The 119,890-nt window shown below is 35.2% G+C and overlaps 4 protein-coding genes and 1 pseudogene across 7 annotated transcripts; 3 read left to right on the top strand and 2 right to left on the bottom strand.

Annotated features, from left to right (window-relative positions):
• Window positions 1-4,811: 4,811 nt before the first annotated feature.
• Window positions 4,812-7,026, bottom strand: LOC120150388. The gene is made up of 2 exons (XM_039163070.1): window positions 6,828-7,026; window positions 4,812-6,337 (listed from the first exon to the last, which is right to left on the bottom strand). Exon 2 carries the CDS (start codon window positions 6,310-6,312, stop codon window positions 4,963-4,965), a length of 1,350 nt encoding a protein of 449 aa, XP_039019001.1. The 5' UTR covers window positions 6,313-6,337; window positions 6,828-7,026; the 3' UTR covers window positions 4,812-4,962.
• A 7,173-nt stretch (window positions 7,027-14,199) lies between these two features.
• On the top strand, window positions 14,200-19,445 carry LOC120150387 (annotated as a pseudogene).
• Window positions 19,446-20,984: 1,539 nt separating this feature from the next.
• Window positions 20,985-70,576, top strand: LOC120150385 (callose synthase 3-like). Of its 2 annotated transcripts, none has more exons than XM_039163068.1 (43): window positions 20,985-21,232; window positions 21,396-21,617; window positions 22,449-22,549; window positions 29,897-30,021; window positions 30,133-30,226; window positions 31,297-31,407; window positions 31,492-31,608; window positions 31,769-31,861; window positions 33,306-33,397; window positions 33,726-33,852; window positions 43,291-43,428; window positions 43,541-43,617; window positions 43,692-43,800; window positions 44,588-44,713; window positions 44,799-44,916; window positions 57,598-57,935; window positions 58,019-58,071; window positions 58,158-58,218; window positions 61,764-61,845; window positions 61,920-61,969; window positions 62,065-62,151; window positions 62,532-62,666; window positions 62,759-62,853; window positions 62,964-63,048; window positions 63,126-63,286; window positions 63,422-63,545; window positions 63,642-63,742; window positions 63,838-63,976; window positions 64,314-64,465; window positions 65,142-65,251; window positions 65,333-65,458; window positions 65,596-65,664; window positions 65,824-66,010; window positions 66,111-66,267; window positions 66,739-66,858; window positions 67,011-67,129; window positions 67,206-67,289; window positions 67,916-68,028; window positions 68,111-68,340; window positions 68,443-69,240; window positions 69,321-69,371; window positions 69,726-69,914; window positions 70,133-70,576. In XM_039163068.1, exons 2-43 carry the CDS (start codon window positions 21,431-21,433, stop codon window positions 70,379-70,381), a joined length of 5,880 nt encoding a protein of 1,959 aa, XP_039018999.1. In that variant the 5' UTR covers window positions 20,985-21,232; window positions 21,396-21,430; the 3' UTR covers window positions 70,382-70,576. The 2 variants fall into 2 exon arrangements, with proteins under 2 accessions (XP_039018999.1, XP_039018998.1); XM_039163067.1 differs by having other exon boundaries at window positions 31,754-31,861.
• A 1,340-nt stretch (window positions 70,577-71,916) lies between these two features.
• LOC120150440 (E3 ubiquitin-protein ligase BRE1-like 2) lies at window positions 71,917-81,235 on the top strand. Of its 2 annotated transcripts, none has more exons than XM_039163134.1 (19): window positions 71,917-72,188; window positions 73,492-73,653; window positions 73,730-73,817; window positions 73,942-74,172; window positions 74,301-74,468; window positions 74,720-74,913; window positions 74,999-75,082; window positions 75,194-75,313; window positions 75,393-75,579; window positions 75,674-75,834; window positions 76,340-76,411; window positions 76,624-76,700; window positions 77,509-77,703; window positions 79,130-79,202; window positions 79,380-79,466; window positions 79,596-79,733; window positions 79,813-80,015; window positions 80,594-80,753; window positions 80,868-81,235. In XM_039163134.1, the coding sequence occupies exons 1-19, from the start codon at window positions 72,087-72,089 to the stop codon at window positions 80,997-80,999; spliced, it is 2,634 nt and encodes an 877-aa protein (XP_039019065.1). In that variant the 5' UTR covers window positions 71,917-72,086; the 3' UTR covers window positions 81,000-81,235. The 2 variants fall into 2 exon arrangements, with proteins under 2 accessions (XP_039019065.1, XP_039019064.1); XM_039163133.1 differs by having other exon boundaries at window positions 71,918-72,188; window positions 80,591-80,753.
• A 36,178-nt stretch (window positions 81,236-117,413) lies between these two features.
• Window positions 117,414-119,334, bottom strand: LOC120150257 (zinc finger protein BALDIBIS-like). 2 transcript variants are annotated; one of them, XM_039162952.1, is made up of 5 exons: window positions 119,195-119,334; window positions 118,716-119,112; window positions 118,507-118,618; window positions 118,255-118,476; window positions 117,414-118,194 (listed from the first exon to the last, which is right to left on the bottom strand). In XM_039162952.1, exons 1-5 carry the CDS (start codon window positions 119,307-119,309, stop codon window positions 117,628-117,630), a joined length of 1,413 nt encoding a protein of 470 aa, XP_039018883.1. In that variant the 5' UTR covers window positions 119,310-119,334; the 3' UTR covers window positions 117,414-117,627. The 2 variants fall into 2 exon arrangements, with proteins under 2 accessions (XP_039018883.1, XP_039018882.1); XM_039162951.1 differs by having other exon boundaries at window positions 117,414-118,618.
• Window positions 119,335-119,890: the final 556 nt, after the last annotated feature.

Here is a 119,890-nt window from a genome sequence, read left to right as displayed (position 1 = left end):
CCGAAATTAATGAAGCATTTTAGACCGATTAACTTATGCTCGGTCATCTACAAAGTTATGTCGAAAGCTATAGTTAACCGTCTTAAACCGTTGATGCATGCCTGTGTCTCTGAGAATCAATGTGCTTTTGTCCCGGGTCGTTGTATCTCTGATAATTTTTTAGTGGCCCATGAAATTTTTCATTATCTTAAACGTTCTAAAAATGGTCCAAACAAGGGTGCTTCTATTAAGTTAGATATGGAAAAAGCGTATGATAGGGTGGAATGGGACTTTTTGTTGAATGTTATGACCCGGTTGGGTTTTTGTAATCCTTTTGTTAATCTTATTCGCAAATGTATTTCCACCGTTTCCTTCCAAGTTCGTATTAATGGTGTGTTATCTGATGCTTTTGTTCCCCAGAGGGGTCTCCGACAAGGAGATCCTTTATCTCCCTACCTGTTTCTGTTCTGTGCTCAGGGTCTATCAGCGTTGCTCCTCAAGGCTCAAAGGAGGAACGAGATCAAGGGCATTAGAGCCAGTTTGAGAGGACCAAGGGTTACTCACCTGTTTTATGCGGACGATAGTCTTTTGTTTGTGAAGAATTCAGTGGCGGAAGTGAGAAGAGTTAAGAGTATCCTTGCTCAATATGAGAAAGCGTCCGGACAGAAGGTGAATTATGAGAAATCTAGTATCTTTTTCAGTCCCAATACCCCGTCTGTAAATAGGGGGTCCTTCTTGAGCGAGTTAGGTGTCGTTGAGGCCCCGGAGCCAGGGAATTATCTTGGGCTTCCTCTAGTTGTGGGGAAAGGAAAAAGGGCGGCCTTTAACTTCATCAAAGATAGAACGGAAAGAAGGATTCAAGGGTGGACTAAAAGATTGCTGTCGTTTGGAGGCCGAGAGGTGTTCATCAAGTCGGTGGTTCAGGCACTTCCTGCTTGTGCTATGACTTGCTACCTGCTTCCGGAAGGGGTAATTGAAGACATTAAATCACAAGCTAGATCTTATTGGTGGTCCGGAAAACATAATTCTAGAGGTTGGGCTATGGTTGCATGGGATAAAATTTGTCAGCCCAAAAAATTTGGTGGGATGGGGTTTAGGGATCTTAGACTGTTTAATGTGGCGCTGCTTGGGAACCAGATTTGGAGATTTATTCAGGATGAGCAATCGTTGGCGTTCAAGGTCCTTAAAGCGAAATACTTCCCGAGCTCGTCGTTTTTTAAGGCTAAACTTGGGGCTAATTTTTCTTATGCTTGGGCAAGTCTTATGAAGGCAAAAGAAGAGCTCAAGGATGGATTTTTCTGGAGAGTGGGTATTAATAGTGAAGCTCATATGTTTGACGATAATTGGGGGGACGCTAGCCCTTTCAAATGGAGAGAGAGATACATGGATAATGCTGATCAACCGGTTCGGGTTGCGGATTTCATGATTCCCGGGTGTGCTAGGTTGGATGAGCCTAAGGTGCTCGGAGTGCTTCGGACGGAGGATGCTGCGCAAGTTCTCAAGACGTTGATTTCTCCGATTAGAGGGGATAGGATGTTATGGGGACATCATTGTTCGGGCTTCTATTCAGCTAAGTCTGGCTATAACTGGTTGAATCTTCGGAATAGCCCGACCTTGGTGGCGGTTGTAATTTGGAACGGAGTGGCTAGAGCACGGGTTCTTCCAAATATTAGAATTTTTGGATGGCGTATTTGTCATGAAGCTATCCCAGTGGGCGCTAAATTGTTACAAGCAAATCTTGGAAATGGTGTTTGTCCTCTGTGTAATCGGGAATTGGAATCGATTTTGCATGCTATTAAAGATTGCCCTAAAGTTAAGTCGGTTCTTGTGTTGTCAGGGCTTTCTCCTGTGATTGTTGATTGGAGTGGGAATTCTCCTTTATCTTGGTTGGCCTTTGCTCATTCCAAATTAATCAATGAAGGTTTCGATCTCTTCCTTGCGTTGCTTTGGAATCTTTGGAATCGGCGCAATAACTTGGTGCATAATGGGGAGTCGCAATCGGATAGGGACATATTATAGTTCCCGAGTTTGATGGGGAGTTCAATAGTGTGTCTAAGGCATGTGGGGCTTCAAGGGATGATGAAGTTATCCGCCGTCAACGGGTTTGGTTAAAGTCGGTTCAGGATAAAGTGAAGATTAATATGGATGGGGCTTTTTGCAAGGATTCTAGAGTTGCGGCCATTGGTGTTGTGGCTAGGGACTCGTATGGTATGGTGATTGGGGGTTTAGCTAAGAAGATTGAGCCTCCGTTTTCGGCCGAGTCATCAGAAGCTGCTGCGTTTACGAAAGGCATTCGGTTGGCTTCCGAGAATGGGTGGAATAAAGTTGTTATTGAAGGTGATGCCATATCCATTGTCCACAGGTTGGCTAATCAGGTGACGGGAAAGATTCAGGATTTCTCTACAATTGGATTGCTGCTCAATGAGGCTAGACAAATGTTAGTTAGATTTCCTACTATTAAAGTGCATTATGTATGTAGGGAAGCTAACCGTGTCGCCCATTCTCTTGCGCATTTGGCTTTATCGAACAACAATCCAGTTTGGTTTTACTTTGATAAACCTGATTGTATCAAACAAGTTGTTATTGATGATGCTATTGGAATATAAGATTTTACCACTTCAAAAAAAAAAAGAATTTTCCGAAATATCAAATTTGGATCAATTTAACTTTAATGTCACTATTAGTGTAGTGAATTGTGCGTTGAAATAGAGTTTTAAACAAAGATATTACACTTTTTACTGTAAATAATTATAACATATATCACTATGATAATTTTTATAGTCGTGTCAAATATATTTACGAACGTGTTAAACAAATTTATAATTATAATTAAATGATCTAAGAATTAAAAAAGAAAAATAACAATCACATATGAGAAATAACTATATAATTTGAAATCTAAAATAATTTATGATATCATTCTACTATTGGTGAAAGCAATCCCTCAAGTAAGTGTTCCAGTATTGGCAACAACTGTAAATCTCAATATAGCTACATCATATGTTATAAGAAAATATGGTAAACAAACACAATTGTAGAACTGTACAGTGAGTGAGATGAATTTTACAGATAACTACAAAGTTGATTTAAGATTATGCAAAAAAATATCCCTGAAGCCCTTGTCAAATTTGATATCGTCTCGGCGTACTACAATGATTCTGTTATGCTTGGTATGTGTCAATTTTGTAAGGCTTTTTGGATATTTTCTCAGTGCATTAATGTTTTTCAATACTGTAAGTCACTGATCTAAATTGATGGCACATAGATTTATAGAAAACACACCTAGACATTATTATTGACCGTTGTATATGACGAAAATTGAAAATCTTTCAATACTCTTTGCCAGTTGAGAATAAGGATGTCAACTCATGACAATTTTTTCTCAACAACTTACGCATATATGCTGTTAAAAAAAATGACATGCATATTTTTTTAATAGAAGAATTAAGATTAAAATAGCAAATGGTTGGTTAGGACGATCTTGGTAACTTCCACATATCTTTCATTACTATTGTACACGACATAGAGTAACTTATCATGGAAAGTATGAAAAGGATTATTAACGTCAATTTCTGATCTGGGAACTGCATGAGTGCATCTTTTATTATTTTCAATATAATTATCATTCTGTTTATTATTTCTCTATAACTAATTGCTCTTGAATTACTAGGGTCAAAAATTACTTCCAAAACAATTTGAGGATATGTTAAAAGAATTGAAATGAAAAAAATAAAGATGATTATGACTACATTACTCCCATCCCTAGAGATAAATGGAGTAAGGCATATGATGAGGATCATCGATATGATCATATGACTACTAACTTGGTCAAGACAATCAATTCATCTTTGAAGGAGACGCACCGTTTGCCTATAACTTATGTCATCAAAGCAACATATTCGAGACCCTCAGAGGAGAAGTAGTTTTTTGAATGGGTGACGAGTATGTTGTCAATCCAAATCTTAAAAGATTTCCTAGATGCATATGTAGTAAAATCGAACAAGATATTCATTCAATATTTTTCATGCACAAATTGTATATTTTGAGTTAATACGTCCTTTGGAAAGTATATCGTAAAACTCGCATCAACTTAATCTACTTAAACATTAGTATGATTGTGAAGTCATTTAAACACCCAAATATTCATACCTACACGTCATTGTTACATGTTTACCTGTCCACGTTGATTACATGACATACATTGATAACATATACATACTTGAGACCATATTCAAGGTATATAAATATGCTAATGAATGAGAATGGAATGAAATTGATAACGAGCCTACAATGCTATAAGGTCCTTCATTGTATCACAATCCGAAAGGTTATCCAACATCAATTAAAATTTGTTCTGATATGGATCAGAAAAAGATCAGACGACCAAAACGATGTCATCATTGTAAAAACCCAAAGCACAACAATAAGAAATGTCTTGTTCTACTAGCATCATCGTAATATTTATCTTTTATTCTTCATTTGTAATTTATCTTTTATTAACATAAACTTTTTATCAAAACAACTAGTACTTGTTATATCTTTATATACGAAAAACTCAAATATAAACTAATAGATTTAAACAAATAATAACTTCAATTATTATATGATATCTAATAAAAAAATACAAATTATTTGAATATAATATACAAAATCTATTAACTTTTAACCAAACATGAAAAATGATCCAAAAATCACATGACACATAAAATATAAACATAGCACAAAAGACTAATAAACCAAACTCTACATAGAAATATTTTTTAATTTATCAAAAATTATATAAATATATAGAACATGTTAAGTTTGTTGATATACATAAAAGGTGAGAAAAATACATTTATTTATCATTTCATCTCAGAGTGGATTACCTCACAAGAATAGCATGCTTCTTTATATTTACATGGCTAAAGAGGAAGTGGAAGTCTACCTTGTATGCCTTAGCCAAGTCTTACTGCCAAATGGATTTAAATGTGATAAGAGATACTAATGGTTGCACATATCAATCTGACCCTCGCCTTGCAGTCTATCAATGCCGTGTGAAGTGGGTTCTAAGGATGAATCAGACCTCCTATAACCTATTTCAAGTTCTTTTTGCCTAAGTTGCAATATACTCTGTTTATTCTCAAGTGCCGTCCTCTCGTTCTCCAGCCTTAACCTCTGTAGTTCTCGATCTTTCTTATCACAGTACCTCAGCCATTTAAGTCGTTGTTTTTCAAGCTCAACAGCTTCCGACTGTAACTTCACCCGTTCCTCGTGAAGTTGCAGCATCTGTCTCTTGATCCAATCCTTTCGCACAAATGATGACCTTGTAGAGTCTTGAAATACTCCTATCTCTAAATCAAAATTGTCATGGCCAGCACATTGCGGTTGGAAATGACCTTCCTCTGCACTTGCTTTCTTCCTCTCATTGAGCTCATGGATCCTTTCCCCACAAATAGCATTATTATCATCTTCATTGTCCATTTCATCATCATTATCCTCACTGTCATCTTCTTCCTCCTCAGACCTGTTATTGTCTTTCAAGCATCTCTTAGGAAGTATGCATCCCTGGAGATCAAGATCCTGGCAATTGGGTATACTCTGTCCATTATGGTAAGCACACATTTCTTGGTAAAATAAATGTTTCGAGCTCAAAATCTTCTTCACGTCTTCCTTGGCCTTACGCGAGAGGTGAGGCATCGAGTCCATTAGAGAAGGATTCTCAACCACTCTACAACTAGTTCCTCTCCCAAGAATATCATTCAATTTCTTATATCTCTTGTTCATGTCATTAAATTTATCCTCACATTGTTGAGGTGAAACATGAGAACCTTTACTGATCATTATTTTTGATACTGTTTTCCACTTACCCTTCTTTTGCAGAAACCCCGATTTTCGTTTAAGTCCTTCTGCACCCTCAATCATACCATCATCTCCCACACAAGAAACAACAGCAATTAGAAGCCTAACCACATTATCGGTCCATTTCATTCTCTTCCATGGCCATCCATCCTTGCATTTACCCCCATTGGAATTCTCACCATTTCCATCTTCATTGTAATTTGGCTCGTCTTCTTCACTCATGCTTCCATCCGTCATAGAAATAATGGGACCAACTCCCTTCACTTTAACGACATTCGTCGAAAAGCCTTTCCAGTTCAAGCCTTTTGCCTCCATTAATCCAATGGTATGGTTCGAGTTTTCAAGGTCAGTCATCATGAACATATGATTGTTTGGCACCATGGAAGGTTGACCCAACTGGGGTTGTTGATCTCTGTGAATGGATGACTCAATATCGAACAGCCCTTGTCTCGGACCTGATAAAAACCCGCCTCTCAGACCCGAATCATCCATCTAGTCCGAAATCCAACCCCCCAATCTGTTGTTTACTTGCACGAAAAACACAGAAAAACAAACTCAAATTTCCATTGTTTATCAGCTAGTTGAATATTCAATACAACAAAACCCAGCTTCACTGATCCAATTCAATTAGTCAAACCAAGTTTCTCTCTCAAACAGATCAATTAAACAAACCCTAAAAAGTTGTAAATTTTAACGGCTCCGTTCTTATTAGTTCAAGAAAAGAGTATTGAGAACCTGGGAAAACAACCGAATCGACCAAAAAATAATTTATGAGCAATTATCATATCAAAATCCAAAGAATCCTTCAAAGCTTTAGAATCCCAAACCTAATCAGAGCAAAGATTCAGAGAAGACCCGTAAAATCAGTAAAAAAAATACTCAACAGTATCCAAAAAGAGAAGCTTATAACTTCTCTCGTACTGTTAGACAATCAAAGGAAGAATAATGAGAAAGCTAAGAAATTGGAACAAAATGATTTTAGTAATTGGATTAAAGAAGTAGATTACCTGTAGTTAATTATCATCGCTGGAGAACTTCATAAGAAAATGTAAGAGTTACTTTTTCCAGCCTGAAACTGAAAGAGATAGAAAGCTAGAAGTTTGCAACTGAAGTCGGGCAATACCATAGAGCTTTGAAATATGCTTAATTTACGCAGAGTCGAGCTACTCGTCCGATTTGCTAGATGCGATCTCTCGAATTGGATTTTAGAGTTATTTTTCTTTATAATTTAGATCAATCAAGTTGATTTAAAGTAGGGTAAATTACATAAATATAAATAATTATTGATATTTAAATATTTATAATAAATTTATCACTTATCATTAACACTTATTATTGGAGATAATAGAATGATATCATTACATGTTAAATCGATTAAATTGACATTATTTGATCATGTAAGATAATTATGTTGATGGATATTTTATCATCTTTATTTATTTCATACTGCAATTCATCTATTTAAACGTCTAGAATTTTATGTAAGTAAACATTTAAACTATGATCTCGTAATGTTATATGTTAAAATTTGATTCATGGTTAAGTAAAAAATATATTTTCTTTATCAACTTGTAATATCTTATATTTTTTTAAATGATAGGGTAAAGAGTGTCATAATAAAAAAATTACAAAAAAGTTTACATTATAAGAAACATCAAATTTAATGTGTGACAAGTTTATCATCTTCCCTACCAAGTTACTTCATTATATTTATCAGAGGATTACTCTCTATAAGCTTTTATTTTTTATTTTGTTCAAGAGTTACTATAAGTTTGCACCAAGTTTCCTAGTTTTCTTTTAGAGATCAAAAACATACTTTCTTTGAAAAATGAAATTGATTTTTGTATTCTTAGTAATTTTCATTCCAATTATTAAAGTTTCTCGAGACCTTTAACTTGAAAGTTTAATTATATATATTGAAATTATCAATTTCTTGTGTATCATCTAATTTGACTGTCATTTCATCAACATACAAAAATAAAGTTGATTTTGTTACACCCTAAATTTCTAAGGTAAAATTAATTTAATTAAGGGATCATAATAGGCAATTTTGAAAGATTATGGTAAAGTTGATTTTGTTACACCCTAAATTTCTATGGTAAAATTTATTTAATTTAATTAAAGGATCATAATGGGTAGTTTTGAAAGATTTTGGGTCAATCTCGTAAGTTTGGGAAGTTTATGGACTAAACCATTGAATTTTTCCATTTTTTCTGGTTAGTGGAAAATAAAAAAAAATGAGAAGTTAGTGGCTAAGATGGTTTAAACTCGTGTTCTAAGGTATGGTCAACCATCCCTCTACCATCTACCGTAGGTCACTGTTTAAGTATAATTTAATAAATATATTATTTAATTGTTTTGTCTCGGGTTATATACCCAAAATCTCCAAAATCGAAACCCCCTAGTGTGACAAAATCCCCACATTTTTTACCCTAACCCCCAACGTCTATCTCCATTCGCCGATTCGTCTGCTCTGGCCGCCAATGTGGTGTTTTGACTCCACTAGACGAACTGGCATCCTCCAACGACCCATCCTCAATCATCAACGACCCCAATCATTCACCGATCGTCATAAATCGAAGGAGAGAACTCTTGCGTCGCCACCGTTTCCCCCAATTACCTCCGATCTAGTCGTCCTCTGACCTCATCACCTATATCGTTAGCTTCTCCACCATCGTCTACTCGAAACACGACCGGGTTCGTCGTCCGAAATCGTCCCATCGCCAATTTGGGTAAGGTTCGAATGATTTTTCGGGTTGGTTTAAATTGTTCTTGTTGAATATTGGGCTATTTGTGGATCAATTTTGGTGTTTGGCTGTTTTCGGAGTTCTCGGTCGCTGTCAACGACCCCATCACCGTTGCATGTGCGACCACGCGTCGTTGCGTGTGCGTGGGGCTCCTCCTCCAGCCATGGTTCTTCTAGAAACGGTCCAGGTGAACCAAACAGACCCAACCCGATATGAACCGATCTATTTGACCAAACCGAGTCAACTCAGACAGAACTGGCATGAGTCAACCAGAACAAGTCTAACTCATTCACCTTGACCTGAACCGTTAACTTTGACCTGCCCGTTGATCGTTGACTTTTACCAAAAAGTCAAATTTTCCAAAAAGTCATATTTTTATATTTTTCGATGTCCTAAGTCCAAATCAGAAGTCTGTTTTGCCAAATTCAAAATTGGTAAGCTATTTTTTGACATTTTATCTCTCAATTTAATACAAATTTTCATGTTTAAGTTATGTTTCTAATGGTTTGGCCATGTATCCGAGACATTATGGGACGTGGAATTAAAGTTTGAGGGCGATCAAATAGAGTTTATTGGTTAATCAATGTGGCTCAAAAATCAAGATAATATTTTATCTACTATATACATACTTTATGGTACATGTTGGTGTTTTGTTAATGCATGATTGGAGTTATTAGTCAATTAAATAGAGTTAATTATTGATGGACTCACATTGAATACAATATAAAGTTAGTAAACCCAATAAGACTCAATTGACTCGTGTAAGGAACTAGAATATCGTTAAGAGATAAATCTAAGTTCAGTGATTTAATCAGTAAATCAATTAATCTCAAGACTCGTAAATTATGATTAATCTCTTTAAAGATTAAATTTCAGAAATACTTGGAGAATAAACTATGAAAATACTCGTATGATGTAAAAGACAAGGATTGTCCCTGAAAGTGAAAATAACCATGTTAATCGATCATAACCTTTGAGATGGTAAAAGACTTAGAATTTTGATTCTTGAATAAAATCCTAAAGACTAAAACATTGAGAGTAATATTTAAGTTTGAATTGTTCAGAAAATTGAATTAAGTGGAAAATTTTGACTGAAAGAAATTACCAAAATACCCCTTAAGTGTAAAATGACCCAAAGTACCTCCAAGCCCTGGAATGACTAAATACCCTTAGGGGCTGTTTGGTTCGGGGAATGTGGGATTCCCATGGGAATCCACATTCCCCCGTTTGGTTGGTCGGAAATCTCATTCCTGGTAATGTTTTATTACCAATAGTGGATTTTTTGGGTATATTACATGGAATGTCATTACCCCTTCCCTTAGGTATTGTTGGATTACCGGCGTTTTGGACTAAAATGCCCTTAAAAATTTTCAAAAATATCATTCTTCTGTCATTGAATAATAAAAATTCTACGAATGTTAAATTATAAATTTATCCTTAAACTATTTTAGATTTACAAAAAAAAATCTATAATTAAAATTTTATATGAAGTTCACGGGTTAAAATTTTTTATATTTTAAATTTTGTAAAAGAAAGTATATAAATTTTATGAATTTAATTTTTTTAAAGAAAATATATAAATATTTTCCAACTTGTTAAAAAAATAAATATATAATAAGGACAATTTAGTCAAATATACATTCCAATAATCTTTTAGGGGGTGTTTGGTTCAGGTTATATCTTATTACCAGGGGAATGAAATATCATTCCCCCATTAGTTGGTCAACATTTTCAGCCCCCGGTAATCTTTTATTACCAACAGTGATATTTTGGGGGGTATATTACCGGGAATGTGATTACCTCCATTTCCTTAGGTATTGTTGGATTACATGCATTTTGGACTAAAATGCCCTTAATTTTTTTTCCCAAAAATATCATTCTTCTGTCGTTGAATAAAAAAAATCTACGAATGTTAAATTACAAATTTATCCTTAAATTATTTTAGATTTACAAAAAAAGTCAATAATTAGAATTTTATATTAAGTTCAAGGGTTAAAATAAAATTTTACTCTTTCATTAAACCTATTTATCTTGTCAATTTTGTAAAAAAATTATATAAATTTTATGAATTTAATTTTTTAAAGAAAATATATAAATTAATTATAGTAGAATTCAACTTGTTAAAAAATAAATATATAATAAGGACAATTTGATAAAATATATTCTAATTATATTTTATTCATTTAACAAAATACGATAATCTTACATTCTTGTTAAACGAACCAAACACAAAATACAACATTCTCAATAATCTTATTCCTGCCGATAATCTTATTCCCATTAGTAATCTTATATTCCGTGAACCAAACGCACTCTTATTCTTATAAACCAAACACGGTAATCTTATATTCCTGCCAAACCAACCAAATACAAAATACAACATTCTCAGTAATCCTATTCCCTGGTAATTTTTTATTCCCACTGGTAATCTTACATTCCGTGAACCAAACGCACCCTTAGATGGGGGAATGTGAGATTCTCATGGGAATAAAATCAATATTCCCCCGTTTGGTTAGCTGGGAATCTCATTCTCGGTAATGTAAGATTACCAATAGTGGATTATTTGGGGTATATTACCGGGGAATGCCATTACCTCCCTTTCCTCATGTTGGATTACCGGCGTTTTAGACTAAAATGCCCTTAATTTTTTTTCTTCAAAAATATCATTATTCTGTCATTGAATAATAAAATTTTTACGAATGTTAAATTACAAATTTATCCTTAAACTATTTTAGATTTACAAAAAATGTCTATAATTAAAATTTTATATGAAGTTCAGGGATTAAAATAAAATTTTACCCTTTCATTAAACCTTTTTATATTTTTAATTTTGTAAAAAAATTATATAAATTTTATGAATTTAAAATTTTTAAAGCAAATATATAAATATTTTCTAATTTATTAAAAAACAAATATATAATAAGGACAATTTGGTCAAATATACATTCCAATAATCTTTTATTCCTTTAACCAAACACGGTAATCTTACATTCTTGCTAAACCAACCGAACACAAAATACAACATTCCCAGTAATCTTATTCCCTGGTAATCTTACATTCCCACTGGTAATCTTACATTACGTGAACCAAACACATTAAGTTCCAAAATGAATAAATCAACCTCAAATACCAAATTGACATAAATACCCTCATGACTTGGATTAAGTGAATGCCTTGGATAACTTCTGAAGATACCGGTGAAGCTTTATATGCTATAACGCCATTGAGGTTTATAGAATATGACCTAAGTAGGTCGATCATCCCTAATATTATTAAAATACAAGAAGTATTTAAATAACGCTTAAATACTTGTTCGTATTCTCATGATCCATCCAAAGATGGTTCTGAAAATGATCAGTTTGATTTCTATAGAGCGATTGAAACTAGAAACCTATTAAGATGCTTGAATTCTGGAATTCTATAAAATAGTTGCATACCATTGTTAAATTAATTTATCAAATTTCTCAAGAATCAAATGACTAAAATGCCCTTATAAGCCTGATTTATGGAATCACTTTAGGAATGTTTGAATCCTAAATAAATTTTGATACAAAAATTCTTGAATACCTTGCTGACATATTTGAATGTTATATGATATTGATAAATAACTTTCTGAATGACTGATGAATCGTTACCTATCAAACCCTTTTTTATAGGGATCTCGTTTATAAAATTCAATCAGTTTGCAGAAGTTTCGGGTTTACCCCGCTTGATAAATACTAATCACCTCCAGAAAATAATTGGGTCCTCTAGTGTGTTCCTTATTCCATATAATTGATTTACATGTTTTAAAATGTGATTTTTGGAAATTACAAATTTTTTGATGTATTGATTTACTGTTTATGAACTATGACTACATGACATGTATTTTATGGTTATCTGTTTTCACTGAAAAATATAATCGTTCATGATTTATGGATCATGGAATCTACTGTTTACTGTATGAATCGATTATTAGGATATTGTCTAGGTAAGATTCTGGAGTAGGTAGGTTCAACTCCGATCAAGATGGTAATTCCTCATGCAAGTTCAGCACCGATTAAGCTGGTAATCCCTTATGGGCCTAAGACGACTGGCTCCTAGACCCAATGGGCATAGTGGTAAGAACTTATGGACCATAAAGTACTCCTTTTGGGTGGCTCATATGTTGTGTGCATTTGGGCAAGTCCTTATGGACCCGAGAGCACACCCATCAGATGGGCACCTACGCTTCGGCTAGGGTAAGACCTTATGAACCCAAAGTGCTCTATTAGGTTGGCACCTACGCCCAATGGGCCTAGGATAAGTCCTTATGGATGCAGTTATGAGTAATTGCATATCAGTGTTCGGTTGAAGGGTATTACTGTGGTTTTAAAATATGTTTTAAAATACTAATGTTTTTAAAGGATCTGTACACATTTCTCAGTTTTGTTATAACACACTAGACTCTTCAATTCAATCTTCTGAATTTGTCTCTCTGAATACTTCCTTTATACCGTAAATTCATATTTTGTAACTAAAGACTTAGCTAATTGAATCTGAATTCACCTCTAGAATCTAATGACGATTGTCTCGCTAAGGAATTTATGTTTTACCTTATACCTGATGTCCTATTGCATTCATCAGGTTAAAAGAATCGATCCAGTGCAACTATCAACTTCAGTTTGGAGTTCCTTTGGCTTTGCTTGCATAGTACGATACAATGTGTAATTAAGGGACATGTAGGTCACATTTTATTTTTTATATATACTGAGTCGGAAACTTGTATGATTTTAATTATGTTTGTAATAAATGAATAATTTTCTAAACTTTTATTTTATGATATTACAAGTTTTAACAAAAAAATTAATTTTTCTTAAATTTTTACTGTTGGTCGCTCCGGTGACCATAATGTAACATTTTTGATCGAATCAGGTCACCCGCATCAGTGTGAGGGTGTTACATATTTCCTCTCATCATTTGCTTGCTTCACAAATAGCACGACAGCACTAAATCGAGTGAACCAAACTTGAGAAGATTGCTTTATTTAGTTTGCAAATTATTTAGAACTCCTATATCATATTTTTCAACAATCTTCACTAATTTAAGGTTTAGGGATAAAAACCATTCGAAGCTTTAACTCTCTCTTTCAATTCAATTTAGTATTTTTCTTTCCATTTTCGGATTATTATTATTTTTTAAATAGACTATCATGCTATTTACCAAAAAAAAAGTCCAAACTTTTAAGCTAAGGCAGTTTGAAACTAATGGAAAACTTTCACTTAAGATCACAGATTCTTCGTACTTTGCTTTGTGATTCTCTTTCGCTGTAAACATAAGCACTGATTCTCTCTCTTTGTATGATTCGGTCGTCTGCATATCCAAATCAAACCAAACCCCTTAGAAAACGACTTTTTACCCGCGATTGTTCTCTGTACTCTTCCCCTAGTAAATGACAAATATCTTTGTTTTTTCAATTATTTTTATCCATTTTCAATGAAATAAGATAAATTTCTTACCTTTCACGAGATGTCTTCTTAACTTTGTTTTGCCTGGGGTTTTACTTTGTTTTTCGATCTGTGTATAAATAGAAGGGATGGGGAGTCACATGGTGCTCTATGCTTTAAACTATCAACTTAAAGTTTGGGTCTTTAGCTGCTTTCTTGGACTCCTGTTCTTCAACGAATTCTTGTTTCTCATGGGGTTTTAATGGTTTTTCCTTTGAGGTTGTCCTTTCTGGGTTTTGTATTTTGTTTTTGGTTTAATTTTACAAAGATATTTGGTGTTTTTCACTTCTGTTCTTTTCTGTACCTCTCCATCGAATTTGAAAAATGAAGTGTTTTGCTTTGTTTCAAGTGTTTGCTATTTTCTCACTATGTATGAGTGTTTTGAGCAAGGAGTGTACGAACTCTCCAACTCAGCTTTCATCGCATACTTTTCGTCACCAACTATTGAAATCAAGAAACGAGACATGGAAACAAGAGGTGTTTGATCATTACCACTTGATCCCAACGGATGACTCGGCTTGGTCCGATTTATTACCAAGGAAAATCTTGAGACAAGAAGATGAACTGAGTTGGTCGATGATGTATAAAAAGATGAAGAATTCTAGTGGTTCCAAGGTCGCTGGAGACTTTCTGAAGGAAGTTTCACTGCATGATGTTAGATTGGATTCAGATTCCATTCATTGGCAAGCACAAGAGACCAACTTGAAGTATTTGTTGATGCTTGGTGGTGGAGTTTAGGAAAACTGCAGATTTACCTACGCCTGGGAAGCCATATGGAGGGTGGGAAGGCCCAGATGTTGAGCTCCGCGGTCATTTTGTCGGTAAATCATTGCTTTAGTTCCATTTCCATCATGCCATGGTAAATTATTACTTAAATTATGTTACTTAACTACCTTTTGCTCATTTAGAAGGGGCTGCTTTATAGGCTTCAAAAAGTTAGAATGAAGGAATGGGAAATAGAACAGTGATCATGCCATTCTCTTTTATGTTCTTTAAGTCTACTCTTTTGCTGGTTTCCATGCAGTTAAGAGATGGGGGGTATGAATTTGAGACACCCTTTTTGGAGTTTGAGGTTTTGGCTTGTTAGATGTTTTCTCTCTTGTCTAAAGGGGTACCTCATTCTTGGCTGCAAAGAGTTCTCATCTCATCTCATCTCATCTCATCTCATCTAATCTATGTTACTCGAAATCGGTTGTGGGTGTAAGTGTCAGATACGAGTACGTAAAAACTTCATGTCGTTACCACTAAGTTGAGGACCTTCGATACTTATTCAGGTTCATTAACCATTTATAAGTCCTTTTTAGATTGAACATTTGACATAAAAATTATAGGTTTGGTCTGTGATGCTAACCATTGGTATATGAAGCATTGTTAGTCTTTGTAATACTTTAATTTCCAGTTCTGTCTAAAGTTAGATTCCTTCTATTTCATAGCTGTTGTGGTTAGATTCTATTGAAGTTCCTTTCCATGTTATTTGAAAGATGTTACCTTGCTTTTGTTTATTCTTAACTGTTGATGTAACTTTTGAATCTTGAAGGGCACTACTTAAGTGCAACAGCTCAGATGTGGGCTAGCACTCACAATGATACGCTCAAAGAGAAGATGACGGCCGTCGTGTCTGCCTTATCTGCCTGTCAAAATAAAATGGGCACAGGATATCTTTCTGCATTTCCATCAGAATTTTTCGATCGCTTTGAAGCAGTAAAACCTGTCTGGGCTCCATATTACACCATTCACAAGGTAGATTCAAGTTTGGCAATTTGTTGTTAAAGGAGATTTATAATAGCTTCTAACTTGTCAATGTTAGCAGATCTTGGCAGGCCTCTTAGATCAATATACATTTGCGAACGCTCTTTAGATGACAACATGGATATTTTTATAATCGCGTTCAGAATGTGATAAGAAAGCACACCGTGGAGAGACATTGGACGTCACTTAATGAAGAAACCGGTGGTATGAATGATGTCCTCTACAGGTTGTTTACCATCACGGTGGGTAAAAATTTTTTTGTATAATTTCTTTAGCTTCTATCCGAATTCTTTATTTCATCAACATGATTCAAATTGCCGGTCGGCTTGCTCGCTTTGAGCTTTTCGGCATATGCAAGATTTCCATTGAATGCATTATTTGGGACATATGAGTTTAGTTGTGCATATCATATCACACTTTGAATGTGCATAGCATGACATAACCAGCAAGCTTATTGGACTTGCACTGCTTGATTAGAAGAAAGCCTTTGAATGTGCATAGCATGACATAACCAGATTACTCTTAATCGTTGTTAAAGCTGCTATGGATTACTCTGAATCTGATCAGCTGTAAGTCTTATGAACTTGGTTCAAATGTATAAGTGTACTATCGTGATTTTTGTAAACTGTAATACTAACTGCCGCTAAATTCATTCATAAGGAGAAGAAAAGATTGAGATGTTGATTTTTCTAGGCTTTAGAATTTGTTATCTAGCATTTAGACTTGTAAAGCTGGCAAAACTCTCATCACTGTCTCTCTGAGTGTAGTTGCAGAGTTCGCAGATTAAGTTGTGAATTTTATTTGATCGAGTTTATGTTACATTATGCAGGGAGATCCAAAGCATTTGTTGTTGGCTCACCTTTTCGACAAACCCTGTTTTCTAGGCTTGCTTGCAGTTAAGGTAACTTTCCAGATTTCTTTTGCTTAAGAAATCTTGATTTATATATCAATACACTGCGTTTGTATCAAACCTACTGGCTAATAAAAGCTTCATTATATTGCTTGTAGGCTGATGATATATCGGGGTTCCATGCGAACACACACATTCCTATTGTTATTGGATCTCAAATGCGGTATGAAGTGACCGGTGATCCACTTTACAATGTAAATAGCTCGATATTCATTTTCCTTTTCCATGGTTTTGGTTCACAGTTAAATGGCCTCTTCCTTTAAATTGTACTGAAGAGTGGTTTTAAATACTTCTTTGAACATATATCTATTTACTTTGTGATGCCAGACAATATCAACATTCTTTATGGACATTGTTAATTCTTCTCATAGCTACGCAACAGGAGGGACATCAGTTGGCGAGTTCTGGTACTAACTTTGTCCTTCTACTTGGTGCCGATTTTCCCTCATGATTTTTGGTTTAGAACAATGGTTTGAAGCTTATCTACTTTCATTCTTTTTATTGCTGGTCTATTCTGTTGTCATTCTGCATTTCCCTATGAGTAGGTCAGATCCAAAACGATTGGCAAGCACGTTACAGACCGAGAATGAAGAATCGTGCACGACTTATAACATGCTGAAGGTATGTCAATTTCATTTTCAATCAATGAATCCCGTGCTGGATCTTAGTTTTAGTAGATTCCGAAAGTTTTATTTCAATCACTAGAGATGTGGGGATATCTGAAAATGAAAACATTTCCGTGGCGGTTTTAGGTTTCTCGTCACCTATTTCGATGGACCAAAGAAGTGGCATATGCAGATTACTATGAACGTGCCCTCACAAATGGGGTACTAGGCATCCAGAGGGGTACGCAGCCTGGAGTGATGATCTACATGCTACCACAAGGCCGTGGAGTCTCTAAGGCTGTAAGCTACCACAAGTGGGGAACACCATTTGATTCGTTTTGGTGCTGCTATGGTACAGGTCAGGGATCGTTGCCCGTATTTAACTATCCCTTTCATGATGAATGACCTGCGATGATCTTTTCTCTGACCATCATTGCCATAGATGCATACTCTGCAGTTCTTTCCATCATGTAATCGTTTTCCTTCTTGCCATATATGCAGGAATTGAATCGTTTTCCAAGTTAGGAGATTCTATATATTTCGAAGATGACGGGAGCATTCCTAGTCTTTACATCATTCAATACATATCTAGTACTGTTGATTGGAAATCCGGAAAAATTGTGATCAATCAGAAAGTTGGTCCTGTTGTTTCTTCAGATCCGTACCTTCGTGTGTCGTTGACTTCCTCGTCGAAAGAGGTACTCGAAACAACTCATTCATTTCACTTTACGAGCAGGTATTCGTACTTAACTATTTATGTTGAAGCGCAACATGGAAAATCATTCGGAGTCTGATTTGTGTAGGGACTGGGGCAATCATCTACCTTGAACTTGAGGATACCAATCTGGACCTTGTCAAAAGGTGCCAAGGCATCACTAAATGCTCAGAATCTCGACCTTCTGGTTCCTGGTGCGAAACACAATTATAATTTTCTGCTTCTTGTGTTATATAAATAATGGGGGTTTCTATTGTGATTGCATTCCCAATTCAGGTAGCTTCTTACAAGTGAAATGGAGCAGCGGGGATAAACTAACCCTTCAGTTTCCACTTAATCTAAGAACCGAACCGATTAAAGGTATCTGCGTTAGATGATGAATTCATAGCTCTCTGAATATGCAAAAAGATGTCTTTCTCTTATGTTTAATATGATATGAGAAAAAACGGTTGAACTTCTCTCTTTAAATAAAATTTCAGATGACCGACCCGAGTATGCATCCATTCGGGCGATACTTTATGGTCCATACGTGCTCAGCGGTTATAGCAGTGGTGACTGGGACATCAAGACCGGTTCAACAGGTTCAGTTGCAGACTGGATATCTCCTGTTTCTGCAGCTTACAACAATCACATTGTTTCTTTTTCCCAAGAGTCTGGTGAATCAACTTTTATCTTAACAAACTCGAATCGATCAATCCGAATGGAGACGTTCCCTGAAGTCGGTACTGATGCCGCTGTTCATGCCACACTGAGGCTCCTCTTCAATGACGCTTCAGAAGAAATTTCAACAATTGAAGAATCCATCGGTAAAACTGTGATGTTTGAGCCATTCAACTTTCCAGGAATGGTTGTAGTGCATCAAGGACCAAAAAATAACCTTGCAGTAACCGATCCTCCCGAGGACAACGCGACATCGAGTTTCCGTTTAGTTCCCGGATTGGATGGAAAGGATAATAGCGTGTCCTTGGAATCGATAAGCCAAAAGGGATGCTACGTATATAGTGGCGTAAACTATAGTTCTAGTGTTGGCGTGAAGCTCAGCTGCAATTCATCATCTGAGACAGGATTCAATCAGGCAGTCAGCTTTGCAATGAACAAGGGATTAATTGAATACCATCCGATCAGCTTCATTGCAAAAGGGGCGACGAGGAATTTCCTTATGGCACCATTGCAAAGCTTTAGAGATGAATCTTACACCGTTTATTTTAACATTCAACCGTAAAGTATTCGGGTTTGGCACAGATCGTCCTCAATCGTAATGTTTTCGGGTTCGGCACAGGAGGGGACGACCATACTACTACCATTAAGTTGTATTCATCTAATTTCTTGGTAGATACGTGGTGATTGTCTTACACATAAATTAGAACAGACAATGTTCCTTTGTTTGCATGGAATAAAATTATGATTTTCTTTTCCTTGAAAGAAAAATATTAACCAAACGAGTACTCAATTTGTCAATACAAAAACTCAATAAATAAATATATTCATTAAGAGAATAAATTGAACATTTTAATATTATTCAAACTAGATTCTTTAAACAATGTCAAGAGTTAAAATGCTGACGCTTGTGAATAGAGTAAATCAGATTGTGAGAGTTACACTCATAATAGGCCTTGTAAAACCTTATCTAAATTAATCAATCAATAAATCGAATACAAATAATCAATTAAAAAAAATCAAACTTTTCACTATTAAATATAAATGATATAAGTGGTCGACGCCAATGCCCACAAGTTCAAAAGGACATAGGATGAAATCCTATACTATTTTCCCGTACGGATCCAATCAAACTAATGCAAAACTACTAATACGATAATGTAATTGTTACTGATAACGTACTAACGTTTACTTCTGTTTTTATTTTGTCACTTAATTAAGGTATCATTGAACTAATATTTGAAAGCAACGACATTATTAATATAAATTATTAAAATATAATTTTATTATATTATAGTTAACATGTTAACGTTTAGTTCAGTTAGACGTTAATTTTTAAATTAAAAGATGACAAGTTTAAAACATATGAATAATTAAATAATTATTTTGTAATTTTTGATAGTTAAAGACTCAACAAAATATTATTTTATATTCAAAAAATTATTTTGTAACTTAATAGTCAAAATTCTTAAAATATCGAGACAATTTGTATATTTACTCATATAATAATTACAAAAATAAAACATACCACTCAATAATAATTCTCTTGCAATCCTTTAGGTACAAATAGCATTTCGCCATGTGGATTTCCTTTTCCCAAAAGAAATAAGAACCATTAAACACCGATTTATCATTCAAATTATTGGAGTTAAGCTGGATCTGGGCCCTCTGGGAATTTCGGAGTGCGGACAAAGCTAACCGATAATTATCTCCTATCGTTGGATTTGATTTTTTGAACCTACTTTTCCCTTTATTATAATCTTTGCCCCTTTCTTTCCATCTATTTTCCATTTTACCACTGCAGAGACGTCTGGTTCTGTTCCTTCTATTTTTTGAAAGCGGACTTCCGAAATTACTTTTCTATTTAAAGCCGAACCTCGTGTGAGGTAATCGTGAATAATTAATTTATTAAGGGTAGAATAGTCTCTTGATATACGCGAAACGACTACTTTTTCATTTTACTCTGTAACCTCGATTGGGATCATAAAGAATCTCACACTTTTTGAAATTTAAATTCACTTACCAATAATATCCTAGACGTTATTTGGATTTCATAAATGCTATATGGCTTTTATATACACTAATAATGCTCAGGAAAACCGATTTTTTGAATTTTAAAAATACAATACTGTTATTGAAGAGATTTTATGAACAGTACTGTAGCAAAAAGTAAAATGGTTTAAGGAAACGGTGGCAGCATCGTAATTTCAGTAATATTGAAACCTTATTCTCTGCCATAGCTGCGTGGGTTGTTCTGTAAACTTCGTGTGTGGATTATCTGCTTTTTCTTAGCTTCACTCTCCGTTATGCATCCTTCGATGCTAAGTAGCTTAAGTAGCCGCCCATCTGCTTCTCTCTCTCTCTCTCTCTCTCTCTTCCTTTTAGGGTTTTTCTTTTTCTCATTTTCTCTCTGTGAGTGCTCTGGTTTTCTCTTCACAGTACCTTTACTGTTTCCGGTGTTTAAGCTGTTTCTAGTTTCGCTGATGATTTAGTAGCTTAAAATCTTCTTTCTACTGGTGTGCACATTAGTTCTCTTCTCAGCTCTTCATTTTGCTCGATCTTCGGTTAGTGTTTAATTTTGCTCGAAACAGTTAAATTTCACTTGGTTTTACAGACTGTAGTGTGTTTGCTTACAAGAGTGTTTTTTCTTCTCTTTTGAATGCTTGGTTTACTTGCTTTTCTTTATTTTTGTTTTCTGAAAAGAAACTAACGTATTCTATTTTACAGGGAAGTGAGATTTTGGGTGGAAGACGAGGGCAAATATGTCCTCGAGCAGGGGGTCAGATCAATCGCAGTCGGTGAGGCGGATCACACGCACACAGACTGCTGGTAACCTAGGAGAGACTGCTTTTGACAGTGAGGTGGTGCCATCTTCTCTTAGCGAGATTGCACCCATTCTACGTGTTGCCAATGAGGTCGAATCAAGCAATCCCAGGGTGGCTTACCTCTGTAAGTATTTCCTTTAGTTCGCTTTCATACATGATTAATGTTTTTATGTGATTTTTAATTAGTTCTGTTATTTTTTAGTAATTTTAACGTCTGTTTCTTGCTGTTAGTATGATCTAGCCTTATTCTGGATAAACATTTTGTACGGCTGGATAAACATTTTATGTTATTGCACATGCCGGTGAAGATATGCATAGGGCTGTGTCTCTTTGACATGGTGGTGTACACTGCTTTCTACTTCACCGAGTTAATTATTTTGTGTTCTACTGCTTTTATTAGCATCTCTGGCAACAGTCATATGCGTGGATGGTTCTTGGTTATTTCCAATTATATATTGCTTAAAAAATGGATTTATGTGGTCCTTAATTTTGTGATAGTAAGAGATTATATCAGAAAGAAAGTTTTCTTCCCTGTGATCTCTTATAAAATAAATAGCATGAATTGGAACTCTGAACATATAACTCTTTGCTACTTTTGCTAGTGTTGGAGTTATTTCACTCAGATTGTCAAGAAATAATATTATTTTCTTGTCCACCATCCTGAAGATCTTAAAATCATGTTTTTCAGAGTGTCGTAATTTAGTGGATGTTTCCCAACCTCACATACTTGGTTTTCTTGGGAGTTTATATATGAAATTCCAAATTTCTTGGTTGTGACATATTTTCACTTTGATAATAAGCATATTTATATGTCTATTTTTTTTGTCTAGCATCTTGGTATCTCTTATTTCATGTCATTCTTGCCCAAGATGTGCTTCTTGCTTCATCGTTACTTGTTGTGTGATTATGTAATATTGTCTGCAGTCATAAGTAGAATTTATGGTCTTATTTGTAGGCCGATTCTATGCATTTGAGAAAGCTCACAGGTTGGATCCCACTTCTAGTGGACGTGGTGTTCGCCAATTTAAAACCGCACTCCTGCAACGTCTTGAAAGAGTGAGTAAACTTGTCTTAATTTAAAGATTTTGCTTAGCATATGCTTTAAAAGCCTTTGAAATGTAGAAATGATTTTGCAATTTGGGTACTGCAATGTGACAATAATGGCATGGTCCATTAGCATTGAGGTTTAATAATCTGTGCACAAATAATGGATCATCTATTTACTATATATTTTTATGACTAAAGAATTTGTATTTTGTTAAACCTGTTGTTCTTGGAGTTGCCATACTGAAATTAAGTTGCTTTATACCGGAGGAAAAGAAATGAAACAGAAGAAAACTGGGTCTGCACCCTTTTCTGACAATTTTTTCCTGCATGAGTTGTTTTTTTAGAACTTTAGGATTGGTTTAAAGCCAGTTCTAGGCTTTTGGCTTCTTTCTTGTGAATGTGATTTTCCATTCTTGCACCTCATTTTTTTTTTGGGAAATCTTGCATGCTAGATGGATTTTCACAAATTTGTCCAACTGAATATGAGCTTATTTGCTTGTTCAATTCCATTTGAATTAGAATTCCTCTTAGATTTATAAATTATTATCCCTTGATTTCTCATGCATGGGATGTGTATGTCATGTAAATTTGTTTGTCCTTTTGCTAATGAATTTTTATGCTTATTCATATTTTATTTTTTTTGATAGGAAAGGTAGGCCTCTTTAAAAACCCCCTTCATGATTAAAGGATCACACGGTGCTCCTTAATCAGCGGAAGGAGGAAAAGAGTGCCTCAATAATTCATTGATAACCACAAGTTACAAAGACTTAAAACAACCATACAATCTATCATACAGATAAGCAACCCAAAACCTAATAGAAACCCAACTAAACAAAACAGAGATCTATCCAATACCAGCCTTAGCTAAACTATCAGCCTCAACATTGGCTGACCTAGCAACCCATCTAATACTACTATTCAGTCCACTAACCTTGCCAACAATAGCTGTCACAATGTCTAAGTAAACATAGGGACAACGGTCGATGTTCTTGACCCAATCCACTGCTAATTTACTGTCTGATTCAACAATTAACCTTTCCTTAAACCGCTGCTGAAACGAGTCAAAGAAAGATAACCCTTTCATAATTGCCTTGAGTTCTAACAAAACAGGAGGACCTGGACCAGCAGCCTCTTGAAAAGAGCCCACCACAGAACCATCATGAACTCTAAGAATGCCCCCAACACCACTCTTCCTCCAATCTGCAGTCACAGCCGCATCCACATTCAACTTAATAAATCCTTCTGGAGGTTTAGACCAAGACACAGTTTTGATAATAGGAGAGCTTAATAAGGAGCAGCAATCCCCAAGTGAAGGGTCACAAATAAGAGAGTCCTTAGGGATAGATACAACCTTGTAGTAAGCTAAGAACCAAGCAGCCAGTCTACACCTTGCCAAAAAGAATAAATCAATCTGATCTACCTTCCCCCCCTCGAACACAATTGCATTCCTACCCTTCCACATTGTCCATAAAACCACCCCCGGAATGAAGGACCAAATTTTCGAATTAGGTACCAATTCATCCCAAGCGACCATAAAGCTGTGAGCATTGTCTTGAAAAACTGAAGAAACTCCCCAGAAAATCAAAAATTTATTCCATAAGGACCACACCACCGAGCAAGAAAAGAATAAATGTGCTGAGGTTTCATCCGCCTCTCCGCAAAAAGGGCAAGCAACATCCACAATAGTTGAAACTCCTTTCCTCTGTAGCTCAACTTTAACTGGCAGTCTTTGGTGCACGACCTGCCACAAGAAGACCTCCACTCTAGGAGGCACCAATCCCCTCCAAACATACTTCTTCCAAAAGGGATCTGTTATACCAACAGGCCTGCATGACTTAACACTCGAACTAACAGTATAGACACCTTCCCCATTGCCATACCAGACCAACCCATCCGATAACTCCTGAGAAAGAGGGATATTGTGGATTAGGGTCATTAAATCAGAGTACTGAACCAATTCCCATTCACTCAAATTCCTTCTCAAATTAACATGCCAAGACCAAACTGAAGATCGAAATTCCCCAAACTCATAAAGCTTCCCATACTTATTTATAGACAACACATACAACCTCGGAAAAATCACTTTAAGAGGGGAATCATGTGCCCAACTATCCAACCAAAATCTAATGCTCCCTCCATCACCCACTCTGACTTTAAAGTTGCTACGGAACTTTGCTCCAAACTGATCATTTTTGAAATGGTTGAGGACTACCGATTTCCAAATCCAAGAAGCATGTGTAGGAAGTTTCTCGTTAAACAGCAGTAAACTGGGATCCAAATTATATTTACAGCAAATAACCTTCTTCCACACGGAGTCTTTATCGTTAGCAAACCTCCAAGACCATCTCCCTAAGAGAGCTCTATTCATAAGACTTATATTCATAGCACCGAGACCTCCAACACTTTTATCGGAGCAAACTTTTGTCCAATTGACCCAATGGATTTTCCTAGCCTCCACTCCTCCTCCCCATAAGAATCTGGCCATGATGGAATTCAGCTTAACACTCACCGAAGAAGGCATCTTGAAAAGGGACATGAAATAGATAGGAAGGGAACCCAAAACTGCCTTCAGTAATACCAACCTCCCTGCCATTGATAGAGTCTTCGCCTTCCATCCGGCTAGCTTTGAATGAAACTTTTGAACTACCGGATCCCACAACATCATAGAGTTTCTCTTAGCACCAAGAGGCAGCCCCAAATATTCCGCAGGAAAATGTCCTACAGGACATCCAATAGCATTAGCCCACTGAAGAAGCTCTTCCTCATTAGTATTAATCCCAAATAATCTGCTCTTAGACAGATTCAGTTCCAGACCAGTCATAATTTCGAACACCCGAAGGATCCTCTTAACATTAACAATCTGAGTCTTCGAAGCACTACAGAAAATGATTAGGTCATCTGCAAATTGTAGATGAGATAAGTTGACTGAGGCCTCATCTTTACCAACCACCAGACCACTGAAAAGGCCCGAAGATACTGCTTTACGAAGCAGCAGGTTAAGCAGTTCTCCAACAAGGTTAAACAACAGAGGGGATAGGGAACAACCCTGCCGAAGGCCTCTAGCCATAGGAAATTCATTAGTAGGAACCCCGTTAACTAAAACTGACACCGAAGCAGTTGACACACACATCCGGATCCAACTACACCATTTAGAACCGAACCCCATCTTCGCCATAACTTTAAATAAAATGTCCCAATCTACCGAATCATAAGCCTTTTTAAAGTCTACCTTAAATACACAACCCTTCAAGCCTCTCTTCCTCCATAAATCAATTCCTTCATTAGCAATAAAAGAGCAATCCAAAATGTCTCCCAGGAATGAAAGCAAATTGAGACTCACTGATTATATCATTGATGCAACATCTCAGTCTTCTCGCGAGGCACTTAGATAGGATCTTATACATCCCACCTACAAGGGAAATAGGTCTGAAATCATCTAAACTCCCATTAGAACCTTTCGGGATGAGAGTTAAGAAGGAATGGTTAATACCATGCTCCCACTCCTTACCCAAATAGAAGTTGTGGAAGAATTTCAATATATCACCTTTCAAGCTAAGCCAGAAGTTCTTAAAAAAACCCATGTTCAACCCATCTGGCCCAGGGGCTTTATTACTATCGCAGGAATTAATGGTCCCCCAAATCTCATCTTCCGTAAACTCCTTCTCTAGCAATAGGTTCTGTTGCAGGGAAATTTTTGCGAAATCTAAGTTAATATCCTCCACTTCCATTGTTGAGCAACAATTAAAAGCTTTAAAGAAATGCTCCCTGACCCTAGACTTGATAAGACCTGGATCTTTGGTGATGACACCATCAACATTTAAAGCATACAGAGAGTTCAACCTCCTCCTAATGGAAGCGCAAGTGTGAAAAAACTTTGAATTACGGTCACCACCTTTGACCCACCTCTCTCTAGACTTTTGTACCCAAATTTGCTCTTCGATTCTAAGAAGTCTCCAAAGTTCATTCCTCAAAAGCCTCAACTCTGTCGAAATGACAACATCATTGGAAGGAGGATGATGTTGCATCCCCTTTTCAATCTGATGAATTTTGTCCTCTAACATAGAGATGTCCATTCGAGGAAATTGATTTCTATCTCCAGACCAGCACTTAATGGCAGACTTTGTATTCCTAAGCATACTCAAAATTCCAGCTCTTGAATTTTCTTCTTTGAACAGCTTAATAGACTCAACAACCATCTTCTCAAAACCATCCTCAGACAATAGATAATTGAACAGCCTAAAGGGTCTCTTACCCCAATTATCTGCCCCCCTCTCCAGGAAAATTGCATTATGATCGGAGATAGATTTAGGCAAAAGAAACTGGTTGATACCGGAAAATTCTGCTGAGAAATTACAGTTCACCAGAAACCTATCTAGTCTTACAACCGTCGGCAAATCCCGATAACTGCTCCATGTGAAATTCCCCCCAACAAGAGGCAAATCAATAAGTCCCGTTTGCTGAATAAAGTGATTAAAAATTTCCAGTGAATTCCTGTTATGGCCTCTGCCTAACTTCTCCTCTTCTTTCAAATAGGCATTGAAATCCCCACCCACACACAAAGGGATACTGAACCCGTTTAAAAACAATTCCAGTTCATCAAAAAAAGCCGCCTTCTCTTCCTCCACAGACGGACCATAAACGTTTATGAAGCCACACCTAAGGTGGTTAGACTTGATCTTTCCAAAAACACACATAAACCTCCTATGAATAACTGATCGTCAATCTCAAAAATTATCATCCCAACAACTTAACATACCACCAGATGAACCTATTGCTGGAGACTCAACGAACCCCTGCAACCCTTCAAACCACTCCTCCTTAAAAAGACATTGGTAATTTTTCAAGTTTTGTTTCTTGAAGAAAAGAAACGACGGTTTTTTTCTCAGAAACAAGTTTTTGCACAACTCTATGTTTCTCTTTTTTTACCCAACCCCTAACGTCCAAGACAATACTTAGCTTAGTCATGATACTCAAATGAAAGAACCCAGAAAGCCCACATACAATCTCGAGGTCAATAGCCCCACTCAACCCTTTCTCCAATTCACATCTTTGTATAAAAGCTTCCTTCCCCTCCTTGAAAGATATCCCCAGCATCTTACTATTTCCCATGTACAATTGCTTCCTCAACCAGCAAAGGAAAAGCTGATGAGGAAACAGTATCAACAACTAGCATGATCAACAGCTTCCCTAAATAGAGACCTTTTATTCTCCTGTATGTCTGCTCACCCAAGAACTGTCCATTCCTTTATCGAAAAACCAGCAGCCTCGAAATCATCAAAGACAACCTCTAGAAATTAAAGCTCTTCCTGTCTCACCATTGAGCACCCCTCTGACTTTTCCTTACAATCCTGCACATTATTACAATTTTCACAACCTATTCCATCTTCTAGACTTTCGACCTACTATAAGTTTTCTTATACTTCTGATGAATTTCCTTCCAACCGGAGCAGTCTTCATGGATAACGAACTTGCAGAGCAGGTTTGTGAACCATCTCTTAAACTTATCAGCTTTAAACCACCGGAGCCCCTCCTCCAACTTCAACCCCTACTGAATCCTTAACTGTATCTGATGAAAAAGGACTACGGCCCATAGAGTTTAGGCAGTTTTCTTGCTCCAGACCAGCCAACTGATGCCCTCCAAGGCCTGAATTAGGCCCACTCTCCCGGTCAACATTATCAAGCTTAAAAGATCCCCCCCATACTTTTCCCGCTTTTATTACTTTCAAAAATATCTTCCGACTTTCCATGTGGAGGAGACAACTCTCTCGAATCTGTGACATTACCACGTTGTGAGTCTGCAACCCACTCTAGCACCCTATTATGGATTTCTGACATTTCCTGCATCCCACGTGACCTCCATCTGTGCCTGCCCATCCTCTGTGCTCCATCCGAGGAGTTCTCCACCGAAGGATCCTCTGGAACAACCTCTTCAGCCAGATCTGAAAAATCAGGAAAGAAATCATCCCCCCCATCAACCTTAATTTTTATCAGAAATTTCCTTCCATTCGTAGTAACTGAAGTATGATCAGGGATGTCAAAGGGCTGACTACCCTAAGAAGCATCTGTGCAACTCTGCAGTCCACTCTCTGAGCAGTTTCATCTTTAATCTTCACTAACTTGCCCCACCTGTACCACCCTAGTGAAAACGGAACCGACCAGCATTTAAAGGAACTCCTATCATGGAGATCGTACAAAAGCTCGGGGAATGCTTTCCTCTCCAATACCGGCTCCAACCTTTCAAACTAGAAGGACAAAGCTTCCCATTTTCCTTCCATTGCTAAATTCTTCTCTTCCACCGATTGGAACACAACCAGGCACGCATTCTTAGAAAAACCCCACCTAACAACCTTTACGTTGATGCCCTCATTCCTTAACGCTTTCTGCACAACATGAAGTTCAAAATATCTTTGAAGATACCAGAAGAGACGATCTAAGCCAGACCCTATCCTCCACTGGATGGAAACATCCTTAGTGTTATTCACTCCTTCGAATTAAATGAATACCCTCTTGCACACCCTCTGGCTCTCTTTATACTCCCCCACCACCGCTTCCTTGTAGGACCTCCCATCATGAAACTTCCAACATCTCCATCCTCCTCCCCTGTCAGCTTGAGAAGGCATCTTCTACCCATTCCCCCCTGATACCAGCACTATTAACTCCATCAACCCTCCATCTTTCTGTCTCTTCGACCCAGATTTTCTCATATTTGGCTACAGCCACTAAAATCCTCCTCCCATCAATCAGGACGTTGTTCATCTTATCCACTGCATTACACAGATCCTCCTTACTTGCAAAATGGACGAAAGCAAACGTGCTTACCTTATACTTCGGTCTATTATTGATAAACGGAATGAACACCTTAATAACCTTACCAAAATGACTAAAACGAGCCCATAAATCACTTCGACTCACTCTCTTGCTAAGATTATCAACGAACGCTGACCAAATAATTCCACCATGAACCTCTCTAAGGTTATCGCCAGGAACCTCACTTTTGACGGACTCTCTCTCTCTCTCACTAACTCTCTCCATTCGTTGTTATATTTTAAACAGTGATTTGTGAATGTGACCTAGCCTATGATAATAAACATTGATTGTTCATGACAAGTTGCACACAATTAAATAAGGGAATGCGATATCTGTTCAAAAATAATCTTTGCTTGGACTCTTCACATTAATTTATGTGATACTTATTTTAATAGTTTTAGGAAAGCATATTATTTTGTTTGATCTTGTTTAGTTCTAATAAGGTACCATGTTAGAATTATTAGAATTTCGTTGCATGTTATGCTTCTAGTTCTCTGCATCCCTTCTCTGTTATTGCTCTCATGAGGAGATATGATATTGTTATTTCAGGAGAATGATCCAACACTACAGGGAAGGGTTAAGAAAAGTGATGCTCGTGAAATGCAAAGTTTTTATCAACACTACTACAAAAAATACATCCAGGCCTTGACAAATGCTGCTGATAAAGCTGATCGGTAGGTCCTCAAATTATATGGTGATATCTTTAATATTTAATTTATTTGGATGATTATTGTGGAAATTGTTATAGTTTTTAATTTGACGGTAAATATTTTGTTCCTTTGTAGGGCACAACTTACAAAAGCATACCAGACTGCAAATGTTCTCTTCGAGGTTTTAAAGGCTGTCAATTTGACACAATCTATGGAAGTTGACCGTGAGGTGAAACTCTTTTAGATATCTTCACTTGCTATCTTGTTTGATGGTGTCTTGTTTGATGTAGATTTCTTTCACTCATAGTTACATAAATCGCTAGAGTTCCCATGATCTACGTACTATACGCTCCGATCCAAAACGCGGTACGAACGCATTCCGGGTCGTGCCAAAATCGCAATTCGGTACGAAAGTTTCTACGATCCAAAGTTGACCATCCAATCGACCCAATTGATGTTCAAATCGCGATTTGAAGCCATCGATTCATCGTTCTGCAGAGAAGAAAAACCGTAAAGGATAAATGAAGGATCTCACTGGGCTCCGATTTGGTTGCCGCACTGGCCACCTTGAATGTGAAGGATCTCACGCATCTTCGATTATGGAGAGAAGAGAAACCAGAAAGGAGAAATGAAGGGAATTAGAGAGAGAGAGAGATGGCAAAATAAGAGATAAATTGAAAATGGAAGTGGGAAGACAAAGAGCCTTATTTGTTTTTTAGTATAAAAGTAACTTTTATGTTAAAACTATATTTTATTAGATTGAATTTTGTTTTTATTTTTATTATTATTATGTCAAACGATCCAAGTCACGTAATTAAGAGTTTGTGCTGGTTGAGTTTTTGTTTTTTATTTCTTTTCCTGCTTTGTTTTATTAGTTTTATCACGTCTTTTAAAGTTTCAAGTTTATTCATGACTTTATGAGTTTATGTAATTTGTTTTGAACTTTAAAGTATTGAAGTTATTGAATGAAATCTATAGTATTGAAGTTACTCTAAGATATTTGAAGTGTTGCAGTTACTTATAAAATTTGTAGAAAAATAGCAACCTAAGAAACTGGTACATCGTACCAATTTATATGGTGCATCGTACCGAAGCGATCCGAAATGAGTCTACCCCCCCTCGTACCGAATTTTAGGGACCTAGCGAATTGCGATCCTGTTCCATGTTTCCGTACCGGAGCGTACCGTGATCCATGTGACTATGCTTTCACTGGCTGAGGTTAATTTAATGGAAAATTAGAACTTCTGATTTCAAATCTCTGTATGTGAAGGATGTTATAATTATTAAGGTTTGTTGCAGATTTTGGAAGCTCAAGATAAGGTTGCAGAACAAACACAGATTTTGGTCCCGTACAACATCCTTCCTCTTGATCCTGACAGTGCAAACCAGGCTATTATGCAATATCCTGAGGTACGTTTTAAATTTGTATATTTTCTGATAATCTGTTTCAACTAACAATTTTCTTTTCCTTTTTTTATATTTACTTTAATGCAGATCCAAGCAGCTGTTTATGCTCTTCGCAACACAAGGGGTCTTCCTTGGCCCAATAATCACAAGAGAAAGAAAGATGAAGACATTCTTGATTGGCTTCAAGAAACATTTGGGTTTCAGGTGAAACATAAACAAACTAGAAGTACATTTTCTTTTATCTTTTTGACAAGTGAAGTTTGTGCTGTGTGCTTAATTTTTGAAATCTTATGGTAAAACATTGCTGAGAGTTTGTTCAATTTGTTTTTTGGACCTATACTCATATCAGTTGTTATCTCTTCAGAAAGATAATGTAGCAAATCAAAGGGAACATATGATCTTATTGCTTGCAAATGTCCACATACGACAATTTCCAAAGCCTGATCAACAACCCAAGGTGTGCTTGTCAAATGTCAAGTTGATATTTTTTCTTTCTTTGTCAGCATGAACCTCTATCACAAATATAGAATGACGATGGCTACGTCTATCCCCTTTTTATCTTATTGATTGCCTATTTCATCTGCAAATTTTTATCCAAAGTTTTGATCAGTCCCTAAACTTTTTCCGGGGTAAATTATTATTATGGTGCTATTGAGTTTGTTCGATAACCAAAAGGGCATTTTTAGTTCCATGTGTATGCATACATGCATTTTTTCCTTTTCAATTTTTGGGACAAACATTTTTTGGCTAAATATTCTGGTGGTGGAAAGTGGACCCCTATTAACCAACGTTAGTTTGTAATTGTTCTTTTTCATTTTTTCCAGTTATTTTAAGTAACTTCACTACCTTATAGATCTCTATTATAGTCCTTATGTAGTTTCATTCTTGGCACTACTAAGCGAACACTACGGTTTCTTCTTCTCTGCCAAAAACTGTTAGAGGTGCTGTTTGTAAATTGAAAGAATTCAACAATGAAAAGTTGAGCATTGATATGAAAAATTAGAAGCACTGAATTTATGATGTATAGTTTTTTGTAAGCTATTGAAATTGAATTTTCAAGTATATTTTGTATTTGACCTCTTATAAGTGATTTTTTTTATAAAAGTTGGAGGTCTCATTAAAAACTCCCTTCCTATTCGTCCACATATTAACAAGTATGTTAACGAACATTGTAAGGAAGAAAAGAGTACCTCATATATCATTAAATAAAACTCCCAGTACATACAAAAATACGGAATACCCTCATATGGGGATAGACACCATTACAAAAAACCATAATCACCTAAAACTCTCACCTCCTCAACTACAAAGCCCCAGAGACAATCACCCTATTCCTAAGTTACACCTCCAACAAAAGAAAAAACAACCCAACACCTACCTCTTATAAGTGATATATTTTATATATATGTTTTCTTTGATCAAAAGTTCAAAGGGGAAAAATTACTGTTAAAAGGAACATTTAAGATTAATGTAGTTGACTATAAAAAATTTTCTTGAATAAAATTATTAAATCAACTTAGTACATCAAGTAGTTTTTAGGTACTATAATTTTTTCTTCACTTTTTATATTAAATAATTCATTAAGTCATATCTAAAAATGAGTTATAAAGCGCATTTAGACAATTGATTCTTTGAGAGTTTAATTTGCAAAGGTTTATTGAAGTTGTAGTAATGATTTATTAACTATCACGGTTTTTAACGAGGCCTCCCTTTCTTGTAAAAAATTTATTAACTATCACGAGAAATCATAAAATTAGCAAAACCTTTGGATAAAATTTATCTTCTTGAAGAGCAATGGTGCACATTCTTGATATGGGTTTGTTAAAAATGTTTTTGATTCTATCTTGCGGAAATATGGTTCTTTTTTTGGGATAAAATTGTTACTTCTTTTTCTTGCACAGTTGGATGACCATGCACTGACAGAGGTGATGAAGAAACTTTTTAAGAATTACAAAAAGTGGTGCAAGTACTTGGATCGCAAAAGCAGTCTCTGGTAAGATGCTATGGTATTATTAAGCAGTAAAATTTAGCTGGACTACTTGGCATCTATGGAAGCTGTTATGCTACTTTGTAGGATATATTTCAAGGGAGATGCATGCTATGAAATAAGTTAGTATTGAAGTAAATAGTGTTCCAACATATCAAAGTGTACACCTCTCTATGACTTTGGGAAAGGATGCACTTTTTTTGTGTATATGCTTGTTTTATGTCTCTCCTTCTGCTATTAAACCCTAGTTTTCAAGATGTTGAGCTACATCTTGTTCTAAGGAATATATTTCCCATATTTTTCTCTTAATTCTTCTTGATATTTGAATCTGCAGGTTGCCAACCATTCAACAGGAAGTGCAACAGCGAAAATTATTATACATGGGTTTGTACCTTCTAATATGGGGTGAAGTTGCGAACTTGAGGTTCATGCCAGAATGCCTTTGCTACATCTATCATCATGTATGCTCTAAACACTTAATTTTTCTCATAAATGTGCCTACTCATGTATTTTCCTTTTAGGATTTTAGCCTAACGGGATAAGGCTTGTGTATAACGTGTATGGAGACGATGATCATGTTCTTTTTATCCAACTTCTCTTTCCTGTATTATTGGCATTTGACTTCTGTAAGAAAAAAATTAGTAAGTGACACGAAGATTGACACAAAGTAACATTCAGGCTGACTTATTAATAGGGGATCCATCGCTTGCGGACAGAATCCATACTAAGATATATAAGAAGAAGAAGGTTATTTGTTGGTCTCCGCCCCCTCATGATTTCTTTAAATTCAATGTTGATGGGGCGGTGAGAGGGGATGGGCTGCAGGGAGGAATTGGAAGAGTTTTGAAAGATTCCAATTGCTCTATTATAGCCTCTTTCTCTATGGGTGTGGGACTAGGCCCTCCTATGTTAGCTGAGTTAAAAGCTATTAAGCAGGGAATTGATGTATTTCTTTCATCGGAGTGGGCAACGAAGGGAAGACTTATCATCGAGAGTGATTGTAGGAAAGCAGTGGATTGGATCTTGATACCTATTTCTGCCCCAACGTTTTGTAGCTCTTTGGTTGAGGAAATTGGGGCCTATGTATCTGCTAGGGGTTTTATTATTAATTGGATTCCAAGGAGCTGTAATTGGGAAGCAGACAAGTTAGCAAAAGAGGGGATTGGTTGAGGTGTTGTGTTCTGTTGTTGTAGTGTTATGTATTTTATCTAGGGAAGTTTATTATGTAAGTTGTATCTTATGTAATTATGGGTCATTAATAAAATTAGGTACTCTTTTCCTCCTTCCGCTAGTTGCCTCTTTCACAAGAGGCAACTAAGAGGGAGGTTTTTAATGAGACCTCCTATTCCTATAAAAAAAAAAGAGGGTAAGGTTGCAGAATTCAGATTGCATTCTGATGCGGGTTGGGTTTGGGATATTCAAACGAGAAGGAATTTGATAGATTGGGAGGTTGAACAGTGGCTGCAAATTATTTCTCTGTTGAACAACTCTTATATGTCCCTAGTTGAGGAAGATTGTTGGATTTGGTTGGGAAATGGAGCGGGCTGTTTTACAGCAAAATCATGTGTGAATGCTTATTTTGATAGAGAGGGTAATGTTGAATTAGAAAGCAATTGGGAAAGATATGTTTGGAAAGGAGTAGCTCCACCACGTGTGGAATCTTTCGTTTGGCAGCTTGCTCATCATAGAGTTGCGGTGAAAGAGGAACTGCTGAAGAGAGGAGTAACTGGGGTTGAAGACTCTGTCTGCCCTATGTGCAGGAAGTATAATGAGTCGGTCGCTCATTTGTTTCTTCACTGCGAAGTGGTATGGGTCTTGTGGGCTAAGTTTTTAAAATTATGGAATGTTTTCTTTGTGGTTCCTGGTTCATTGATGGATTTCTTTATGGCCTGGGATGATCTAGTGCTACGATCTCACATATGGAAGTTTATTCCAAGAGCAGTATTGTGGTCTGTTTGGAAATGTAGGAATGAGGTGATTTTTCAGAATGGGAAGGTTGATCCAGTGTTGTTGTTCTTCATTACACGTTTCAGAACTGTTTCTTGGTTTGAAACATCAGTCAAGGATGTTCACTTTCATTTCGATTCTTTGATGGGTGATTTAAAACTTGCAGATCAACTTGGCAATTCGCATAAGAAGAATCTTCCTTCTTCCAGGTGGAGTCCTCCTCCGGAAGGGTTTTTAAAAATAAACGTTGATGGTGCAATGGTTAAAGATTGGGATAAGGGTGGTATAGGTGGCTTGATTAGGGATGGCAGCGGGTTGGTGCTTGGGTCATTTTCAGAGAAGGTTGGGGGAGGTCCTCCTTTACTCGCGGAGCTTTTGGCTATTAATAGAGGGTTGATTCTTATTGAGGAAGTTGAAATTGATTTCTTTTCAAAACAGAGGATTATTTTGGAATCAGACTCTTCTAATGCTCTGAAGTGGATTAATAATCCGATCCTTAGTTCTACTTTGTTCCAATCCTTGGTAACGGATATAGCTTCTACTGTGGAGAGGAAGGGTATTATCACAAGGCACATCTCGAGAGCAGCTAATTGGGAAGCTGATGAATTAGCTAAAGCTGGCATAGGCTGATTTTAGTTGTGTAACTGTTAAGGTGTTGTCTTGGTTGTTACTATTAAAAGTGTATTAGGGTGTTTTATGCTTTCAGAATTATGGTTGTTTTGTTGTGTAAGAAGTTGTTGTTGTTGAGATGTGGAGGTGTATTATTGTTCCTATTAATAAAAGTTAGAGGCACTCTTTCCCTCCTTCCAATGTCCGTCATGTTATGTTTGTAACATGGAGGATAAGAAGGGGGTTTTAATGAGGCCTTATTCTATCAAAAAAAAAAATTAGTATAGGTCATCCTTTGATAGTATCACATTTTTCTTTTTGCTAGTGACAAGAGATTATCTAACTTGATGTTTGATTGAGGCTGACCAATTGTTAGTTCATGTTGATTAGCAGGAGTGTATTTTCCTGTTTGTTAGGTGGTTTGTTTTAAGTCTTATGTTCTTCAGTAGAAAGTCTAGGAGTTTGTTCAGTCTTTGTAATTTGGCTCTTGTGAATAAAAGTTTCTTATGAGTGTGAGGTAGAGAGAGAGTGAGTGAGAGATCGTGGGGGAGTGCTTCTTCAGACAAAGGGAGATCTTTGCCTGGAGGAGTTTCTTGGGTTGCATTTGTGGACAACCTTAGTATGAGTGTGAATAGAAGTGAGTTATGGGTTCGTTTTAGTCGCCATGGCAAGGTGACTAAGGTGTTTATTCCTCTTGTTAATAGGAGACCAAATTATAAGTATTGTACGTTTGCCTTTGTGCACTTTGCAAGCAGAGAGAATCTGCTAAATGCAAAGGATAAGTTGAATAATGTACTCATTGATGGGAGGCGTATATCAGTGTCCTTTGCGAAATATCAGAGGAATAGTGTTGCGAGGAGCAGAATGGGCGTTAGATCGAGAGGGTCTGCAGTTGAATGCGTTGAGGAGCGGTCAGGGAAAAGGCCTTTTTCCCCTGTTGATGCGGTTGGTAAGAAGGAGATGATGAACAAGGTTTGTGATGGACGGTCTTACAAAGATACGGTAGTGGGCGTGATGAAAGGTGAGGCCAAGAGTAAGGGCAGCTCTGAAGCTTTGAGGGAGGGGAAGAAATCTTCGGATATATTTATTCACTTGGAGGATAGTTCTTGGCTCCAATCGTCATTAACTGGTATTTGTAAGGTGGTTTACGATATTGGGTTTGTGCAGAAGGCTTTAAGGAACGAAGGATTTGGTGTTAAAGTGATAAGGTGGGGTTTTGCTAAAAACGCCTGCTTAGTCGTTTTCCAGACAATAGAGGAAAAAGAGGCTATAATGAAAGATAAGTGGGAGGCTTTATCCTTCTGGTTCGATAGGCTGGAGCCTGTTTTGGACGAGAAGTGCAAACCTTTGCCATTTTGTGCTGTGTCTTTGATGGGTGTTCCATTAAAGTGTTGGTATGTTTCTTTCTTTACTAGTTTGGCAGCAAGATGGGGCAAGTTGGTGAAAATTCAGGATCATACTTTGAACAGAGATGATTTTAGGGTGGCTCAAATGCTGCTAAGGGTGGAGAGTCCTTTTGATATCCCTCCTCAGCTTAATGTTAATGCGTTCGGTAGATCGTTTTGTATCAAGATTAAGGTGGATTGTTGTGAAGATTTCTTTCCTGAGTTACAGGATGCTGATGATGGAGTTGGTTCAGTGGATCCTTGGGATGAGTCATCTCCAGTCAGGAGCTTAGGAGATGACCTCGTAGTGCATGATGGGAGTGGGGAAAGCATTCGGTGTCAGACTCTCAGAATAAGGTGGAGGCATGGGTTAGGGATTCTTCACATGGGGGACACTCGCATTCCGAGGGGTGTGTGAATGGTAATGGAGATTTAAATAATACTTTGGGGGTTGATTTACGTGAGAAGGGGATAGATGTTGGTGTTGTTCCTAGTCAGCAGTATGTGGGAGATTTTTTTATTGATAGGAGTGGAAAGGAGTGGAGCACGGGGGGAGTCATTTTGGGGCAGGAGGGCGATGATCGAGTTTTTGGGCTCGATGTAGTTTGGGCATGCGATAGGTCTATGGGCCTGATCAGGAAAGTCTTAGGGAGAATGCAGATGATTCTTTGTCTGCAGATAGGCTCTGTATGGGTAAAGCCTTTTGTGCAAGAAGTCAAGCAAATCATAGGAAGTTTAAGGTTGCTCCTAGTCGCTCTGGTAGTGTTTGTTCGTTGAGTGAAGTTTCTATTTGTTTCCATGAGAGAGTATTTTGTAGGGGGGATAGAGGTATTTTCCCAGACGTTCTGGTTCAGGATAGTGCAACGTCCGAGTCCTCACTCGTCTTTGTTAAAGCGAGGGAGGAGGCGGCTGTTACGAGGGAAGTTTGTGACATGTTGGGGATTTCTTTCGTAGGGGGCAGCATTTACTGGAAGAGGAGATTATGAAATTGGAGTTGAAAGGGTCTTCTAGGAGTTTGTGAATGTAGGTTGTGAGCTGATAAGGGGTTGTAGTTTTTATTTTCGTATGTCCCATTTTAAAGTGGTTTCTTGGAATGTTAGGGGTCTTGGGAAGAAGGAAAAAATTCGAGCAATGGCTAGACTTGTTAGCAATGTCAAACCAGTCTTTTTGATGCTTCAGGAATCTAAGCCGAGTTCCTGTAAAATCGGCTTATGGAGGAAGTTGGGGGGAAAACTTCTGAAAGGTAGAAGTGTCCAATTAGCGGATGGGTCTGCTGGTGGTTTAATTTGTTTGTGGAATGAAGAGTTGTTTGAAGTTATAAGTGAATTTAAGACCAGTAGATTCATAGCTGTCTCAGGGAAGCTCAAGGTGGTTAACTGTGACTGTGTTATTATTAATGTATATGGTCCATCTGTTGAAGCTGATAAGGAGGATTTTTTCAGAGATTTGATGGATTATGTGCAAGGTCTAAGCCTGCCTGTTTGCTTAGGGGGGGATTTCAATGCCTATCTTGATCCGGTGGAGAAGATTGGAATGGCTCAGAATTGGCATTCAATTGATCTTTTTTCGAACTTTGTTCATAGTTTGAATCTCTTGGACCTTCCGTTAGTGGGTGGGAATTTTACTTGGTGCAATAATAGGGAAGGTGCCACCTGGATAAGGCTTGATCGGTTTTTATTAAGTGGTAGTTTCCTGCAGTGTTTTCCGAAAGTTGTTCAAAAAATGCTACCAAAGTCTTTATCGGATCATAATCCAGTGCTACTAGAAGATGTTGAGAATTGGGGCCCTAAACCCTTTCTGTTTTTTAATTACCTTTTAGAGGAAGAAGGGTTTGATGGGGTGGTTCAGAATTCTATTAACTTGTCTAATGGTCGAAGGGGGCTGTTTAGCATTCTACAAGGTACTAAAAATGTGATTAAACAGTGGTCCAACAAAAATCGTTTGGGGATTTCTGATCAAATTTCAGCCTTGGAAGTTAGGATTAATGCATTGGAGTTGAAGTCTCAAGGTGGGGGGCTTTCTCCACGTGATAGGGATCAACTTATGCTGATGAGGTCTGAACTGTGGATTTTGCATAGGAAGGAGGAGAGTATTTGGCTGCAGAAATCTAGAATGAAGTGGATTAAGGATGGGGACAAGAATACGAGGTTCTTCCATTTATGTGCTACTAATAGAAATAGAGTTAACGCAATTTCGGCCTTGAAAGTGGATGGTGTGTTAATTGCTGATCCAAATCAGATTAGAACTGCTATTAAGGATTTTTTCAAAGTAAATTACAATGCTAAGTCTACTTTAGAGGTGGGTGATATCAACCTGAATTTTGCTAAATTGTCTTTTGAGCAAAAAGAGGGTCTTGAGGTTGATTTCTCGGAACAGGAAGTGCGGGATGCGATCTTTTTTTCGGATAGCGCCAAGGCACCCGGTCCGGATATGGGTTTCTTTAAAAAAATTTGGAATATCTTGAAGGATAAAATTATGAAATTTGTCTGTGATTTCCATAGTGGGAGGGAATGGGAACATGGGGTTAATCACTCCTTTATTACGTTAGTCCCAAAGAAACTCAATCCTGAGGAAGTTGAAGATTTCAGACCTATAAGCCTTGTCGGCAGCTTATACAAAATTATTTCTAAGGTGCTGTCGAAATGGCTTGCTGCTGTTATTAAAGATTTAATTAGTCCCTCGCAGTTTGCCTTCATTCCGGGTAGGCAATTGCTTGTCTGTGCTCTTTTGGCTAATGAAGGCATTGATTATTGGAGGAAACAGGGGAGATTTGGAATTGTTTTCAAAGTTGATTTCTCAGGGCCTATGATTCTGTTGAATGGCTGATTCTTTTCAAACTTCTGAGGGGTATGGGTTTTGGTGAAAAATGGATTTCATGGATAGAGTGTTGTGTTTCTTCAGCCTCAATCTCGGTATTAGTGAATGGGTCTCCAACTGAGGAATTTCATATTACTAAAGGTTTGAGACAGGGCTGCAGTTTGTCCCCTTTATTGTTTAATATAGTTGGGGAACTTTTAAATCTAATGCTGAACAAGGCTGCTGATCTGGGTCTTTTTGAAGGGTTCAGTATTGGCAGGTGCGATAATTCTTTCCATCTGACTCACCTTCAGTTTGCAAATGATCTTATATTATTCTGCAAAGACTCTCCTACTCATATCCTTAATATTAAGAGAGTTTTGAGGATTTTCAGTGTGATGTCAGGGCTACACTTAAATCTGTCCAAAAGTAATCTGTATGGCATCAATGTGGATGAGGTCAAATTATTAGAATGGGCTAGGATGGCGGGCTGTGGAGTGGGATCTTTTCCTATGACTTATCTTGGTTTGCCGCTTGGTTCAAAGAAGAATTCAGTGGGTATGTGGGAACCGGTGGTTCAGAATTTTTACAGAAAATTAGCAGGTTGGAAATCTCATTCTTTGTCGATGGCAGGGAGATTAGTGCTGGTTAAGTCTGTGTTGTCCAGCTTGCCGATATTTTATCTATCAATTTTTAAAATTCCTGTGAAGGTCATGCAGAAATTGAACTCTTTAATGGCGAATTTTATTTGGGGTGATGTTACAGCGAAGAAAAAGGTTCACTGGGTGAACTGGAAAACTGTCTGTCAAGCGTTTGAAGGAGGGTTGGAAATTTTAGATCTGAGGTTGATTAATAGAGTTTTGCTTGGGAAATGGGTATGGAAATTTGCAAATGATAAAAACAGTCGGTGGAAAAAGATGATTTGCTGCAAGAGCAACGTTAGTAATCTGTCTCTTTCAATAATGAAGGTTGCTTCTCCTCACGATTCTTGGATTTGAGAGCAATTTTGAATAATTATGTCAAAAACGATGAGGTTGGGGAATGTTTGAGAGCTAATTCAAAGATTCACATAGGCAATGGCAGATCAATTGTTTTTTGGCATGATGTGTGGATCAACGACTCAACCTTAAAATCACAATTTCCAAGAATTTTTGCTTTATCGGTTAATAAGTTGGGGACAGTAGCTGAGTTTGGTGGTTTCGTGCAGAATGTTTGGGCGTGGAACATCCAGTTAAGAAGATATTTACTCGACTGGGAACTGGATCAGTGGATTGCATTAATGTCCTTGATTGAAAATGTATCTTTGTCGGATTCAGTGGATGATTTTCTTGGGTGGTCGGGGAAAGGTGATGGCCTGTTTTCGGTCAAGTCATGTAGGAGGTCTTTTTATAGTAGTTTAGAAGGTTCGTTCGAGTGGAATAAGTGGGTTTGGGCTGGATTGGCTCTTCCTAGGGTGGAAACGTTCCTTTGGCAGTATTTTCATGGTAAAGTGGCAGTTAGAGAGGAGTTGAAGAAGAGAGGTATTCCTTTGGAAGACGGTCTTTGTCCACTGTGTCAATTGCATGAAGAATCTGTTGAACACCTTTTCTTCTCTTGTGTGGTTGCAGGGGAGTTATGGACCAAATTCCTTAGGTTATGGGATATTTCTACTGCTCTTCCTCAAGACCCCATTTCACTTTTGTGTTCTTGGTCGTTCCTAAGGAAGGATTCTAGCATTTGGAAGTTCATCCCAGGGGTTGTTTTATGGTCAATTTGGAAGGTTAGGAATTTGGTTGTTTTCGAAAAGTGGAAGGTCGACACTTCATCTTTGTTCTTCTTTGCCAGATTTAGATTGGCAAAATGGTTTCTTGCTAAATATCCTTTGGTTAGTATCAACTCTGACAATTTAGTTGGGGATCCAACGCTTGCAGATAAGTCTCAGTACTATCATGTCCATGAGAAGGCTATTTGTTGGACTCCACCGCCTATAGATATGTTCAAGCTAAACGTTGATGGGGCGGTAAGAGGGGATAGGTTGCAAGGTGGTATAGGTGGGATTTTAAAAGATTCTACCCCGAGTACCTTAGCCACTTTCTCTTTAGCGGTAGGGCCTGGAACTCCTATTTTAGTAGAGTTGAAAGCTATTAAGGAAGGGATTGTGTTTTTCTTCTCTTCGACATGGGCTAACAAGGGAAGATTAATTATAGAAAGCGACTGTAAAACAGCAGTGGATTGGATTTCTAATCAAAACTCTGCACCAGTTTTTTTCAGTTCGATGGTGGAGGAAATTGGGGCATCTATTTCGGCTAAGGATATTGTTTTGAGATTGATTCCTAGGAGTTGCAATGTGGAAGCTGACAAGTTAGCTAAGGAGGGGATTGTTTGATTGCATCAAGTATTTTGTGGGAATGTTTTGTGTTGGTTTTCTGGCCGATCGGTTACAGGCCAGACTAAGTTCAGGTCGTTGCAGAATTGTACAGGGTTGGTAGGCCTGTTTGGGTAGTTGTTTGTTCCTGGTTATCTTGGGAAATGCTTTTGGATGTATTTTATGTATTTTATTATGGTTAATAAAATTTTTAAGGCACTCTTTTCCCTCTTCCGTTGATTGATGAGCCTCTATACAAGCTCATACAATCAAGAAGGGGGTTTTTAATGAGGCCTTCAATTCCTATAAAAAAAAAATGTAGGTTTTTAATGAGGCCTACTTTCTATAAAAAAAAATTGTTAGTTCATTTCAGCCAAAAATGGTAATATGCTTTTGGGGTTTTGAATTGCATCTGGTGCTAATTGCTGCTATTTTGAATGATGATTGCTGATAAGTTTATACATTTGTAAAATTGGCTAAAGTCATCCTGCTACACTCAAGTTTTCATGCGTGGTTCTTAAAATGGAAGGTTCAACATATGTAACCTAGCCTGATCTATGGACACCTCGACACGTACCTTGTCAATGATAATGAAATAGAAGTGTTCTGAATTGGCTTTATTGCTTATTCATTATTGTCAACTTAGCCTTGTAATTTGTTGCCGTAATGACATTTTCAATGTTGTTTCTTCTACTCGTCTTGGGCTGAAGTTGTGTAATATCTGTAATTCTGTATAGCGAGCAGTGTTTCTAGCAATAATGTCATGGATCTATTTTGCTTTAGTAGATCGTAAATGCTTCTTTATTTGTTTTCTGTAGATGGCATTTGAGCTTTATGGTATGCTAGCTGGAAATGTCAGTTCACTGACGGGGGAAAATGTCCAGCCAGCCTATGTAGGCGAGGAGGAAGCTTTTCTGAAGAAGGTCGTTACACCTATCTATAAAGTTATTCAAAAGGTATCATATGCGATTCCTATCCACTTTTGCATCCATTTCTTTCCCTCTCTGTGTGCCATTTAAATAAAAAAGGTGATGATGTTGGAGAATTGGTCTTCCACTTCCATTGTAGGAAGCTGAAAGGAGTAAACGAGGGAAATCGAAGCATTCACAATGGAGAAATTATGATGATTTAAATGAATACTTCTGGTATGGATGTTTAATTTAATTTGATCTATCCACATTGTACTCATAGTGATTTATTTACCTTTATTTTATTGTAGGTCTGTTGATTGCTTCCGATTGGGTTGGCCAATGCGTACAGATGCTGATTTCTTTTGTCGGCCAGATAAAAATGAAGATGAAGTTGAACAACTTATCAAGGAAAATGGGGTAAGCATATTTTTGAATCTCTAGTTTCGGACATCAAACTGACCTTGCATTTTTGTTAAACAAAAGAAGAATGTTCTTTTGGGAGTGGAGAGTTTGTTGTATGATTCTTGCATCTAGAGGGTTTGGATAACTAAATCTAGTGTTGCAATTCAAGTGATTTTGCAGATTGTCCTATTGTTGGTTCTAACTTGCATGTTTTGTATTTTCTTAATTTACTTAGGACATTGACTTTTTAGCGGGCACATGAGAGTTGAATAGATGTCAATTTCCTGTTTCTCATGAGCCTCCAATGTTCTGTTTTTCTGTTTCCTATAATGGTATAAAAGTCGGTCTTTTGATGGTAAGGATTAACGAAATTGGAGTACGCAGTTGCAACTCCAACTGACTGTGGAGATTTGGAACTTGTCCAAATATATTGTGGCAGTTCAAAAGATTTAGCAAATTGTCCTATTGTCTGTCCTAGCTTGCATGTTTCGTATTTGCTTAATTTACACAAGTCATTGACTTTGTGCCAGACATTAGAGTTGAAGAAATGTCAATATCCTGTTTCTAATGAGTCCCAGTTGTTCTGTTTCCTATAATTGTATACAAGTCAGTCTTTTGATGGTAAGTTTTAAGGGAATTGGAGTATGTAGTTGTAACTCCAAATGACTTGAGATTTGGAAGTTGTGTCGGTTATTGAAAACAAGTTGGAAGGTGGCAATAAAGGGCACCTGTCTAATTGTTATTTACCAAGAATGATTTCTCTTATAATATTTCCTGTTTACACTTTGTGGCTTATGTGTAGGAGCACAAGCCACTACCTACAAGGAACCGGTGGGTGGGGAAAGTTAACTTTGTTGAGATACGCTCATTCTGGCATGTTTTTAGAAGCTTTGATCGAATGTGGAGTTTTTTCATTCTCTGCTTGCAGGTAGAACTTGCCTCTTGCAAATGATTTTTTCCTTTTGAGTATTTTTTGGCATGGTGTTGAATTGATAGTGCCTGATTTGTGCAAGGTTATGATCATTGTTGCTTGGAATGGCACTGGTGAACTCAGTTCCATCTTTAAGGGTGATGTGTTCAAGAAAGTATTATCTGTCTTTATTACTGCTGCTATATTAAAGCTTGGCCAAGGTGAGTGAATCCAATAAATTCTGCTTAGTGTCTGTCATTATGATTTTAGTTATTTACAATACAAGCTTTCCTGATTTTGTGGAACAACCTTTTTAAATGGGAGGGAAACAATTACTATGATAATAAATTGAAAAGATAGTGTCCTGTTCTTTCCGAGTAAAAAAAACTCAAAACACAAACGACCCGAATCCATAAAGTCAAAACTCGAACCAATGTCAAAATTCAAATTGGGTCAACCCATAATGTTAAATGGGATCAATCCATAAAATCAAACTAGGTCAACTCATATAGAATTGGATCAACTTATATTGAATTAAGTCAACGCATAAGTCAAACTGAGTTACTAATAAATATTATACAGCAAAAAAAATGAGTGAGAGAGACGTAGAGAGAGAAGTTGAAAGAAAAGTTAGTTTCCGATGAGGTTTGGACGGTGTTCGTCGACAACCTTAGTAGGAGGGTTTCTCGTCGTTCTTTAAGGGAAATTTTCTTAGTCCATGGTCTAATTTTTAGAGTTTTTATTCCTAAAGAAACAAGAAATCCAAAATACAAATTCTCCACTTTTGCTTTTGTTCATTTTAAGAGTGAGATTGGTTTGAAGAAGGCTCTTGAAGCCTTAAATGGTATATTAATAGATGGGAGGTTGATTTCAGTGAGTCTTGCAAGATATAAAGAATCTCGATCAAGGGTAGTGGGGATGAACATGTTCTCAAAGAAGGTTTCCAGTCAGGATTCTGCAGATACTTCAAAGTCCAACGAGGTGGATAACTCTAACAGAAGTATCAGGGATGCCAGATCTTACAAAGATGCTTTGCTGTCTTATAGAAGTGCTATGGGGAATAAGGATATGTTTTCAGATGTTTCTCACAGGGAGATAGCTAAGAAAAATATTTTACAAATGTATATTCCATCGGAAAGTTCAAGTTGGGTTAAAAGGTCTTTAACAGGGATTGTTAAACAATCATTACAGATTGAGTTGATTAAGAAGGCTCTAGCTAAAGATGGTATTGATGTCTAAATTGCTCGTTGGGGCCATGTATGGAACTCTTGCTTCATAGTGTTTAACTCAACCGAGGAGATGATGGATATTTGGATGAATAGGAAGGAGCTTATGAATCTATGGTTCGACCGATTGGAACTATTATTGAATGATGAGGGTGTCCCTATGGCTTTCTGTTTGGTGGAATTATTTGGGGTTCCTTTGTTTTGCTGGAATGTATCTTTTTTCGATAAGGTAGTAGGAAGATGGGGAACACTGGTTGACATACACGATGCTACAAGATATAGAGAAGACCTCACATTGGCAAGATTTCTATTGAGGGTGACAAGTCCTTTCGTTGTTCCGGAAGCTACCACGATTGCCTCACATGGAAGATCCTTTAAAGTTAGTATAAAGATTGGATCGGCAAGCGATTTTTCAAGTTCTTTTTTCAGTGATGTTCCGGTGGAAGATTCTGATGGAGGTTATTTTGAAGAGTTGCAGTGTGTAGATGAAGAAGACAGCCTACATTCGGAAAGACAGAAAGTTGCAGCACGTGCAGCAATAGAAAATCGGCTGAGAGTTGACAATTGGTTCGATCAGGGAGCTTTTTCAGGATCTGAAGGAGCAGGTAAAGAAAAACAGCCTTCAAGACTTTCCTCCCTTAGAAAAGTCTCTAATTGTGGGCTGTCAGAAAGTCATAACATTGGGAGTATAAATGTGGGGGAGTTTGCCGGTTTAGGTATTAGAAATTCAAATTTTTCGGTTGATGGATCTCTGGACCAACCTGAGGATTTTGGGAAGCCTGGGCTACGTGATTTTAAGGTTATTCCTTCTGGACCAGGAATCCAAATTAACCAGTTTGGGGAAATGGTTCAGAAAAAAAAATCTCCAGAAAATGACAGCAGATTAATCGAAGTGATGGAGATTTGCCAAAATGGAGAACAGTCTGCTGGTATTGGAAAAGAAGGTATTGAAGCAGAATTAAAGCTGATTAATTCTAGTTCTATTTCTTCCGGTAATAACGTTAGGCGTAGAAATCTAAATCGTTCCAAGAGGTTGTTTACAACTCAATCAGACCTATAAGAAACTAGAAGTATGTGTAGTTTTAAAAGGGTCTATAAGAGATCGAGGAACATGATACACTGGTTTGGGAATATTCTGAAGTTCATCCCTGAATCTGAGGAAATCATATTTAGTCAGGGAGGGGAAAAGGTGGATCTTAATACTTCTCTACAGATTTGTTCTAATGCAGTCTTGACTTCAAATGAGAAACAAGATTCTGTTATTGTTGGAGGCTCATTGAACGAAATTGAGGATAGGGAGATTGAAGGTTGTTTTTCAGAAGGAGAATGCTCCAGATTCAAACCTGGTTTGCTGATCAGAAGAGCCAAAAGAATTTTGACAAGGGAAGCACTAGATCATGTGAGCATTGATACAGCCTACTCTCTAGCATTTTCAAATCTTTTGGAAGAAGCTTTAGCTACATGGGAGGTTAGTAAGCTTTTGGGGGTGTCTTTCAAGGAAGGAAAAGAAGCCTTTCTAGAAAAAATCATAAGCCTAGAGAGAGTATCGACAGGTATCATTCAAGGTGATCTTGGAGGAGGTGGTTAGTTTGATTGGGGTCATTTAAGGAGATCGACATTTATTTTCAATGATGAATACAAAATTAATCATTTGCTCATGGAATGTTAGGGGTTTGGGTAAAAAACAAAAACAGAGGGCTGTTCAAAATTTATGTTCTAAGATTTATCCTTCTTTTTTATGGTTGCAAGAAACAAAAACAGAGAAGATTTATTGTGTTGTTGGGATGATAATATTTTCGAATTGGAAAATCAGCATGTTAGCAGGAGATTTATAGCCATAACGGGTAAATTTCGAGCCAACAATTTCAGTTGTGGCTTCATCAATGTTTATGGTCCTTCAGTGGAGGAGGAGAAGACAAGTTTTTTTTGAAGAACTAAGTCTTTTTCTAAGATATCAGAATTGTCCGGTTTGTGTAGGAGGGGACTTCAATGTTTACTTGTATGAAGAAGAGAAGATTGGCAGAGGGCAGAACAGAAATTCTATGAATCTTTTCAGTCAGTTTATCCTACAATCTGGTCTTATTGATTTACCTATGATTGGAGGCAGATTTTCTTGGACAAATAAACAAGATAATCCAACCTTTGTAAGACTGGATCGTTTTCTTGTTGATAGTCAGTTTTTGGCAGCATTCCCTGATATAGTTCAGTCCATTCTTCCAAGGTCTGTGTCAGATCACAATGTTATAATTATTGAGAATAGGGGTGTAGATTGGGGTAAAAAAACCTTTCAAATTATTCAATTACTTGATGGATGAGGAAGGTTTTGAGGACTTGATTAAGTCATCTGTTCAAAACAGTAAGAAAACTCAAAGGAAAATGGGTGTTTTTAATATTTTGAAGAATGCCAAAGGTGCAATTAAGAACTGGGTTGGGAGAAGAGATCAGTATCCAAAAGCTTTGATTTCTGATTTAGAAGAGAAAATTCAAAAGTTAGAGGCTGTCCAACAGCAGCAGCATGGTGTTTCAGACAGAGAATTAATAGCAGATTTGAACTCTCACAGAGCAGAATTGTGGAAACTGCTTAAAATTCAGGAGCAGATCGGTTTCTAGTATTCTAGATCAAAATGGATTAAAGATGGGGACCGCAACACAAGATTCTTTCATACTTGTGCTACAGTTAGAAAGAAGCAAAATGCATTGAATGCACTGAATTTTGGGGGAATTACGATTCAGGATCCGATTGCAATAAAGGCAGCAGTTAGGGATTACTTCTTCAAAATTTACAATGAGCGTTCAACTCTGGAAATTGATGACATAAGGCTGGATTTTAGCAAAATTACACTGGATCAGAATCAGTTGTTACAGAGAGAATTTTCTGAAGATGAGATTTGGGAAACCTTGAAGTCTTGTGACAGTAACAAAGCCCCAGGGCCGGATGGTTTAAATTTGGGATTTTTCCAGAGGTTCTGGCCTGTTTTAAAGGAAGATATTACGATTTTCTTTCGAAATTTCTATTTGGGAAAAGATTGGGAACATGGGGTAAACCATACATTCATTACTCTTATTCCAAAGATTTCGAATGCTGGTGGCCTCGATGATTATAGGCCTATAAGTTTAGTAGGTGGGCTATATAAGATTTTATCTAAGTGTCTATCAAGGAGGTTAAGGAACTGCATTTCAGACATTATCAGTCCTTCTCAATTTGCTTTCATCCCAGGTCGACAAATTTTGGACTGCTCTTTAATTGCTAATGAGGGAATTGATTTTTTGGAGGAAGAAAGGTTTAAAGGGTTGTGTTTTTAAAGTGGATTTTAAAAAGGCATATGACACAGTTGACTGGCCTATTCTTTTCAGAGTAATGAGAAAATGGACTTTGGTTCTACATGGATTAGCTGGATCTCGAAATGCGTCACAACAGCTTCTATATCAGTTTTGGTTAATGGGGTTCCTACATAGGAATTCCCAATGGCGAAGGGTATTCGTCAAGGTTGCCCTTTGTATCCTATGTTATTTAACATAGTTGGGGAACTCCTTAATCTTTTGCTTCGTAGGGCTGTTTCAGAAGGGTTATTTTCGGGTATGGTTATTAGCAGGGAGAAGGGAACTTTCAAATTATCCCACTTTCAATTTGCTGATTACCTAATAATATTCTGTGGTGCATCTAAAAAGCAGGTTATGAACGTGAAGAGAGTACTTCGAGTCTTCGAAGTTATATCTGGTCTCCAGTTGAATTTAAAGAAGTCAAAACTATTTGGGATGAATATGAATGAAGGGGAAATAAGAGATTGGGCAAATTCGGTGGGTTGTACTGTTGGTAGCTTTCCTTCAGAATACTTAGGACTACCTCTGGGAGCACAAAGAAATTCTTTTGCCCTATGGGATCCAGTGGTTCATAGTTTCAACAAGAAGTTGGCAGGTTGGAAGGCATCCTCTCTTTCTATGGCAGGGAGGTTAGTTTTAATTAATTCAGTCTTATGCTCGCTTCCTACATACTATTTGGCATTGTTTAAAGTTCCGGCTTCGGTGTACAAGTCAATCAATTCTATCATGTCCAACTTCTTATGGGGTGGAGGAAATGGTCAGAACAAGATTCATTGGGTGGGTTGGCCCAATGTGTGCAAACCGAAATTCGAAGGTGGATTGGGGGTTCCAAACATTGACAAGGTAAACAGAGCTTTATTAGAAAAATGGTCTTGGAAGTTTGCTAATGAAAGAAATGCGGAATGGAGGAGATTGATTTGTTCTAAATACAATTTAGACTCTTCTTTACTGCTATTTGACAATAAGGTTACATCCAAATTTTCATGGATTTGGAGATCCGTGGTGAACAATCATTACAGAATAGACCCTACTGGCTGTAAAATTAGAAGCAATTATTCTGTTCAAGTTGGCGATGGGGGTAGGATTTGATTTTGGCAAGATGTTTGGGCAATGGATCAACCATTAAAGATCATTTTTCCGAGATTGTTTTCCATTTCTTAAACAAAACTAGAAAATTATCTGAGTTTGGTGATTTTAGCTCAGGCAGCTGGTTTTGGGATATACATTTAAGAAGGGAATTGAATGATTGGGAATATGAGCAGTGGTCTAATTTGGTGACAATTATTTCAAATATTTCCCTTTCGGTTGATTCATCTGACGTACTGGTCTGGAAAGGCACTGGAGATGGGGTATTTACTGTGAAATCTTGTGTTAGTCAGTGTTATTCAGGGACCTCAAGTTCATCAGATGTTAATTTCTGGAAGAATGTTGCTTGGAGTGGATTACTGCCTCTAAGAGTGGAGACGTTTGTATGGCAAGTTGTTTTACAGAAGTTGGCAGTGAAGTCAGCTCTTGTTAAAAGAGGTATGATGGGTATAGATGACTTGTTGTGTCCTTTTTGCAACCAGTTTGATGAGACACCCTCCCATTTATTTTTTACTTGTTCGGTGGTTTAGAGCATTTGGAATAAATTCATTAGGTTCTGGAACATTCAATCTATCTTTCATGTTGATGCAAAAATATTTCTCCTAGCATGGGCTGATTTAAGGATTAATTCAACCATATGGTCATTTATTCCAGGGGTTGTCCTATGGACAATTTGGAAATTCAGAAATTATATTGTTTTTGAAGGAGGAAAGGTAGATCAAGCAGAACTCTTCTTTTTAGCTAGATTCAGGCTAGCTTCATGGTACTTAGCTAAGTACAAACAGGTTTCGATCTCTAAGGATTTGCTTATTTCAGATCCTTCCTTAGGGGATTCTTGTTCTCCTAACTCCAAACTAATTGCAACTGTGATTAATTGATCCCCTCCCCAAAGGGCTTCATCAAATTAAATGTCGATGCTGCTACTACTACTGACTGGAAGAGAAGTGGGATAGGTGGTGTTTTGAGAGATGATAACGGGACAATCATTGACTCTTACAAGGAATCCGCAGGTCCTGGTCCTCCTACTTTGATGGAATTGAAATCTATCCTAAAGGGCTTATCTTTCTTTCACACTATACGACACAGATTAAAGGATCGGTTGATAATTGAGAGTGACTGTAGGGTGGCAGTTGACTGGGTTAGGGATTTCGTTTCATGTCATGCTGTTTATGCTTACATTGTTAAAGATATTATTGAAAAACTTAGACTGTGTGAAGGTGTTATTAGATGGGTTAATAAGGCAGCTAATCTAGAGGTGGACGCTCTAGCTAAGGCTGGAATTGGTTAATATATATGTTGTTTTTAAGGTTGTAACTATTTAGGTTGTCGATTTCCTTCAAGGAGTTTTAGGTTTTTGTAATATATTGTATTAAGTTTATTATTAATAAAATCTAAGGCACTCTTTTCCTCCTTCCGCTGATTAAGGAACTTTTTCAGTGTTCCATTAATCATGAAGGGGTTTTTTAATGAGGCCTAATATTCCTATAAAAAAAATAAATATTATATAGCTTGTTTATATTATGGTTACTAATAAAGGTATAATCCTAGCCTTAGTTTTAAACCCTAAGGGGTGTTTCTTTTCAGTTTTGTAAAAAAAATTATATAAATTTTATGAATTTAATTTTTTTAAAGAAAATATATAAATTAATTATAGTAGAATTCAACTTATTTTTTTTTTATAGGAATAGCAGGCCTCTTTAAAAACCTCCTCCTTGATTAACGGAGCTTGATAATAAGCTCCTTAATCTGCAAAGGGAGGAAGAGTGCCTTAAAAATTTTATTACTCGTACGAAATTACATAATATTTAACAAAAACTCCAAACTGAAAAACACAACAAACTTAACCACTCAACTAACAACCAAAAACCTAAAAACTCAAACAATAAAACCCACTGATAATGCCTAACAATCAACCAATTCCCATCTTTGCTAAACTATCAGCCTCCCCATTACACGCCCTTGGAATCCATCTAACTGAGTGCACCCTATCCGAGATGAGTGATGCAATCTCCTTAACTAAAGGTAAGATAAAAATAGGGGCCAAAGTTGGGGTCAGTAATCATTCCACAGCCGACTTACAGTTACTTTCCACAATCAACCTTCTAACAGTAACCCAACAAGACATATAGATTTCAATTCCTCTCTTTATAGCCTTTAACTCAGCAATCGGAGGGGGACCTTGACCTATATTTTCTGAAAAGGTCAGAAGAGAGTTGTTCCAGTATCTCAAAATATCTCCTATACCTCCATTTGTGCCATTAAGTCTAACAGCTCCATCAACATTCATCTTCAAAAAATCAACAGGGGGTGGGAACCAGCGAATCACCTGAACATTCTTAGGATTAAGAGCCTTAATATCGTCTGCAAGAGATGGATCACCAATCAGCACATCCTCCTGAATAGGAAACTTAGGGTACTTGGCTAGAAACCATTTAGATAACCTGAATCTAGCAATAAAAAACAGAGACATCCTATCAAGGGGAGCACCTTCGAACACCATTGCATTCCTAGCTTTCCAAATCGACCAAAATACTACTCCCGGAATAAATTTCCAAATCAACGATTTCCCCCTCAGTTCACCCCAAGAACTGAGCAAAGAAGGTGGGTCCTTTGAAAGTACTAAGGCTATATCCCAAAAGCTTTCTATCTTATTACATAGTTCCCAAACTACAACACACGAAATAAATATATGTTGCACTGATTCCACGTGTTCCTTACAAAACGGACAAAGAGTTTCATCCCCTAGCTGCATTCCTCTTTTCACCAATTCTTCTCTCACTGTCACTTTCTGATGAGCTAGCTGCCACAGGAAAGCTTCAACACGAGGAGGAGATAATCCCTGCCACACCCCTTTTAACCATATATCAAAACCCCCAAACACCTTCCCGAGTGCATTTCTGCAAGATTTTGCTGAAAACATTCCATCCTCACTTGCAGACCATGAAAGAAAGTCTTCTACTGATTCTGTCAGTTTAAAGCCATTCAGTTTTGTCATCAATTCCATCCACTGCTCCAATTCCCAGTCACACAAATTCCTTCTGGTTTCGACGTTCCACACCCAACCATTCAAATCAAAGCAGCCAAACTCAGCAACCTTACCCCATCTGTTTGTAGACAGCACATACATTCTAGGGAAAAGATTTTTTTAAAGGAAACTCGTCAGCCCATGTATCTGTCCAAAATGAAATAGACTTTCCATTTCCCACTTTCAACTTAGAGTGTGATCTGATACATTCACCCTCCGAGTCGTTCTTCAAGAAATTGTTAGCAATACCTCTCAAAATCCAAGAAGATTTGGGCGTAAACACCTTGCTAATAGACATGGAATTACAACTAACCTTGTGTCTGCAACATAACACACTTTTCCATAAAGAATTATTTTCATTGGCGAACTTCCACACCCATTTTCCCAAAAGAGCCCGATTAAAAAGATTCACATCAAGAACACCAAGACCACCAGAATTCAGAAGCTTGCAAACTGATTTCCAATTAACCCAGTGTATCCTCCTTTTTTCCTCATTACCCCCCATAGAAATCTGGCTATTAATGAATTGAGCTTCTTACCAATACTGAAAGGCATTCTAAAAAGAGATAAGAAGAATATTGGTAAGGAAGTTAGCACCGACTTCAATAAAACTGTCCTGCCAGCCAGAGAGAGACAAGAAGCTTTCCAGCCGGCAAGTTTGGAGCTAAAATTCATGAAAACTGGATCCCATAGAGCTTATGAGTTTTTCTTAGCAACGAGAGGAAGTCCCAAGTAATATGTTGGAAAGGAACCCACTGAACAGTCCACTGCTAATGCCCACTCTGTTAAAACTTCCTCTTCCACATTAATACCAAACAAATTGCTCTTAGCTAGATTTAGATGCAACCCTGTCATAATACTAAAAATCCTCAACACTCTCTTGACAGTTTTAATCTGGGAGAGAGAAGCTTGACAGAAAATGATCAAGTCATCGGCAAATTGGAGATGTGACAACCGGACAGAGTTTTCAGATTTCCCAATAACAAAGCCTTGAAACAGACCCCTGTCTACTGCTTTAGTTATCATCAAATGAAGCAGCTCACCTACAATGTTAAACAGTAACGGAGATATACTGCACCCTTGCCTAAGTCCTTTGGCCATAGGAAACTCTTCCGAGGGAGACCCATTTACAAGAACCGAGATTGAAGTTGTTGATATACACTGAGATATCCACGACAACCATCTCTTGCCAAAACCCATCTTTGACATTGCTCTGATTAAAATTGGCCATTCCACAGAATCGTAAGTTCTATGAAAATCTACTTTGAAGACAACCCCTTGTAACCCTTGTTTTCTCCAGTAATCAATCCCTTCATTTGCTATAAAAGCACAATCCAACAACTGTCTCCCCGGTATAAAGGCAAATTGAGATTGACTAATAATATCACCAACACAACAACTCAGTCTCTTCGATAAAACTTTATAGAGGATTTTGTTTAAACTGCCTACAAGGCTGATTGGTCTAAACTCCTCTACACTGTCCGGATTTAGCTTCTTCGGAATAAGTGTGATAAAAGCATGATTTACACCATGCTCCCATTTCCTTCCAAAATAGAAATCTTCAAAAAATTTCAACACGTGTTCCTTTAAACTTGGCCAGCATTTTTTAAAGAAACACATTGTGAAACCATCCGGTCATGGAGCTTTAGAGCTGTCTGATGATACTATAGCCTGCCAAATTTCCTGTTCTAAGAATTGCTCTTCAAGTTTGTTAGACTGTTCCCCTGACAGCTTAGCAAATTCCAGAAGTAAGTCCTCCACTTCCATTGTTGAATTGGAGTTGTAGGCTGCCTTAAAAAATTCTGAAATATGTAACTTTAACTGTTGAGGATCTGAAACCACATTCCCATTTATCTTCAAGCTTAAAATTTCATTTCTTTTGCTTCTGTTCAGTGCAGACAGATGGAAAAACCTTGTGTTTCTATCCCCGTCTTTAATCCATCTAGTCCTTGACTTCTGAAACCAAATGCTTTCTTCGATTCTATACAGCCTCCAGAGATTAGTTCTACATTGCCTTAATTGATCCCACTCATGCTTCGAGAGAATTCCACCTTGAGCTTTAAATTCCAGTTCATTAATATTCCTTTCTAAATCAGAAATCGACTCAGAAATCCCAAAAAAATTACTGCTTGACCATTTTTTGATTGATGTTTTTGTTCCTTGTAAGATGTTGAAGATTCCCCTTCTGTTATTTCTCCCCCTCATAACAACCATGGAAGATTTAACCAATTCCTCAAATCCTTCCTCCTCTAATAGATAATTAAAAACTCTGAATGGTTTAAAACCCCAATTAATAGCTTTATCCTCTAGTGAAACTGGATTATGATCAGATAAGGATCTAGGTAGAATTCAACTTATTAAAAAAACAAATATATAATAAGGACAATTTGGTAAAATATACATTCCAATAATCTTTTATTCCTTTAACCAAACACTGTAATCTTACATTACTGCTAAACGAACCAAATACAACATTCTCAGTAATCTTATTCCCGCCGGTAATCCTATTCCCACTGATAATCTTACATTTCTTGAACCGAACGCACCCTAAAGATAACTAATAATCTTAGTCCTAGATTGAAACCCTAAAGATATCTTGTAATGTTAGCCGTCCGTAATGTCATAATTAATAAATATTACTGAAGTCTTTGGAGGGTATCAACATATAATTATTGTTAGGGTAACAACATTATAATTATTGCTAGGAAACACTTCTGGTAAGCAGATTTGAGAGTCTTTGGAGGGCAGATATATATATGTATTCTATATGCTGAATTGTGACTTCAAATAAGCCTTAATTTCTTGATTGTATAATGAAACTCCTTGGTTATAGTATTGTAGATAACATATAATTACTGTACACATTGTTTTTCTCATTCCAAGTGGTTAACGTTACGTTGTGAACATTGCGCTTTGTGGGTTAACCATTTCCATTTTTCCATCATCAATGACTGTTCATCTGTTATATATACTTTTGATTTATGGATGCCTCCAATTTAAGGTGCCAAATACTATTGAGGCTGTTTTCAAGAGCCAATTACTTGGGAGATTTTTTTAAAACTGTCTGGTGTTTTAATATGCATGCTCTTGTATCAGTTAAGTTGGAATTTTCTCTCAGTATGTCACTTGTTTCTCTGTGGGTCTATGTTGACGGACATTGGAAGGAGGAAAAAGTGCCCACATTTTATTCATAGAAACATAGATTACAACCTGGGTAAAACCCCCCCTTGATTACAACCTTTCCTATAAATCAACACCTCTCCCCTAAAAAAACAACCTATACACCAAACAAAAACAAAAAAACACACCCTACAATACCCGATACCCGCCTTAGCTAAACCATCAGCTTCCCTATTTATACTTCTCTTAAAATAACTTACCAACACGTTAAAATCCAACACACTCTTTGCTAATTCCTTAACCAGATTGCTAAATACAGCAGGACTATCTTCAAGATTTTTAATCCAATTTACAACTATCAAAGAATCACTCTCCAAAATGAGACGCCCCTTATCTTTCTACTTCGAATCTAAAAACGACTTCAACCCAGCTTGAATTTCTTTGAGCTCACCAAGGACTGGAGGACCTGGTCCAGACGCAACTGAGAAGGACCCCATCTGCTTGCCTTCAGCATCCCTAAGCAGCCCACTGATACCATTGCACCTCCAGTCACAACCCACTGGCCCGTCCACGTTTACTTTAAATCACCCTGAAGGGGGTGGGCACCAACAAGTAGAGGGAGGAATTTTCTTCATTGAACCATTATGCATATCGGCCCACATTAGGCCACCCACAAGACAATCTAGTGAAACAGGAAACCTGAACTTCTTCGCCAAGAACCAAGCAACCACCCTATATCTAGCCAGAAAAACAGATAAGTTTGATCCAAACTCCCATTCTCAAACACCATTTGATTCCTACATTTCCAAACGGACCACATTACAACACCCGGAATAAATTTTCAAATCTCAGATTTCGGAATTAAATCACCCCAAAAGTATATGAATTCCTTGGGACTATTAGGCGGGGTGTAAGCAGAATCGAGGATCCTTTGTGCCCATTGTGTGGTTCCGAAACTGAGTTAGTCAGTCATTTATTCTTCTCATGCAGATTAGTTTGTGGAGTGTGGGTGAGGTTCTTAAGGCTGATGACTTTTGCATTTTATGTGAATGTGAAAACCTTTTCATCTTATTGCATGTCAGCTATGTTGAAGTTTTTACTGAAATTTATTTAATGTTTTGCAGCTGTCCTTGATGTAATCCTTAGTTGGAAAGCGCAGCAGAGCATGTCTTTTCATGTTAAATTAAGATACATATTGAAAGTTGTTTCAGCAGCTGCGTGGGTGATTGTTCTGCCGGTTACTTATGCTTATACTTCAGACAATCCTTCAGGAATTTCGCGAACCATCCAAGGCTGGTTTGGGGGCAGTACCTCAGGTTCACCTTCCTTGTTCATTTTAGCTGTTGTGATTTACTTGTCACCAAATATGCTAGCTGCAGTGTTGTTTCTTTTTCCTTTCGTTCGTCGATTCCTTGAAAGTTCACACTACAAGATTGTGATGCTTATGATGTGGTGGTCACAGGTAGAGATAACTTCTCTTATATCTTCGTTGTCTCCCAATTTGTTTCTTCTCTGGTTTACTTATTACTTTCCTGAATCTTTCAGCCCCGTCTCTATGTTGGTAGGGGTATGCATGAGAGCACATTTTCTCTCTTCAAGTAAGTAATGTTTGTAGGATCTACCTAATTGCTTTTGTGGCAAGCACTTGAAATATTTGATTTCTATTTGTTTTTGAATTTTTCAGGTATACAATGTTTTGGGTTCTACTTATCATCACTAAGTTGGCTTTTAGTTATTATATTGAGGTGTGGTTAACATTCATTTTATCCTGAATTGTCTCGCTCACAATACTTTATTTTTCTCTTTGCACTTGTCATTAAATTATTTTTTTTATAGAAGTAGAGGCCTCATTAAAAACCTCCCTCATGGTAGTCCCTTTTTCGAAGGAAAGAGACGACCAGCGGAAGGAGAAAAAGGGTACCTCAATTTATTAATAAAACAAAATTACATAAAACTTAAAAAGTACACCATAGCCAGTAGCTCTCAAAGAAACACCGGAAACAACCTAAAACAAAACCCTTACAATCCTTTGCTAATTTATCAACCACACCATTACAAGCCCTAGGAATCAATCTAACTATAGAGGCCTTGGCTGTAACAAGGGACACAATATCCTTAACAAGAGAACAAAGGAAAAGAGCAGTAACCGGAGAAAGAATCCACTCAACTATAGATTTGCAATCACTTTCTACAATCAATCTACCCTCACGAGCCAAAACTGAAGAGAGAAAGATCTTGATGCCTCTTTTAAAGGCTTTCAATTCAGCTACTGGTGGAGGGCCAGGACCAATACTTTCAGAAAAAGTCACTAGAGGCACTATTCCAGTCTCTTAAAATACCACCAATTCCTCCTGCCAATCCGTCAAACCTTACAGCCCCATCAACATTCATCTTAAAGAAATCAATTGGAGGGGGAAGCCAACATTGCATAGACTTACACTGAGACTTAACAACAGAGCACCTGTCTGCAAGGGAAGGATCTCCGATCAACGTATCTGCTTGGATAGGGATGTGATGGAACTTGGCTAGAAACCATTTTGCTAACCTAAATATGACAATGAAGAAGAGTGAGAATCTGTCAAGCTTCACTTTATCAAAAACAATTGAGTTCCTAGCTTTCCAAATGGACCAAAAAACAACACCCGGAATAAATTTCCAAATTATCGAGTTTTCCTTCAATTCTGACCAATAGCTAAGAAGTGAAGGGGGATCATGTGGCAAAGCTATAGAAAGATTCCAGAAGCTGACTAATTTAGTCCAAAGTTCCCTAGAAACAGAACACGAGATGAAGAGATGTTGTACTGATTCCTCTTGCTGTTGGCAAAGCGGACAAAGAATGTCTTCTCCTATGGACACCCCTTTTTCTTCAACTTTACTCTAACATCCAATTTCTGGTGAGATACTTCCAAAGAAAAGTTTCAACTCTTGGAGGAACTAAACCCAACCATACCCATTTTTTCCACAAAAAAGTTTCCCAAGGGACCTTAGAAAGGGCCAATCTGCAAGATTTAACATAGAATAGTCCATCACCCTTCCCTGACCAAGATAAAAAGTCGTCCACTGAATCGATCAATTTAACGTTATACAACTTTGACATTAATTCCACCCATTGGTACAATTCCCAATCACATAAGTTCCTCCTAGTTTGTATATTCCACTCCCAACCATTCGACTCATAACAACCAAATTCAACCACATTACCCCATTTATTAGATGAAAGAGCAAAGATCCTAGGGAAAAGATTTTTCAACGGTGTATCATCTATCCAAATATCATTCCAAAAAGAGATAGACTTACCATTCCCCACTTGCAACTTTGAATTATCTCTTAGGCAAACTCCAACCGAGTCATTCTTCAAGAAACTATTGCCAATACCTCTCCTAATCCAAGGGGCCTGAGAAGAGAAAATCTTGTTGATTGACATTGTGTTGCAACTAACATTATTTTTGCAGCACAACAATTTTTTCCATAATGAGTCTTTTTCATCAACAAACTTCCAAACTCATTTACCCAGCAGAGCCTGATTGGTAATATTGAAATCCAAAACTCCTAGGCCTCCATTATTTAACGGACGACAAACAGTTCTCCAATTTACCCAGTGAATCCGACTCTTCTTTGCTCCATCTCCCCAAAGAAATTTTGCCATCAAAGAATTAATCTTCTGGTTGATTTTGTATGGCATTTTGAATATTGATAAGAAAAAGATAGGCAGAGAGGATAGCACCGACTTCAAAAACACCAATTTACCCGCCAAAGAAAGACATGAAGCTTTCCATCTAGCCAATTTCATATTAAAATTCTTGATGACAGGTTCCCAAAGGACCTCAGAATTTTTCCTTGCACCAAGAGGTAGGCCTAGATAATATGTAGGGAAGGAACCTACTGAACAGCCAGTGGCTAACGCCCAATCACTAAGGTTATCATCTTCAACATTAATACCGTATAGTTTGCTCTTTGCTAGATTTAGATGGAGCCCATCCATTAAGCTAAATATCCTCAAAACTCTTCTTAAATTTTTTATTTGAGTTAGAGAAGCTTGGCAAAAAATAATAAGATCATCTGCTAACTGGAGATGAGTCAAACGAAAAGGATCTTCCGACTTTCCGATAATGAATCCGTGGAAAAGACCCAAATCAACGGCTTTAGACAGCGTCAAATGGAGCAATTCGCCAAATAAATTAAACAGAAGCGGGGAAAGACTGCAACTTTGTCTCAACCCTTTTGCCATTGGAAACTCATCTGAGGGCGAGCCATTCACTAGAACCGAGATTGATTCCTGAGGAGAGAATACAAAATCCACGAGCACCATCTCTCGTCAAAACCCATCTCTTTCATTGTTCTGATGAGATCTGGCCATTCGACAATGTCATATGCTCTACGAAAGTCAACTTTAAAAACAACCCCTTTAAGCCCTTGTTTCCTCTAATGATCGATACCTTCATTAGCAAGGAAAGCACAATCCAACAACTGCCTCCCTGGGATAAAAGCGAACTGGGAAGGACTGACAATGTCTTTAATACATGATACGAGTCTCTTAGATAAGACTTTTGAGAGTATTTTGTATATACTACCAACAAGACTAATTGGTTTATAGTCATCTATGCTCTCAGGATTTAATTTCTTCGAAATCAGGGTAATGAAGGCGTGATTGACCCCTTGCTCCCACTTCTTTCCACAATGGAAATCTTTAAAAAATTCATAATTTGTTCCTTTGGATTAGGCCATCATTTCTTGAAAAAACACATAGTAAAACCATCCGGATTAGGGGCTTTTGCACTGTCGGAGGATGAAGTAGCTTCCCACACTTCTTGTTCAGAAAATTGCTCCTCAAGGCATGCACTTTGATCAAATGACAATTTTGCAAATACTAAATTAATGTCCTCGACTTCCAACGTTGTTTTGGTAATATAAGCTGTCTTGAAAAAATTGGAGACATGGGACTTTATCATTTTAGGATCTGAAACTACTTTCCATCAACCTTCAAGGTAGAAATGGCATTGATTTTATTCCTATTCAGTGCACAAAGGTGAAAGAATCTCGTGTTCCTGTCTTCATCTTTAATTCATCTATGGCTACTCTTGTCATTAAATTATGATATTGGTATCAAAAGGTAGGCCATGATTAAGATGCTTAAGAAGCCTTAAGGCTACCTAGAATCACTTCAGTTTGTGTCTCTCTTGTTTTAACTGCTAAAAGATCTTTTCCACCTAACTTTCTTTGATCAGCATGACAGAGTTGATATGTTTTTAGTGACTGAATAATCTATCACTTCTTCCTTTCATGGTTATAGATAAAACCTTTAGTTGGTCCCACAAAAGCTGTAATGCGTGTTCGGTTATGGCATTTTCAATGGCATGAATTTTTCCCCCAAGGTAATGAACATTAAAATACGTCTCTTATTGTTTCAAGAGAAAAAAGTTCATTTCTTAATTTTTTGTATTTGCAGCAAGGAACAACATTGGTGTTGTGATTGCTCTCTGGGCTCCAATCATTCTTGTATGGCTTATCTCATGTTAACGATTCATGAATGTTTTTCTGTCAATACTTGATTACTTTAGTTTAAGGTCTAATTCGCTGATTTTATTTTCAAGGTCTATTTTATGGATACCCAGATTTGGTATGCAATATTCTCGACGTTATTTGGAGGTATTTATGGTGCATTTCGACGCCTTGGAGAGGTTTGTTGAGCTCCTCATGTTTAGTTGGTTATTGCCATTATTTTTTTATTACTGTTCCTAATAGCACTCATTTTCTAATGTTTTCAATGAAATTGTCTTTCTTTTGCCAAGCATTTTCATGAAACAGGCACGATGTGGTGGTTTACTATTTGTTTGCTTTCTTCACCCGTTATATGTAGATGATGTCAAACATAGAGCACCTTTCTATTTTGTATACTTAATGAGAATTTGCAGTTTCTGTTTAAATAAGAGATTGTGAAAGTCCTTTCATTCTTTGCTTCTTTATAACTATAATAGAATCTCTATAGAACCTACATCATCATCATCATCATCTTTGGGATTGTTTATATTGTTGTGATATTTTTGTTTATGAACCCCAGATTCGAACATTAGGAATGCTCAGATCTCGTTTTCTATCATTGCCTGGTGCTTTTAATGCCCGCTTAATTCCAGGGGAGAAGGGTGAGAAAAGGGAAAGAGGATTTCGGGGGTTTTTCTCTCGCAGCTTTGGGCAGGTCAAACCTCATTAATATTATATGCTATAATCTTTAATATCTCTGATTTTTGTGGCTTATACCTTCCATTTAATACTGTTCTATTTTCTCAGCCACACTCTAATAAGGAGAAAGAGGCTGCGAAATTCGCTCAGTTGTGGAATAAAATAATCAGTAGTTTTCGGGAGGAAGATCTTATAAGCAATAAGTATTTACAATCTGTGCTCTATTTTTTTTTATAGGGACAATCTGTGCTCTATGTTATATATGTGTTACATTATCATTTTCTTTCTACATATTGAGCTTGTTTTAATTTAGGGAGATGAATCTGTTGCTTGTTCCCTATTGGGCAGACCGTGATTTAGAACAAATCCAGTGGCCTCCTTTTTTGCTTGCCAGCAAGGTATGCTTCAACTTATTTTTCTCTGCTGATCTTGAGAGTTGAGTATCTTGATATTTTAGCTGTGAATTTTCGTGTAGATCCCAATAGCATTGGACATGGCCAAGGACAGTGATAGTAGGGATAAAGAGCTGCAAAAGAGAATTTTAGCTGACCATTATATGTTTTGTGCAATTCGTGAATGTTATGCTTCATTCAGAAGCATTATTAGGTCTTTGGTTGAAGGGCAACGTGAGAAAAAGTAAGTTCTCTTTAAATTGTTGACCAAAGAAACAAATCATATTTAGTCAAGCTGCAATTTCCTCTCATTAGAATTATTGTTTTGTGAAGCATATTCGTACTTATTTCATTTTAATTCATTCTGATGTGTTTCCAGGGTTATAGATGACATATTTTCCAAGGTTGACAAACGAATAGCAGATGGTAGTCTAATTAAGACTTACAAAATGAGTGCTCTTCCTAGTCTTAATGAACACGTTGTGAAGTTGATAAAACTTCTGGTAATATTCAAAAACTAACTTGGTTTAAGAAGATTTCGTACCCATTGCATTTGGCTGTAGTAAGAAGTCCTAAAATAATTGTCTTGATTTCTGCAGTTGGAAAATAAGACGGACGAAAGGGGTCAAGTGGTACTTTGTTTCCAGGACATGCTGGAAATTGCGACAAAGGACATAATGCCAGAAGAGGATTTCTCCAGGTCTAGTGTCTTCATGTGATTGTTTCGAGCACATGTATGTTATAGTGCCGTAACTTACCATCATTTTATTTTATTTGATCTCTTTTTCTCAATAGTTTGGAACATGGAGGGTCTGCACATGATGGATTCTATGTAGATCCACATCAATTTGATCCAAAGTTAGACCAGTTATTTGCATCTCCTGGAGCTATCAAATTTCCAATAAATCCTGTTACGGAAGCATGGAGGGAAAAGGTGAGCCATTGTTTAGATTAAAGCTTAAAGAATCCTCTGGAATTTTTTTTTCTTGTGCTTTTTCGATTGTTAAGTGTTCTTATCCCATATCAGTTGAGTATTAGGTTCCTTGTGGTTTGTTATTAAATTTGTGCTCCACCTCTTGCCAATTAGTTTTAGGTTGGATGCTGAATATGGTATTAGTGCTTTATCAGATCCTTTCTGAGGGTGACAATCCTAGGTGAGGCTGTTCATGTGTAGGCTCTGTGTGCCACATACAAGGGGGAGTATCCCACATTAAGTATTGGTTTTAAGTTGGATAATTGATGCGTACTCCTTTTTCTTCTCTTCTTTGCAGATCAACCGGCTTTATTTATTACTTACCACGAAGGAATCTGCAATGGATGTGCCATCTAATTTGGAGGCTAGGAGGCGGATTTCTTTCTTCTCTAATTCTTTGTTTATGGACATGCCTGCTGCACCTAAAGTTCGCAATATGCTTTCGTTCTCGTAAGCTTTCTCCTAGATTCATTGTTTCTTTCTATTACTCGTGTTTACTTTTTCTCATATATCTGATTGATTTTTAACTAAAGAATATTTCACAATCTTTTTCATGTAATCGTTGATTTATTATACGATATTATTGTTATATAGTGTAGTAGCTGGGCAATTCTACCTTTAGCAAATAGAAGATTGATAAACTTAGAAAAGAAAAGTTTATTCTATGTTTCTTCTTTAATTATGAAAAAAATTGCAAGAAATTAGACCTTGATATATCTGATATGGGGCCCAAAAGCTAAAAGAAAATAAAGGAAAAATGAAAAACCAAGCTTTATTCTATCTATCTGTCCATTACTCATCGATGGAATGGAAGGATTTTGGCCTATGTTTTTCATTTATATTTTCTCGCACCAACTTTTTCCCCTGTTTGTTTTGTTGCTATTACATACGCAAACTGTTCTATAATAACAATCAGTAGGTGTAGTAACACAAGGTCCTTTAGTCTCCTCTTGACATAGATATTCTCTATTAAATCAAATCTGCATGTCATGATGTAATTGCTTTAAAAGTAAAAAATATGACATAATGAAATTGATAAAATTTAAGGGCATACTAATAGCTTTAATTCCTTCCTTAAATAATGTATTTTCATGAAAATTTGAATAACATACCTCCTTTTTTGCAGTATTTTAACTCCTTACTACACAGAGGAAGTTCTCTTCTCCTTGCACGAATTGGAAGAGCAAAATGAAGATGGTGTTTCCATTCTATTTTACTTGCAAAAAATCTTTCCAGGTTTACACTTGTACCCTGAAAATGTTAAATCTTTGCACGTTTATTCTTCATTTGTGGCTGATTGCCGTTAATGATTTCCAGATGAATGGAATAACTTCCTTGAAAGGGTGGAAAGAAGCAATGAAGAAGAACTTAAAGAATCTCCCGAGTTAGAAGAAAAACTTCGTCTGTGGGCATCATATAGGGGCCAAACTTTAACAAGAACTGGTTCTCTCTCTCTCTCTCTGTCTCTCTCTCTGTGTGTGTGTGTGTGTTCTTGTGTGCTCTTGCTTGGTTGGGCACTGTGACTTTGTTTGTGAATTGGTTTCCATTTTTCTAGACTAATAGATCTTTATAAATGTCAGTTAGAGGTATGATGTACTATCGAGAAGCATTGGAACTTCAGGCTTTCCTTGATATGGCCAAACATGAAGGTATATGTTTCTCATTCCGCTGAACTTCCAGTATAATTGATTGTGTGCTGCTCGTCACCGATTAGTGGTACATCTTCATTACAAATTTATCTGCTTGTATGATTGTTGGTATCTAATATTTTTTTCAAACTCACATTGTTTTAATTTCATCCCGATCAGATTTGATGGAAGGCTATAAGGCCATAGAATTAAACACAGAAGATAGTAAAGAGAACAGATCACTGAAGGCACAGTGTGAGGCTGTAGCTGATATGAAATTTACATATGTGGTGTCTTGTCAACAATATGGCATTCAGAAGCGGTCTGGTAGTGAGCGTGCACAGGATATTCTCAGGCTTATGACAAAGTAAGCATGGTTATTTTCTTTAGCATGAATTGAAGATATTAGTCTCTTAACAAGCGGACATATATTGAACAACATAATGGGGATATATGTTTACTGGCAGATATCCATCACTTCGTGTAGCATACATTGATGAGGTTGAACAGCGTAATGAGGATAGGTCGAAGAAGCTTAATGGCAAGGTTAATTATTTCTCCGTTCTGGTGAGGGCTGTGCCAAAATCTAGTGATTCTTCAGAGCCAGTGCAAAATCTAGATCAGGTAATGCATACTTTGGTTTCATTATTGGATGTTGCTAATTATTTAAATGTTATTTGTTTTTGTATTTTGGGGATTATTGAAGAAAAGTGGATTTGTTAAGCTTTTATAGCATTTTTAGCCTATTAGTTAGAAGCTGTTTCAACATTTTGTTAGTAGAGCCCCTTTGATGAATCACTAAGAAGATTAATGACCATCTTTGAAAGAAATACACTATTGGCATTTACACTGCATCTTGCAAGTTTCTTTGGTTTATCAAATATTGGTTAGATAGCAGAGGTATTATCTTGTATATATTTTAAATATTCGTGCACTTCTAGTGTTCTCTAAAAATGTCAAAGACGTGCATGAAATAACATGATTGTTTTGTCTTGTTTTAGATATCCACTTCCAAATGGATATATATCACTTTCTCAGCATCCTAAAGTTCTTCATTTTTAATAATTTTTTTATGGTAATCATTTCCATAAACAGGAGATTTATCGGATAAAACTTCCAGGACCTGCTATCTTGGGTGAAGGGAAACCTGAAAACCAAAACCATGCTATTATCTTCACACGAGGAGAAGGCTTGCAGACAATAGACATGAATCAGGTTGCTAATTGTTGTGTTTTTACTAAAAATGATTGTCCCTGCCTTCTATTATTTATTTTTTTGCTCGTTCTCATAAGATAGAAGTACCTTTTCTTTCTTGGAATGGATTGCCAAGGATAATTTCCTTTCTCTTTTCTGAATGGATCGCATAGGATAATTACATGGAAGAGGCCTTGAAAATGAGGAATTTGTTGCAAGAATTCCTCAAAAAGCATGATGGTGTAAGGTATCCGTCGATACTTGGTCTCAGAGAGCACATATTTACTGGAAGGTAACCTGGCAGCCTGTTTTTCTAGGTTACAGCTATTTCTTTTTTACATAAGTTAATATTCTACAGTTTGGTGCAGTGTTTCTTCCCTTGCATGGTTCATGTCAAATCAGGAGACCAGTTTTGTCACTATTGGTCAGAGACTGTTAGCCAACCCTCTCAAGTAAGTTGTTGTTGCTTTAAATCTTTTTCGGAATTATTATACTTTTATATTTGTTCAGTGGGATGGATGTTGGGATTTTAATCTCTTGTTGAAAGATCACTACCCATGAATTCTTAGATATGCTGGTTCGTTTGTATTCATGATCAATTTACCCTGCCCCCTTTCTAAAAGATAGCTATGAGCTATTGTAATTAGTTTTTTAATTCGGATATTGAACAAGGTGTTTGATCCCAGGTTTATATATATATATATATATATATATATATATATATATATATTCATGTCCACATTGTAAGCCTGTTTTTCACGTCATTAGTGTTGAGCCTACAGTGATTTTGTTCAATGGTATTATCGAAATTTGATAAAGTTTAGGAGTGAGTGTTGAGCCTACTAAAATGAGAAGTGTTAAATGGTAATATCAATCATTGATCAAGTTTGGGTGTTTGTTGTTAGGGTCTTTTCACTTATTAGTTGGTTCTGGGATTGATGATAACAATAACCATGGGCATAATCCTTCTAATAGATGTTTCTTAGGGTATTTAAATATAAACATCTTTGGGGTCTTTTTTATATTCTGTATGTTAACAATGCTATATCACTTATGTATGTGTTTCCTGTTTTTATAGGGTTCGATTCCATTATGGTCATCCGGATGTATTTGATAGGCTCTTTCACCTCACAAGAGGAGGTGTCAGTAAAGCATCCAGAATAATTAATTTGAGTGAAGATATTTTTGCTGGTAGGGCCTTGATTTTTTGTAAGTGTTTTATTTTTTTGCCCGTCTTCAGTTTCTAACTCCTGTAATTTGATTGTGATTACAGGCTTCAATTCTACACTTCGTGAAGGCAATGTCACCCATCATGAATACATACAAGTTGGGAAGGGAAGGGATGTGGGTCTAAATCAGATATCTATGTTTGAGGCAAAAATAGCTAATGGCAATGGCGAGCAGACATTAAGTCGAGATATATACCGGCTTGGGCATCGTTTTGACTTTTTCAGAATGCTGTCATGTTATTTCACTACAGTCGGTTTTTATTTTAGTACGCTGGTATTTCTTTTAACTTGTCCCTTCTAATTGTGGCTTTAAGACGACAGACTTTAACAGTAATAATAACAATAATAGTAATAAGATGTCTTGTGTGTTTGGCAGGTAACGGTGCTCACTGTGTATGTGTTCCTCTATGGGCGCCTCTATCTTGTACTAAGTGGCCTTGAACAAGAATTGAGTCAGGAACCAGCAATTCGTGATAATAAGCCTCTCCAAGTGGCTCTTGCTTCTCAGTCTTTTGTTCAAATTGGATTTTTGATGGCATTACCCATGTTGATGGAAATTGGTTTGGAAAAGGGTTTCCGAACTGCATTGAGTGAATTTGTATTAATGCAACTGCAACTGGCTCCGGTATTTTTCACATTTTCTCTTGGAACAAAAACCCACTATTATGGAAGGACATTGCTTCATGGAGGTGCTAAGTACAGGGCTACAGGCCGAGGGTTTGTGGTGTTTCATGCCAAGTTTGCTGATAACTACCGGCTTTATTCACGCAGCCATTTTGTTAAGGGTATTGAGATGATGTTCTTGCTTATAGTGTACCAAATCTTTGGTCATACTTACAGAAGTACAGTTGCTTATATATTGATCACTGCTTCCTTGTGGTTTATGGTGGGCACATGGCTTTTTGCTCCCTTCCTGTTCAATCCTTCTGGCTTTGAGTGGCAAAAGATTGTTGATGATTGGACTGATTGGAATAAGTGGATAAACAACAGAGGTGGTATAGGTGTACCTTCCGAAAAAAGTTGGGAATCATGGTGGGAGGAGGAGCAAGAGCATCTTCAATATTCTGGGAAGCGTGGTATTATTGCTGAGATATTGTTAACTTTACGATTCTTTATCTACCAGTATGGGCTTGTCTATCATTTGCACGTTACTAGGGACAACAAAAACTTTTTGGTATGTTCCTCTCTATTTCTATGTCCATTTCCACCCTAATTTTCATCATTTACACAGTCATTTTCATCCACTTGTCACAGATATATGGTGCATCATGGTTGGTGATTGTTCTGATATTGTTTGTAATGAAGGTAAGTGGCAACCATTTTATTTTTCCTGTTAATGTACTTCTCAGATCAGCCAGGTTTAAATCAAGTCGGACCTGTTTTGGTAAGCAGAGTCGGAATTGTCTGGTGGTTTACTTGACCATGGTCAACTTCTGATAATGGTACCGTTTAAAAAAAAGTAATCCAATGTTATAAGATATGGTTTATGATTATTAGTTATTTTCAGCAATCAAGGAAGTGATGTAATCAGTGAAACCTTAATGATTTTTATGCTTTCAATGGTTCCGTAAAAATATTGACGGTCATGAGGATCTTATGATCTCTAATTTGGAGGTTGAACTGTACCATATCTCTTATGATTTTTCTTTTTTGGTTTAGACTGTATCCGTTGGAAGGCGAAAGTTCAGTGCAAGTTATCAACTTGTTTTCCGGCTCATCAAGGGATTAATATTCTTGACATTTGTGTCCATTCTGGTTATTTTGATCACACTTGCAAGGATGACAGTTCAAGACATTATAGTCTGCATTTTTTTTATCTTCATGCCTACGGGATGGGGAATGCTTCTGGTAAGCATGTTTCTGCCTTAAAGTTCTACAATCACATGGTATTAGTTATCTTACATAGTTTTTCTTTACCTCTCAAATGCACAATTTATATTGTAAAGATCAAAAAATGATCTTATAACTTTCATGCACAACAAAATTTGCCCTGTGAATTCGAATGCTTACGAATTTTTTAAAATCACTTTCATAATGGATGTTATTGCTGTTTTCATATGTATCAGATTGCTCAGGCTTTAAGGCCTGTTGTTAAGAAAGCTAATTTCTGGGGATCAGTTAGAACACTTGCTCGTGGATACGAGATTGTAATGGGCTTGCTTCTTTTCACTCCCATCGCATTCCTCGCCTGGTTTCCTTTTGTCTCGGAGTTCCAGACTCGAATGCTTTTCAACCAAGCATTCAGCAGAGGTCTGCAGATTTCTCGTATTCTTGGTGGGCACCGTAAAGATCGAGCTTCACGTCACAAGGAGTAATCATGCTATAAGCAGCTGGAGTTGTAATTATACTGATGCTATTGATCCTCGCTTGTATTCAATGTTGAAAATATTGCTAATTATGGTATGGATGGAAGAGGGGACGTGGCAATTTTGGCGTTTGGAGTGGCATTGTATGGGTGCAGTTGTTGGAAATTAGAATGGATGTTTATTTGGTGATGACTTACTTCTTCAGGCCAGAGTTGTCGTTTGCCATGCATTTACCTATGTGGGAGATAAATGAACGGATGTATGATTTTGTGTTAGGGGTAGGAAATTATGGATTTAATATTAAAAGTTTTAAGAGCTATGAAATTATAAAATTGGAGGATGTGAAATTAGTTTATTAATAAAAAATATAAAAATGTGAAAGTTCCTGTATTCTTAGTAGTCTCTTACAAAATCAATCACTTGAGCAGCCGTAAAATGTAGTACCCTGAGTTACTGGAAATGAAACTGGAAGCTCAGGGCACTAACTTTGATTGATTTTGTATTACCCTATGCGATATTCCTCGTCGATCCCTTATACCAACATTCTTCGTAGATCCCTTATCGCAGCATTCAGGTCTTACAACCACGGGATTAGGTCACACCCTTCTTGAATTATTGGATTGATTTTGAGAATAAATTTTTGACAAACAACTGGAAGCAGAGGCCAACGAACGTCAGGAGGCTATGAGAGCAGGGGATGGAGAGAAAGAAAATTGATGGAAAAGATGGTATCCAAATGGTGTGTGGTTTGTAGAAGAAGTACAGTGAATGAAGGCGTTGCGATGGTGACATTTAGCAAACCTATAGGCTGGAGTTTGAGAGAATCGTCGAATAAATGGCGATGTTGTTGTAGTATCGCAAGGGCAAAACTGTGGAATTTAGGATGGATAAAAAGTGAAAAAGAGATCGAACAACGAAGAAAGGATGAACGATGACATTAAAATGACAGGAGCTATGAAAAAAGTGGGGATGATCGGTATATATGAAAATGAATTAAAAAAGAAGACATTTCCTAAACTTCGACAGTTTTAAAAGTAGGCCATAAAATTATTATTAAATTATTAACAAATTATTTTAAATAAAAATAATAATAAAATTAAAATGATTTTTAAATATTAAATCATTTTTAAAATCATTTTAAATTAAAATTAATTTTATAGATTGTGTAAGTTTCAGGACTAAAATTTGTATTATACCAATTTCACATCACCAATCAATGGCTAAATATAATTATAATTGACCAAAATAGAAATATTACGTAATATGCCTTTTAGTTAAACTAAAATAATTATAAGATAATATATATTCTAAAGATTTTATACCATTTTGACAATGTATGTTTATACTATTTATAAACGTTGATGTTTTAACTTGAACCTTTAGAGCAATAATTATATATTAAATTACTGAGGTAATTTAGTGTGTGCAATGAAACGTAAACGGTAACTTATTGTCCAAACTATTGCAAATTGAGTGATCGTTGGTTGGAGAGCAACAAAGTCAAACGGTAAACGTTGTCGTATTTACCGGTGATGCTTCTTTCTTCTACTTTCTCTGTAGAAAGCATATCACTGGAATCTCTTTCTCGGAGCGAGAAGACTTTGTTAGGGTTTTGGGAACGCGTGACGATCGGAATTTGACGGTGTGGCTAAAGAGTAATCAAGGCTGAAAGAGAGGAGGCGGATGGTGTAAACCGCAATACTAACATCAGTAAATGGAAAGCTTTGAATCTGAAGAACCAGAGAAGAAGAGGCCTCACTTGGATTCTCACGCCATGGCCCGTAATTCCTCCACTTCTCCCAACCATGTCAAATCTGTAATCTCTCTTCCTCAAAAATTTTTAATTATAAAAGATTTATTTCCTGCTCAAATTAATGGGCGTGCATGATTTTGTTGGTTCTTTTCTTACTTTCATGGGATTTTACTTTCGACAGCTTATGGCTTAAATTTTTGCCTGCTATTGTTATTTTGCTTAGATTCTCATTGAAACTTTTGATTTCAAATGCTCTCTCTGCCATCGAGAAAGTATTGGAATAGAAGGGGAATTGAAGTTGTTTTGGACCAATTTTGAATTTGTGATTTAGTTGAATTGATAATGGTTGATAGAAGTAGTTTGTTGTGAAACTCGGTTCCCCTGCCTCTGTGGGTTTTTACTATGGGAAGAAGAAAGAAAAACATGATTCTCCCTCTTAGTGACGTAGCCATAATCAGTATGGCATTGATATGCTTTTGTTTGTTTAGACTTGCAGATATAGAACTGCATACCAAACTCTTTTTTTCCAAACTTTTTCACTGAAGTTGTCTGCTAGCAGGGATGGACTGGAAATTTCAAATGATCATATATTTTAGATATTTTCTTTGAATTTTCTATTGATAATCTGTTTTTGCCCCCCTAGAATTTTATAAGTTTGTCCCTCCCTAGAATTTTAAAGGTTAGCCCACTAGCATAAAATCTTGAGTCTGTCCCTGTCTGCTAGGGTTATGCAACTCCATTGTGATGAAATTGAGCTGATAATGTGGATAAATTATTTAGTTTGCACTAACATTGGGTTCAGAACATCAGTGCTCTATATGTGGACGGAAATATTGTAAATTAGAGAATGTGATGTTGTATTCATGGTTTTAATTATCAGAATTGCCTAATTGCATCATCTTAGAAGCCAAAAATGATTCCTCTAAATTTTAGTTATTTGGTGGCCTCTTTTCTGATTTAAACCATTCCTAGACTTGTCATGAATCGGTCATTAGGCATCTAATAATATGCCTGGACACCATTAATCCACTACCAATTTACGCATGCTGGGTTGAGAAGCTAAGCCCTTTGCATAACCTAATTCAATATTAGGCATACCTGTCAGTGAGTGGAGATAACTGTCTCCTGTCTACTGGTTGAATTTTCCTTTCACTTTTTATCCATGCTTGGTTTTTTCAGACTTTCATCTTGCTATTATCAGGGTATTTCTACGTACACCTCAATATGTAAAGCTGGTGAATGTGTCAAGTAAATTCAAAATTCAACATCAATTTTGATTTTGTTTTTTTTCCTGTATGTGTATGAATTTGTGTTTTTGATACTCTTACACATTAGACTTTAAATAGAGGGATTTTATTTTATCCAGGTTGACGCAGCAATTCTCCAGTATCAGAATCAAAAACTTGTCCAACAATTAGATATTCAGAAACATGAGTTGCATGATCTTGAAACCAAAAATAAAGAACTAAAAGACAAGCAAACCTCTTATGATGATATGCTGATAACTGTGAATCAACTTTGGAATCAGGTAACTATTTCATGACACTCTTTTACTGCTGTATCTTTTGCAATTATCATGATTTTTTTGTTACTCTGCTATATAGTTGGTTGATGATATGGTCCTGCTTGGAATACGAGCTGGAGGAGGCCATAATGTTTTAAAAATCTTGGACCATGCTGACAAGTCTCGAGGTTTGGATAACCTAAATTGTTGGTTAAACATGTTCTTTTGTTTTTGTTTTTGGGAGTTAGGAGATATATTCATGTCTTTTAATAATAAAAACATGTCAAATAAATTAACTTGAGCTCTCTTTAGGTTCTATACCAAAATGCCCTGTGGAGGAGATGTTTCTTTGTAGGCTTCTAGAAACAGATTTTATTGATAGTAGTGACGAAGATGGGATTGCCAATTATGTTGAACGAGTGTTATCTGCGCGCCATTCATCCACTAGGGACTTGATAAAATCTCTGGAGGATACCATCTCCGCCGAGAGGATGAAAACTGAGAGCATGACTTATTCTTTACATGGAAAATTTTCTGTTGAAGGTTAGATATTTCAGTTGCTTAGTAATTTTTCATTCCACATGGTTTTCGTGAATTTTTCAGTTTATTTTTCATTATATAGTACTTCTATCCACAGTTTTATATTGATTATTATTTCATATTTCTCGCAGACACTATAATGCAGCTTTCTAAGATTGATGATATGATGAAAGAAGAGGCTAAAATTTTGCATGAGATGATCAGTGCTCTACATTTGAAGCATAAAGAATATGCAGATGAGATTCAAACATATATGAGCAACCATTCAACTGACCAATCTGAAATTAAACGTCTTCAAGGTCTTTCCTAGTTCAACTTTTAGACGATATTTTATTTTATGCATTATTATTAGATATGGATGCCTGCAATAACTACCTAACATATATAAATGGAATACTCAACAGCAAATTTGGTGCCAACAGAATTACTGTATGCTGGCAACCTGACTAGTTGTCAGCCACTGCCTCGATTTTCTGCTCCTTCTGTTTTAGGTCTTCTCATGATTGTATGTTAAAGCTGTAAATAATTTATTAATTATTGATTCTAAAAGGTGAGTTAGAAGAAATTATGGCCAAACTTGAAGAAAGCAGAAGAAAACTAGTTGACCTAAAAATGCAGAAGAATATAGCATCTGGGATGCATGCATCAACTCCAGTTGTAGCAAATGGCAGCTTGTCACCAGAAAAACCTGCAGATAAGACAATTGGCTTGCGAGAGATAAAGGATTTGATTGAGGAGACAAAGGTATTGGTTTACGTAACTTTTTTTTTTATTTCTCTATCTTTAAGTGACTAATCTCGTAGAATATCTTACTAAACAAGTGTTGCAGATAGTGGCAGCAGATCGACTTTCTGAACTTCAAGATGCACAGGAACAGAACCTAATATATTCAAAGCAACTTAAGGATCTACAGGTTTGCTTGGATTTTTTACCTCTGAAAGTTGTTTTTCTTTTTAGTTAAACTTCCTTTTTGAATAGCACTACATGTTCAAGTAATTTAACTTGCAAAAAATTATTCTTTTAGAATGAACTGAAGGATGACAAATTCATAAAATCCTCTCGGCTCTACACTTTGTTAAATGATCAGCTTCAGCATTGGAATGTTGAAATGGAACAATACAAAGCACTGTCAGATGCTCTGCAGGTTAAGCTGCTTGATATACTTTTTCACATGCTTTGGTTGTTTGATTACTTTTTGGTCCGTCTTGAAAGTATAATTTCAGACTGACAGGTTACTTGTCATGAGGAGGGAGAAGGAACTAAATATGAAAGTTGAGTCGGCCGATTCTGTTAGGAATACAATTGATAATGCTGGTTCTAGAATTGAGGAGCTAAATCTGCAACTCCAGAACTGTATCATAGAAAGAAATGATCTTGAGATCAAAATGGAAGGAGCTATCCAAGATGCTGGTAAAATATTAAATCAGGATTGTACATTATAAAAATTTTAATTAAAGGTGGAAATTTTTGGACTTTTTGGTTTATTTAAATGCTACCTTTTCAGGAAGAAATGACATCAAAGCAGAAATTCGTGTGATGGCATCATCTCTGTCAAAGGAAATGGGAATGATGGAAGCTCAGTTGAATCGCTGGAAGGAGACTGCACACGAAGCTATTTCTCTTCATGAAGAAGCCCAAGCACTAAAAGCTTTGTTAAGTGATAAGGTTTTTATCTTATCCTTATAAGTTCTTCTCGGCGAATAAAAATTTGGAAGTTTCCAATACGGATGAAGTGTTCTTAAATGATCGAATAACTTGAGATAAACACAATGAGGTACTTTTGTACCAACTGGTGGAAGTGTGGAACTTGATTGTCCGATAGAATATCATTTTGGAAGTTCAGAATTGTGTGTTTCTGCACCACCATGTGGTTGCTGATTTTTATTCTTTCAATCTCATCTGCCACTTATCCAAAAAAAAAGTCACATTCCTGTTTTATTAGTGTTCCATTTTATTATTAAGCATGCAATTTGAAGAAGATTGTGGTCTTTCATAAAATGGATCCATATTTCTTTAATTTAATGTATAGAATAAAGAAAGATCTTTATAATATGAATTTTGAATGTTTTGGAACTTTTTAGTTGTTAATTGGCACAATTTTAAGCACATTGGTAGCTCAGATATGTTCAATCTCTAATCAATGTACTTTTTTTCTAAAAATTTCCAATAGACAAACCTACAAAAGTGCTTGGCAGAAGAGTGTGCTGAACAGATTGTGGAAATCAGATCTCTCAATGATTCTGTATGTCTATTCTTTTGATAATCCCAGTTCTTTTCCCCCTCTTTGTTCATTACAATATCGGGGAAAGGGGAAATGCGGGAGCTGGTGCTGGGGTTGGAATGCCTGCTTCCCTAGAAGTTCTAGCTACCTTTGGTTGTTGTGTGTAATTTTTTATTTTCTATGATGACTATTGAGATAAGATTTTCATTATTGAATAATATTCACTTATGCAGATTGAGAAATTGCAGAAGGAAAAATTGGAATTGCAAATCTTCTTGGATATGTATGGTCAAGGAGGCTGTGATAATAGGTATTCTAATTTCAGAATTTATTGAGACACATATGGTAAGAAAGTGAAAATGCAATGAAGGAAATAAGAAAATAACTTCCTTAGTTCCATCTTCAAGCTGTAGATCTTTCTGTTAAATTTTCGTTGATTATCTTTCGTGAAGTTCTTTATTACATTGTGCATTGTTTGTAACTTCATGCTTGAAGTGAAAGTGTGAAACAAATCTATAATTGGTTCTCCCGAAATGCAGAAGCAAATGACTTGTGCTGAACTGCTATTAAACAAACCTAGAATTTTAATGTTGTAGAAGATGATGCTGTGAGTTATATTGCGGTTATAGATTATTATTATTTAAATATTAGTGTTTTACCTTATCACTAACTCTAGTAGCCTACTTTGTAGATAAAGATAATTTTAACTTATTTAGGAATCCTGATCATCACTTGTATAAAAACCTCTGTTGTACCTCTTTTATTATTAACGTGAATACAAGTTAATTTCCAGAAAACACTGTTTCGACAGATGCTGAAATAGTAAAATATTTTAAGGTACATGTTTTAATATTGTTTTTCTTGTTGGTGCATTAAAACTCGTAGTTCCTTGATTCTATACATGCAGTAGCAAGAAGCTGTACGTGATTCTGAATTTGAAATTCTGTTCTTCAGTTGTGTTCACTAGATTGAGCTGGGAATTGTGATATAGTTTGAGCTACAGTTTTATGCATTAACAATGATTATGATTTCTTCTCTACCATTTCATTCACATAACTATTTTTCAGTTTCATTGCTTTCTTCTCTTTCTGAATTTGGTTTCTTGACTTAAATTTCAGAGATGTGACTGAAATAAGAGAATCAAGAAATAAAGCTTATTCGCAAGCTGAAATCTTGAAAAATGCCTTGGATGAACATAGTCTAGAACTAAGAGTGAAAGCTGCTAATGAAGCCGAGGCTGCATGCCAAGAAAGGCTTTCTGTTGCTGAAGCTGAAATAGCTGACCTAAGATCTAAAGTGGATGCTTCTGAGAGGTTTGTACTTCTGTGGTTTTTGGTTTGCTTCTGAATGTTGTTTCGTTGATGTTATTGGTTTGCAATAATAGTGATTCGACTGAAAAGAGGTTGGTGGAGGATGCACATATGCCGATTGATAATTAAATTATATAGGATTTTTATTATATTTTAGGGTTTTAGTTGTAACTTTAAAGGATCTTTAGGATATTTTAGATTTTTTAGGTTATTTTAAAGCAATTAATGTTTACTTCGTTTTGAAGTATTAGGGTTTCAGGATTATATTGGTATTTCTTGTTTTATTAGGTTGTTGGGATTATGTTAAGAATGTGAAAACATCATGTGTCACAAGGTTATTGATGGGGAGGTCAAAGTCAATTGTCTTCCCTTTGTCTTAATTCTTGCGATAACCTATTGTGATGGACAGTTCAGCTTATCCAAGGGAGAAACTATACAACCGTTTGAGAGAGACCCATATGTCTTATGGGTTTTTTGATAAAAATATTGCTTAGGGGTTTATTATTCTATACATCCTTTAAAATAGGGACCAATCTTATTTCATACTAAATAGGAAACCTATTTGAGAAAAAGAAAAAAATGAACTGAAATAAAATCATAACCTAGACTTTCATATCATTCCTGGATTGGCGATTGCATGTTGGTAGTATCCTTGCCTTTCATATCATTCCACTTATGTAGTCCTTTTTTCCATATGCATGCCATATTGATTTTAACCAGGCAAAGATACCAATCATGCAGACAATGTGTATGAATAATGAACTTGAGCGGTTTTCATGCTAAATAAGGATTAATTGGACAAAACTAGTTTCAAGAGCTTACTTTAATAGCTTAATTGTCTACAGCCAAAGAATTAGGGATTTTCTAAGAAATTTGAAAAAGTATAAGGATTAGCCTTTGGTTTTCACCCTTTCCCTATTTCCCTATTCATCAGTTCTTCCAATTCTCTCTAGTTACTAGATTTCTTTGTATATTCTCTATTCTCCCTACTTGTCTTACTTTAGAAGTTATAAATAAATTGTGGTGAAGTAGTTGTATATTTTTGTTTATTTTTTTAGTTCATTACGAAAGGAGAATGTTGTGGTTGCCTCTTCTGCAATACCTTATACTGTACAATGGTTTCTTAACAACTGCTAAAATTGTTTAATTTATTTATCTTATCCTCTTAATGTTAACAGACACATCTATTAATAAAATTAAACAGTAAACCAGTTGATACTTTCAAGAGGTAAAATGCTTATTATGAGTTACCAACCCCTGTATGTGGTATGATCCAAATTGTTTCTTCATCCTTAATGTAAAATTTCTGTGCTTGCATGAGGAAGTGTTGGGGTTTTTAGTTTATGGTTTATGTTTTTATGATTTGTTTCTTTCATTTCCCAAATCTATTTAGTATTATCTAACTATTTTATCCAACAATAAATCACAGGGATGTTTTGGAGCTCACGGAGGCTATTAAAAGTAAAGACGGAGAATCAGAAACATATATTTCTGAAATTGAGGTTTCTCTGAGATTCTTTTTTTTAAAGGAAAAATAAATATTTATTCATTTTTGGTTCCTGCCACCCTTCTCTCACATTTGTTGTATTGCTAGAGCTGCCTTTCCCTGGGTACTAGCTTTTCCATCTACTGCCTTTTCTTTGTCCGCATGTTGAGAGTTATCTTTTATCTTTTGCCAGACCATTGGCCAGGCATATGAAGATATGCAGGCTCAGAACCAGCACCTCTTGCAGCAGATGACTGAGAGAGATGACTACAATATTAAGGTCCATTGCATATTATGTGTCTTGTATTTCAACTGTATTCTTCCATTCTGTATATTGTTAATTAAGAAGTTTTGTTATCTGGTCTTGACGCTTGGGCAACTTTTGTAATTGTGATGGGATTAATTGCAGCTTGTCTCTGAGAGCGTAAAGACAAAGCAGACACATAGTTCCTTACTCTCTGAAAAGCAGACATTAACAAGGCAACTTAAGCAGGTCAATTCATCAATTGAATCCGTGAAAATGAGGATTGCACAAAGTGAGGAGCAGGTAAAATTCGTCAACCTACAGCATTTTTGTTTATCAACCTACAGCATTTTTCAGCCAACCTATAATTTAAACCTTGCAGATGAAAGTTTGTCTGACAGATGCTGTAAAATTCACACAAGAGGATAGACATTTTATGATTAGCCTTGAAACTGCAAAGTGGGAGTTGGCAGATGCTGACAAGGAGTTCAAGTGGCTTAAATCTGCTGCAGCATCTTCTGAGAAGGACTATGAGCAGCTCCAGCGGAAGGTGGAAGAGTTCCAAATGAAGTTGGATAAGGAACAGTGAGTTCTCTTTTCTCTGTTTTGGTGATTTTCCCAGGCTTATATTTTCTTTTGTTGCCCGGTTGTATTGTATTTTGGTGGAATTAGAAGATAAAAGATTATATGTATGTTATCCAACTACAAAAAACATTGATCTGCTCCTATGCTACTCAGACTCAGTTGTGAGTTCTAGTTCTAGGCACAAGTGTCTACCACTGTTAATGTTTTCCATGTATTTGGAGGATTGTTAGAAGTTATATCCCACACAAGTCTCGGACACAGGTACCTTAACAAAAATTAATGAGTTTGAGCAACGTAGCTCTGCCGTTTATTGCCCTTTCACTATATAATGTGAACTGTAATTAGCTGCAAAGAAGGATGAGGGAGAGGCTGTCATAATGGTCAACAATTGCTACAATAACAATGCTTTAACCTATTCATCTTAGGCTTTCCCAAGATTGTAATTTTTGTCCCTTGGGACTTTGGATGTGTTTCCTTGCAGAATACATACCTTTTTCTTTTCTTCTTCTAAATAAATTATTTAGCTCACCTTCAAATTAAATCTCTCCTCTGTTAAAATGGATTTTTTTCTCCAGAAGCCAGAGGAAGAAGCTTGAGGAAGAGCTCAATGAACTGAATAGCAAGATTGCTGAGTTGAGTTCAGAAACCGGAGAGACCACTATACAGAAGCTTCAGGACGAGATTAAGAATTGCAAGAACATTCTCAAATGTGGTGTATGTTTTGATCGGCCGAAGGAGGCGAGTGTTATGACAGCCTGTTGTCCTTTCATAATTCAAACTATTATGTTTGTTTCCTTGACCTCTATTATTAAATTTTGGATTCACTGATGTGTTGCTTTTCGTATTCCACAGGTTGTTATCGTGAAATGCTATCATCTATTTTGCAATCCATGTATACAGAGAAATTTAGAGATACGCCATCGCAAGTGCCCCGGATGTGGAACTGCTTTTGGTCAGAATGATGTTCGGTTTGTAAAGATATGAAAAGTATGTCCTGTCCCAAGGCTTTGTATATCGATTGTGATAAAGTCAGTCAGAGTTGGCATCTGGAAACCAAGGATGCCCCTTCGGGCCCGAACTTGATAGTTATAGATATAATATGTTTTTTTTCCTCTTTTTCATATGTAATAATTTGATCGGCATGGCACGTATATCAATTGTAAATGGAAACTAAACTAGGTGAAAGTCATTACATCATCAGGAAATTGTTCCTTTGGATCTCTGGACCTGTTGGTTGTCAACTTTCGTCCAAGTCATGTTTAATGTTAGAATGAAGGAACATGAGAAAGCAAGTAATAGAGATGATTTAGTAAAATCTCAAGGTTGAAACACCATATTAAGCATACTACTTAACAAACTATTTTCTTATGCACTAAAAATTATGAATGTGTAAGTAACGTTATGGTGTATATTTTAAGCAATTCTGGGGCACAAAATCAACTAAAGGGGCTTGCAACTGTTTAACCATTAGCAGTTTTAACAAGGAAAGTTTTCCAACCATTATTTAGCTGATTTTTTTACGAGTTGGCATATAGTCGTGAACAGTAGCAGCAGATAATTTGATTGTTTCTTGGTGAGTTCTGGTTCATTGATTTGCTTGTCGATGCAATTTCTTAAAATATATCGTCAATTATTCTCTTATGAATAAACCACCCTAAAACAAATCATGTAAGAGTTAATTTCTCAAAAACATTAGAAATTAGAGAAATTTAATAATAGGTAACAAACATATCCTTTTTGATAAATTTTTGAAACAATAATAAAATATTTAGAGCTATTAAATATTGTACCTATATTTTTCAAATATAATTTAACAACTTATGATGAGAAAAGCACAAAATAAAATCGAACTATAATTTTGAAATTGCCTATGCCTTTCGTCAACTCTCCGAGACCCTAAAAAATCACTGATAAAGAGAGGCACCAAGGCAAAGAAAGATTGAGAGAAACGAAATGTGATAGGAAAAATATTTCTTTATAATGAAGGGTAGAGATTGATTTACATCGTCAATTAAAATGAAAGTCAACCTTCCACAAATCATTTATATAATGAAACTGTATCAAATCTCTTATTACATTCCTTAAATATAAAATCACTTGGAATAATAGGTAAATTAATTTGAGAGAAGTTAACTTTGGACATTAATCGAAAGACATAATATTTAGTCTTTTATAGTTACTAAATAATTTTTTATAAATAAACTAGATGAGAATGATAACATAGTGAAAAATAAATTTACTTATTATTCAATGTTACACTCACGAAAAAGGAATATATTTTGATGAAATATATACTTTCTTAATTAAAATGAAAGTTAATTGAATATTACTTATTTTTGTATGTTATCATAATTTTAATTTTTATCAACTGAATATCAGAGGTGGCTATTTAAATGATTTTATAAATGAAGAAGTTTATGTTAAACAACCTCTTAGTTTGAAGATTCAGAATTTGTAAATCATATTTTTGAACTTTCAAAATCTAAAATGCCTTGAAACAAGCTCTTGAAATTTTGTATGAAAGACTATCAAATTTTCTAGTTGATTTTTTTTTTCTAACAACAAGTACATTATTTTTTATTAAAAGAAAAAAATAAAGACATATTTTTAGTACAAATTTATATTGATATTGTAACATCTTCAATACCAGGTTAGTGACCAAATTGTAAAATTTCAGGAATTGGTGATTAAAGTGGGATAATTGAATAGTTCAATGATTTATTGGAAATATGATGAAAGTTATTTAGTAATTATTGAATGAAGTAAAGGGTAAAATAGTCATTTGACATGGAAGATTTTTATTTTCCTTTATTAGATAAGGAAGCCACGTGAAAGAGAAAAGAAGGCAAAATAAACTTCCAGAGTTCTCTTCTTCTTCTTCAGTCGTGAGTTACTATGGCAAAGGTGAGTTTTGTGGTTAGTTGATTATTTGTTAAAATAAAAGTTGGTTTATGATTATTAGATGATAACTAAGCTTAAGGAAAGCTTAAGTTATCTTAAAATCAAAGTATGATGGAGTTAGGAGGGATTAAAGATTTGAGGTTCTTGGGTGAAATCTTGAAATAGAGTTCATAACTAGAGTTGGAAGTTAAATTTGACTTGTCAATGATCTAATTAAGAAGTTAGAAGCCATAGAATTGGAATTAAAACATATTGCAAAGTTGGTTTAATTCTTGAGTTACATATGAGGAAAATAATTTTGAAGCTAAAGATGGTTTATATGGATATAAATTGGTTTAAGCATGTGTATATGAGTTGAGAACATGAAAGGGGTTGAAAGATGAAGCATTTGAGTTGATTTGAGTAGATTTTCGGGCTTAAAAATGAATTCTGGGCTATGTGCATCGATGCACATTCGAGGTGCACCGATGCATCAAGGGTAAATTTCCAGAAATTGTTCAGAGTGTATCGATGCACAGGAAGTGCATCGATGCACCCATTAAAAATGGAAACATCGAATGCAATTAATGCATCGATGCATAAGGAGTGCATCGATGCACATGTTAAGGGATGCATCGGTGCATATGTTAAGGGATGCATCGATACACTGTAGAATGCATCGATGCACTTCAAGGGAAATATAATTATACCTTTCTTTTGGTCTAAGAAATGATAGATTAGTGTATATCAATTGGATACTAATATGTATCAATGTATGATTATATAGATATCGAGCACGAACAAGTCCCGGAGCGATTATCAAGTTATGATTCGATCGCAAGAGAGGAAATTATAAAAATGGATTGGAACTTAGTGAGGCCAAGGTGAGTGCATATTATTTTATATATGATGTTTAATGGGAAATAAGACTTGTGACAAGTCTAATTTCTGTAGTATTATGCATGAAGCATGAACATGAACATGTGTTTGTTATGAGTGTCTGAGTTATATGTTATGGTATGTGTTGACATGTTATTGTATATGTATTTCATGGTTGATGTGAATATATGCTATGTTATGATGATATGATAAGAAATTATATGAATATAAAAGAGAAGTTATGTGATAAGATCTTTGAGATATATAGAAATGGAATATAAGATTATGCGAATACATGATATGGGATAAATTAGGTAATAATATGGGAATATGGTAAAAAGCGAGTTTAGAAGAAATGATGAGAATAAAGTACTCAAGTGTAAAGGTTATATAAACAATAAGAATATGAGTTGGGTAAGTGAATAGTGGTATGAACATTTATGTGAAATAGTAAAATAGAATTATATCATTGAATGAGAATTGAAACAAGATAGATAATATTGACATATATGATGATTTGAGACTTGAACATAAGTGATAATAAGAACATATAAGATGAGTTAGATGGGAAAGATACATATGCTTAAATATAAAATTATGATATATGGGTTGTATGATGGAAATCTACGTAGTCATATTAGAAAGTTATAGGTACTATATGAATTGAATTAGGTAAATAGATTAGATTAGTATATAAATGAAATAATAGAAGTGACATATGTTTATGAGTGTGATAGATGTGATATGATCTAGGTGAATATCATAGAATGAGGTATAAGCTATATGATATGAGATAAGTTATTTTATACATATATGATATAAGCTATTAATCAGGACATATGAGATTATGAGAAGGAGAATATAAATGATGTGAATACAAGTATAGGAAAAATGATATATATATATATATATATATATATATGAAGATGAATTATATGAATACACATTTAGATGATGAAATGTTGGATTATATGAACATGTGAATATCTATATATATATAGGATAAGACATAAAAATAAGATATAAGCAATGTGACAAGAAATGTGAAATAGTATGAAAAGTGAATATGAGCTACATGATATGTGAAAGTGATTTACGTGTTTATACGTATATGTGATTCAACTCATGTGACATAATCTACGTGCTATGTGAAAGTGAACTACGTATTTATGTGAAAATATGAAATGACATATATGATGATGATGCCCATGTTATGTGTCATGAGAGCTAGGGTATAGTTGGCATGCCAAGAGTCGAGGGTGTATGCGGTTCTTCGGGACATATATGTATTCTTTGGAACACGTGCGAGGTCTTTTGAGACACATACTTGATCCTTGGCATATGTATATGATTCTTAAGGAATGACATGTGGTCCTTAGGAACAACCTTATATGGCACTTCGGTGCATTTCTACGTGGCCCTACGGTGCAATTCTACATGACACTTCGGTGCATTTATACGAGATGTGGTGACAAAATTAGTGCACAACCTCTATAGACTCATATATATATAGTTCTCACATGTGTACATGGGCTAATAAGAAAAACAACAAATATATTACATGTGATTTGTATGCTTTTGTGATATGAATGGTATTATATGATTTATATGATGATATGTGGATTGTATGATTAAATGAGGCAAAATGTTGGTTAAAATGCTAGGTATAAGAGGATATGTATTAAGTGATATAAACGATAATAATATTGATAATGAAATAAGGCTAATGATGGAAATGATGAGTGATGAATATATGTGTGTATATTTTTTATATGTAATGATATATATTGCATATGTTATAGGGATTTGTTACATGAATAAGGGTATGAGTGATAGTAGTAATTGTTCATGCATGATTACAAGCTATAGTTATATTTTATGTTTATTGCCTCACTAAGTCATCGACTTAGCGTGTGATTATTTCACATGTAGGTTACTGAAGTGAGAAGAGTAAAGAGCAATGTGGAGCAAGACATGTCAGTTCTCTTTACCAAAGGTCAGATCAGAAGAAAGGTGAATAATATGTATTTTAATACATAAAATTTTAGTTGGCATGTATTCAAAATAATATATTGTATAAGCTCTGAATAGTTCGATAAAGGTTTTGAATAAGTTATATGTAATAATAAATTTTAATTACTCACTATTTTATACAAGTAAAGGTTTTTGAAAAGTCAATATGACACTTCGGACTCGGATTCGGGTCGGATACGGGTTGGGGGTGTTACATTTAATGGTATCAGAGCTATGATTTAGACGATTCTCGGCATAAACTAAAGTCCAAAGTGTCATAAAATGTGTACATGCCAACTCAGAGTGAAAATTTCTGATCTGATAGGGTAAGGAGTATGTTGTCTTGCCACTAGAACAAGATTTGTATAATATAGTAAAAATTGATTATAGAAATTATCGAAGTGAATCGATAACTGACAAATCTGATGGTGATAACAATTCACCTGCCCTGGCCAGGCAGGATGAAGAGCAGAAACCTCAGAAAGTGTCTTATAAGATTAAAGGTTGATTTCAGAAATTGAAATCATATTTGAATAGTGATAAAAGGTTTTCACTATTTCGAATTGAAAAAGTGATATAGAGAAGTTTTGTTATAAAGTGAATAAGATAGAATATGGTGAACAAATGTCACCATAAGGATGTTAGAAGATCTAAAGATGTGATTAGAATTTGTGGAGAATTCGAGAATAAGTGCAACAGTGACAAGCGTATAAGATATATACATCCAGAGTTGATGAGTTTGAAATAAAGGAATAGTACCGTGTATAAACAAGAATGTGGATAAAATAAGGGTTTGCATTTTGGATGGATAGAGTTAGCGTTGGCTAACCAGATTATGTGATGGAAAAGGTATATAATTTAATATTTTGAGATGTTGTCAGGATAAGACAACCAAATATAAAATGAATCTGGATACAGTTGTATATTTGGACCATAGTAAGGTGATATAGTAAAGGAAATAAGGATTTGTATATTTGAGTAAAGCTGAGGATTGATAAGAAGAGTTTGAGAATGTATATATCAATGATCAGTTTATAAGACAAAGGAAGTTATGATGTTGAGTTTGAATAAAAAAAATTTCAGGATGTATGAGAATGGAGATGAAATTGACAAGTTAAGTAAACGAATTTTGAGATAATTTCGATTGGAAATGATGTATGCGATTGGTTGACTAGGGTTTGTGCCCTCGATTGGACAGCTGCTATTGATTAATTATCAGAGTAAAGGTTATAAGACTGGAAGAAAAGGTAAAGTTGAGTTAATCAATTATGATGTGAAATGAATGTAGTTGTGTATTCTGATCAGATAGCTATGATGTAGAAAAGAAGATAAGTATTTTCATGGAACCTTAAGGAAGGAAAATACAAGTATAAGAATGATAAAGAATGAAGTTTTGTATAAGTAAATGAGTTATCAAAGTTACGAGGATGTCATAAAGATTGGTACATAGAGATGAGTATAAGTGATGAGACAAGAGTATGTGAATATGAAAGGAAAGATATGATTTGGGGTATAAGGAATAAATAAAGGAGTAATGGAGTAAAGAAATGAAAGGAATTTAGTTAAAGGATCAAATACGATAAGGGTTATATGGAAGTGTAGATGATAATTTTGATATAAAAGTAAGAAAAGTGTGCAAGGTGATGTAAAAAGATTCTTTAAAGTGTATGTTGAATTATATTTAAAGAAGAATTAAGGTCGTGTTTTTGGTTAAATGATGATGGAAAATGAATTTGGTTATTATTGTAAGGCAGTTGGAGATGAATTTATGATGTTGGGTTGTGAAAATGGATGTTACTATCTACATGATTAGTGATATTATATGAAGTCGCAAAAAATGGTCAAAGGAAAATGCATAATGGAAGGAGAAAAAAGACAGAAAGGGATTAAAGTTACTTGTTACTGTTTATATGATCAATGACAGTAGATAAATGTATAAAGGAAAAAGGTAGTTGAAGAAATAAAGGAAGAAAAGATTAAGAAAGGAGGTAATATGAGAACAATAGAAGATGTGTTCTTATTGATTTGTTCAGTGAAAATTCAAGGACGAATTTTCTGTAAAGGAGGGGAGATATGTAACATCTTCAATACCGGGTTAGTGACCAAATTGTAAAATTTCAGGAATTGGTGATTAAAGTGGGATAATTGAATAGTTCACTGATTTATTGGAAATATGATGAAGGTTATTTAGTAATTATTGAATGAAGTAAAGGGTAAAATACTCATTTGACATGGAAGATTTTTATTTTCCTTTATTAGATAAGGAAGCCACGTGAGAGAGAAAAGAAGGCAAAATAAACTTCCAGAGTTCTCTTCTTCTTCTTCAGTCGTGAGTTATCATGGTAAAGGTGAGTTTTGTGGTTAGTTGATTATTTGTTAAAATAAAAGTTGGTTTATGATTATTAGATGATAACTAAGCTTAAGGAAAGCTTAAGTTATCTTAAAATCAAAGTATGATGGAGTTAGGAGGGATTAAAGATTTGAAGTTCTTGGGTGAAATCTTAAAATATAGTTCATAACTAGAGTTGGAAGCTAAATTTGACTTGCCAATGGTCTAATTAAAAAAGTTAGAAGCCATAGAATTGGAATTAAAACATATTGCAAAGTTGGTTTAATTCTTGAGTTACATATGAGGAAAATAATTTTGAAGCTAAAGATGGTTTATATGGATATAAATTGGTTTAAGCATGTTTATATGAGTTGAGAGCATGAAAGGGGTTGACATATGAAGCATTTGAGTTGATTTGAGTAGATTTTCGGGCTTAAAAATGAATTCTGGGCTATGTGCATCGATGCACATTCGAGGTGCACCGATACATCAAGGGTAAATTTCCAGAAATTGTTCAGAGTGTATCGATGCACAGGAAGTGCATCGATGCACCCATTAAAAATGGAAACATCGAATGTGATTAATGCATCGATGCATAAGGAGTGCATCGATGTACATGTTAAGGGATGCATCGATACACTGTAGAATGCATCGATGCACTTCAAGGGAAATAGAATTATACCTTTCTTTTGGTCTAAGAAATGATAGATTAGTGTATATCAATTGGATACTAATATGTATCAATGTATGATTATATAGATATCGAGCACGAACAAGTCTCAGAGCGATTATCAAGTTATGATTCGATCGCAAGAGAGGAAATTATAAAAATGGATTGGAACTTAGTGAGGCCAAGGTGAGTGCGTATTATTTTATATATGATGTTTAATGGGAAATAAGACTTATGACAAGTCTAATTTCTATAGTATTGTGCATGAAGCATGAACATGAACATGTGTTTGTTATGAGTGTCTGAGTTATATGTTATGGTATATGTTGACATGTTATTGTATATGTATTTCATGGTTGATGTGAATATATGCTATGTTATGATGATATGATAAGAAATTATATGAATATAAAAGAGAAGTTATGTGATAAGATCTTTGAGATATATAGAAATGGAATATAAGATTACACGAATACATGATATGGGATAAATTAGGTAATAATATGGGAATATGGTAAAAAACGAGTTTAGAAGAAATGATGAGAATGAAGTACTCAAGTGTAAAGGTTATATAAACAATAAGAATGTGAGTTGGGTAAGTGAATAGTGGTATGAACATTTATGTGAAATAGTAAAATAGAATTATATCATTAAATGAGAATTGAAACAAGATAGATAATATTGACCTATATGATGATATGAAACTTGAACATAAGTGATAATAGGAACATATAAGATGAGTTAGATGGGAAAGATACATATGCTTAAATAAAATTATGATATATGGGTTGTATGATGAAAATCTACGTAGTCATATTAGAAAGTTATAGATATGAATTGAATTAGGTAAATAGATTAGATTATTATATAAATGAAATAATAGAAGTGACATATGTTTATGAGTGTGACAAATGTGATATGATCTAGGTGAATATCATAGAATGAGGTATAAGCTATATGATATGAGATAAGTTATTTTATACATATATGATATAAGCTATTAATCAGGACATATGAGATTATGAGAAGGAGAATATAAATGATGTGAATACAAGAATAAGAAAAAAGATATATATATATAGGAAGATGAATTATATGAATACATATTTAGATGATGAAATGATGGATTATATGAACATGTGAATATCTATATATATATAGAATAAGACATAAAAATAAGATATAAAAAATGTGACAAGAAATGTGAAATAGTATGAAAAGTGAATATGAGCTACGTGATATGTGAAAGTGATTTACGTGTTTATACGTATATGTGATTCAACTTATGTGACATAATCTACATGCTATGTGAAAGTGATTTACGTGTTTATGTGAAAATGTGAAATGAAATAAATGATGATGCCCATATTGTAACACCCCCAACTCGTACCCGACCCGGATACGAGTCCGAGGTGTGACATTGACTTTTCAAACTTTGACTCATGACAAAAACTCGAGAAAATTTAAAACATTCATTAAAGTCACAGCGGTTTGTTTAATTCAATCAATTAGTACATGCAACCTATATTCAATATACATAATACATCTAATTCAAGACATCTTTTCTGATATGATATTCGGTAAGAAGTAACTGATCGGTCTTGCTCCTCTTCACTTTTCTTCTAGCTTTCCGAAACTTACGTGTGAAACACTCACACGCTAAGTCGATGACTTAGTGAGGCATAAAAACATATAACCACTACTAATGCATTCATAATCTATACTTATTATATCATAAAAAATCATACATTCTGTCATGCAACCACTATCCACTTGTACACACACATCATTCACATATTCTTATAACAGGTTTCATAGCACAAAACATGTAAATCATATGTAAGGTATTTATTATTATCTCTTTATTAGTCTTATTTTCGTTCCTTATCTTTTTGTCATATGTTCTTGCATCAATTCCTCTTAACCAAGCTATATTCACATCATCATATCACATATCACTTCACACCATAAAGATTACAAACCAATCACATACTATCATGTAAGGTTCTTTTATATTATTTACTTTATTAGCCCATGTACACATGTGAGAACCATAGATATGTGAGTCTATAGAGGTTATGCACTAATGCTGTCACCACAGCTCGTATAATTGCACCGAAGTGCCACGTAGAATTGCACTGGAGTGCCACGTAGAATTGCACCGGAGTGCCGTGTAGAATTGCACCGTAGTGCCATATAATAATGTCCATAAGGACCACATATCATTCCTTAAGAATCATATACATATACTAGGGATCAAGTATGTGTCTCACAAGACTTCACACATGTTCCAAAGAATATATACATATCCCGAAGGACCGCATAGACCCTCGACTCTTGGCATGACAACTATACCCCTAGCTCTCAAGACACATAACATGGGCACTATCTTTTATATCCTTGCACATATTCATGTAAACATATCAAATATTCATATAAGCTCGTAGCTTCATTCACACATACATGTAATCACGTAGTTCATGTAAATTCTCATATGATTTCATATTCATATAATCACGTAATTCACTTACACATAGCACATTTTCATGTAATTCACAGATATCCCTTAGCTTATATCTCTTGATCAGTTAATCATAACTTCTTATCACATATCTCATAGTCATGTCTTCCTATATTCATTTCATCACACAGGCTCATAGTTTCTGGTCATATTATTCACATTCTCTGACTTATCTCTTAAGATCTGGTAATCACTACACTTATTTCATATAACTTATTACCGAATAAGTCATATATAAACACCTAGATCACTTTCACATAGCTTATATAAGTTTCCTGAATCCTTTCATATTACCTGATAACGTATATCATATAGGTATATAATAATTTATCTCATTTCGTCTACTTTATGCTTTATTTCTTTATATTCCCTTAGATTATATAACTTATGTCGTATTTCTAAACATATATATTACACTTAATCATATTTTATTTATATACTACTTTAATCCATTTAATTAATTCAATTTCAAACATTTCTTATAACCTTTTCATATAACCCATAGATCTTTAGCATATAATTTATCATATATATATACATATCAGTGCTTTATATTCAAGTTCCCTAATAGATATATTATTCTCATTCCATTCTATAATTCAATCTTATTTAGTTTCCTCAATTCTCATTAAATCAAATAACTCTATTTTACTAATTCTCATAACCATGTATTTCACATAGTCTTATATTTCATTATCTTATTACTTATATTTATTCTCCTATGATTCTTCATAAACCTCTATTTCCATTTCCCTACATCTCTTGACTTATCTTCTATATTCATATAATTTCATAACTTATTTGATATTCTCTCATTAACACTTAATAGTGTGTGTACATAAACCACATAGCACATACAAAACACATCAATTCATATAATCAAGCATACATACACTCATATTCAACTCATGCCTTTAATCATGAATTCATATGTAACTCTTCAGGAAATAGACTCATCGCAAGTATTCTTCCCATCACCCATCATATACTATTGAATATGCACTCACCTGGCCTCACTAGTCAATTCCAATCTCTTATCTTTCCCTTTGATCGATCTTACTTGACAATGATTCCAGAACTCGTTTAGGCTCTGAATCTACATAATTATACATTTTAAAGACAATTATTAGATACCTGCATCTTGTAATTCGATACTAACAACTTAAACGAACTTAATAAACCAATATTCATTTCTTCCTTTAGGGGGGAATCGATTCCCTCCTGTAGGGGTATCGGTTCCCCCATGACATTCTGTAAATTCTGGTTCATTTGAGGGGGTATCGGTTCCCCTTAAATGGGTACCGATTCCCCAAGCCCAGAAATCATATTTTTCAGCACGAAAACTACTTCCTTTCCTCTCAAACACTTCATATATCATCCCCTTTCTTATTCTTAACTTACATATACATGCTTAAACTCATTACTACTCATTCAATACATCTTTAACTTCAAAATCTAATCCTCTACATAGAATTCAAGAATCATACCAATTTTTCCATGTTACCCAAACTTAATTCTAACACTTATAGCTTCTTATTCTCATAGATGACAAGTCAAATTCAACTTCCAATTTGAGTAATGAACTCTATTCCAAAATTTCATTCAAAAACTCTTAATCTTTAATCTCTCCTAATTCCACCATCCTTTGTTTTTAAGATGATTTAAGCTTTCCAAAAGCTTAATTATCATCCAATAATCATAACCAAATCCTAAATTCAGCTAAATATCAACTAACAAGAGATCTTACTTTTGCTTATGGCTTCACGGTGGAAAAGAAGAGAATGAAGAAGAGAAGTCTGGAACTCTCTCATATTTCCCACGTTTTATAATACTCAAAAAGGGAAGATAAAAATCTTTCCCATGAATATACCATTTTGCCCATTTAGTTCATCAATCTTTGCTATTTAATCCAATATTAAAATTCTTTACTTAACTCCTGAGACTTTTAATTTATTTCTAAATTGAGCACAAAACTTTCAAAATTTGCAATTAAGTCACTGACCCTGATTTGGGATGTTACAAATCTCTCATCATTTAAAGAAAATTCGTCCTCAAATTTTCACTGCATGCCTTTATAATATCATGTCTTCTAATATTTTCATGTTGATTCCCTTAATATTTCCTGTTACCGCTAGCAACTTACCATTTTCCCATACTCAATTCTTCATATACGTCCACATCTTTATAAGTCCATATAATATTATTCATTATATAGACAGCAACCACAAATCCTTAATCCTCACTATTATGGATCAATTCATCTTTTCCATCATTCTTTATGTGCTTTGCACATAAATCAAGCTTTTGCTCATTTCTTAATCCTTGTATGTATTACTATACACAAAATCTTTTCATATAACCCTTACGTTTTTGTTCAAAGAATAATCACCCATTCTCGTTCTTCTAATAATTGAAAATTGTATTATTTCAATATCAAACTTATAACTTATATCTCAATATACCTCTTATCTTACTTGATCGTTTAACCTCCATCTTTGTCTTTTCCTATCCCTTTATTCTTTCATTCCTTCCAAAATCAAAATCTCATTATAACATAGATCACATCTTTTCTTCAGTCTCTCATACTCTTTTCATATCGTTTATACTTATCCCTGATTACTGATCTTCATCGCATCTTCATAACTTTGATAATCCACTTTACTTATACAGAACTTCATTCTTTACCATATCTTGTACTTGTATTTTCTTCCTCAAAGCTCCTTTTTAAACATACAAATACTTATTTCCTTGCCTACATCATATCTATATGATCAAAACCATATCCAAATCCACATCATACTTGATTAACTTAACTTTATCTTTTCTTCAAATCTTATAACTTTATTATCCATACTATTACAATTAATCAGTCACAACTTTTACAATTTAGGGCATAAGCCCTAATCAAACTAATCATATTCATCTTCTCAGTTGAAATTCAATCAGTGCAATTTACTCACTTATCCAGCCCACACTCTTATTCATATACAATATCATTCTTTTTTTTCTATTACTTTACATTTCCGTGATCAAAATACATAATCGTGTCTCAATTCACACCATACTTAGTTAATTTACCCTGACATCATCTTCCAATCCTTTACCTTTGATACACTTACCATCACATAATTCTGTTAGTCATCACCAGTCCTTCCAATCCAAATCATAAACCTTCATCGAACCATTCATATACATTTTTTCCAGTCAGAATTATCTCAACAATAGTTTACTTAACTTATCAAATCCACATTTATTCTCCTACACCATGCAATTTCTATTGTTCCAACCCAACCTTCTAATTCCTTTATCTTATAAACTGATCACTGATGTTCCCATTCTCAAACTCTTCTTAACAATCCTTAGCTTTATTCAAACATACGAATCCTCATCTTCTTCACTATATCACAATATTATGATCAAAATATACAACTGTATCTAGATCCACCTCATCTTTGGTTACCTTATCCTGACAATATCTCAAAATCTTATATTTATATACCTTTTCCATCACATAATCTGGTTAGCCAACGCTAACTCTTTCCATCTAAAATGCAAACCCTTATCGTATCCATATTCTTGCTTAAACATAATACTATCCTTTTGTCTTAAATTCATAAACTCTATCTCCATATCTCTTATACACTTGTCACTGATGCATATATTCTTGAATTCTTATACAAATACTCACCACATCCTTTGATATTTTTAACAATCTTATGGTGACACTTGTTCACCATATTCTATCTTATCCACGTAATAACAAAACTACTCCATATCGTGTTTCCGATTCAAAACAATGAAAACTTTCTATCATTATTCAGATATGATTTCAGCTTTCTGAAATCAACTTTTGATCTTACTAGGCATTTCCTGTGGTGTCCGCTCTTCATCCTGCCTGGCTAGGGCAAATGAATAGCTATAACAATCAGAAATATCACCTTTCCCTTTATTTCGGAATTATCACGATTAGATTTCTACTATATTAAATTAATCTTATTCTATTATCAAGATAACACACTCCTTACACTATCAGATCAAAAATTTTCACTCTATGTTGGCATGTACTCATCTTTAAAACTCATTTGACTTCGGTTTAAGCCTAGAATCGGCTAAACTTTAGCTCTGATTCCATTAAATGTAACACCCCCAACCCGTACCCAACCCGGATACGAGTCCGAGGTGTCACATTGATTTCAAACTTTGACTCATGACAAAAACTCGAGAAATTTTAAAACTTTCATTAAAGTCATATCTGTTTGTTTAACTCAATCAATTAATACATGCCAACTATATTCAATATACAGAATACATCTAATTCAAGACATCTTTTCTAATCTGATCTTCGGTAAGAAGTAACTGACCGATCTTGCTCCTCTTCACTTTTCTTCTAGCTTTCCGGAACCTACGTGTGAAACACTCACACGCTAAGTCGATGACTTAGTGAGACATAAAAACATATAACCACTACTAATGCATTCATAATCTATACTTATTATATCATAAAAAATCATACATTCTGTCATGCAACCACTATCCACTTGTACACACACATCATTCACATATTCTTTTAACAGCTTTTATAGCACAAAACATGTAAATCATATGTAAGGTATTTATTATTATCTATTTATTAGTTTTATTTTCGTTCCTTATCTTTTTGTCATATGTTATTGCATCAATTCCTCTTAACCAAGCTATATTCACATCATCATATCACATATCACTTCACACCATAAAGATTACAAACCAATCACATACTATCATGCAAGGTTCTTTTATATTATTTCCTTTATTAGCCCATGACACATGTGATAACCATAGATATGTGAGTATATAGAGGTTGTGCACTAATGTTGTCACCACAGCTCGTATAATTGCACCGAAGTGCCATGTAGAATTGCACCTGAGTGTCGCCTAGAATTGCACCGTAGTGCCATATAATAATGTCCATAAGAACCACATATCATTCCTTAATAATCATATACATATACTAGGGATCAAGTATGTGTCTCACAAGACTTCACACATGTTCCAAAGAATATATACATATCCCGAAGGACCGCGTAGACCCTCGGCTCTTGGCATGCCAACTATACCCCTAGCTCTCAAGACACATAACATGGGCACTATCTTTTATATCCTTGTACATATTCATGTAAACATATCAAATATTCATATAAGCTCGTAGCTTCATTCACACATACATATAATCACGTAGTTCATATAAATTCTCATATGATTTCATATTCATATAATCACGTAATTCACTTACACATAGTACATTTTCATGTAATTCACATATATCCCTTAGCTTATATCTCTTGATCAGTTAATCATAACTTCTTATCACATATCTCATAGCCATGTCTTCCTATATTCATTTCATCACACATGCTCATAGTTTATGGTCATATTATTCACATTCTCTGACTTATCTCTTATGATCTGGTAATCACTACACTTATTTCATATAACTTATTACCGAATAATTCATATATAAACACCTAGATCACTTTCACATAGCTTATATAAGTTTCCTGAATCCTTTCATATTACCTGATAACGTATATCATATAGGTATATAATAACTTATCTCATTTTGTCTACTTTATGCTTTATTTCTTTATATTCCCTTAGATTATATAACTTATGTCGTATTTCTAAACATATATATTACACTTAATCATATTTTATTTATATACTACTTTAATCCATTTAATTAATTCAATTTCATACATTTCTTATAACCTTTTCATATAACCCCATAGATCTTTAGCATATAATTTATCATATATATATATACATATCAGCGCTTTATATTCAAGTTCCCTAATAGATATATTATTCTCATTCCATTCTATAATTCAATCTTATTTAGTTTCCTCAATTCTCATTAAATCAAATAACTCTATTTTCTTAATTCTCATAACCATGTATTTCACATAGTCTTATATTTCATTATCTTATTACTTATATTTATTCTCCTATGATTCTTCATAAACCTCTATTTCTATTTCCCTACATCTCTTGACTTATATTCTATATTCATATAATTTCATAACTTATTTGATATTCTCTCATTAACACTTAATAGTGTGTGTACATAAACCACATAGCACATACAAAACATATCGATTCATATAATCAAACATATATACACTCATATTCAACTCATGCCTTTAATCATGAATTCATATGTAACTCTTCAGGAAATAGACTCATCGCAAGTCTTTTTCCCATCACCCATCATATACTATTGAATATGCACTCACCTGGCCTCACTAGTCAATTTCAATCTCTTATCTTTCCCTTTGATCGATCTTACTTGACAATGATTCCGGAACTCGTTTAGGCTCTGAATCTACATAATTATACATTTTCAAGACAATTATTAGATACCTACATCTTGTAATTCGATACTAATAACTTAAACGAACTTAATAAACCAATATTCATTTCTTCCTTTAGGGGGGAATCGATTCCCTCCCGTAGGGGTATCGGTTCCCCCATGACATTCTGTAAATTCTGGTTCATTTGAGGGGGTATCGGTTCCCCTTGAATGGGTACCGATTCCCCAAGCCCAGAAATCATATTTTTCAGCACGAAAATTACTTCCTTTCCTCTCAAACACTTCATATATCATCCCCTTTCTTATTCTTAACTTACATATACATGCTTAAACTCATTACTACTCATTCAATACATCTTTAACTTCAAAATCTAATCCTCTACATAGAATTCAAGAATCATACCAATTTTTCCATGTTACCCAAACTTAATTCTAACACTTCTAGCTTCTTATTCTCATAGATGACAAGTCAAATTCAACTTCCAATTTGAGTAATGAACTCTATTCCAAAATTTCATTCAAAAACTCTTAATCTTTAATCTCTCCTAATTCCACCATCCTTTGTTTTTAAGATGATTTAAGCTTTCCAAAAGCTTAATTATCATCCAATAATCATAACCAAATCCTAAATTCAGCTAAATATCAACTAACAAGAGATCTTACCTTTGCTTATGGCTTCACAGTGGAAAAGAAGAGAATGAAGAAGAGAAGTCTGGAACTCTCTCATATTTCCCACGTTTTATAATACTCAAAAAGGGAAGATAAAAATCTTTCCCATGAATAAACCATTTTGCCCCTTTAGTTCATCCATCTTTGCTATTTAATCCAATATTAAAATTCTTTACTTAACTCCTGAGACTTTTAATTTATTTCTAAATTGAGCACAAAACTTTCAAAATTTGCAATTAAGTCATTGACCCTGATTTGGGATGTTAGAAATCTCTCATCCTTTAAAGAAAATTCGTCCTTGAATTTTCACTGCATGCCTTTATAATATCATGTCTTCTAATATTTTCATGTTGCTTCCCTTAATATTTCCTGCTACCGCTAGCAACTTACCATTTTCCCATACTCAATTCTTCATATACGTCCACATCTTTATAAGTCCATATAATATTATTCATTATATAGACAGTAACCCCAAATCCCTAATCCTCACTATTATGGATCAATTGATCTTTTCCATCATTCTCTATGTGCTTTGCACATAAATCAAGCATTTGCTCATTTCTTAATCCTTGTATGTATTACTATACACACAATCTTTTCATATAACCCTTACGTATTTGTTCAAAGAATAATCACCCATTCTCGTTCTTCTAATAATTGAAAATTGTATTATTTTAATATCAAACTTATAACTTATATCTCAATATACCTCTTGTCTTACTTGATCGTTTAACCTCTATCTTTCTCTTTTCCTATCCCTTTATTCTTTCATTTCTTCCAAAATCAAAATCTCCTTATAACATAGATCACATCTTTTCTTCAGGCTCTCATACTCTTTTCATATCGTTTATACTTATCCCTGATTACTGATCTTCATCGTATCTTCATAACTTTGATAATCCGCTTTACTTATACAGAACTTCATTCTTTACCATCTCTTGTACTTGTATTTTCTTCCTCAAAGCTCCTTTTTAAACATACAAATACTTATTTCCTTGCCTACGTCATATCTATATGATCAAAACCATATCCAAATCCACATCATACTTGATTAACTTAACTTTATCTTTTCTTCAGGTTCCCCTTGAATGGGTACCAATTCCCCAAGCCCAGAAATCATATTTTTCAGCACGAAAATTACTTCCTTTCCTCTCAAACACTTCATATATCATCCCCTTTCTTATTTTTAACTTACATATACATGCTTAAACTCATTACTACTCATTCAATACATCTTTAACTTCAAAATCTAATCCTTTACATAGAATTCAAGAATCATACCAATTTTTCCATGTTACCCAAACTTAATTCTAACACTTCTAGCTTCTTATTCTCATAGATGACAAGTCAAATTCAACTTCCAATTTGAGTAATGAACTATATTCCAAAATTTCATTCAAAAACTCTTAATCTTTAATCTCTCCTAATTCCACCATCCCTTGTTTTTAAGATGATTTAAGCTTTCCAAAAGCTTAATTATCATCCAATAATCATAACCAAATCCTAAATTCAGCTAAATATCAACTAACAAGAGATCTTACCTTTGCTTATGGCTTCACAGTGGAAAAGAAGAGAATGAAGAAGAGAAGTCTGGAACTCTCTCATATTTCCCACGTTTTATAATACTCAAAAAGGGAAGATAAAAATCTTTCCCATGAATAGACCATTTTGCCCCTTTAGTTCATCCATCTTTGCTATTTAATCCAATATTAAAATTCTTTACTTAACTCCCGAGACTTTTAATTTATTTCTAAATTGAGCACAAAACTTTCAAAATTTGCAATTAAGTCACTGACCCTGATTTGGGATGTTAGAAATCTCTCATCCTTTAAAGAAAATTCGTCCTTGAATTTTCACTACATGCCTTTATAATATCATGTCTTCTAATATTTTCATGTTGCTTCCCTTAATATTTCCTGCTACCGCTAGCAACTTACCATTTTCCCATACTCAATTCTTCATATACGTCCACATCTTTATAAGTCCATATAATATTATTCATTATATAGACAGTAACCCCAAATTTTTAATCCTCACTATTATAGATCAATTGATCTTTTTCATCATTCTCTATATGCTTTGCACATAAATCAAGCTTTTGCTCATTTCTTAATCCTTGTATGTATTACTATACACACAATCTTTTCATATAACCCTTACGTATTTGTTCAAAGAATAATCACCCATTCTCGTTCTTCTAATAATTGAAAATTGTATTATTTTAATATCAAACTTATAACTTATATCTCAATATACCTCTTGTCTTACTTGATCGTTTAACCTCCATCTTTGTCTTTTCCTATCCCTTTATTCTTTCATTCCTTCCAAAATCAAAATCTCCTTATAACATAGATCACATTTTTCTTCAGGCTCTCATACTCTTTTCATATCGTTTATACTTATTCCTGATTACTGATCTTCATCGTATCTTCATAACTTTGATAATCCGCTTTACTTATACAGAACTTCATTCTTTACCATCTCTTGTACTTGTATTTTCTTCCTCAAAGCTCCTTTTTAAACATACAAATACTTATTTCCTTGCCTACATCATATCTATATGATCAAAACCATATCCAAATCCACATCATACTTGATTAACTTAACTTTATCTTTTCTTCAAATCTTATAACTTTATTATCCATACTATTACAATTAATCAGTCACAACTTTTCCAATTTAGGGCATAAGCCCTAATCAAACTAATCATATTCATCCTATCAGTTGAAATTCAATCAGTGCAATTTACTCACTTATCCAGCCCACACTCTTATTCGTATACAATATTATTCTCTTTTTTTCTATTACTTTACATTTCCGTGATCAAAATACATAATCGTGTCTCAATTCACACCATACTTATTTAATTTACCCTGACATCATCTTCCAATCCTTTACCTTTGATACACTTACCATCACATAATTCTGTTAGTCATCACCAGTCCTTCTAATCCAAAGCATAAACCTTCATCGAACCATTCATATACATTCTTTCCAGTTAGAATTATCTCAACAATAGTTTACTTAACTTATCAAATCCACATTTATTCTCCTACACCATGCAATTTCTATTGTTCCAAACCAACCTTCTAATTCCTTTATCTTATAAACTGATCACTGATGTTCCTATTCTCAAACTCTTCTTAACAATCCTTAGCTTTATTCAAACATACGAATCCTCATCTTCTTCACTATATCACAATATTATGATCAAAATATACAACTGTATCTAGATCCATCTCATCTTTGGTTATCTTATCCTAACAATATCTCAAAATCTTATATTTCTATACCTTTTCCATTACATAATCTGGTTAGCCAACGCTAACTCTTTCCATCTAAAATGCAAACCCTTATCATATCCATATTCTTGCTTAAACATAGTACTATCCTTTTGTCTTAAATTCATAAACTCTATCTCCATATCTCGTATACACTTGTCACTGATGCATCTATTCTTGAATTATTATACAAATACTCATCACATCCTTTGATATTTTTAACAATCTTATGGTGACACTTGTTCACCATATTCTATCTTATCCACGTAATAACAAAAATACTTCATATCGTGTTTCCGATTCAAAACAATGAAAACTTTCTATCATTATTCAGATATGATTTCAGCTTTCTGAATTCAACTTTTGATCTTACTAGGCATTTCCTGAGGTGTCCGCTCTTCATCCTGCCTAGCCAGGACAGATGAATAGCTATAACAATCAGAAATATCACCTTTCCCTTTATTTCGGAATTATCACGATCAGATTTCTACTATATTTAACTAATCTTATTCTATTATCAAGATAACACACTCCTTACACTATCAGATCAGAAATTTTCACTCTATGTTGGCATGTACTCATCTTTAAAACTCATTTGACTTCGGTTTAAGCCTAGAATCGGCTAAACCTTAGCTCTGATACCATTAAATGTAACACCACCAACCCGTACCTGACCCGAATACGAGTCCGAGGTGTCACATTGACTTTTCAAACTTTGACTCATGACAACAACTCGAGAAAATTTAAAACTTTCATTAAGGTCACAGCTGTTTGTTTAACTCAATCAATTAGTACATGCCAACTATATTCAATATACATAATACATCTAATTCAAGACATCTTTTCTGATCTGATCTTCGGTAAGAAGTAATTGACCGGTCTTGCTCCTCTTCACTTTTCTTCTAGCTTTCCGGAACCTATGTGTGAAACACTCACACGCTAAGTCGATGACTTAATGAGGCATAAAAACATATAACCACTACTAATGAATTCATAATCTATACTTATTATATCATAAAAAATCATACATTCTGTCATGCAACCACTATCCACTTGTACACACACATCATTCACATATTCTTATAACAGGTTTCATAGCACAAAACATGTAAATCATATGTAAGGTATTTATTATTATCTCTTTATTAGTCTTATATTCGTTCCTTATCTTTTTGTCATATGTTCTTGCATCAATTCCTCTTAACCAAGCTATATTCACATCATCATATCACATATCACTTCACACCATAAAGATTACAAACCAATCACATACTATCATGTAAGGTTCTTTTATATTATTTACTTTATTAGCCCATGTACACATGTGAGAACCATAGATATGTGAGTCTATAGAGGTTATGCACTAATGCTGTCACCACAGCTCGTATAATTGCACCGAAGTGCCACGTAGAATTGCACTGGAGTGCCACGTAGAATTGCACCGGAGTGCCGCGTAGAATTGCACCGTAGTGCCATATAATAGTGTCTATAAGGACCACATATCATTCTTTAAGAATCATATACATATACTAGGGATCAAGTATGTGTCTCACAAGACTTCACACATGTTCCAAAGAATATATATATATCCCGAAGGACCGCGTAGACCCTCGACTCTTGGCATGCCAACTATACCTCTTGTAACACCCTTAACTCATATCCGACCCGAATACAAGTCTGAGGTGTCACATTGACTTTTCAAAACCTTGACTCTTATAGAAAATCCCAGGAATTTTTAAAACTTTCATTAAAACGAAACACATTAATTTACATAAAACCATAAAATACAAAATCGATCAGAGTATTCGTAATTAACACTTATTACATGCCAACACTCTATACATAACCAAGTACACACTTTTTCAATTACTTCTGATCTGATCTCTTAGTAGTATTGCTGTCCTTGCTACTTCTATTTCCACTTTTCCTGATTCTTGGTACCTACGTGTAAATCACTTACACGCTAAGTCATAGACTTAGTGAGGCAATAAATGAATATGCAACAATAAACTTATGAATGTTCATACTTACAATTGGATTATGACATTTCAATATGCATGTATCTATCGCACGATAACATATAATGCACATACGAAACTTACCTTCTAGTATCACTTTCACTGTAAATCGGTATTTCAATTGCATAGCCCATGTATATTATTGAGATTAGAGGTATATGAGTGCATTGAGGTTGTGCACTAATGCTGTCACCACAGCTCGTATCTATTCCCTCATGGGGCACCGAACCTTAGTTCATTATTCGTCCCGTAGGACTCCTACATCCTGAAGGACTACGTCCCGAAGGACTACGTCCCGAAGGACTACGTCCCGAAGGACTACGTCCCGAAGGACTACGTCCCGAAAGACTACGTCCCGAAAGACTACATCCCGAAAGTCTATTATACCCTCGACTCTTGGCATGCCAATTACACCTATAATTCTTATATCGTATACTATGGGAATTATTCTTATATTTCATATGTTCATGTACTCATATCATTTCTCTTGTGATCATGTATCTCATATCACTTCATATCATGTTCTCATATCACAGGTCATATCACATATCATATCACATGAACACATATATATATATCTTATGCATGTATCACAATAATTATCATGTATGCATGTTCACAACTACTGTATTATAAATATCAACATAGGGATTAGACTTATCACAAGTCTTATTCCATTATAATATACATATAGTATGCACTCACCTTAGCTTTGCTTTGATTCGATTCTAATCCTTTGATCGTTCCGGAATAAGCTTACTTTTAGTATCTACATAATCGCACATGGATCTATATCAGTATTATAACTAATATACTCTAATGATTCACTCTTTAGACTAAGAGAAAAGTCAATTTCATCTTTTAATGAAGGTATGCATCGATGCACCACTGATGCATCGGTGCATAAAAGGTATTCGATGTAGTATTATTGCTGGGATGCATCGATGCACCAATTGCATTCGATGTTTTTATTTTAAAAGAGTGCATCGATGCACTACTAATGCATCGATGCACATTCATAAAATTTCTGGGTTTTAACCTTGATGTATCGATGCACCATGAATGTGCATCGGTGCACTCTGCCCAGAATCCTCTTTTTGAACCCGAAAGTTCATTCATTTGGATTAAATCCTTCATGTTTAATCCCCTTTTTCATTCTTAACTCTAGTACACATCCCTAAACCAATTTATACTCATTTATTTCATCTTAAACCTTTAAATCCTATCCTTCATATATAATTCAAGAATTACATTAATAAATCAACATGTTTGAATTCCGTTTTTAACACTTCGTATATCTTAACTAGATTGATGACAAGTCAAATATAACTTTCAATTCTAGTTATGAACTCTATTCCAAGATTTCATTTAAGAACTTCAAATCTTAAATCTCTCCTAACTCAATCATCCTTTGATGTTAAGATAACTTAAGCTTTCCTTAAGTTTAGTTATCATCTAATAATCAAAACCCAATATTAAATTTAACAAGAAACTCAATAATCAGAATTCTTACCTTTGCTTTGGTTCACACGTACAAGGAAGAAAGAAGAAGAAGTAACTCTGGAAGGCTTTGGTGTTCTCTTCTTTTCATCCCACTTGTACTCATATATATCCTTATCCCTTCTTTAATTAATTTTCCTTGCAAATGGCTCTTTTGCCCTTCCATTCCTTCTCCCTTTCAATTCAATCCTACACAATCATTTACATATAAATCTTTATACTATTCATTCATTCTATTTTAATCACTAAAATCTGAAACTTTCCAATTTAGTCACCAACCCGGTATTGAGGATGTTACAACTCTCCCCCCTTAAGAAAATTCGTCCTCGAATTTTCATTATACAAAGAGATAGGGGTACTTAATCCTCATGTCCTCTTCACGTTCTCATGTTGCTTCCTCTACTTTGTGATTCCTCCACAAGACCTTAACCAATGGAATAGTCTTGTTCCTTAGTTGTTTAACTTCGTGAGCTAATATTTGAATAGGTTCTTCCTCATAAGTTAAATCTGGTCGGACTTCAATTTCTTCAGGAGTCACAATGTGAGATGGATCAGATTTATATTTCCTAAGCATTGAGACATGAAAAATATTGTGTATCTTTTGCATTTTAGGTGGCAAAAATAACTGATATGCTACTGATCCTACCCTCTTAGTAATCTCATAAGGTCCAATGAACCGAGGACTCAACTTTCCTTTACGTCCAAACCTCAATATTTTCTTCCACGGAGACACTTTCAAGAACACTTTATCTCCGACTTGAAATTCAATTTCTTTTCTTTTTAAATCAACATACGATTTCTGTCTATCAGCTGCAGCTTTCAGATTATTTTGAATTACTTGAACTTTCTCTTCTGTATTCTGAATCAACTCAGGACCAATAACTTCTCGATCCTTAAGTTCATACCAGTTCAAGGGCGTACGACATCTTCTTTCGTATAGAGCTTCATAGGGAGCCATTTTGATGCTTGACTGATAACTATTGTTGTACGCAAATTCAGCAAGTGGTAAATACCTTTCCCACGATCCTTTGTATTCAATAACACAAGCTCTTAGCATATCCTCCAGAATTTGAATAGTTCGCTCGGATTGACCATCGGTTTGAGGATGAAACGCTGTACTGAAGTTTAACCGAGTTCCCAATGCTCTATGTAATGACTTCCAAAATCGTGATGTGAATCTAGGATCCCGATCAGAAACTATGGAAATAGGTACACCATGCAACCGTATAATCTCTCTAATATACAATTCAACATACCTATCCATGGAGAAATCAGTTCGTACTGGAATAAAATGGGCTGACTTAGTCAATCTATCCACGATTACCCAGATTGAATCCTTTTTGTTCAGAGTTAAAGTCAAACCCGTCACAAAATCCATCGTTATGTTGTCCCATTTCCATTGAGGAATTAAAATTGGTTGTAACAATCCTGACGGAACTTGATGTTCAGCTTTGACTTGTTGACAAGTCAAACACTTTGATACAAATTCTGAAATGTCTTTCTTTATTCCCGGCCACCAATATCGACTCTTAAGATCCATATACATTTTGTTCCCTCCCGGATGCATTGTCAATGGACTACAATGAGATTCCGTTAACAAATCATTCTTTAATTCATCATCATCCGGAATTACTAATCTTTCTTGATAATACAAGTTCTCATCAGACTTAATCTCATAATCCGTACCCTCTCCATTCTTTATCTGTTGTATCCTTTTTAAACACTTTTCATCTTTAACTTACAATTCTTTAATTCGATTTAGCCAAACGGGCTTGACTGCCAATTCTGCACAAATTGCACCATCTTCTCTTAACGATAATCTAGCATCAAGAGTTCGCAAAGCTGCAAACGTCTTTCGACTCAAGGCATCAGCTACCACATTTGCCTTTCCAGGATGGAAATCAATCACCACATCATAATCCTTGAGAAATTCCACCCATCTTCTTTGTCTTAAATTCAACTCTTTCTGAGTCATCAAGTATTTTAAGCTCTTATGATCCGTATACAAGTAGCACTTTTCACCATACAAGTAGTGACGCCAGATCTTTAAAGCAAACACTACTGCCGCCATCTCTAGGTCGTGTGTTGGATAATTTTTCTCGTGCGGTTTTAGTTATCTCGAAGCATAGGCTACAACTTTGCCTTCTTGCATTAATACGCATCCCAAACCACTATGAGACGTATCACTATACACTATAAAGTTCTTTCCAGACTCGGGTTGAACTAACACTGGAGCTTCTGTAAGAATCTTCTTTAACTTTTCAAAACTCTCTTGACATTCTTGAGTCCAAACAAATTGTACTTCCTTTTTCAACAGTTTAGTCATGGGTAATGCTATAATCGAAAAGTTTTTAACAAACCTTCGATAATAGTCAGCTAACCCCAGAAAACTTCTAACTTCTGATACATTCTTTGGAACTTTCCACTCCAGAATAGCTTTAATTTTTTGGGGATCCACTCGAACTCCTTCTGCAGAAATTATATGTCCAAGGAATTCCACTTCATTCAACCAAAATTCACATTTAGAGAATTTAGCATAAAACTTCTTGTCTCGTAAAATCTGTAAAACAATCTGTAAGTGTGAACTATGCTATTCTTCTGACTTTGAATATATTAAAATATCATCAATAAACACCACAACAAACTGATCCAAATACGGTTGGAAAATTCTGTTCATTAAATCCATAAAAGCAGCTGGTGCATTCATAACTCCAAACGGCATCACGATAAATTCATAATGACCATATCTTGTTCTAAACGTCATTTTCGAAATGTCTTTTTCTTGAATCTTTAATTGATGATAACCCGAACGTAGATTAATTTTTGAGAACACTGAAACTTCCTTTAATTGATCAAATAAATCGTCGATTCGGGGAAGTGGATACTTGTTCTTGATGGTCACTTTATTGTGTTGTCTGTAATCGATACAAAGACGCATTGATCCATCTTTCTTCTTAACAAATAGAACTGGAGCTCCCCAAGGTGATACACTTGGTCTAATAAACCCTTTGTCCAATAACTCCTTTAATTGAATCTTTAATTCTTGTAATTCCTTTGGAGCCATTCTGTATGGTGCCATTGCAATGGGCGTTGTTCCTGGTATTATCTCAATCTGGAATTTTACCTCTCTGTCAGGAGGTAAACCTGGCAACTCTACAGGAAATACATCGAGAAACTCTCTGACTATAGGAATCTCTTCAATCCCTGTCTCCTTGGTTCTAACATCCAGTACATTAGCAATAAACCCTTGACATCCCTATAGCAGTAACTTCTTTGCAGTCATCACTGAAATCACACTTGCTAATGGATTCCATCTTTCACTAAATACAATAACTTCTATTCCTTAAGAACTTCTCAACGTCACTCTTTTCAATCTACAATCGACATTAGCGTAATAACGATATAACCAATCCATCCCCAGTATCACTTCGAATTCGTCGAAAGGTAATTCCATCAGATTAACAGGAAATTCAATTCCCTGAATCCGTATGGGACACCCTCGGCTCACCATATTTACCTGAGCACTGTGCCCTAGTGGATTCGTCACTATTACTTCATTACTAGTAGTTTCTAAAGGAATGTTCAATTCTCTTACTAACGTACTAGTAATATATGAATATGTAGATCTCGGATCAATCAATACAATAACACCTTTGTCAAACAATAGAAAGGTACCTGTTATAATATCTGTGTCATCACAATCCTCATTGGTCTTGAGGTTGTACACTCGAGCAGTGGAGTATATCTCCTGTTGAGCAGAGGACTCTGACTGACTCCTTCCTCTGCCTCTACCTCTTCCCTTCTGGGCTACAGAAATATACCTCTCTAGCTGTACAGATTCACTGGTTGACATTGGATAATCTCGAACGAAATATCCGACGTCTCCACATCTAAAGCAGACTCCAGAAATCATTCGACATACCCCTAAATGATTCTTTCCACAATGCGGGCATTGTCTGGCTTGACTCTGATTAGTTCTCCCAGCTCCAGATTCCACTGACTGAGTTTGTCTACCTCTCATTTGATTTGATCCTCTAGCGGAGGATGCCACTGATTTTGATCTAACATGGGGTCGAAAACCAGCATCTTTGCCCCTTTTTGATGGTGCAGAATTCGAAGAAACACCCGTTCTTTTGACTGTCTGAGCTCTTGAATTTTCAAACCTCTCGTTCTGAGCTCTTTCCAGAGCCTTGGCACGGTTAACTACTTCTTGAAATGATGATAAATTTAAGACAATCAACATTTCCTTTAACCGAGGACGTAAACCCTCTACGAACCACTCACAAGCATCCTTTTCAGTAGGAACTAGCTCGGCAGCAAAGCGGCTCAATTTATTGAATTCACACTCATACTCATATACAATGTGATTCCATTGCTTCAAATTCATGAACTCTTGCTTCATTTGACGAACAAATTGATCTCCAATGTACTTATGCTTGAATTCTTCTAAAAATAATGACCAAGTTACTTGGCCATTAGATATCCTCAATGTAACATTGGTCTACCAGATCCTTGCTTGTCCTCTCAACAAGGAAATTACTCCATCCAGCTTCTCAGCATCAGAACAATGAAGTCCCGTAAGTATGACTTTCATGTCATTAAGCCAAAGGTCCGCAGTAACAGGACCTTAATTGGCTTCCCCTTTAAACTCTGGAGCTCCCAATCCCTTCAACTCTTTCGCAACATTTATTTTTGGAGTTGAAGTAAAAGGAGGTTGGAAACGCGTCAATACCACGTCTAACGTTCTAAAGAATATATCTTGATCATTGACAGGCATTCCAGAGGATGTCTGTTCTTCACTCTGCCTAGCCAGGGCATGTGAATTACTGCTTTCAGCGGGTCTATCGTCTCCCGCTTTATTTCTAGATCTACTTTGTCGGGACATCTATAAAAATACAACCATATAGTTCTATTAGCAAAACAACATACTTACTATTCCATTAGATCAGAAGTTTCCACTATTTTGTTGGCATGTATACCTTATAAGATACTCTAGACTTCAGTTTATGCCGAGAATCGACTAAACCGTAGCTATGATACCATTAAATGTAACACCCATAACTCATATCCGACCCGAATACAAGTCTGAGGTGTCACATTGACTTTTCAAAACCTTGACTCTTATAGAAAATCCCGGGAATTTTTAAAACTTTCATTAAAACGAAACACATTAATTTACATAAAACCATAAAATACAAAATCGATCAGAGTATTCGTAATTAACACTTATTACATGCCAACACTCTATACATAACCAAGTACATACTTTATCAATTACTTCTGATATGATCTCTTAGTAGTATTGCTGTCCTTGTTACTTCTATTTCCACTTTTCCTGATTCTTGGTACCTACGTGTAAATCACTTACACGCTAAGTCATAGACTTAGTGAGGCAATAAATGAATATGCAACAATAAACTTATGAATGTTCAAACTTACAATTGGATCATGACATTTCAATATGCATGAATCTATCGCACGATAACATATAATGCACATACGAAACTTACCTTCTTGTATCACTTTCACTGTAAATCGGTATTTCAATTGCATAGCCCATGTATATTATTGAGATTAGAGGTATATGAGTGCATTGAGGTTGTGCACTAATACTGTCACCACAGCTCGTATCTATTCCCTCATGGGGCACCGAACCTTAGTTCAGTATTCGTCCCGTAGGACTCCTACATCCTGAAGGACTACCTCCCGAAGGACTACGTCCCGAATGACTATTATACCCTCGACTCTTGGCATGCCAATTACACCTATAATTCTCATATCGTATACTATGGGAATTATTCTTATATTTCATATGTTCATGTACTCATATCATTTCTCTTGTGATCATGTATCTCATATCACTTCATATCATGTTCTCATATCACATGTCATATCACATATCATATCACATGAACACATATATATATCTTATGCATGTATCACAATAATTATCATGTATGCATGTTCACAACTACTGTATTATAAATATCAACATAGGGATTAGACTTATCACAAGTCTTATTCCATTATAATATACATATAGTATGCACTCACCTTAGCTTTGCTTTGATTCGATTCTAATCCTTTGATTGTTCCGGAATAAGCTTACTTTTATTATCTACATAATCGCACATGGATCTATATCAGTATTATAACTAATATACTCTAATGATTCACTCTTTAGACTAAGAGAAAAGTCAATTTCATCTTTTAATGAAGGTATGCATCGATGCACCACTGATGCATCGGTGCATAAAAGGTATTCGATGTAGTATTATTGCTGGGATGCATCGATGCACTCCTTATGCATCGATGCACCAATTGCATTCGATGTTTTTATTTTAAAAGAGTGCATCGATGCACTACTAATGCATCGATGCACATTCATAAAATTTCTGGGTTTTAACCTTGATGTATCGATGCACCATGAATGTGCATCGGTGCACTATGCCCAGAATCCTCTTTTTGAACCCGAAAGTTCATTCATTTGGATTAAATCCTTCATGTTTAATCCCCTTTTTCATTCTTAACTCTAGTACACATCCTTAAACCAATTTATACTCATTTATTTCATCTTAAACCTTTAAATCCTATCCTTCATATATAATTCAAGAATTACATTAATAAATCAACATGTTTGAATTCCGTTTTTAACACTTCGTATATCTTAACTAGATTGATGACAAGTCAAATATAACTTTCAATTCTAGTTATGAACTCTATTCCAAGATTTCATTTAAGAACTTCAAATCTTAAATGTATCCTAACTCAATCATCCTTTGATGTTAAGATAACTTAAGCTTTCCTTAAGCTTAGTTATCATCTAATAATCAAAACCCAATATTAAATTTAACAAGAAATTCAATAATCAGAATTCTTACCTTTGCTTTGGTTCACACGTACAAGGAAGAAAGAAGAAGAAGATAACTCTGAAAGGCTTTGGTGTTCTCTTCTTTTCATCTCACTTGTACTCATATATATCTTTATCCCTTCTTTAATTAATTTTCCTTGCAAATGGCTCTTTTGCCCTTCCATTCCTTCTTCCTTTCAATTCAATCCTACACAATCATTTACATATAAATCTTTATACTATTCATTCATTCTATTTTAATCACTAAAATATGAAACTTTCCAATTTAGTCACTAACCCGGTATTGAGGATGTTACACCCCTAGCTCTCAAGACACATAACATGGGCACTATATTTTATATCCTTGCACATATTCATGTAAACATATCACATATTCATATAAGCTCGTAGCTTCATTCACACATACATGTAATCACGTAGTTCATGTAAATTCTCATATGATTTCATATTCATATAATCACGTAATTCACTTACACATAGCACATTTTCATGTAATTCACATATATCCCTTAGCTTATATCTCTTGATCATTTAATCATAACTTCTTATCACATATCTCATAGTCATGTCTTCCTATATTCATTTCATCACACAGGCTCATAGTTTCTGGTCATATTATTCACATTCTCTAACTTATCTCTTATGATCTGGTAATCACTACACTTATTTCATATAACTTATTATCGAATAATTCATATATAAACACCTAGATCACTTTCACATAGCTTATATAAGTTTCCTGAATCCTTTCATATTACGTGATAACGTATATCATATAGGTATATAATAACTTATCTCATTTCGTCTACTTTATGCTTTATTTCTTTATATTCCCTTAGATTATATAACTTATGTCGTATTTCTAAACATATGTATTACACTTAATCATATTTTATTTATATACTACTTTAATCCATTTAATTAATTCAATTTCATACATTTCTTATAACCTTTTCATATAACCCCATAGATCTTTAGCATATAATTTATCATATATATATACATATCAGCGCTTTATATTCAAGTTCCCTAATAGATATATTATTCTCATTCCATTCTATAATTCAATCTTATTTAGTTTCCTCAATTCTCATTAAATCAAATAACTCTATTTTACTAATTCTCATAACCATGTATTTCACATAGTCTTATATTTCATTATCTTATTACTTATATTTATTCTCCTATGATTCTTCATAAACCTCTATTTCCATTTCCCTACATCTCTTGACTTATCTTCTATATTCATATAATTTCATAACTTATTTGATATTCTCTCATTAACACTTAATAGTGTGTGTACATAAACCACATAGCACATACAAAACATATCAATTCATATAATCAAGCATGCATACACTCATATTCAACTCATGCCTTTAATCATGAATTCATATGTAACTCTTCAGGAAATAGACTCATTGCAAGTCTTCTTCCCATCACCTATCATATACTATTGAATATGCACTCACCTGACCTCACTAGTCAATTCCAATCTCTTATCTTTCCCTTTGATCGATCTTACTTGACAATGATTCTGGAACTCGTTCAGGCTCTGAATCTACATAATTATACATTTTCAAGACAATTATTAGATACCTACATCTTGTAATTCGATACTAACAACTTAAACGAACTTAATAAACCAATATTCATTTCTTCCTTTAGGGAGGAATCGGTTCCCTCATGTGGGGGTATCGGTTCCCCCATGACATTCTGTAAATTCTGGTTCGTTTGAGGGGGTATCGGTTCCCCTTGAATGGGTACCGATTCCCCTAGCCCAGAAATCATATTTTTCAGCACGAAAATTACTTCCTTTCCTCTCAAACACTTCATATATCATCCCCTTTCTTATTCTTAACTTACATGTACATGCTTAAACTCATTACTACTCATTCAATACATCTTTAACTTCAAAATCTAATCCTCTACATAGAATTCAAGAATCATACCAATTTTTCCATGTTACTCAAAATTAATTCTAACACTTCTAGCTTCTTATTGTCATAGATGACAAGTCAAATTCAACTTCCAATTTGAGTAATGAACTCTATTCTAAAATTTCATTCAAAAACTCTTAATCTTTAATCTCTCCTAATTCCACCATCCTTTGTTTTTAAGACGATTTAAGCTTTCCTAAAGCTTAATTATCATCCAATAATCATAACCAAATCCTAAATTCAACTAAATATCAACTAACAAGAGATCTTACCTTTGTTTATGGCTTCACGGTGGAAAAGAAGAGAATGAAGAAGAGAAGTCTGGACTTCTCTCATATTTCCCACGTTTTATAATACTAAAAAAGGGAAGATAAAAATCTTTCCCATGAATAGACCATTTTGCCCCTTTAGTTCATCCATCTTTGCTATTTAATCCAATATTAAAATTTTTTACTTAACTCCCGAGACTTTTTAATTTATTTCTAAATAGAGCACAAAACTTTCAAATTTAGCAATTAAGTCACTGACCCTGATTTGGGATATTACACATGTTATGTGTCATGAGAGCTAGGGTATAGTTGGCATGCCAAGAGTCGAGGGTCTACGCGGTCCTTCGGGACATATATGTATTCTTTGGAACATGTGTGAGGTCTTTGAGACACATACTTGATCCTTGGCATATGTATATGATTCTTAAGGAATGATATGTGGTCCTTATGGACAACCTTATATGGAACTTCGGTGCATTTCTATGCGGCACTACGGTGCAACTCTACGTGGCACTTCGATGCATTTATACGAGCTGTGGTGACAGCATTAGTGCACAACCTCTATAGACTCATATATATATATAGTTCTCACATGTGTACATGGGCTAATAAGAAAAACAACAAATATATTACATGTGATTTGTATGCTTTTGTGATATGAATGGTATTATATGATTTATATGATGATATGTGGATTGTATGATTAAATGAGGCAAAATGTTGGTTAAAATGCTAGGTATAAGAGGATATGTATTAAGTGATATAAACGATAATAATATTGATAATGAAATAAGGCTAATGATGGAAATGATGAGTGATGAATATATGTGTGTATATGTTTTTATATGTAATGATATATATTGCATGCATTATAGGGATTTGTTAAATGAATAAGGGTATGAGTGATAATAGTAATTGTTCATGCATGATTACAAGCTATAGTTATATTTTATGTTTATTGCCTCACTAAGTCATCGACTTAGCGTGTGATTATTTCACACGTAGGTTACCGAAGTGAGAAGAGTAAAGAGCAATGTGGAGCAAGACAGGTCAGTTCTCCTTACCAAAGGTCAGATCAGAAGAAAGGTGAATAATATGTATTTTAATACATAAAGTTCTAGTTGGCATGTATTCAAAATAATATATTGTATAAGCTCTGAATAGTTTGATAAAGGTTTTGAATAAGTTATATGTAATAATAATAAATTTTAATTACTCACTGTTTTATACAAGTAAAGGTTTTTGAAAAGTCAGTGTGATACTTCGGACTCGGATTCGGGTCAGATACTGGCTGGGGGTGTTACAGATATTATATTTAGTGCTACTAATGATCAGTTTTATCAAGTATTTGCTAAGTTTATGCATGATGACTTTAAGATGAGCTTGATGAATGACAAATTGTCGGAGTCTTCAATGATAAATCATGCTAAAAAAAAATTCTACAATAGTGGTAAGCATGATCGAATCCACATAGAGTGATGTTAGGTTAATTTCATAAAAAATAAACAAAATAAATAAATAAGAGAGAAGTTTGTATAATACGAGTTAAATTAGAAGACTTAATTAAAAGAAATTAATCAATTAAAAATAAAATAAAAATATAATTATGATAGAATATCTAGTCAAGGTAAATCATAGAATTTAATTAATGATTCAATCACTGATTTTGACTTAGGATTATCTAAGTTCTTCATGAATATATTGGATATAATTACTCAAGACACTCTTAATAGTCTACTCTCTTCTTAGTTTATCGATAACCAAAGAGAGGCTCAAATGATTAATTTTCTTGTTAATTAGATAATCTCATAGAGACACTCATAGGATTTAATCTATTCAACAACATTAATATTTGACATATTTAATCTAAGTGGCAACAAAATGATCAAAGCTCATAAAAAATTGCCAAAATGGAAGAAAGGAAAAGAAGAGGCCAAAAATATAAAAAAATTAGGATAAACTAAACCCATGATCACTTAACTATGAACAGATTCCATTTGACCATCGATCTTTCAATTTTATCAATCAAACCTAACTATTTAAGTGTTGTTAACCAAGAAACATGTCATTAACATTTGACGTAACAGTTAAAAAATTGTATATTTACACATTTAAACTTCATAACTTACACATTTAATCAATTTAATCCTAATTTTAAAAAAATGTGCTCATGAGTTTGGTTTGCTAAATGAATTTTTAATTCAATTTTAATTTTTAACATAATTTCATATATATAATCATTAAAAATAAATATACAAAAATAATAAATTTAGTTTAAAAATATAAAAACCTTAAACTTAATTATAAATCATCTATTGAATTTGTTTTAGTGATCCTGTGATTGACTTAGGTTTAAGTCTCCACTTGTCTATTTTTATTTTTTTTATTAACTATAATATAAGATATATATAAAACATTGTAATTAATTTTTAAATATTAGATTTAGCGCAGTGATTAAGGTAAACACAATCTTTCTTAAAGTCTCAAAATTGGATCCTCTCTAAGTCAATTGTGCTTTCTTTTTGTCTTTAACTTTAATTGGATATATAACAATTAAAAAATTATTAACTTTATTTAGATATATAACAATTAACAAATGTAATCACTCATTAACAATATATGGAAAATGGCTTAGCGAAATATTTTATTAATAACAAAAAGATGTTTTTCCTAAGAATTTCACTTATAGCATAGTTTCCAAACTTTGCTTTAGGGTTTTATGAATTGACTTATTTTTCACTTTTTAAAAAATGATAAATGAACTAAAACATTTGAGATTTATTTTTAATGTTTTTTTCTTTTATAAAATAATTTAAGAGGCTTTGGATAAATTATAATTCAAAAATAAGTATTTATAAATTTTATAAAATTAAACTTTAGTTATTTAAAGTTGTATCAATCATTCATAATCTATCCTATTTAGGAGAAAATATTTTTTTAATGAATGAAGTAAATAAAAGTGGGGATTGATTGGGTTTAGCACTTGGCGTAGAGGAAATGTAAAGCAATAGAGCCTTAAAATCATGGGTAATTTATCGGTGCTCGACGGAATAATAACATATATTCTATAAACGTTAAAATTCGAAAATTTTAAATGTGTAAATATAATAATATTAAAAAAAACATAGGTAATTGTTTGATATTATTTGGAGTCCAGCTAGGAAATTTGTCATAGCCGTCACAGTAGCTGGGATGAAAAGACGGTATAATTAATGAAAGTTTGCAAGAGAAATATTAAAATAGAAACTAAAAATACAGAACTGTAGCAGAATTAAAATGGTGAAAAATTTACGTGCATGGAGGGCCCAACAACACTGCCATGTCTCTTTCTCTTCAGTCCCTTACACCACCGCAGTAGAGTGGCCCCCACCACCGTTCACAAGACTCCCCTTCCATGTGGATGACTCGCTTCTGTTTGAATCATCAATTCCATTGCTGGATTGAACCCATTGAAGCAAACTTTACAAGCTCTTGCTGTTGCAAGAATGACCTGTTTGATTCACCTCCCACACCGAGAAAATCCCTGGTTAAGCTCGAATCAACTTCGTTCGAGTTGTTACCTTGTTTTGTGGTGGCGTTTCTCACAAATGAGCTCGAGTTCAAATCATCTAATGAAGCACACCCATCTTTGGTAACAGCTGCTTGAGTTGAAGACAATGAGCTCACTAATTTGTTTATGTTCTCAGATTCACCGTCATTCGCTTGCTTGAACAGTTTATAAACTTCATTCTTGCTCTGGTCATAAGTATTGTTGGAACTCATTAACCTAAAGCCACTGTTGTTGAATGCTGCCGGGTTGCTTCTTGTAGATCCCATTTGTGCTGCTTTCTGCAAGAGTGCAGTAGCTGACATGTGACTATGAGACTCGCTCTGTTGAAGATTATTGTTGGAATACAAAGATGTTATGGATTCGGACAAATCTCCCTTGTTCTCTTCTTCTTGTTTTGGTCTCAATGCTGACATGTTGAGGTTTGCACCTGGAAATGATAATGCATCATCATCTGGGTACTTGCTGCTGCCCAGCCATTGTGTTTGTGTCTGCGACAATAAGCCAAACATGTTCATTGGTGCCATTCCCAAGTCAGGCAAGCTCGTGGATTTTGATGCTAAGAAAGCGTTTGCAGTAGTGTTGTTGGGGACACCGAATGGGTTCCCCTGGTCGAGCCATAACTGTAGTCTCGACTGTGGCTTTTGCCCATTTGGATTCAGGTTGTTGACTAGCTCTAACCCACCACTAAACTCTGGTTTAAACACCGATGAAAACTGGTGCATCACGTTGTCATTAATGGCCCCATTTATGAAATCATTTGTAAAAGCTGCTACTGGATTCACAGTCGATGGAACCGAAGTGAATCTCGCACTTTCTTCAGCTAAAGCATCGCAGAAAGCTCTATGCGTGATGAAGCTATCCTTCCTGGCAGCCATTTTTGGCCAGACCTCATTAAATTCATGGATTTAAGCATTTAATTCTTCAACAAACATAAACTATATATGTTGCATTTGAGAGATACCTGGAAAAGAGAGTTCCACAGTCGCATCTATACTCTCGAGTGCCGCAAATCTTACTATGAGCTTTCCAATCAGACTGAACAGCGTATTTCTTCGAACATTTCTCACACTTCCATTTCTTCTCGCCATGTTTACGGCTGAAGTGCTTCTTTATTCCGGTGAGGTCTCCTAGAGCTCTCGACGGGTCGTGGTGAACGCAGGTCTTTTCAGGGCAGATGTAAACTTTTTTTCTAACTTCTTTGTTGGTTCTTTGCTTCAGCTTCCATGGCAGATTGTGACCTCGCCTATGGAGTTGTAAGTTCTGGTCCCTTTGAAAACCCTTGTTGCAGATTTCACACATGAATCTATTGGTCGCCATGAGAGATTTCGGTGACATAGCGATAACTTCTGCATCTGGATCTGCTTAATTTGGACAAAACAAACCCATCAAAACACTTTTAAAAGGCAAAAATAATGAGATTACATCATACCACCAACTTGCCTGGTGTTCCTGGAAAATTTCTCTTCTTCTTCAATGGATTAGGGTTAGGGTTTGGTTGTTGTTGAGCTAACCCTTTCACAGTTGAGGGAATTGGAACCCCATCTTGAGACATCATTTCTGAAACTTTTAACTACTGAAACTTCAAAATTCAAGATTTATTTATACTACAAAACAAACTTTGTAAAGTAAAACACAACTCAACATCTCTCTCTCTTTAGAGAAACAGTTCTGAAAAGAAGAGAAAGATTGGTTTTTTTTTAACGTTTTGTAACCGAGTGAAAAACGTTATATATGATGGGGTTTGGTTGTTCAGATTTGGCTTAAAATTAACCCAAAGAAAATACCAAAAAAGAAAGTAGCTGCACAGAATATTTTCTTCCTCTTTTTCTTCTCTACTTATCTTACAGGGGCTCTCTCCAAGTCACTCAGCCATACACTCAGCAGGACCACCTTTATATATAATTTTACGATTCTTATTTAATACAATAATCGTCAAGATTTTTACTTAACAAACGGATTTAAAATCCGTCATATGCAACAACCAATTGATCAAATAAGATAAGGTATTAGATATTTTTAAGTAAAGTCGAATTGAACAAATTGAATTAAGAGAGTCATCCTTACATAATGAATTTATGTATATCTTATTTAAATTAATCAATCAATAGATCAAATATAAGGGATTAAACAAAAAAA

This window comes from Hibiscus syriacus, unplaced genomic scaffold (assembly GCF_006381635.1).
Source record: "Hibiscus syriacus cultivar Baekdansim isolate YM2019G1 unplaced genomic scaffold, ASM638163v2 tig00111022_pilon, whole genome shotgun sequence".
NCBI lineage: Eukaryota > Viridiplantae > Streptophyta > Magnoliopsida > Malvales > Malvaceae > Hibiscus > Hibiscus syriacus.
The sequence above is the reverse complement of the archived record's forward strand: the minus strand, read 5'-3'. Positions and strand labels throughout refer to the sequence as shown.

Bases quoted from the DNA above. Each gene is read 5' to 3' on its own strand.
- LOC120150388 (XM_039163070.1), bottom strand. From the start codon at position 6,312: ATGGATGATTCGGGTCTGAGAGGCGGGTTTTTATCAGGTCCGAGACAA.
- LOC120150385 (XM_039163067.1), top strand. From the start codon at position 21,431: ATGTCCTCGAGCAGGGGGTCAGATCAATCGCAGTCGGTGAGGCGGATC. The intron at 33,853-43,290 runs GTATGCTCTAAA...TGTTTTCTGTAG, and splicing joins TTTGCTACATCTATCATCAT to ATGGCATTTGAGCTTTATGG. The intron at 69,372-69,725 runs GTAAGTGGCAAC...TTTTTGGTTTAG, and splicing joins TGATATTGTTTGTAATGAAG to ACTGTATCCGTTGGAAGGCG.
- LOC120150440 (XM_039163133.1), top strand. From the start codon at position 72,087: ATGGAAAGCTTTGAATCTGAAGAACCAGAGAAGAAGAGGCCTCACTTG. The intron at 72,189-73,491 runs GTAATCTCTCTT...TATTTTATCCAG, and splicing joins CTCCCAACCATGTCAAATCT to GTTGACGCAGCAATTCTCCA. The intron at 73,654-73,729 runs GTAACTATTTCA...TCTGCTATATAG, and splicing joins TGAATCAACTTTGGAATCAG to TTGGTTGATGATATGGTCCT.
- LOC120150257 (XM_039162951.1), bottom strand. From the start codon at position 119,309: ATGATGTCTCAAGATGGGGTTCCAATTCCCTCAACTGTGAAAGGGTTA. The intron at 119,113-119,194 runs GCAAGTTGGTGG...CAAATTAAGCAG, and splicing joins AAATTTTCCAGGAACACCAG to ATCCAGATGCAGAAGTTATC. The intron at 118,619-118,715 runs GTATCTCTCAAA...AATGGCTGCCAG, and splicing joins TGTGGAACTCTCTTTTCCAG to GAAGGATAGCTTCATCACGC.